Raw genomic sequence first — 144,179 nt, 5'->3', positions numbered from 1 at the left:
AACTGTGCTGACGTACTAGCAGCGGGTTTCCGACGGAAAGAGTCACTCGCGGATTCCACTTAACATTGCACTATGGTTGTGGCTTTTGGATAGGTGCTAGGAGCACACACCTGATGTCTGTTGGCTAATTGTGTACACCTGCATACCACACTATAAAACACACTGTCATTTCAGACCATGATTCTTTGCCATTCCACTGCACAACACCATTTTGTTGCTGAATTTGCTACACAGCAGTCATGTTATGTCCTTTTTTTCTCCCTCTGTAAATTTTTCACTTGTTTATTTGTTTTCCTGTGCTTGTGGGTCCTCTATTACATCCAATTTTACTCCTAATGGCAGAGAGAAGAAAAGCCTGTTTTACAGAGGGAGAACTGCCAGTCATGGTGGATAAAATCATTAGAGTAGAATCATAATTGTTTGGAGCCCAAATATGAAATACAACCACATCTCAGAAAAGGCAAATGTGGTCCAAGATAGTTGACAGAGTGAATGCTGTAACCAACAGCCTGTACACACAGGAGGAAATTAGGAAGAGATTGAATGACCTGCGGGGGGAGAATGCATCCCTGGCCTCCAAGCGTCACCTGGAGGCCCAGAGGACTGGTGATGGTTCTCCCCGTCCCCCATTACAACTATTTCCCTGAGAGGAAAAGATGTTGCAGATCCTACATCTTGAAGGCTTGATAGGAATCCCTGGCGAAGTGGTGATTGGTAAGTTAGACCTATGTATGTCTCACTAAACATAAATGTAGTTTTTGCTCTTAAGTTAGCTCTTGATAATATGTTTTCCACCTTTGTAAAACATATAAGCTCAATTTTGACAATCATAAAGCTATTGTCATCATCAAATTAGTAGCATGATGGCACTATCACTCCTTTTACTACTGGGCGATATGTGTGGTCAATATTAGTGTTGTTCTTCACTGATCATTTGCTTGTATTTGCTTCTTTGTTCTTTTGTGATAGTTAAGGTGCTAGGTTAAAAACTATCTATTACACCATAACGGTATGGTGCTTGTAAATCTTTTTTCACCACTTAAAATATTTCACATATGTAATAATTTAGTAAATGTGTGTACAACTTCACTGCATATAATTTACTAGGAATGTTCAATTTACACTTTTCCAAGTGTAGGCAATGTCAAATTGAAAGGACTACAACTACCATGATGCCTTGTTTTGTATATGGAAAATATGTTTACAATGCAATGTTGGTCATTTGCTCTTTTCTTCCATATATGCACATATGTCAAAATGTCAGGCATTTCTCAAACCTGTTTTATGCAATGAATAAAAATTGGATTATTTCATGTAATTGTGTATGTTGTCACTTTCTCGTCATTTGATTGAAGTGATGTACTTGGTTTCACAACTCAAGGTATGTTGACAAAGAATTTATATCATGTTATGTTGTTTGCAGAATATTAGTTGTAATGATAATAAATTTACTTAGCAAAGTTCATATGATAACCAATCTCATTAATCCTACTAAGTGTGCTTTGGAATGGTTAGCTTCTCATGTTCCCTCAATACTGAGTTGGGTTGAATGTGTGGTATCATTTATGTACACTTCCTAAGTGATCTTTTTCTTTTCAAGATATCTCTTCACACGCCGTTTGTGTAGTTTGCATGTCTGTAATTTTTAATGTTTGGGTAAATACCAAAAAAAACTGAAAGGTCTAATCATACTATTAATACTCTTTTTCTTATTTTAGGTTGCTTCATTTGTAGTACAAAACACATTTGATGCATAATCCAGACTTTTACAATTTGAGTTCTTATAATTCATATTAGGTCCTACACCCCGCTGTCCATGAGGATAACTCATCTCCAGACAAGGTTCAAGACTTCACTAAGGACTCTACTCCAACAAGTCTGGATGATGTAGAGCAGCCTGGTCCGTCTAGGCAGACAGCTCAAGTAAGTCTCACTCAGCCCACACCTACACCTTCCACCCCAGCTGTTACAACACCTCATCCAATGGACACCCCCTTCCTGTGTCCAAAGGAACATCACCCCAATCTCCCCAGTCCTGGCTGCTTTTGAGCCAACACCACCAAACCCACCTCCACTTCAGCGAGGACCCAATGGAATGGGTACACTGTCTCAATGACACATGGTAGTTGGAGTAGGTTATGTGGGAAGGAATCTGTGGGCCAGCAAAGTGAGGCCACTGGGTTAACAGTCACCCAGGTAGCCATTGACCACATTTTGGGATCCCTGTATCAGTCCCAAGACATCATGGGCCAGGACCTTACAGAGCTCCAGGACATTAAGAAGTTGCAGAGGGGGCACAAGTTAGAGATGCATACTCTAAACTCAAATTTGAGCTCCCTGACTGGGTGCTGGTTGACATTTACCACCATATGTGCAGGGCTGTCCCAGCAACATCTACCGCTTTCTGTGGCCATACCACATCTGGGCCCACTACACCTGCCTCAGTCACAGAAAGGGAGGTGTTGTCACAAGCAGAAACCTCTGAACCCACCTCAGTCCCTGCAACAGTGGACCCTCCACCCCCTCAGGAGAGGATGTTCATCTGGACCACCAGGCGAGGAAGGCAAGTCCTCCACCACCACCAGTAGGAGATGAATAACCTAATGCCTTCCAGTGTGTGATTACCATTCACTCTGTGGACTATATTCTGGACACATTTACCTTTTTGATGCTAGTTGAATTTTGTACATTGGACTTCAAACAATTTTGCCTTCAATAGTTTTATTCACCATGACTGACTGTGGTTATTTTTGGTTATTTTCCTTTGTTATTTTGTTTGTATCCGGTATCCGTTTGTTTGAGTTTATACAATATATGCTAAAACCACAAAGTCAAAGACTGGTGTTGTATTTCCTTTGCCATTTACATTTTTTATATTTCTACCTTTCATCATTATTCTCAAAATGCCAATAATCAAAAATATTGTTACCCAAAAAGCACACTACATTTAGATAATGTTTCTCCCATTTACACAAAACTAAAAATAATACAAACATAAAAAATCCTAATGTATTATTTTCATTGGTTTGTAAGTAAGAAATATTTTTTAAAAAATGTCACAGCCCATGCATAACCAAAATAGTCTGTGCCATTTTTATTTTTACAGTTCCAGATCTTGACACCATGGACCATGGAAGAACGGAATATAATCCTAAAAATCAGATTCAATTGGCAAAGTATTGGTCAGCTGGAGCCAGATCTCCTGCCTCACAATAGGAATCCCACATCAATGACATCAAAGGCAGTACATCATTTTGTGACCATAGGATCCTTCCACTATATTTTGGCAGTTTCTTGGCATGTCACAAACAACTTTAAGCGGCGTGCTACAAACATTTCTTTCTACAATGATGAGATACATCAACATCTTCACACACAACACAAAATGAGGATTTTACACATGTGAAGAGAGATGAGTTTCTATGGGTCAACTTACACGTGTGGTCAGAGCAAGTTAAGCAGCACATAACCATGATGGGAATATTCAACAGAAATCAAGTCTAATGCAATCTCAAAAAGTTCTATTCAATCACTGTGCAAGTTCCCTTTGTACAAGATATGTACATCCATAGTGTGTGTTTTTCATAGGATCAACCATGTTCCCTTTGTACTTTGCAATAGCAGAATATAACAGCAAATGCCACAACATTGAAATGTCCATAGGAAGATGACACGAGGGAAGGATCCTAAAACAGCATTACAAGAAAACATGAATTAATTTAATTGACAAAATAGACACATTACAAATGACAAATAATGAGGACACATTTACTTAGAACAATCAAAGATAAATAATATAAATGATCACAATAGTCATTGTGTCAAAAACTGGATCAATAGACATTTTTGTCCTGGAATTTCCTAAACTATTAAATTCCTTAAAAATGTCCAGCATAGACTGATATGCTCTTTATATTACAAGATCTTTGAAAATGTCATGTAACATTATGTAAAGCTATACTTACACTCATGTAGAGAAGTTTTCAACAACATCTTGACGTACATCAATTCCTTCCTCTTGACCACTATCATCTTGATTTGGTATTTCAACATCCTCACCCGGTGGCTCATCATGGTCTCCATTTGCTGCAATGTTTGGGATGTTGCGTCACAGGCTTACGTTGTGTAACAGGCAGCAGGCCATGGTGATTTTTCACACCTTATCAGGTGAGTAGAGGAGGGCTCCACCAGTCTTATCCAGAGAGCGAAATCTGGCCTTTTAGAGACGAAAAGAACACTCCATTGGCCTCCGTGTTCTTCGATGGGCCTCATTGAAGCAGACTTCACCTGGCATTGTTGAATTCTTCAGCAGTGCTAACAACCATGGTCATGGAAAGAAAAAATATATTGAGCAAAAATATCTAATCCCATTGTACATTCACAAATAGAAAATAACCAAATAAATGTAATGACAGATTGTATTTACCAAGAAGCCAGGCCCTCTCAGGTCCTAGTTGTGACATTTGCAGGGGTATGCTGCTGTTCTGTAGTACAAAGGAAACGGGCACACACTCTTGTGATGTACAAATCAGGTAAGCAGAAAACTTGCACATTGATGGAATGGAAGTTCTTCGGATTGTGGTAGACCTGCTCTCTGTTGTTTGGTGGCAATACAGCAATGTGTGTGCCATCAATTGCTCCAACACATGTGATATGCCCCCAAAAGCATAAACATCTCACTTCACACTGGCAAAGTCCTCATTTCATGGAAACTGGATGAAGCTGTTGATGTGTCTCATCATTGAAGAAAGGACGCCTTGTAGCACACCACTAAAAGTTGCTTATGACATGCCACCAGGCACTGCCACAGTGTATTGGAAGGATTGTGTGGACACAAAATGGAGTATTGCCATGATCTTCACTATTAGTGCTATTGATGTGGGATTTCTATTGTGAGGCAGGAGATCTGTCTCCAGCTGATCACATAAATTAAGAATAGTTTTCCTATTCAATCTGAATGTTTTAATAATATCCCTTTCTTCCATGGTGGCAAGGTGTGGAAAACCTCTACCTGGCATCATATGTCTGCACTTTAGAAAAAAGGGAAATATCACTTTAAATGGCAAACATATCTTTGATAATCAACACGCATCTCATGTCTTTGAAAAATTCTATATGTTTTTGTGACATATATGTGCACATCATTTTTAGTGGTGTTGTAACTTAAAATAATTTTTTTTTACATGTCTGATACTTTAAAAAAATAATGTGGAAGTAATACATTCTAAATGTATTATTTACAATGTATTATTTACACATATTTTTTTTTTTCTAAAATTCCATCAACTGAAGTATAAAATAAACTGCGTCACTATCACATTTAAACACAGAAACGCATTACATTATATTGTTTACATTTTTTTTTTAAAAACAGTAATGTACGCATTTTTCATATGTAAAAAACTATCCACCATTTTGAGTGGTGGTGATGCACTTAACATTAAAAAAATACACTGGTTCACACTCTAAAATGACACCTGCACGACCTTGCCATCAGGCCATTTGCAATCCAACAGCCATCTGTGGAAGTTGAATGCTTAGTGAGTGTGAAACTCTTCAGTGGACACAGCCATGAGCTAATGTGTGTACAGCAACGTATGAAAGCCAATGACTGTGTCCACCTCCGTGGACGAACACGTACGTAGTGTACATCTACACCTCATTACGAAAAAAGCTCACTTGCCTCCTACCACTGCAGACAACAACACCTCCTCCACTTTTGCTGCTGTTACCGACCTCTGGGAGCCATGATACCTGGCAAAGCAAGTGACAGGGCCATTAACTTCTCGGCAGATGAGTTGAAACTGCTGACCACAGCGGCACTTTCCCCTATACCGTCAGCTGTATTGGAACCTAGAGGAACAAGTACATGTTTGAATGGAAAATGTATTTTTAGCTAACTTTGTTTTTTTTTCAACACACGCTAAATTGTCCCTTTTAGTTCCTGAGTGAAGTGTTGTAATTAAAGTGTAGTCAACTCAATAATTTAGCTGTGAACAAAATTATGTTACACAATGTTCTTAAGTGTCTTTAAATTGAAATGAAACACTATCTGGATAAATAAGGTGACTTTTCATTTCAATTTACTCACAATTCAAAAATGTCCATTTACAAGCTGTATGCCCCCTACTTCCAGTGGCCAGTAGACACTGTGCCATAAGTATACGTTTAGCATATAGTCATATCTCTGAATGAGAGAAATGTGAAGTGCAGGAAAGAATTCAAGCAATGAACTTGTCTGAATTTCTTTTTTGCACTTTCAATTTATCCCATTTTCAAAATAATGAGTATCTGCATTTATTATACATGTAATGGTGCTACATATGGGTGAAGGTAGGTGCTGTGCTACAAGTTCCTTGTGACACCAGCTCCCAATCACCCATACAAATATGCCCCATTCCCACACATACACACATGTTCATACATCACCAAAAACGTGCTCTCACTGACACACCTATCAGCCCCACCATACTGTCCATAGTAATAGTATATGGCTCTAACCATAGTGTCTGGTTCTAAAAACATTAGGCATTAGGTCAATGAAGCTGGGCATAGGGGTGTGTGCTAACAATGTGCAAGTTGTTTAGACTTCAGTAGCTCACAATGATTTGTACTGACCAGAAGTAGCTCTCCCTTCAGGAAATGTTTCAGACTCCTCACCTAGATGTTGTTAGTGGAATAGATTTGTAAAATAAGGATATGAAAAGGGATGAGGGTATTCAACAGGTAACTACAAATTAGTATTTTCAAGAAAATAATAAGTTGTAGTAAATAATCTGTACTAATCTTTTACAAATGCTTGTGATAGATTTTTCAAAATGATGTTACAGCAATACAAATAAACAAAACCTCACAAAACATTTTTTTCTTTTTTTTCTTATCCATACAGGTTAATGCTGATCAGAAAAAGGCGATATGGAAGGCCATTTCCAAGAAGGTGCAGACTCTGGGGGTCTACAAGCCGTGCAGCATTCGCTGCTGAAAGAGGTGGGAGCACCTACCACTCTGTACCCAAAAGACATCCAAAGTTCAGCTCAGACACTCTTCCCAAAGTGGGAAGCATGTGTGATATCCTTACGACCCGCATACTTGCGGTGGAATATCCTGGCCTTGATAGCCAGTTGATTGTCCAGCAACAGCATCAAGAGGGTAAGTTATTTTTTGAGTCCTTATTGTTAGTTAACATTTTTTGTTACAGCAATAATTTATGGCATCAACATAAAGGTTGATACATATCCAGCATACAAGAAGAGTTCTGGAAGGTGTAAGTTTTGCACAAGGTTTGTGATGATGTGTTTTGTGTATTGATTTGTGGTAAATGTTGCCACTAGATTCCTTATCACAACCAAAGGACTGTTTCCAGCAGACACATGCCTGCCTAAGAAAACAGAGACACCTGGATTTTGTCTATGTTATGAGGAACAGTTGCACCAAACAGGCCACAATTTATGGTTCTGTCAGGTGTGATGCTCCATCACAATTGTGAGGAGGTTACGTTGGACCTATTACAGGTGACATAGCATTCAATGCACTTATGATACAGTGGATGTTCCAAACTTCACATTTGTGAGATGGTATAATGACCAAGCAATATTGAGAATGTGATTAAAAATTACTAGAAACATGAGAACAATGGCAACATTTCTTAGCAAAAACATTTAATAAATATGTTTTCACTGCAAAACTTAAGTCAATTCATGTTAGCAATTGCAGATTGGCATGAAGCCTTACTCCTTCACAAATGTGCATGTAAGCCAGTCTGTTTCAATAAACATGCATTTAGAAGGAAAACATTATTAATTGAAACAAGCAGGAAAGTGTTCACATTGGTGACGGAGTAACACATACCGAAAACAACATGTTTGTGTCCTTTGTTATGTCCAGATGATAATCAATGTTGAAGCCATGGAGTTATTGAAAGGGACGTTTGCAGCTAGACAATGTACATAGTGCAAAGGTTTTTTTATATTTATTTTTGGGACATGAGTTCACTATTCAAAAAAACCAATGTTTAAAATTCAGAGGTGCTAAACATTTCCATCAGAAAATGTAAGTGTTATAGAGAAGTGATCTAACTTGAAATGGGAGTAATGAGCAAATGGGTCCATAATATATTCCCTTCATGATCGGGTAATGGTGAAGCATACCTAGGTTTTATTGCATTGAAACAGATGAATAATTAAAATTAGGAAATGTTTTGTCAAAGAATATAATAATCATTTTTATTTTCACAGCTATAATAAAAATGATGTATGTCTTTTCGGCATCTTCAGGATCAGGCAAAGGAGACATTTGCCACAAACACAGGGAAGCAGCTGGGCACTGCGTGCCGGGGACACTGATGGACACAGTGGCTCGGTGGATGGGGGAAAGGCACGGAGGACACCAGCTTGACATTTTCTTCAGAAGCCTCCACAAGTGTCCAATTCTTAGTGGTGGCGGACCCCACAAGATCAGTTCCATCTTCATCTTTGTCCACCACCCAGATGCCCATTTCCACCATCCCTCTTGCACCCCCCAGTTCACCAAACCCACCCTTCTAAAAGGGCTGGGGTCTCCCTTACCATATGCACCTCCCCCCTGCACCAGTTCCCCAGGCTGCACTCAGTGAAGCACCTATTACCCTCTTATGCAGCATCTCTATCAGACAGTGATCATTAATGGCAAACAGGGGCTTAGTTCCGAAATGCAACAGATGGCTCCATTCTTGGATGCCATTCATTGTTTAAAGTCTGACATGCAGAGATCGCTTGCAAAAATAGACTCTGTACTAACCACAGCCCCCCAACCAGTCCAACCTTTTGCTCCAACTTCGGTCCCTTCTTCAACCCAAATCCCAAATCCCACCCCAATCCCAAACATACTCACTTCTTTGCACGTACCCACTCCTACAGACACAAGCAGCACATCCACACCCACACAAACACACAAAGAAACACAAGCATACACTCATCCAACATACACACACTGCTGACACAGCACCCATAGGCACCACACCCACCCCCACAACCACAACACACACCACCAAACCCTCAACACTCACCACCACAGACACAAGCCCCACCACCACCACAAAAACAACCATCAACACATCCACAATCACCACAATGACAAGTACACCCACAAGCACCACACCCACAACACCCACCACAACAGCACACTCATCCAAACTAACACAGTCACGCATACGCACACCTTTTTTTTTTTTTTAAGATCTCTTTTATTGCTTTATAATTGCATGAAAACGCATACATAACAAAATAACTTCCCATCTTTTTGTAACCCCGCTCCCCTTCCCTCTCCCCTTTCGCACTTTCCATCGATTATACAGAGGTGTTTGTTTGGTTCACAAATGAGTTACTTATTTGGTCTCTTGTACAATCTTCAACAGGAATATCTTGGTCAGCTATACATGATCTGGTTCTGATAAATTTGCCTCTGCATCAGATTTAGAAGTGTCGGGTGTTCTAAAATTGTCCAGTATTGTGTTCCAATGCTGAGCATTGTCTCTAGTTCCTAGGCCCCTGAGTGTTTCCCTTAGCAGTACTGTCCCTTCAGTTTCCGCCCACTTGATTAATGCATTTCTCCAACGATTTATCTGTGGGCCCTTCGGATCTTTCCAGTGTGAAGTTATTTCTCTCCTTGCTAGTATCAGAGCCAGGTCTATGAATCGGTTTGTGATTTTATGCTTGCTAGGGCGAGGGAAATCTCCCAAGACCGCCACCATGGCTGATCGGGATAATGTTCTGCCCGTGCAAGTGGAGAGTGCCTCAAATATCCCCGTCCAGTAGTCCCCGATTAGTGGGCAACTCCAGAGCATGTGCAGCAACTCTGCTGCTAGTTCTGCACATCGAGGGCAGCTGGCATTTTCTACACCATAAATCTTTGATATCATATAGGGGGTTAGGTAAGCCCTGTGAAAGACATATATGTTTATTAATTTAAACCTGGCGTTTCTGGAAACTGTATATATGTGTGAGGTTATTCTGGTCCACTGTGTGTCATCTATTGTAACATCTAGCTCCCCAGCCATTTGGTCTTAAGTTTATTTAAGGGGAGACATATGCTGGTTAGTAGAGATGTATATATCCCTGATATCAACCTCCCTTGGTCTCCTATAGTGCATATTTGGTCACAGGTAGTATGTCTGGGGGGTTCTTCTAGTCATGTACCCCATTGTCTACAAAGAGTTCTGGCAATTGCGTTAAAGGTTAGGAACAGCCCTGGTGGTAGCTGGAACCTTTCCTGCAGTTCTGCATAAGAGCATAGTTTCCCATTATTATATAGAGCCCCTATGGTGTCGATCTGAAGTGCCATGAATTGGGTGATACCCCTTATCACGTGATTTCCTGCGACGGTTCCTATACAGATCAGGGGGGCCTCTGGCGAGTACGGTGTTCTGGTGTGTGTTCGTTTTAGGTATTGTTCCCAGCAGTGACGCGATGCTTCCCATTCTATCGGAAGCGGTTTATTCTGTTTTTTGGGGTTTAGTAGAATGCCCAGAATTCTATCACGGGAGCAGTGGAGAGGGGCTCTCAGTGCTTCCCCCACTGGGGGTGCTCTGACGAATCGCGCCAGCCATTGGAGTTGGCTCACCCAATAGTATAATTCAAAGTCAGGAACAGCCAAACCACCCTCTGCTGTTGTTCTCTGGAGGGTGCGCAATGCTATCCTTTGTCTGTTGGTTCCCCATATAAATCCTGTAATCAAGGACGAAATTGTTTTAAATACCACCCTCGGTATAATGAGTGGGATGGTTGCGAAGTAATATAACACTCTAGGTAATACTATCATCTTAATCAGTGCAACTCTCCCAGTGACCGCTAGTGGAAGTGTCTGCCAGAATACCATGCTGTTTTTGATACTCCTAATCGTTCTCTGAATGTTCCCTTCTAGTAAATCCTCAGCGGAGTGATAGATATTAACCCCTAAGTATTTGAATGTGGATGGGGACGACGGGAGACCCTGATTGTCCATTGGTTCTTCGATACCCTTAGTAGCTGGAAAAATGGACGACTTCCCCCAGTTTATCCGGAGCCCAGATGCAGCCCCAAAGTTGTCTAACATTGTCTTTTCTCCTGGTAGATCGGCCTCTGCGTTCCGGAGGAAGAGTAACATGTCATCCGCATAAAGAGCAGTATGATGTGTCCAAGCATTGATTGTAATGCCTTCGTAGAACCTCTGGGACCTAGCTGATTGGGCGAGAGGCTCAACTGCCAACGCAAAAAGCAAAGGTGATAGCGGGCAGCCCTGTCTTGTACCCCTACCTACGGCAAAGGAGGGGGATATTGTACGGCCAGTGCTTACTCTCGCTGAGGGGTTTGTATAGAGAAGCCTCGTCCATTTGACAAACCCTTCTCCTAGTCCTAGCTGCAGCATCACTCGTTCTAGGTAGTCCCATTGTAGGCTATCAAAAGCCTTCTCGACATCTATCGAGATGATTACTGCTCTAGTTGCGTCAGAGGGCAGGGCATGAAGGAGTTAAATCAATCGACGGATATTTTGGGCAGTGCTTCGCTTTGGGATGAATCCTGATTGGTCCTGATGGATTAATGAGGACATGTATGGTAGAAGTCTGTTAGCTAGAACCCTGCTTAGTATTTTATAATCAAAGTTCAACACTGATAGTGGGTGGTATGATCGAACTTCTGTGGGGGGTTTGGTGGGTTTCAGAAGGGGAATCATTATGGCTTCTGTAGTAGAAGGAGGCAAGCTGTTGTTATTCCATGCCTCTGCATATAAGATGCAGAGCTGGGAGGTTAAAGAATCCCGATACGTAAGATAGAACTCCAAGGGGAGACCATCTGCTCCTGGTACCTTGCCCCTTGCCATACTCTGGATTGCAGTCTTTATTTCTGTAAGCGATATGGGAGTCGCCAGGGCTATTCTATCTTCCCCTTTCAATGCCGGGAGGTTGAGGTTCCCCAGATCTTGTAATTGAGCGTCGCTGAGTACTTCAGTGGGAGGGGCGTATAGCTCTGAATAATATTTAAGAAAGGTGGCACTGATCTCCTTCTGTCCATATACCTTAATACCCGGGTGGTCTCTAACTCCACCACTATGGTTTGATGTTGGGGCTTTTTGGCCAGCCAGTTCAGTAGGGCACCTGCTCTGTCGCCCTCTGTATGTTGCTTCTGCAAGAATTGCTTGTAATCGAAACTAGACAATCTAGTGTTAGTTTCTATTATTCTAGCCCTTGTCTCTTCTAGTTGTGTTGATAGGTCGGGTTGTGTTGGGTGCTTACGTTCGAGCTCCCTAAGGGAGTTCTCGAGATCGCCTAGTTCTATCTCTAGCACCTTCCGTACTCCCACAGTTGTGCTAATACAATATCCCCTGATCACTGTTTTAAAGGATTCCCATTCGACAGATCTGGACAAAGCAGTTCCAGCATTGTTCTCGAAGAATTCCGTGATCTGCGTGCCCAGTTGGGCTCTAAAAGCCTAGTCTTCAAGTGACTCTGCTCTCAGACGCCAAGTGGGGATCAAAGGTCTCTCGCCGCACTAGGCCAAAGAAATCAATAAGGGATTATGATCTGAGATGGTGCGGCCAAGATACTCGGCCTTCGCCACCACAGATTGCACCTCTGGAGACGCCAAAAAGGTGTCCAGTCGTACATGCAGGTCGTGAACTGCTGAATAGAAAGAGTATTCTCTATTGGGGGATTAAGTTTGCGCCAACAATCCGTTAGTTGCCAGTGTTTTTGCCACTGCTGGAAGTGCAGTGCTGTTTTATGGGTTACGGATTGTGACAATGGTGGGTGCGATCTATCCATTGCGGTATCCATTACACAATTAAATTCTCCTCCTATTAACGTAGTGCTAGTGAGAAGTGTGCTCATGACCAGTGATAGTCTGTCTAGGAATCTTCCCTGCTCGTGATTTGGGGCGTATAGTCCCGCAAGAGTCACCTCTCTCCTGTCCAATCTACCAGAAATCACTACGTATCTCCCCTCAGTGTCGATCAAGGTATGAAGAACCTGTAATGGGATGCCTGGTCTGATCCATATCAACACTCCCCTCGCAAACGCTGAGTGGGTAGTGGTGAATATTTGTCCCCTCCAGCGCTTTTTCAAGGCCTTGATCTCCTGCTCCAACAAGTGAGTTTCTTGTAAGATAGCTATGTGCACTCCCCTTCGTTTAAGAAAACTGTGAACCTTGTACCTCTTGGACATGTTATTTAGGCCCCTGACATTCCATGTGATTATCGTGTATTCTGTGATCATGATTTAAGGAGGGATGTAGAGGCGGTCTACTAACACCGCTCTATTACTACTACTGGACAAACCTATTGAGTTTCGTGATCTAAGGTGTGAACCGTTTGGGCTGCAAGATAGATGTGCCTGATAAACGCTGAAAACAACACAACCAAAATCAAACCCCCTTTGTAACTCCCTGTCCCCAGGACCGGTACCTACAACTCTACCCGTCCAAACAATTACAACTATTGTAATCTTAATTATCAACCTATTGGAGGGAGGCGTGCCAGAGACCAAGAGGCAGCGCCCCGGACCCTTCCCCAGGCCCGATCATGTGTAATGTGCTGGTTAAGAAATTACATCCAGGTTCCTATCGCTCTATATTCACGGTTGGGTCCTAGCAATGTCCCTAAACAGATTGAGGTTCCCCCACAATTGTCAGCTCACTTGCCAACTTGTTCTTTCAACGAGGTCAAATAATCTCGTCCGCCGTTCTTGGGGTGATCAAAGGCAAGCCGATGAGAGTGTCCTGGGAGGATATTGAGGAATGTTCGTAGTTTGAATCAACGTCTGATGCAGCATCTGGAGTCCGGCGTGTATGGAAGTCTCCCCCGCTTAACGCTGCTGCTGTTTCCACCGCATCACGCATCTCCTGTTGTGACTGACGTTTCGATGGAGCCGCTTCTGTTGTCTTCTTCCGGGATCTGCTACGTTTCTTCCCGGGGTTTCGGAATGTTCGGTCGCAGGTTGCTCTGCAGTGATTCGAGCCATTCCATCGCCAGCTGAGGTGTGAGAAAAAAATGGGTCCTGTTATCGTATTCCACTCAGAGTTTTGCCGGAAAGAGCATGGCATATTTTATACCATGCTCACGCATGGCTCGTTTTACTGCGATGTAGGATGCCCTTTGTGCCTGTGTTTCTCTCGTAAAGTCTGGGAATATCATGACCTTTTGGCCATCCAATTGAATCTCTCCTTGCTGGCGGGATTGTGACAGTACGTAGTCTCTATCTTTGTGGTGGAGTAATCTAGCGATTATTGGCCGTGGCCTGACTCCCGGTGGGGGTGGTCCGCCAGGGATCCTGTGGGCTCGTTCCACCGCAAAAAATGGTGAAAAGCCCTCTGAAGCTATTGTGTCTCTAAGCCACTGTTCCAGGAATATTTCTGTATTTGCTGCAGTGGTCTCCGCCCCCTACGGAACCCACACCAATCTGATGTTGTTCCGTCGGGCTCGGTTTTCAGCATCCTCTGCCCTTGCCTCCAATGTTTTCAGCCGGGTGGTCAGGTCTTTAATTTCTGAAGATGAGTCTTTGTGTGCCGCTAATACCCCTGTCAGCGTAGTCTTGTGCAAACCCACAGTTTCTTTTAATTTACGGTGGTCGTCTCGCAAAAGGGAAAGATCTGCAGTGAGGTTATCGATTTTACGCTCAAGCGCTTCTCGGGAATCTTTAATGGCCAGCAGCAAAGTATCCAGAGTAGTTTCTTGTTGTTCGTGTCCTGTTTGCGATTCTCTGGCGGGCGTTGGGGGTAGATTCTCAGTGTGCGAGGAGTCCTCCGCTGGCGATTTTTCATGTTTTTTGGGTTTTACCATTGTAATAGGTCTCAAGTTGGCGAAGTCCGTTCGTATTAGTGGAAGGTGGTATCGTTCGTCAGCATCGTCCAGCCCGTATGTCGTCTGTCTCTGTCCCGGTGCTCTCACGTGGTGAGTGCTATTAGAAGTTCACCGCTTTGAGCTGTTTGACCATGAGGGAGTTCTCTCATAATTATGCCCACGTTAGTCGTCGGCATTGCATACTGTTCTGATAACAGGGGGAAGTTCTGTGCTGGAGTTCGTGGGCTCCCTTTCCAGTGCGAGACCGCGGTCTCCGATTCCTCTCAATGTGCAAGTATTAGTTCCTGTCTCGGGAGGTGGTTTCTGCGTTTTCCTTGGTCTTTCGGCAGCTGGTATTCCTACTCAACGGAACTGTCTCTCTCTCATTCGATGTTCCCCGCACTTCGTTCCTTATCTGCTCCTCTCTATTCTCTCCGAATTCGTTGATGTTCCGCTTCGTATTGTTGCTCTCGCCGTTGGTGGCGAAGGTGTTTGAGCCCCTTGCACCCCTCAATGGATGGTGTGGAGGTCCTCACCTCCGCGGGACCTTCATATCCTCTCATCCGAGGGCCGCGGTTACAACGGGTTCACTGCCCTGTTGCTGCTGTCACTTTGGGTCACGGCAGCCGTGACGCTGTCGGAGCGTTTTCCGGGTAGACTCTGCCCCAAGGTTGGACGCCGCGGTCCCTACTCGTGCTGCATATTCTCCGAACGTCTCTCTTCAATTTTTGAGACCTTCGGTCGTTATTATGGCAGGGTTTAAGCTTGGGCCTGGATTGTGGCCTGAGAGCGCTGCACTACGCTTCATTCGCTGATGTTCCGCTTCGTACTGTTGCTCTCGCCGTTAGTGGCGAAGGTGTCTGAGCCCCTTGCGCCCTTCAATGGATGGTGTGGGGGTCCTCACCTCCACGGGACCTTCGTATCCTCTCAGCCGAGGGCCGCGGTTGTAGCGGGTTCACTGCTCTGTCGCGGCCGCCACCCTGTGTCGCGGCAGCCGCGAGCCGTCGGGGGGAGTTTTTCGGGCGATCTCTACCCCAAAGTGGAGCGCTGCGGTTCCTACTTGTGCTGTATATTCTCCGATCGCTTCTCTTCAATTTTTAAGAACTCCGGTCGTTATTATGGCAGGATTTAAGCTTCGGGCTTGGATTGTGGCCCGAGGGTGCCGCATTCGCTGATGTTCCGCTTCGTACTGTTGCTCTCGCCGTTGGTGGCGAAGGTGTCTGAGCCCCTTGTGTCCTTCGATGGATGGTGTGAGGGTCCTCACCTCCCCGGGACCTTCGCGTCCTCTCCGCCGAGGGCCACGGCTGCAGCGAGTTCACTGCTCTGTCGCGGCCGCCATTTTGGGTCGCGGCAGCCGCGAAGTTGTCGGGGGGAGTTTTCCGGGCGATCTCTGCCCCAGGGTGGGGCGCCGCGGTTCCTACTTGTGCTGTATATTCTCCGATCGCTTCTCTTCAATTTTTAAGACCTCCGGTCATTATTATGGCAGGATTTAAGCTACGGGCCTGGATTGTGGCCCGAGGGCGCCGCACTACGCCTCATTCGCTGATGTTCCGCTTCGTACTGTTGCTCTCGCCGTTGGTGGCGAAGGTGTCTGCGCCCCTTGTGCCCTTCAATGAATGGTGTGGGGGTCCTCACCTCCACAGGACCTTCGTATCCTCTCAGCCGCGGGCCGCGGTTGCAACGGGTTCACTGCTCTGTCGCGGCCGCCATTTTGGGTCGCGGCAGCCGCAAAGTTGTCAGGGGGAGTTTTCCGGGTAAACTCTGCCCCAAAGTGGATCGCCGTGGTCTCTACTCGTGCTGTATATTCTCCGATCACTTCTCTTCAATTTTTAAGACCTCCGGTTGTTATTATGGCAGGATTTAAGCTTCGGGCCTGGATTGTGGTCCGAGAGCGCCGCACTACGCGTGCAGCTCCATTGGTCCCAGGCCACGCCCACGCATACGCACAACTGCAACCACCAAACCCACACACTTAGTCACCCAAATACAAAACACCTACAAAATCACAAACATCCAAACATACACCAGACACACATGCATCTATAACACATAAGGTCACATGCACCACAACCACACCAACAACCTGAACAGCACATTCCATTCATTGAAACATACACACTCACAGAAAAGCACACCCACAACAACTCCCACCAAACGCAAATGCACACACTCACCCAAACACCACACACCTTCCAAGAAACAAACACCCAAACATACACCAGACCCACATGTACCTGCCAGATACACATCACACACTCCAGCTCCTTCTATCTCCCAAACCCACTCCTCTCCCACCCCTTCTAACCCTTCTCCTCCCCCAGATTTTACTTCTTACCTGTCCTCGACCCCTGTGAAGCCCTACCTAGCCCTCCTAAGAAGGATCCTTGAGGTGCCTGCTCTGTGCCACTAGATGACTTTCTCAAGGAGGTTGTCCCTTGGCAGTGTAATTAGGAGGCAGGATCTTGGGTATAAACCCAAAGATTGATGCAGTGCATCCTATGTTTGCTTTTTTATGTTTCCTAATAAAATATGACATTGAGAGAAGGATCTTATTAAAAAATACAAAAAATATTTTCACAAATTTTGTCCTGACATTACTTAGTAATTAAAAGTAATTGATTGATGGCAATGTTATTTATGAAAATGTGAGTAATAAGAACAAAATTTCATTTATGACAGAGAACAAAACAGGTTTTATTTTTGACTTATTTGTATAGTGCAAACATTAGTGATGAACATTTGTTATGGACCTGGTACTGTTGGTGCAAGCATTTATTATGATAATGGACACTTAAACCAAAATTAAAAATGTGTAATTTATTTATACATGTTGAAACAGGTGTGTTTATTTAAAAATAATGTTACAAATAAACACATATGCATTACGCATAAACATTTTTGAGTTAAATGTATTTTAATGGTTTACAGAAAATGTACTAGACAAGGGGAGTTATGACATTAGTACATATATGAAATGTTTTACTTTTAGACGTGACATTGCATGTACATTTCTTGGAAATCCACTTGTTGCATTGTGTAGTACAATTACTACTTTTATAACAATGATGTTGTTCAAATAATGTGTAATTCATATGTATCCGAATTCATAGGTTAGGGAAAATTATTAGACACACTGTATGGACACATTTTGTATTTGAGATTAATGTGACTTTTGTGCGGGTGTCCATTAGCATGAAGGCAGTTTGGACAAAATTGGTAAATGTAAAAAAATATTTAAAGATGTGTTTCTTTAAATTTCTTAAACTACCACATTACACACATATGCATTGGACATTATTATACTACTGCTTGTAAGTATTTATTAAAATGCAGAAGTCCTGAGCTAGGGAAAGCAGACAATTCTGATGATAACAGTTAAAAAACAGACAGATTCCAGCAACGACAGGATTGATTTGCCTGTTTTTTAACTGTTATCATCAATTTCCACACTGCACAACCTCCAGTCTCCTAGATACTTAGTTGAACAGGCCAGACAAAGTGGCATAGATCAACAGATGGCAGAGGAACCTCACTGGACACACATATGCATGGAGGGAGCACGACTAATGCTGGTCAGCTCCATGTACCAAGTGGGGTTGGAGAGGCAGAGTGGATCATTGATGAGCAAGTTCTTGGCAGACTTCAGTAGGCTCCATGAACTTAGGGCTTGATTTAGATCTTGGTGGACTTGGTCCCACCATTGGTTTTCACCGGCTAGGCGGTCTGCCTGCTCTATTTAGATGCTGGTGAGCACATAGGCTAAAGTCCATCAGAGAACTGCCATGACCACATAGTTTTATACACCCACATCGACTGGGCCACAGGGAAAAGTGGTTGGTGGTGAGACCACAGCCACATTTACCGCCAGGCCTATCAAGATGTGCATTCCCGCCGAAGCAACTGTGGTGGCTAATCCTCCACACCTGAATTGGTGGGTTTGGAGCTAATAAAATGACAATATTTACCATTTTCTTTTTTGTTTACTTCACTTGCAGCCATGGACCTGATCGCACAAGTCCTGCCTTTACTGCTGATACTGAACCGCAATGCAAATCAAGCCAGTTATCACCCGAACTGAAGGTAACTGACTGTTTTACCTGTTTCCATAGGAATTGTCTGTGTATATTAGCTCTGGACTTGTGCATGCTTAAAAATACTTGCAAACAATAGAACAATAATGTGCAATGCACATGTGTGTAATGTGGTAGTTTTAAAAACTTAAGGAAACACACCTCTATATATTAATAACACTCACCAATCTGGTACTAACTGCCTTCATGATAATGGGCACCTACACAACAAGTTACATTAATCCCTATTTCAAAATGTGTCCATACAAGTGTGTGTGATCATTTTCCCTAAACTACCATATCATATACATAAAGAGTACACATCATTGTATTTACATAAATCCAAGTGGGTTTACACAAAATGTACAACCAGTGTCACCTCTAAACTTCAAACATGTCATAGATGTATTAATCACATTTCCCCTTGTTTTGTGCAATTTCTGTTAACCATTAGATTTCATTTAACTCGAACGTGTTATTTATCATGTGCAACGCATATGTGTTTATTATTAGAACTTATCATTTTAAAATAAGCACACCTGCATTCACAAGTTACACAAATATACACGTTTAATAATGTCAGGATTAAGTTAGTGAACATAAATTAAATTTAATCAAATAATGATATATGTCTCTAATTAGTAAATCAGAAAAATTAAAAAAGGGGACTGCCCATAGCGTCCATGAATGAACCTCAGGGCTTCAGGCCCAGAACTAGCCTCCTAAGTACAGCACCAAGTACATCCTCCTCATTAAGGGGATTCTAGTGGGCAGAGCAGCCACCTCAATGATATTTCTTGGGAGGGGTGGGTTTGGATTTCTTTGGGGGTCAGGCCCAGGAATTTAGAAAAGGTGGGTGAATGAGTAGGGGTAGGAGAGGATGACATTTTGGGAGGTATAGGGAGCTGGAATGGGTGTTGTATGTGTCTGTCAGATGTGCAGGTGCCTATGGGTCTGGTGTATGTGGTGCATGTTGGGGTGTGTGTGTCTTGGAAGGTGTGTGGTTTTCAGATTAGTGTGTATGTTTGCGTGTGGTGGGTGTTGAGGTGTGCATGCTTTTCTGTGAGTGTGCATGTATGGATGTGTGTGGTTTTGTAGAAATACTTTATTCAGGTGATTGTGAGCATGTGCATCTGGTGGGTGGGTGTGGGTGTGCATGTGTATGTGTGACTGTGCATATTTGGATCAGTTTGATGTAGATGTGGATGTTCTGGTGTTTGTGGGTGTGCTGGTGCTTGTGGGGGTGATGGTGGTTGGGTTTGTGGTTGTGGTGCATGTGTCTGTGGTGTTGGTGGGTGTGGTGGTTGTGACTGTGATGGTGGGTATGGTGGTTGTGGATGTGGTGGTTGTGTCTGTGGTATTGGGTGTTGTGGTGGTTGTGTCTGTGGTGTTGGGTGTTGCGGTGGTTGTGGGTAGAGTGTCAGTAGTGTGTGTCTGTTGGATGGGTGTATGCTGGTATTTCTTGGTGTATTTGTGCTTATTTGCAGGAGTGCTGCTTTTGTCTGTTGGACTGGGTGCGTTCAAGGAAGGATGTGTGCCTGGGATTGGGGTGGGAGGTGAGATGAGAAAGGAACAGGAGTGAGGGCACAAGGTGGGGCCAGTTGTGTGGCTCCGATCAGTGCAGCGGCTATATTTGCAAGAGATCTCTGCATGCCAGACATGGTACTATGAATGACATCCAGGAATGCAATGTTGCATTTGGGAAATAAGGGCCAGATGTAGCAAAGGATTTTTCCCATTCTGTGTCAATGGGAAAATGTGTTCGTACATATGGCCATAAGCCCCTGGATGCCATACACAATTGGGTAAGAGGTCAATAGCCTCCTCACTGAGCACAGCCAGGGGGACAGGACCGTATATTTATCAATATGTTTTTTTCTCACCTCAGTAACATTTCTACGAGCCAAAACTGCTACCCCACTTGTAATAGTTCCCTGTGTAGTGTACTCCAGTAGAGTATAGCCAAGAGCTTCCATTACACTTTTTATTGATCCTTAAGTGTGGGTTTCCTGCATGCAAATGATGTCTGTCCTGCATAATTTCAGGCCTTCTGCCAGTACCTTCTTTTAAGACAATCATTAAGCCCACAGACATTAATTGTGGCAATACATAGCTTCCCTACTCATGACATTTGTAGATCTTTCTATCCATCCAAGCCTTGCCATACATTGCATATCTGCATCCGGCAGTAAACCAACTGCACCTACATTCCCAATGCTTGTGTTCACTCTCTATCTTTTCTCCTCTGGTGTACCCCCACCACCCCCATCAAACCCTCTATACCTCCTTGCCCCCCCACAAGTGAGGAGCAAACGGCCCCTTGAACACCCCCGTAACTCCCTCCTACCATTTGAAGCAATCAGACCTACGCTGGTCTGAATGACGGATTGCATGCTCACTTCACTTCCCAGTTCTACCACACACAACCCACCATGACCTTCAAGTGAAGGTATAATAGAGAGTGAATACATGCTCTCAAATGAAAAAAAGAGAAAAATTAGGAGAGTTAAGTACAAGTAGTACCATTACTAAATCACCAGCATGAAAAATAGAAATCAGCAATTAGAGCAATTAGGCTGAGACCCAAGCATTAAATATAACTGTATTTGTATTAGCACACAAACATAAGAGTACTGGAGCCCTCAATATCCATTTGGGAGTATGCCGATTTAAAGTTAGCTTCAGACCTAATGAAATTCAAAATTCTTAGCCCATTAAGCATTAAGCTAGTCCCTCTAGATATTCCTTAGGCTTAATCTCCGAGGTAAAAAGTCTCATTCTTGAAAATAATCTTTAATCCAGCAAGGTACATTAGATAGGCCTCAGCCCCTTTCTCCTGACAGATAACAAATATTTTGAAATTCCACCCACAAGCACTACTTGGCTTGAAAGTTGATATTATTAAGAAGCAAGTATGCAGCTATGTACAAATTCTCTCCCATACATACACGTCTTGGTTTAACTCTTTAGTTACATTAGTGAATTATAAGCTCCCTGTCAGGAAATTCTGTCCACAGGCGCCACCATTTTTATTCGCTCTGACAGGTAAGGAGTGCTCTTTTGATGATGTTTGTACCAAATGAGCTCTCTGACAATTGACATATCTTGAGATGATTATCTTCGATTTCTCAACTTCTAGCACCGCTAATAGAAGTGACAATAGAGTGAGGAGGTAAATGCGCACTGGAAGACCGAACGCATTTTGAACTCTGACCTATAATATAGTCTTTCTGTTTTCAATTAGTTCTGCCTGCTTCACTACTTTACACTTTAACGAATACAGTGTGTGACAGTGTCTTACCTGAAGCACTGTAGGTTTTTCAGAAGTGCTGTTCTTCCTCTGGCCTTCATTTGCAGCTGGACTAGTTGAGCATGACTTCCCCCGATCAGTTAAGGAAGAACTTGATTTTCCGCTCTTGAGGATGGGTTTAATCGCAATAACTGACAGCATATTGAACCGGTGACTGATGTGCTCTTTTTCATTCTTTCAGAGCTCCAAAGACAACTAGAGATATAGAACTTGAGAGGAAAGGGGTAGACAAAAATGACTACGTATGACAGATGGAGTCTGCAACAAGACCAAGAAGCATAGGTGAGAATCCAGCTCCATAAAAAGCACAATGTAGAACAGTATCGAAGAAGAGTGTAAAATAAACAAATGTGATTTGAAAATACTCCCCCAAATTGGAGCCATTGGAGTCGCATTTCAGAGATCTGACATTCAGGATGAAAGCATCTGAGTTTCTTCAAGGAGATACCTTAATCCAGATCTTGTTAGCTGCAAGTGTGGGTTCGTGAACCTCACAAATGAATAACTACAACTTTTAGATTTAGTTGTTCATGTTTTAAATGTTCACAGCTTCCTGCAGTCATTTGCAGCATGAACAGAGCTTCAGGTAGAATTACACCACCTCTTCCAAATCCTGCTAGAGTTAGACTCCATAAAGGTGTCCCTTGAGAACCCACCCTCTTTAATACAGGTAAAGTAGTTAAAGTTGCCGCACACCCTGCCACCTGGTAGGCACATTGCAAGCGGTCTTTACTATCCTAACATCTAAGGCACTGCCTTAAATACTTGGTCTGTGCTATCAAGGGAGGCAAGTTACCAGAAATAACTAGTGCATGCTGCTTAAGGAGGATGATAATGCCATCCCAGTAAAGGGCAAGGAACTAGAGGATGGATTCTAGCCAGCTGAAAGTCCTTCAGTAATTGCTACTCCACTGGTGAAAGATTCCTATATTCTCTCACTCAATACCATGAGGGACGCCATGTCTTTTCTCAAGTATGTTTTTTCTACAATCAAATTCCCACATGACCGGGAACACCCTGTTTATTAGCGCTACTCCTGCTTTCCAGTGTGGGAGTACACCACCCACCTAATGCATGAAATTTCTATTTCTCATCATTCTTTGTTGTTTTTTTAGCAAAACCTATAGTTTGCAGTCCCTGAAATGGGCATACCCCTCGAGCACCCGCCATTGTAGCATTCATTTGCGCAACTGTTTATCATGGTGTGTGAATGTGTGTGTATGTATAAAAATGTTTTCTTGTACTTAGCTGCAAAATTATGTTTACATGCATAGCAATTTATGAATAATAATAACTAAGCCTTGTCAGAAAACTGTGTCCCTCAAATTATTCTTGTCAATAGCTTTTGAAATGTATGGGACAAGTGCTGCGATCAACCAGTTATGCAACACCATTCAATATGGTTATTAACGAGATCCTATTTAACTTTCACATTTCATTTTCAAAAGAAGTCAAAAGGCTTGTTGCGTGGTGACTCATGTCCCTGCATGGTTTGATGTGTTATTGAAGCCCGGTTCGCAGCGTGGCGGGGTGACTCAGCTGCCGTTCGCAAGGCTCTCTAGCCTTGAACACAATAGGGTAAATTATGAGTCACCACTTGATAAAGTATGGTGTTTTTCATGAAGAACACAAGCTGGCCTCGAAGTCTGCTCATTGCATGGCATTGTTGTAGTGCACAGTTGGAAATCAAGTGAACTGAGCTCAGCTATATTTTAAATGATTCAAGCCAACTTCACACAATTGGCGAGAACCAACTTACTGTACACGTGAGGTTAGTGATCTGTTTTGCAAGTATCAGGTTTTCCTGGGGCTCTTAAATATACTTTTTTAGTATAAGCATGTGGTTGTCTTCCCACAACCTAAAAAGGACAAACAAGCATGCGTTAACACGCCGTGGAGCCTAGGGATCAAACATTACATGCAAAGACAACTTATTACATAATTTCCTGAAATATGTCAGAGGATGAGTAGTGGGAAGAATTTATAAAGGTTATTAGGAGAGGACCTGCCAGGGAAAGAGTGAAGGCGAGCACAAAGAATGTTATTTTGCTGAAGAGATGATGCTGAAGAACAGCAGCCATTTTGTTTTGTTTGGTACCAAACCCTGGAAAGTCTTGTTAAAGTCATACCATGCACCAAGTTTCATTCGACTATCCATAAGAAAAGGAGAATTAGGTGATACTCAGGAGATAAACAATGCCCTTTGCAACATTGCAAACAGTATAAAGGATAATCTGCTGAATAGGTTTAAATTCTTGCTCAGAGAGGAAATTTCATAAAGCATTAAGATGTTTGGGTCATTTGAAATTTGTGGAGACTTGAATATTAAACAATTTGCTCCGTAAATATTTGAACAAACTGACAAATCATCTAAAGTGTAATTCAGACATTACTCCCGAAGCACTGCCACCAAGAATTAATTGGATCATTTTCTTAAGTTTTATTGATGTGGAACGGACTGTTGTCAGTTTGCCATGATAATGGACTGACATATTACTTGTGTGTAATGGAAATTAGCTGAAGTAAATTCACTATTTTCTGCTTGAAACCTTTTTTCAAAAGAAACATTCTAAACAGGAATACATTTCAATAAAAGACAATGACAATGAGCATTTGAAGAAATGGCAAAACAATAGAAGCACCAGAACTGTTGGAAATGTGGGAAAAGTGGAAAGTATTAGTGTATAAAAATGTATTGCCATTATCACATAGGACTGATAACATGTTTTCAGCATTGTCAGTCTGTCTATTTTCCATAAACCTTGGAGGTGGAATTAAGGGATGACAGAAGTTTGAGATTTGAAACAGAAACTTTATATGGGCTTCTTTGTGATATTCCTTTACTGTATTGAGCGCTCACTTTGAGTGTCATCCCAATTCTGGTAGGACCACTAACAGCAGTTACTGGCTCTTCAGAATATAAGAGCCACAGGAATGCTGCAGATTTGTTTACTATTCAGTCTGAGAATTTGGCTGCTGAAAACAGCTGAAATCCCCAGTAAAAGTTTAGAGTGAAATGAGGAGCTAATGCTTAACTCAAATGCAAAATTGCCATTTCCACCAATAACTCCCCATTTTTTTAAAGAGGAACTGTAATCCCTGTTAAATGATGAGGCCTTGTGATTACAATGTGGTAACTTGTTTAGCAGAAGTACTTACTGAGAAAACTGTACAACCGTACTCCCGGAGTTACTTAATAAGGGGGCAGGGTGTCGGGTTCGTTCAGCATTGATCTAAAGAGAACGAACAAACTACATAGTTAGAAACAACAGTCGGGATCCCCGTTTCCCTTGTCTCCATTGTACAGGACAAGAATAAGGTGGTCTCCAAATAGTCACAATTCTAGCCCATTCCTTGTTCCATACAATAAGCCCACCTGCATGTGGGATACTTTTTTATATTACCATTTGCCTTAAATTCTGGGGCTTCTGGTCACATAAAAGGGAAGAATTTGTAATTTGTTTACTCATACTTTGTAGGAATTTAGACTAGAGAAATATGGAAGGATTCCTGCAAATCACATCACTGTGAATGTTCCTACATCTCGAGTTTTCAGAAATGTCTGGATTGGTATGTTAAAAATCTGACAAGTATCATGTTCAGTATATTTATTTGGCCAGTCGGGACAAATACATTCCAGCACCCAGTGATAGAAATGTTATGATGTGTAGATGTTCAAAATACATGGTTGTAGTTTGTTTCCATATAGCCCAGGAGTGATACATATGATCTAAACCTGTGTTAGTGCGTCTGGCCTTGTTTGGCTCCTCTTCCATAATTTATAAGGGGATGCGTTAGAGGTTTGATGGACCTTTTGACTTCGTGTAAAGTAGTTCCCACCATAAGACTCAAGTTCAATACCAATCGATAACAATATCAATCCATAGAATCAATAATCTGGGGAGTCAGTAATTTTCACGTACCATGACCCCTTTCGCCATGAATAACCACACCTTTATGTAACAAATAGAAATAGTATTTCCCTATATTAACAATGCTAATATCACATAACTTTGTCTCAAAATCAAATGATAGACATACAGGAACAATACTGGTTGACCAAATCTTCTAATGAACATCAATTTAGTCAAGGCATGGATCACTACACATTCTAAAGTTACAGTACAAATCGATAACAAGAATAACTGCGCAATAGAAATTGCATACATATAGATTCAGCAAAGAAAAGACATCAACTGTTGTTAATAATTAGCAAGCATCTTCTGTGAGTCTCCTAGCTAACCTTTTGATTAGAATGGCAAGTTTGGGCTTCATGCAAAACAATTTAGTCAACACAAATTTGGAAAAACATCTAGCTATGGCTCAATCAAAATTAGTGGTTGGTACCTAGAAACAAAAGACAAATTTCATCATCAATAACATCAGGCTAGTACCTCTCCTTGGTATGGATCGGCATGCTGCTACTGTTTTCATCAATTGGACATCTGTTCAGTCAGCATCAGCATCGGACAACAGCAATAAAGTTCAAGATATAATTTCTCTAAGTAAGGAATAAAGGCGAGTACACCTCATCGGTGAAGAAAGAACGGGAAAGGTCTTAAGAATGGGAATTATCAGAAAGGCGCTTCTCAACAAAGATTAAGGAAAAGTGGGCTCTCATCTCTTTATGCAGTTGGGCCAAGTTAAAATCTTCCAGGACACTTTCCACGTTGCCATTGGTTAAGGAATCGTATGTTTACATTTAGTCCAATAAAAGTAGAACTTCAAATCTAAGATATAACGAAAATGTCTTTCACATGTCGATGATTGGCTCCTTTTCTCCTGTTCCCATCGTTGGGCTCATCAGGTAACACTTTTGTATCGTCTTGTACTCCAGTCAGTGCATCCATTGTTGGTTCCTGGGAACATCGCCTTTACACACACTAAGGCCCATATTTATACTTTTTCACGGTAAACTGCGCTAAGCCAGTTCTGCATGAAAAAGTTGTGCGCCATTCCAAGACACCGGCCGGGTGTCTTATTTATGGAATGGCACAATCCAGCGCAAATGGTGGGCTTATGTCAAGGAAAAGGATGTTAGCCGGGTAAGGGTGGTGGTATGGGAGAAAGGGATTTTGCACCAAAAAATGACATTAGTCTGGTTAGAGGCAAAAAAGTTGACTCTAACCAGCCTAGCGTCATTTCTTGACGTTAAACCTATCACCTGACTCCTGTCTTATAAAAGACATGAGTCATGCCCACCACCCCAATGGCCAGCACAGGGAACAAGGGTACCCTGGGATTGGCCATTGCACCCATTGCCATGTAGGGGGACCCATTTCAGGGCCCCCAATGGTACTTTAAAAAAAATACTCACCTCTACATCCTCCGCAGTCCCTCTGGTGTGGGTGGTGGTGTCCCTGGGACCTGGGGAGGGCACCTGTGGACTTATTCCATGGTGTTCCACAAGTCCCCAAATGCCTGCCCTGACACAGGTGTTAAATAATGGCGATAAGCAAGCTTAGCGCCATTATTTAGGCCCACCTCCCTCCCTTGCACCATTTTAGCACGGGAGGATAAATAAGGCACCTGGGCCTTACAGTTATCTTTTGCCCCGGGACGCCCCAGGACGCCTACCTTGCATCTTATTGACGCATGTTAGTTTCGGGCTAGCAAAAGATGACTTTAACTCCACAACTTTGGCACTAGACGGGTCTAGCGCCAAAGTATAAATATGGAGTTAGGTTTGCGCTGAATAAGTGTCAAAATAAATGACGCTAATTCAGCGCAAAACAAGTATAAACCTGGGGCAAAATTCTACAAAGTAATAATATCTAGTACAACATTTTTACTGGCAAGCAGTTCTCATGGGAAAAAAAATGTAGCTACTAGCATTTGCTCAACGCGATGGAAAAACACAAATCTAATTCTCTATGCAGCCATTTTGTGTGACTTAGTAAAACAATGCAACTTGACATGAGCTCTGCAACTAGGACCAAGACCTTTATAACTTAAAGCCTACATTTAAGAAAGCAAATACATAATACATGAATATTAATATAACATACTACTACATTGATCTAAACATGAGCATGACATTTAATTTTAATAAGCAGTTAATAAGGACACTTTGTGATTGCTGACGGTCACTCAAGTAGGCACATTTTCAAAGTTGTGCATTATTTTCTCTATGTTAATTAATTTTCTATGCAGAATTAACATTCAGAATACATGAATATTTATTAGTAAAATTCAGTGTTAACAATCCCTCCTCTGATGCCTAATATGTTATCACACTTACATCTTCCCACACAAATGTTCGCTCAGCTAAAATTTGTCAACTCTATCTCTTTCAGTTTTCCATTCCCTCTTACAATTTTCCCTAAACAATTTTTCCATTAAAATTTCTTCCCTCTTCTAATAATTTTTCATTCTCTTTCATTTAATCACATTATACAATTTACATATTCCCCATGCTCCAATTGTGCAAATTACAATAATCAATACCCCTTTCAATATTATCCCTTTCCCTAGGTTGCTGAGCCAATTTCCCACTGAAACAAATCCTTTGCCAACCTTTTCCCAAACACCTGGTTCTTTCAGCTCTTTCAAATCAGCTATATTGTTAGGCAGATTAGTAAGAAAGCTTATCATTTATTGGCTATTATCAGGAATATATGAACAATAATGCTTTGAATTCAGCATTTTCCAAACTCCGCCATCCTTTGCTAAAAGAATGTTTAACGCAAGGTGGTTCTGAAGACTCATAGATCTTACTGCAGCCATTTCTGCATCCATTAGGATCATGGCTCCTGAAAATGTTGTCAACATGTTATCCACAATGCTAGACAACTTTCAAATCTTTAAAGAATTTAGGATAACTCCTACTGAAGGAAGTATTGCTCCAAATATATCGCCAACTATACTAAAAGAAAGACTCTCTTTTGTCTAATGTGATGTAATTCCATCATTTTGGTAATCTTTTCAAGTCCTCAACTTGAAATATCTTTTGAAAAATTATCCCCAAGTAACATGTGCTTTACCATCCTCTTGGAAGACGGTAATAGTCATTTGGTTCACAGATGTAATAGATTGCAGGAATCGCCAGATTCTGTCCATTCAACATGAACGTCCACTTACTCTAAAACAAAAACACATGTCTGCATTCACTCGTTCCCACAAACAATGTATTAGTTCTAGATTTAGGCATATATACACAAAGCCTTCCTACGTGTTATGCATCTAAAGCTAACCTTCCTTGTGTCTTTATTTCACTAAATGCATAATCATTTCTAAACTTTCTTTTCTCTAAACTCTTTTCTAATTTCTCTTTTAATGCTTTTCTCCTGTTGTCTGTCTGATCTAAGAAGTTCTTTCCTATCTGGGTAAGCAAGCATGTCAGGTTGTTTCCATGTACATTAGCTGTACCAAATGTTAATGTAGGCTCAAAGAATAATGTCACTAATTCTATAGTGTTTCCTTAGCTACCCTACTCAGGTCTTTAATTATAGGGACAAACGTAAATACGACATCGTAATTGGAATAGAAATACTGGATGTACTCCTGGTCATAGAATCTTGTTACTAACAGACTACAATTTATCCCATAAGTGAGGGGCAAACTATGATAGGTATCTCCTTCCTCAACTGATGAAGGAATCTGTGTGCAAACATAACAATCTCTCGCATCTATCATCTCAACATACTCACTCAATAAGCGATAGAAAACATTAGAAGAAAGTTCTCCTTGGGCATTATCTGCATGCAAATGTTTCTCATCTAACCTAACTTCTCTATTTCTGTGAGTGCAGTAGTTGTGTCTAAAGCTAATGTATGGTTGGCTTTGCTCAAGAATAGTCATACCCACAATCAACACCAAGCACAATATCATGCATACAATTGCCAATCCAATATTCATGTACTTACAGCACTTATTCCTCCTACCCTGCTGGCTAAGGTTACTCATGATCTGTAAAGAGTCAGAAAGTAGAAGAGAAAAATTATAACTAAGCAGAAAAATCAAAAGCAAAAATCTCCAATCTTTGTTTAGCAATTATTTACAGCTTTCAGTCTTCCTTCCAGGATCCCTTGTCAAAATGGGTAATTTGTCAAAATCCGGTTATCAAAAATCTTTTCCGGTGGGGGCGTGGCCACGGAGCCGAGCATGGCGCACGCTTAACTGTTCGGCTCCGGAGGGGCCGACTTCAAATGGGTGCCTGGACGCGCTAAATCGGGCGATCTCGTGCCCAGAGAGGAGTGGGACGACTGCTGCGGACGGGGGGGACCACAGAGGTGCGGACTCGCCCCCTGGAGCGGGCTCCCGAGTGGCTGGGGCTGCCCGGGACTGAGGAGAGAGGCCGCGGCCCTGTCGACGGGCGGGGCCGAGACGCGCTGGGCTGGGAGGCTCCCCGTGTCGGAGCGCTGAAGGTGAGCGGCTGGTGCGCCCGGGGCTGCTTAGGCGCGGCCGTGGCCCCGGGGGCGGCCCCCGACGGACTTGTGCGCCCCGGCGCGGGCCTGGACCCGCGGGGTCGCCGCCGGATTGCGGCCTAGATCCCGGACTGGGCGGTGTGCTGCGCCCGGCGTCGAATTCGGACGCGGGCCCACCCTGAAGGAGGGGGGTGCGGATCAGAGCGTCGGCTGGCGAGTTGGCCCCCTGCTCGAGGGGCGGAACCTTATGCCTCCTGGCTGCGGAACTGCATACAACGAGGAGACAGGGGGCCCGCTTTGGGTACGCCCCCCTGGGGGACGCACAATCGGTGCGCCGGTGTTGGAAGCCCAGGGGCCCGCGGATGCCGACGACGGGACTCTCTACGCCCAGGGCGGCCCGAGACGAGCGTTGATTGTCCTTTGTGAGGCGGGGCAGTGTGGAATCGCCCTGCGCCATCCGCCATCGACTGCCAGAGTTGGGGGCCGGGTGCCTTTGTTCCCGGGTGCGGGCCCCCCTTGGTTGACCGGGCCGGTGCCGATCTGAAGGCCTGCTGCATCCACCCCTCCTACACACAACAACGCAAATCTACGAAAGCGCACCTGCCCTGGTTTGGCCCAGGACTGGTTCCTCATCCGTGGAGCGCGGCGCACGCATGATCGTTTGGTCCGCGGGGGGCCACCGGAGGACCTGGGCCTGAGCGCACTGGATCGGATGATCCTCTATCGCGGGACGGACACGGCGCTGGGTGTGGCTGGCGGAGTGCCTGGGGCTCTCCCTGGAGCGACCCGATCCAGAGACTGCGACAACAGTGCCCTGGGCTAGTAGACGAATCAACAGCAAACAGCATAAGCGCCTGAACAGTGCGCTAGACTCACTGAGTCACCCCTCCCTGCCTGGCCAATGCCCCCCAAGGGCAGACATAAGAGTAAAGCCATGGACCCCCTGACACATACACCACTGGGGGACAATGAACCGACCATGCAGAACCAGTCGCAAATCAAAATACAAGACACTCTAGACAAGATACTGGGAGCCATTGAGGACACCAAATCCACATTACAGCGCAACATCAATCAAGTGGCGACAGAGGTGGGCCTCCTGAGAGCCGATCACCACAAATTAGCTGACAGAGTAAAAGAAGTGGAAGCAACGCTAGCGGAAGTCGTCCCAAAACAAGCAGACGTATCAGCGGAGGTGACCTCCTTGGCTGGCAGAGTGGCGAAGCTCGAACAGCGAGCTGAAGACGCAGAAGGTAGAAATAGAAGGAACAATATTCGCGTGGTGGGCCTCCCTGAGGGGGCCGAGGGGACGAATATAGTGGAGTTTCTGGAGAAATGGCTAAGCACAGTTGTCGCACCAGGATGCCTGACCCCCTTTTACTCACTGGAGCGAGCACACCGTGTGCCAGCTAGACCACTCGCTCCTGGCAGACCACCACGAGCAGTAATAGCTAAACTCCTGCACTACAGAGACAGAGACATCCTATTACAGAAAGCCAGGGAAACCGGCCCGTTTAAAGTAGCCAATGGCGAAGCGACATTATTCCCTGACTTCACCTTGGAGGTCCAAAATAAGCGTGCCTCCTTCTTAGCCGTTAAAAGAACCTTGCGAGAAGAGGGGATACAGTACTCGCTGCTCTACCCAGCAAGATTACGAGTGATTGCGGAGGGGAAAACCACGTTCTTCCAAACTCCAGAGGAGGCATGGGAATGGCTCGAAAGATCTGGGACACGGCCGACGCGACCTGCACCGGAGAACCGCGGGGCGGGCGGGACCCAGCGGACCCCGAGGGGGAAAGGACCCAGAGACCGCCAGCGGCTGGCGCCAACGCGGACACAGAGAGAAACTGGCAAGAGAGAGGCCCTGGAAGCGGCGGCCAAGGTGGGTGGAGAGTCATTGCCCCGGGAGGTCTCAGAAGAGGAATCGGACGACGCGGTGGTGTCCTCGCCCGATGGCTCTGGGGATTCGACCTACACACCAAGAGTGACCCCGCAGACCGCTGACGAACTTGCATAGATCGAACCCGCACCAGCGCTGAAAGGCGAGACAAGATAAGTAGTGAGGTGGCCCCTCAGGACCTGGCCACTCCCCCGGACCTGACTCTTGCCTGTCAGTCCTGACTGGCGAGTATTGCATTGATGTGTTTGAATAATTTGCAGTGTAGGAGAACTTATTGGGCAGCCTACAGTTCCGGAGGTGCCTGGGGATGGGGAGTTGGGGTTTGCAGTTACTAGTTATATCGGCTACATGTGCGAAATGGTATGAGCATGAGGAAGGTACAAGCTTGTGGGGGAATCGATCGGGGCCATGGGCGTGCCGGCTCTACATACAACAGGACTTGAGAATAGGATGGCGGACTACAATATCATAACTTGGAATGTTAGGGGGATGGGTACTCCTGCTAAGAGACATAGAATTCTTTCCTTTCTAAAAAGGAGAGGGGTGCAGATAGCTATGTTACAGGAGACCCATCTCGCACCTGGAGAGGGAGAGAAACTAAGGCGGAGATGGAGGGGACAGGTGTTTGCCACAGAATATTCAACTTACGCAAGGGGAGTCCTGATTTGGATTAGGGCGGGGGTCCCCTTCACGATTGATTCCTCCAACATAGACAGAGAGGGAAGGTTTGTCATATTGGAAGGGAAACTACAGGGGCTCCAGTTGACCCTGAGTTGTATATACGCCCCCAACCAGGACCAAACATCATTCATGACGGACCTGTCTAGGCACCTCACTCGTCAACACATGGGGGAAGTACTAATGGGAGGAGACTTTAACGCAGTGCTCGACATTGACCTAGATAGATCTACCCCCCCACTACAGGGAGCAATATCAACCAAAACAGCAAAAAAACTAGTTGGGTGGCTAGACGACTGGGGGCTGGTAGATGCTTGGCGGTTTCAACACCCAACGACCAGGGATTATTCGTTTTATTCGGGTCTCCATCAGGTACACACTAGAATCGATAGGATAGTTTGCACCGCGGGACTGGCTCGAAATATGACCCATGCTGAGTACCTTGCCCGCACAATATCAGATCACAACCCTCTATTACTGACATTGAGAGTAACACAGGACAGACCCCCCATACCATCATGGAGAATGCTCCCGACAGCGCTAGAAGACCAGGCATACAGGGAGGAATTACGACGCTACCTAACAGAACATATGGAAACTAACCAGGGATCCACTTCCGCCAGAGGCATAGAGTGGGAGACACTCAAAGTGGGGACACGGGGTCACTGTCTTGGACAGTCGGTGGGGATAACACGTACGCTTGAGAGAGAATTAAATGCATTGGAGAGGGTCATACATGAGGGGGAGCTGAGACAGTGCTCCGCAGGGCAAGTGGATGAAGAGTATGAACGTGCACGTAGAGAGCACTCCCAAGCTGAAGAGCGGCTTAGATGCCATAGTAGGCAAAGATACTTGGGCCCATATTTATACTTTTTGACGCTAAACTGCGCTAACGCAGTTTAGCGTCAAAAAATTTAGCGCCGTCTAACGCCATTCTGAAGCGCCATGCGGGCGCCGTATTTATGGAATGGCGTTAGCCGGCGCAAGCAGACCGGCGCTGCCTGGTGTGCGTGGAAAAAAACCACGTAGACCAGGCAGCGCCGGCGTTGGGAAAAAATGACGTTAGGGCGTCTTAAAATGGGGCAAGTCAGGTTGAGGCAAAAAAATCGCCTCAACCCGATTTGCGCCATTTTTTTACGACGCCCAGACGCCATTTCATGACTCCTGTCTTAGTAAAGACAGGAGTCATGCCCCCTTGCCCAATGGCCATGCCCAGGGGACTTGTGTCCCCTGGGCATGGTCATTGGGCATAGTGGCATGTAGGGGGGCACAAATAAGGCCCCCCTATGCCACCCCAAAAAAATAAAAAAATATAAAAAATTATACTTACCTGAACTTACCTGAATGTCCCTGGGGTGGGTCCCTCCATCCTTGGGTGTCCTCCTGGGGTGGGCAGGGGTGGCAGGGGGGGTCCCTGGGGGCAGGGGAGGGCACCTGTGGGCTAATTTTGAGCCCACAGGCCCCTTAACGCCTACCCTGACCCAGGCGTTAAATAGTGGCGCAAATGTGGGGTTTTTTGACCCGCCACCTCCCGGGCGTGATTTTTGCCCGGGAGTATAAATACGACGCATTTGCGTCGCCATCATTTTTTTAGACGGGAACGCCTTCCTTGCATCTCATTAACGCAAGGAAGGCGTTCACGCAAAAAAATGACGCTATTTGGCCATACTTTGGCGCTAGACGCGTCTAACGCCAAAGTATAAATATGGCGTTAGTTTTGCGCCGAATTTGCGTCGAAAAAAACGACGCTAATTCGGCGCAAACGGAGTATAAATACGGGCCTTGGCATCCATACAGTCAGAGGAGGGGAGATCCTGTAGACTTTTGGCATGGCTGGTGCGCCCGCGCAGAGACAGTGACCCTATTGCATGTGTACTAGACAGGGGGGGAACACGCAGACTCAGCCCAGAATCCATTAACGACGCATTTAGAGATTACTATACACACCTATACAGGAAGCCCACAGACTTGAGGACGGGGACCCTTGACAATTTCCTAACTCGGATACCCCTACTGGTATTGAGCCCAGAGGGCAGGGTCGGCTTGGGGGGCCCAGTGACCGCAGATGAGACAACTGAAGCAATTGCACAGTTGGCCCCTGGGAAGACCCCAGGTACAGATGGTCTCCCTATGGACTTTTATAAAAAGTATAAATCCTTACTAGTCCCCAGACTGATAGAAATGTATACGGAATCGGCAAAGAACGGAGAACTTCCACGCACACTGCGTGAGGCATTGGTAGTACCACTTCCTAAAACAAACAGCAGGGAGGCATCAGTAACAGACTTTCGCCCACTATCAATGCTAAATAGCGACTTTAAGATCCTCAGTAAGATCCTGGCCAACCGGCTATTACCTCTTATGCCCACCCTGATACATCCTGACCAGAACGGTTTCATACCTGGTCGAAGCACCTCACTGAACCTTAGGCGTATTTTCTCTATCATACATATGCCCAGTGAATCGAAGCCGCCAACTGGGATCATGCTAGCAGTGGACTTTGAAAAGGCCTTCGACTCAATTAGATGGGACTACCTGAGGGCGACAATGTTAAAGATGGGTCTGGGTGAGGGCTGGGTCGAATGGGTGGATCTGTTATACTCATCCCCACAGGCAAGGGTCAAGACAGGTAGGACAATCTCTGGTGCTTACCCAGTGCACCGAGGAACTAGACAGGGATGCCCCCTATCTCCATTGTTGTTCGCCCTGGCGATGGAGCCCCTGGCGGCCTGGGTACGTGGGGACGGAGCGGGTAGAGGGATTCAGTGGGGACCAACTGGCCACATTATCTCACTATATGCAGATGACATCCTGATCTATCTTAGAGATGGGGCGAGTGGTCTCCCCTGAGCCCTGAACGCCCTAGAGGAGTTTAGAGAGGTGTCAGGATTAAGACTTAACCGTAATAAAACATATGTGTTCCCCCTGATGCCCGGATATAGATGTCCTGCAACGTGCCCAACAGACCTGAAATGGGCCTCACGGACATTTAGATACCTGGGGATCCAGATCTATCATGACGTGGGAGACCTGAGAGAGGGCAACCTTGGTAGTGCGCTCCGATCCCTGAGATCCTCTGTAGAATTTTGGCGCTCTCTGAAACTGTCGGTGATGGCCAGAGTGGCGCTCTCCAAGATGATCATGCTCCCCCGACTTCTCTATTACTTCACCAACTTGCCACTGTTAATACCCTGAGCATGGTTCCGCGATCTGAAAGCATTACTCAGAGAACTAATATGGGACAATGGGCGCAGGCGAACAACACTTACAACTATCTGCAGGCCGCCCAACGCGGGTGGCCTGGGAGCCCCCGACTTTGAGGCATACTACCTGGCATCCCAATTACAGTGGATACCCGGCTGGCTTGCGGGCCAGGGCCAACTGGATTTGTATACAGCCCAAGGAGCAATTGACACGGCGTGGATTGCGGCATGCATGACAAACAGAAAGATAACCCCCCTGGGAACAATATAATGATAAAAGTGGCAATGGCATGCTGGAAAAGATGCACGAAAAGGGTGGGAGTGGGCCCTCCATATTCCCCAGCGCTGCCACTGGCGGTGCTCGCCATAGAACCTAGGAGGAGGGGGCCGGGAAGCACGGGACTTGGCCCCTGGTTGTCTGCTGGAATAGAAGTAGTGGGAGGACTCTTCAAGGAGGGAGTGATGAGGGGATTTGCTGAATTAACGGAAGAGGGTGTTCCCGGGGGGCAGTTCCTGCTTTACGGGAGGCTAGTACATACTCTTAAAACTCACTGGGACACGGTGAATGCGGAACCTGCCACACATGAGGTCCTGCACTCACTGTTGACATTAGGGGAGGAATCACATCTAATCACCAAAATATATCGGGCCCAAGTTGAGGCAGCCTTAGACCCATTACGGTCGCTGAGAGGACGGTGGGAGGGCACAATTGGGCGGGAACTAACTGACTCAGAGTGGAAGAGAACACTGGCCTACCCCCGGAAGATATCACGTAATACACGGTTAAGATACATTCAATACAATTATTTGCACAGAACGTACCTCACACCTCACAGACTGTTCCGTATATATGGAGGGACTTTGGGGACTTGCCCGAGATGCGGAGGAGGAGGGGTGGATTTTGACCACATGGTCTGGACTTGCCCAGCGATCCAGATAGGCTGGAGGGAAATATTACCCACCCTGACTGAATTGTTTGAGTTTGAGTTGAGACCCACCCCTGAGCTGTGCCTGCTGGGCCTCAGACCGGCTGCGCTTTGCGGAAAAGTGAAGGGACGCTTTCTGGACCTTTCCCTGGCCCTTTATAAGAGACTAATCTCGAGGGGCTGGAAGACCACAGACCGTCCTCTGCTGTCTGACTGGAAAAGGGATATATCAACATGGTCTAGAGCTGAACTACAGATCCTAAAAGCAGAAGAAGCCAGGAAAATCCGCCAGGTTCCTATAGCTCCGGGGTGGGAGAATTTAATGACGAGTTGGGAGAGTATAAATAAGAGGCTGGCAGGCCCAGTAGGGGAAACCAGTGAAATCCAATCCCCACCGAGGTTGGAACCAAATGGTGGAAGTACATAGATAGACACCCAAAAACAGACCCAGACCACACATAGATCACATCAAGAGTAAGGGTGTGAGGACAGTTGGAACTCTGACCCCCACTCCACTGACAGTAATAGCAAGCAACATGAGTGACCCGCCACTCCCACGGTGCGCCGGTGCGCCCTGGGTTGACATCTTCCCTCACCCAAAAACGAATACAATATAGTACCTTCAAGCTAACAATCACAAAAGTCATTCGCACAAAGCCGTAAAGTTGACCTTTTGGGGTCCTTTGTTTTCTTTTTACTCCCCTTCTTCCTTTTCCTCACCTCCAACCGGTCCAATATGACCGTCACCAGAAATTGTATATCACATACCGGGTTTTCTCCCTCTCCCCCACTTTCCTCTTCCCCCTCTACCTCCCTTATCTTCCTGCACTCAACCCTATACGCCACCCTCCCAAGTTACAAGGAAGAAGGGGTTAAGGTTTGTTGTTTGATTGTTGATTATGCAGAACAGCGAATTGAAGAAAGGAAACACGCTTTAACAAGTAAATGAGCACAATTTGTTGAATAAAGACCATTAAGACAAATGACAATAAAAAGTGCAAACAATGAGCAAAAGGTAGAATATAGCATAATAAACAAAAAATGCATGTAAAATGAACAAGTATGAAACTGTGTAACAACAAAATGTTAATAAAAATATATAAAAAAAAAATCAAAAATCTTTTCCGGTTTCTTTCAACAGTCTCTTTCTTTGCACCTTCTCAGTTTAAAGTTTTCAACTGTTCAGTTTATTGGTTCCCTTCAAGTGCCAAAATATTGACCTGAAATGTCTCGACCAAAACAAAAAGACAAAAATTCTCTTTGCCATTCACTTGTTGTTGGATACGCCCATTTAGGACCAGCGTACCTTCAATACGCAATCCTTTTTCTTTTCAATTTGCGATCTCCATTTAACTCTCCATCTTCTCACCTTGTCGGGTCTACTTCTTTCTCAATTGTTATCAATGTAATTCCTTCTTTTCTCTTTGCTTCTGACTTCAGCTTCTTATCTCCTTTTAGTGGACCTTTCGTTAATGCTGTTTTCAGTGTCAGACTTGTAATGTCTCCTTGCTCTGCCGGAGTTTCTCTTGACAGACCTGCAACTAGTTCAGGAGGAGTCAGACCACATTTGCTTTAATCCGCCTCAACTCCTTCCCCCCGGAGACTGTCTCTCAAGACCATCTGCTTCTGGAAGAGCCCTCCTCAGACTAGACTCTCCTGCTGCCTCAGTTGAGGTTGGTTCACTTTCACTTTCCTGTGGGTCTTCTTCATCTCTCACAGGAGTGGCTGAGTTGCTTTCAGTTTGCTCAGAATCGGTTTCAGTTTCTCATTCTCCTGTCTCCAATTCTGGAGTTTGCCTGGACACTATTGGTACTCTCAAAAACTCCTCTTCATTGTCCAACCAACATGCCACTTTCCTCGTATGGCTTGCGTGGATACAGTTCGGAACTCCAGCGCATTTCACAGCTGTGGTAGTGATGAGCACTACCTTTTAAGGGCCTTTCCACCGAGGCTCCAAACACGGCTTCCTTACGTGCTTCCTCATCACAACCCAATCAGCTGCTCTTAGGTTGTGTCCTTGATCTTGAGACGGTTGCAGTGTGGTGGCTTCCACCTGATGAGAGAAAGAGTGAACCACATCAGCCAGACTCTTGCCGTAGTCCAACACCATATTATCCGTTATGTTCACAACATCATTTGCAGGAACTGCTGGCAGCCTCATTGCTCTGCCTATGAGTATCTCATGCCGTGACAGTCCTGTCTTCCTATCAGTTGTGTTTCTCATTGTCATCAGAACTAACAGTAGTGCCCTGGGCCATTTCAGATTTGTGGACGCACACATTTTTGCCATTCTTGATTTCAAACTACCATCCTTCCGTTCCACAAGTCCTGAAGCTTCAGGGCGGTAACTACAATGCAACTTCTGCTCAATGTTTGAAGCTGAACATAGTAATGTAATTACTTCATTGTTGAAGTGACTTCCTCTATCTGATTCTAAAGAGATCGGAAATCCGAAATGTGGTATCAGTTCCCTCAGCAGAAATTTCGCTACTGTGAGGCTGTCATTTCTCCGTGTAGGGTAAGCTTCAATCCAATAACTAAAGATACAGACAATCACAAACATGTATCTCAATCCTCCACACACAGGCATCCCAATAAAATTCATCTGCATTCTGCTCAATGGACCTCCTGCTCTTCCAATGTGGCTCAAATTGACTACTGTCCCTTTTCCTGCGTTCATTTGTTGACAAATGATGCAACAATGGCAAACTGCTTCAGCAACCTGTCTGAAATTTGGATAAACCAAGACTGTTTGAACACTCAAATCATGGCATCCCTCCCAACATGTGCTTGACCATGATAGTATCTAGCCATTGTGTCAAGAAGCTGTTCGGCAGTACCAATTGACCCTCTTCTGAAACCCATAGTTCATCTTCACACTGTACGCACTTAATTTTGACCCATGACCTTTTCTCCTCCCTTTCAACATTATCCTGCAATGCTTTCAGTTCTTCTAATGTATCTATAACATGTAATGCATAGCTTGGGCACATCTCTTCATCATCAGATAACAATTCTCATTTATCTTTAAATGATATACAGTTCAATGCACAAAGCCTTGAAACTTGATCTGCATATCCATTTCCCATTGGATCAAAATCTTGTGATTTCAGGTGTGCACTGCATTTCACCATGGCAATCTTCTCAGGCATTTGAATAGCTTGCAACAATTCATGAATTCTCTCACCATTTCTGACTGGTGAACCAGAAGAGGTCAGGAAACCTCTCTGTGACCACAACTGGCCAAAGTCATGGACTATTCCAAATCCATACTGGCTGTCCGTATATCTGGTAACTTTAAGCTGTGCAGAAACGTGGCATGCTCTAGTAAGGTCTACCAGTTTCGCCACTTGTGCAGAATATATTCCTCAAAGCCAGGGCGCTTCAAGTATACCAGAAATGGTACATACTGCATATCCTGCTCTCAATGTTCCCGTGTTGTCTTTTAAACAGGAACCATCAACAAAAATAATTTGGTCATTTTCCTCCAATTTGGTATCTCTAATATCAAGTCTGTGCTTTGTGCACAGATCAGTTACTTTGAGACAATCATGTTCAACATCTTCCAGTGTGTCAATTTCAACATTCTCTTTTGGGAGTAAGGTTGATGGGTTATGCACTGTACACCTTTTCAATGACACATTTGGGGACCCCAGGATGCTCGTTTCATAACAAGTCAGCCTGGCACTTGTATGATATTGCGACTTGGTTCGTGTAAGTAAAATTTCAATGGAGTGAGGGACCATATTAGTCAGGGGATGTTCCATCACAATGCTCTCATTCTGAGTGAGGCTCAATCCAACCGCAGCGACTGAACGCAAACAGCGTGGTAAAGCTTCTGCAACTGGGTCGAAAGTAGCTGAAAAATATGCTACTGGGCGGTTTACACCACCACGGACTTGAGTCAAGACAGACAAAGAACATGCATCATGTTCATGATAGAACAACGTGAAGGGTTTTGTGTAGTCAGGCATTCCCAAAGCTGGGGCTTTGCACAGACCTTCTCTCAACTCAGAAAATGCTTTCATACAGATTTGATCTAACACTAAGGAATCTGTAACTCCTTTGTGAGTCAATTTCTGCAATGGCTTTGAAATGACTGAAAAGTTAGGAATCCACTGACGACAATAGCTTACCATTTCCAAAAACATCCAGACATCTCTCTGTGTTGCTGGGGGATTCATCTGCAATATGGCTGTAACCCTTTCTCAGGATATTTTCCTAATTCCTTTCTCAATTTGGTGACCCAAAGATTTCACTCCTTTCTGGCAGTATTGTAATTTAGCTGGGGGTACTTTATGACCATTCTCCCCCAAATGATTCAGTAAGGCAATCATGTTGTATTTGCATTCTTTTCTTGTTTTGGATGCAATTAACAAGTCATCAATGTACTGAACCAATGACAATTGGAAAGGCATTGCCAATTACTCTAAGTTCTTTTTCAAGATCTGGTTGAAAATAGAAGGTGATCCCGAAAAACCCTTGAGGAATTCTACACCAATAGTAGGCTCGATCTAAAAATGTTAAACAGAGGAGAAATTGACTATCCTCATGAACAGGTACAGAAAAGAAGGCTTGTGACAGGTCTATTACAGTGAACCATTCAGCATCACATGGGATCTAAAACAAAATCATTGCTGGATTTGGCACTATGGGGCAACATTTAATCACAATATCATTCACTTTTCTCAAATCCTGAACAATTCGACATTTCCCACAAGGCTTTAGCAATTCCATTATCGGTGAATTACATGGACAGCTCAACATTTCTTTCAAAATCCCTTGGTTTACAAATTCTGCAATTATAGGAGCAACTTTTTCAATGGTATCCTGTGTCATCTGGTACTCAGGAATCTGGGGGAAAAATTGCGTTCTGTGTGACTAAAACCTTAACTGGCTCAACTCCTTTTACTAGACCAATGTCTTTTACTTTCAAATCCCACACCTTCATTTTAACTGTTCCGTGTAAATCAGAAGGAAGATCCTTTACTGTGAAAACTGGAAATAAGCTAATCAAAGGGTACTCCTCATTTATTGTCTCACAATCTGTCTCTGGACCTACGTCGTCTTCATCGTCACTGTTTGTCTGGATTTCGATCCCGTCATCTGAGCAAATAATTGAATATCTTATTTTACACAACAAGTCCCTTCTCAGTAAGGATACCGGACTTGAGTCACAAACTACGAATTTGTGTAATACCTTAAACTCGTAAATTTTAACCTGAACTGGTTCTGTAATTGGGTTGATCAAGTACTGATTCATTACTCCTACAATCTGGACTGTTTTTCCTTAAAGGGGCACATTTGGAACTTTGGCAGTTCTCACTGTAGAGCATGTAGCTCCTGTATCAACCAAGAACGAAACTTTGTGACCCATTACCTTTCCTTTTACATATGGACCTTTTTTGATCTACTTCTAGCGAAGCTTCAATCACACATTGTTCTTTATCAAACTCTCACTCACCCAATCGTTGTTTATTCCTTTCTCACTGTGTAATGAGAACTGGTGGACAGTGCTATAACTCTGATTAAACCTTTGACCTGTGACCTGCTGAGGAAGCATCATCTGCTGCTGCTCCGTTGGGGCTTGGGGTATTTGTATTGGCTGTCTAGGTATCATTTGAACCTGCTGTTGCCTTGGCTGCGACTGTGCCATCTGCATACGTGGCATTTGCACCTGTTGCATGAGTTGAAAACTCTGCATCTGATTCATGTTACTTTGAAAATTTGGATTATGACCTCTCATTCTTGGTCCTCTCATGTTTTGAAAAGAATTGATGTCACCTGTTTGCTGAATCACACCTCTCATTCTTGGTCCTCTCATGTTTTGAAAAGAATTGATGTCACCTGTTTGCTGAATCACACCTTCCTGTACTAACATCGGACACTCCCCCTTCAAATGTCCTAGCTGTCCGCAAGTGTGACATGGCAACAACTTCTTCATTCCCTGCAAATCATTCTGAACCACTACGGTATTCAAATCGGGACTACGGTTTCCGTTTCCAATTCCTCTGCGACCTCTACCTCTCTCCTGATTCTGAAATACTGCATTTCCTTGTTTCTGCGGAAAATGTTCCTGCATTCCTGTTTGTGCCGCTTTAATCTGCATCACCATTGCCTTTTCTTTCAACTTTCTCTGTTTCAACTAAATCTCGTCACTACAGTGCTTTGCATACTGCAATACCTCATCGATTAGCTTCGATTGTCAGCATATCAAGTGACTCTTAATCATCTGGCTAATTTCAGGTCTCAATCCTTCAACAAATCTGAATACACAATGAATCATGTCTTTCGTCTCAATTGTTTCCATACCACTGTAATGTTTAAACGCCTGCAACAATCTCTCATAGTACACATGTATGGACTCCTTAGCTTCCTGTGATGTCCTGTCTATGGGCTGCCAATCAATATTTGTAGGCAAAATACTGGTTTTCAAAAATTCAATCACTTTATAGTAATATTTCATCATCTCAAGAAATAGTGCACCTGTAATGGGGTCTCTCTCGGGTTCCCTTGCTGGCCAATCTACGCTCCTCTTGCATTCAATCCATAGATCTGCTGGAACTACTATCTCTAACAGGGTGTTCAAATCTTCCCACAGGCCTTTTGCGAGTTTCACAAACCTGTCTGTCTGCTGGTACCTTTCTAATGGTTTTTCTGTCAACCTGGAATAATCATTGGTAAATGACAAAATGTCACTTATGCTCCAAGGGACATGGACAAAATTTCCTCCTGGAATTTCTCTCCTTTGTAGAATTTTTAACGGGTCCACAACCTGCTGCATATTTGGAGTAAGATTCGCAGAATCCCCTTTCTTCTTATCTCTTTTCTTTTCCCATTGACCTTCCCATTTGTCTAATTAATGCTCTCCATGTTTGGACGCTTTGAAGTAACTCCCTAAGGTGTGCTTTTATTCCTGCAGATCTCATGTGTTTGAAATCTTTTGAGTCAAAATCTAATCTGTATCTCTTCTTCAAGTGTTTTGTTTTCTCAATTTCTATGCCATACTTCACTGCTATGTCTGCTAGCCTATGATGTGCTTCATCCGCTTCCTTTGTAATTTTTGGGCACAAGTATCATAATTCTGCTTCTGTGTAAGATTCGAGTCGGTGCACACCCATAGTTCCTTCAATAAGTTCACCTGCTTCCATCCAAAGTCTAGTATAGTTCAAGTATTCTTGTCCTCTAGAAGCACTTTGCGAACTATTCAGCTTATCTAACCATTCGGTCAATTGTTGGGCTGTCAATCCATGCAGTGAAATGTGGTTGGGCTGAGCATTTGGCAACGGTATGTACAGTTAGTTTTGGAGATTGCGGTGTCAGTAACTTCAGGCTAGGACTGATGTTCGACCCTGTTCAGTATTTGAAGGAGCTCTGAAAGGACTAAGGTCTAACAATGATCCTGTTCCATCAAAGGTCTCTCCCACATGAGAGACTACTCTGGCACTCTTATGAAGTCCTCCTCCTATTAAATTCTGACTCAAGATTCCCTGGCCGTTTGTATTGTTATTTTCCTGGGCAAAAAATGGTATGACTTGACCAATGGTGACGAGTACAGACACTACATCTGGATTTAGTCTAACATTCAGGATTTGTGGGTGCATGATTCCTGTATTCTGACTAATCAGTACGAACATCTCTCTCTGTGTTCCTGTTATAGGAGTGTACTTTGGTATTGTTTGTGTCTGGGCTAGAGGCAGTAAGAGTGGAGATGGCTCAGACTGAGCCAATGTTGGTTTCGGGAAAACTTGTCCTGTTGGCACTATTATATTTGTTGCAGTTTCCACAATGGGTACATCAGGGTGAATTCTAGGGATATTCAGCTGTGGCGTTGCGTTTTGAGCTCCTGACGTAGTAGGCAGTTTTGGACTGCTCTGCATTGGGTTCTGTGTCAGGTTAGGATTAATCTGTACTGGACTCGTCTTCATGTTAACCGGTGTCGGTGCACAGGGGTTCACACTAGTGCTCGGACCGCTCTCTTGTGCTGCATATGGTGGGGACGATTTCTCAGTAACTGTAAAATGAACTCATCATCATCTGACTCTTCATCGAGTGTCAAAGATCTCCTAGATTCTTTTGATTTCCGCTCCCTACTCACTGAGGGACTTCTGTTTGTGTTTCCGATAGCTTTCTTTTCTCCGCTCTCGCTGTCCTGTGTAATTGCCGGAAACAAATTAATTCCCTGTAAAGTCTAGGTTCTCCAAAATCTCTGATCGCTATCCCATCTAGCCTCCGCTAGTGACTTTTCTGCCTCTCTCATTCTCCTCTCAAATTTCTGTTGTTGTCTGGCTACTAGGTCCCAAATAGCTAATGCCTCAAACTGTTCTGGTCTCGGAGGAGGTTTCAAATCATATAGCACCCTCCTCAAATTCGCTAAACTCCTCAAATTAAATGTTCCATGGGCAGGAAACGCTAAACTCCCATCTTTCTCTGTCACTTTGCACCATTGTTTCAACCAAAGACATGGCGCAGCACCCTTCTTTTCGAATAAAGTATGAGCAGGTGTACCTTCTGGCGGTGCAATGTCTCCTATACTCATTGTAATAAATGTATCTCCCCTTAGGGCACTCTTTAAAGTTTTGAAAAATTAAATTTCTGTGACATTATGTTATTTTCAATCAAATCAGGAAGTGACTTTCAATCCCAAACTCCTTTTCGCCAACCTTCTCAGCCAATTGCGCTTTACAGCTGTCCATCAATCCGTGCACGACCCTTTTCACTAACCGACCTATCCCAGCGCGGCTCCAATGACGTCACAGTCACACGTACGGCGGCTGACAAAGTCTTTCGGCCTGTCCTTATAAGTTCAGATTCACACAAAACTAATGTAAAATTATTGCGAACACTAAGCAAAATCAAAACCCAATTTGTCCATTTACTATAGGTAAGGTAACACAATCGCTTCAGAAACCTTACAGATTTTTCACTGCCGGCCTTTCACTCAAGCAGCTACTCTTCCTTTCTCAGTTTCCCTGATTTGCAAGCAAAATTCGACCTGCAAATTTTACTCTCAACTGATCAATGGGTCTGTCCTGGTGCACATAGGACTCGCCATATCTCAGTCGAAAAACCTTTTATTCACTTTAACATGCACTCTTGAGTTTGTCAACCACGCCCAAAAGAAATATTAAACCAGACAAATTACAACAAAAACCAGATGTCTCATACACTTTTCGAAATACTCCGGAGTCTTCGACCTCGCAGGGTCAGTATACCAACAACCTCGTGGACAATTTTGAGCACAAAGCGCCACACACATGTGAAGTTCGACGAAATCCCTACTCTCACACTTCGGAATATGCAAACTCCTTTAATTACTTCATTCAGAGTACGCAAACTCCTTCAACAACTTCATTTGGAGAGCGCAGACTCCCTAAACCCTCACAAACATAACAATTCATCTGCAATTTGCATAAGCTGTGCAAGCACAAAATCTATTCCATTCACACTGTCACTAGAACACGTGAACATCCTCAAACAATAATTGGCAAGCTCCAAGGTTCTGGGAAAGTCATCCTAAGTTCTTAGGGACACATCCTTTCCCCACTTTGTATCACAGAATCTGAAAATTCAAACTTTCACCAATTTCTCCTACCTGATTTGTGAACTCTGGGTACCTGCTATTTCACGCTTATTTTTCTAGGGGGCAAAATGCTTTCTGATGGGCTCTTAAGGAGGCGAACCACCCTACTCTTCTACTTCTCTCGATAGGGCAAAAGCAATTTGACTTATGGTGATGGGCTCTTAAGGAGACTAACCATCAAACTCTCTTACCTTCTCTAGAGGGGAAAACCTATTTGACTTATGGTGATGGGCTCCTAAGGAGACTAATCATCTCTGTTAGCGTGCCTGGCCTTATTTGGCTTTCCTTCCTTAATTTATAAGGGGACACGTTAGAGGTTCTATGGACCTTTTGACTGCACTTAAAGTAGTTCCCACCATAAGACTCAATTTCAATACCAATCGATAACAATATCAATCAATAGAATCAATAATCTGGGGAGTCAGTAATTTCCACACATGACCCCTTTCGCCATGAATAACCACACCTTTATGTAAAAGTTAGAAAGTTTATTTCCCTATATTAACAATGCTAATATTACGTAACTTAGGGCCAGATATAGCAAAGGGTTTTTCCCATTCTGTGTCAATGGGAAAATGTGTTCGTACATATGGCCCTTAGTCTCAAAATCAAATGATAGACATACAGGAACAATACTGGATGACCGAATCTTCTAAAGAATCTCAAATTAATCAAGGCATAGATCACTACACATTCTAAAGTTACAGTACAAATCAATAACAAGAATAACTGCGCAACAGAAATAGCATACATTTAGATTCAGCAAAGAAAATACATCAACTGTTGTTAATAATTAGCAAGCATCTTCTGTGAGTCTCCTAGCTAACCTTATGATTAGAATGGCATGTTTGGGGTTCATGCCAAACAATTTAGTCAACACAAATTTGGAAAAACATCTAGCTATGACTCTATCATAATTAACGGTAGGTACCTAGAAACAAAAGACAAATTTAATCATCAATAACATCAGGCTAGTACCTCTCCTCAGTATGGATCAGCACACTGCGACTGTCTTCGTCAATTGGACATCTGTTCAGTCAGTATCGGCATCAGAACATAGCATTAAAGTTTGAGATATAATTTCTCTAAGTAAAGAATCAAGGCGAGTACACCTCATCAGTGAATAAAGAAACAAGAAAAGTCTCTAGAATTGGGATAATCGGAAAGGCGCTTCTCAGTAAAGATTAAGGGAAAGTGCATCTCATCTCCCTATGCAGTTGGGCTAAGTTAAAATCACGACACTTTCCACTTTGCCATTGGTCAAAGAATCGTATATTTACATTTAGTTCAATAAAAGTAGAACTTCAAATCTAATATATAACTAAACTGTCTTTCACATGTCGATGATTGGCTCCTCTTCTCCTGTTCCCATTGTTGGGCTCATCAAGTAACAATTTTGTATCGTCTTGTACTCCAGTCAGTGCATCAATTGTTGGTTCCTGGGAACGTCGCCTTTACACACACTAAGTTCTACAAAGTATCAATACCTAGTACAACATTTTCCAGCAAGCAGTTCTCATAGGAAAGAAAGTGTAACTACTAACGCGATGGAAAAACACAAATCTAATTCTCTATGCAGCCATTTTGTGTGACTCGGTTAAACAATGCAACTTGACATGAGGCTGTGCAACCAGACCCAAGACTTCACTAACTATGGCCTACAATTAATAAAGCAAATACATAATACATGACCATTAATATAACACACTACTACATTAAACTAAACATGAGCATGACATCTCATTTTAATAAGCAGTTAATAAGGACACTTTGTAATCATTGGCGGTCACTCAAGTACACACATTTTCAAAGTTGTGCATTATTTTCTCGATATTAATTCATTTTCCAGGCAGATTTAACATTCAGAATACCTTAATATTTATTAGTAAAATTCAGCGTTAACACCTGCATTTCGTTTTAAGTTGCTTTCCGCAGTTTCCAAATACACTGCTCCCAGTATATGGCCTATGGGCACCCTGATCCCATAGAAAACCCAAACTTGTCTGATACCCCATGCTCAGAACTCTCAGAGGAACAAAACTAGTTGCCATTTCTTTTCAGTAATAAGTTTCAGCCTGATGATGACTGGAAGGAATTACCATGTTTAGTGCTGCAAATCAGACAAATGTCGTTCTCAGAGTGTTTTACTGGCCAATCGGTCAGGGCAAGGGATGTCTGGCTTGCACAGATGGATTCCTTAGATTGAATAGAATTAGAAAACATATAGGGGGTCATTATGACCCCGGCGGTCGGCGTTATTCTGGAGAAAAGTGCTGCCAACAGGCTGGCAGTACTTTTCTCCATATTATGACATTGGCGGTTTGGCTAAGGCCAAACCGCCAATGTACCACACCGACCCCCACGGTGGTAATGACCGCTGGGCTGGAGACTTCACTCTACAGCCCGGCGGCCGTCACTTGCCCACCTGCGGGATTATGACCCCGCCTACCGCCATGGTATTCGTGGCATCCTTCCCTGTCACTGATAGGGGTCTTCCCCGCCCCCTTTTCCTCCCCAGGTTTCTCCCCCACACCCCTTCCTCTCCAGACCCTTCATGCACACCCCTCCCTTCATACACGCACACATGCATACACATACCCATTCCAACATTCATCCATGCATGCATACATCGATTCACACACACATCCACACACACTTACATACATACACGCACACACGCATTCACACAACTCAACATACACGCACTCACACATCCATACATGCACACACAAACAACATGCAACACACACCCGCATACACGCATGCACAGACTTACACACACACCCACACACAAACACATCACCCCCCTCCCGTGTCAGGGCACCCACTTACCTGTGTTCAGGGGGTCCTCCGGAAGGAGACAGGACGGGGCGCTGATGCCAGCACCAGCGTCTGCCAGCAGAACAAAGCCAGGCCATATTATTCTCAGAATACGGCCGGCGGCAGTCCACTGGAATGGCGCTGCTGCTGGCAGCAGCGCCACCTTACCGCTGTCCGCCAGCATGGCCCCAGCTGGATTTCTGCCTTCCTTCTGGCAGGAATCTGGCTGTGGTCATAATCCGGCAGACTGCTGGTAGCCGCGGCGATGGTCTTTTGGCAGCCGTCGCCGCTGCTGTAGGCGGTTTTTACCGCCTGGGTCTTAATGACCCCCATAGTCTCTATACTTTACACGTAGCCTGGAGTTATTTGCCATCAAATGAACAGTGTGCCATAAACAATAATTTGGCCGTTATTCTGTGATCTGCATTAATATTACATAATTGATTGCTCAGACTACATTCCCTAGGAAATCCTCACACAAATTTAGTCCTGGCAGACTCAAAACATTCAGAGCAACATTTCCTGGGCTCTGAGATTTATGCATTGCTGTTTGGAAATAAAGAAGAATATTGAACATATTGTTTTAGAAAAATTAAAGCATCTCCACACTTTTCATTATATCTTGAGAATACAATAAAATATTGATACACATATTGTTCACCAATACATAGGCTCTGAAAGTGCAGAAAGAAAACTGTAATTCATTTGGGTGCACAAAGAGACCAAAGAGTTACATGTACTTGAACAATTTAATACTGATTGTATGAAAAAAGCTCAGACACAGAAATGTGAAAACACCCCAGCAGAGCAAGAGTTAAATCAAGGTTCCTAGGCTACAGAACGAAACAGAACATATACAGGATCCAAGTGCTGGAATGATTATGTTTTTACATTATGCTGAAATGGCATGGCCTTTCAATCTGAACAGAAACAATTATTTTGTCTTTATGAATAATGAGCATGGCATATCTAAATTATCTCTAAATTAAGGAAGCATTTGACAAAGCCAGTAGATGTTTCTTTTAAAAAACATAAATTGAATTGACGACGATTCTGTATGTGTGAATATTCATGTTGGTAAGAAGGTGAAAGTGAGAAAAAGTCATAGAGTGGGTGGCAAGACGAGTGTGCCAATAGAATAAAAATGTGCATAACTGAGTACACAAATACATGAATGGGTGAATGATTGGATTAATGGATAAGTGAACGAGTACTTGGGCAAATGAGTGGATGAATGTATGCACAAGTACATTAATGATAAATGGCTCAATGAAAGTGTGAATGTTTGCATGGATGGATGAATGGGTAAGATAATGATTGGCAGAGGCAAAGAGGCTGGAAATTGTTTCTGCTCTGTTGGGAGCCGAAGGCTGAACTCTCCTTCCACTGCTGCTGCACACACACTCATTGATGCACTAACTCAAGTATTCACTCATTACTATCAAGCAGATGCCATGAGCTTTAATGAAGTGGCAAAAATGAAGTGGAAGCATGCAGGAGCAGAACAACCAGATGCCACAACATGGCAAACACCAGAGCATTTTGCAGACAAATAGTGTCATATTCGCAGCCCAGTAGAATGCCAATTCACCAACATGCCAGTGGTAGCAGAAGTGACATCACATTCCCTTTGACCTTAATGACATCACAGGAAGTGACATCACATGACCTGTGACCCTGATTTTTTCCAGGAAGTCATGTCACATAACCTTTACATCACAACAATCAACATCGCTAAAGTTCAATAATAACTGCATGATTAGTATAACAGCGTAACACGAACAAATGTCTATTTTAGATGCCAGTTCTAGGCCATAATACTTTCGCCGAATTGTAGTGAGCAATACAGTTAGTAAGCCAGACTTCTTCTAGGGGCCTTATTCACCCTAGAAAATGTTTAAAAGAATATTGTGAAATAGTGCATTTTAAAGCAAAAATAGCGGCCATTAAATATTCAGATCCGTTCCTGGTATGCCAAGCCTATGACACCTGATGTTCCTTTCCCAGTGGTGAACCCCCTTTTTTTCAAAATGTTTTATGGGTGCCCCCATACGTCCAAAATTACTTTGATTGTGCCAGAGCCAGCATTTTGGTATAAGTGTCCCCATATTCCACAGGAGCCCTCTTGCATCAGAAATGACATAAAAGTCGCCAGGGCACAGTCCATATGTGATCCTTATGCCAAAAATTACATCATGTCAGGGCCAGAATTTTGTCATGCCTGCAACCTTCCCACATGCCTGTTTGTCCACCTTTGTGACAAGCATTACCTTCAGTGTGCTGGTACCAGCATGTTGCCAGTGGTTTTCACATGCCAAGAATTTCCTCAAGTATGCAGTATTTTTCCAAGGATGCCCTATATGCCATGAATTTCTTCTAATGTGCCTTTGCCAGTTTCTTTTTTTATACAATTTGTGCACGTTATGCAAAGAATTACCCCTACTGTGCCAGTAGCAGTATTTAGCCACAGGTGTCTGTCATGATTTGAATTGCCGCAAGTAGGCCAGCCCCACTATTTTGCCCTGTTTGTTTCTGTAAGACAATAATTACCTTCAGCATGCCAAGGTCAATGGCAAACTTGCAAGCATCCCATTGCATTCTCATTCACACTCATTCTCTCATTCATGCACACTTTTACTCATTCATTCTCACTGATGGTCTCACTCACAATCTCATAGATTCCCTCACAATCAATATTATTCATTCTCATTCAGTCTTAATCTCTCACTCACTTTCACTCACTCGTAGTTACTGACACTACATCCCACACAAAGTCTCACATAAAAACACTTTCATCAGCAAGCACGAACACAACATACATTTAAATCCATTTTTACTTGCCATAGCTGCCACCAAAGGTTCAGTTCCAGTGCTCCATTTTGTATTACACTAATAGAGAGTAATTGAACATTATTCATTGTTTGTGTACTGAACAAATGGGCAGAAAACAAGGAATGCTATGCCGCCTATGTGTTCTTGGCACTGATTTTGCCCTCTCTGAGGTCAGGGGTCACACAGGCAATGCCAGGGGTCAATATAGGGGATCTCTGGCGACCCCTAAATGGCATCTATGGTAGAATGTATTCATTCCAAGTCCCCCATGTCTGCACTCCATTTTCTGCATTCCAAGTGCAATGTAAAAGCTCATGAAAGAACATGGCAATTGGCCAGTCACAATAAGCAGGTCTCCCCTCGCAGGCCCTGCACCCCTCTACAGTGGGAGCCAGTAGAAGAGAGCACTCTGTTGGTAGTTCGATAAGGCGTGCACACCCTGGTTCTTGAATGGCTCTGTTCCACTGTTTCAGTAGCCAGCAGACTACAAACACCCCATCATTTTGCATACAAAATGCAGTCACAAAAGGAACACAGGCACTGCTAAATTGATTACTAAAGCATATAGGAGCTGGTGGGACCGCCACAAAATTCCGCAAATTATGTTTAAAGGGAATTTGAAGGCTTACTACATCCTTGCCCTATTGGCTGACTGTTATTCACCTTGTCGTTGTGACATCTACCTTTTCAAGAAACGAAGCTAGTTGTCACAACGCAGAGGTAGTCACATTTAAGATTAAGCATCGTACTAAAAACCCATATGGTTACATAAAAAGGTGGTTCGTTTTTAACTCGCTGAGCCTTTATAGTTGCCCATGTGATTAAAAATAGCTAAGCATAAAATACAAATTGTCCGCAAACAGTTAAATGTCTGTTCTGTGTCCATATAGCTCATCAAAGTAAAAATACATTAACACTAGAGAAACATTTACTGTTTCTTGGCCTTCCATTGACAGCAGCTCTCATAGGACATGTTTTTCTTTCTAGAATCTGACACTGTCTGTTCCTTTCCTAAACCCCCTTTGAAAATAATTGGACAGGGCTGGTTGGAGCTTCCACTGGGACAGCTAGTGCTGTGGCACCGGGGCCCAAAGTCTTTGGGGGGGGCTACCAAATACTGATTATTGCTATATTTTACAACTCAAAAGGAAGTCAGAAAGCCCATTTCCTTCTGTACACTACGGCCCATGAAACACTGGCTACACCACTGGCAGGGCAAGGAGTCCCTTGTGTCCCTCGACCACAGGTGGCAAAATGTTACACTAGCATTAGCGTCTCGAGGGCCGCCGAAGGGGCGGGCAGGGAGGCGCGGCAGGGGGGAGGCGGGAGGGAATAAACATTAAATTTAATAAAGAAAAAAACACTTACCCTCAACGCTTCTCTGCCTCTGCAGGCACAGGCTCCCGGCCTGCCCTGTGCCAATCCTGGCGCTGCTCAGAGTACCAAACTATATGTAATTTTCCTATCAGGAAGTTGTCCCAGACCACCAGATCATATTTCTACACTGGATCTTAGGTGAGTGCCTAATCCCTCCACCCAGAACTAATAATTAAAATTGATAAAACAGACTTTTAGTAACTCAGATATTTACACTACCCATAGTTGCTACCGACCTGAATTTTCCCAGTCCTGATGATGACCCACCTTTGATTTGTTTCTGCAATTGGGTCGAAACTTCGACATATCTTTGAGTGTGGAATATAAAACTGTAAAGAAATCTTATCTGACTTCAGGGCTTCCTGGACTGACGGAGCCGTTAGAAGTCCATAATATTCTTAAACCACCCGCTGTACATATTGTATATATCACCTTCACTTCTCTGCACAATTTTCACTTTCACTGCTTTTAATTAGGAGCACCTATTTAGGCAAGTATAACCTTGTGCCTACAATAACATGATAAAAAATTATAAAAAAAGATGCATAATGCAATAAATCGCTATTGATATTACAAAAAAAATTGTTTTGTATACTTAGAATTATTTAATCACTAAATTACTGTGGAAGTCTAGGTTACTTCCCCCTTGCATTGACCATTAATTTACTTGCTCAGAGCAGTGTCAGGATTGGCTGGGAGCGCTCAGCCAGCTCTCCCAGCCAGACTGGGAGAGAACATACAGCGCATGTGTGTTTGGCCAGCCCGACACGGCCGGCCAAACACACATGAGCTGTGAAGGGAGAGTGCTGAGCACTCCCCCTCAGTGCACGTTACCCCTGTGGCCCCCCATTGTAAAGAAAACAATAATAAACAGTTTATTATCATTTTCTTTAAATGGTTTTGCAGCTGCTGCTGCTGGCGGGAGTGCAAAGCTCCTCTGCTCAAACAAAGGAGTCACCACTGTACACTAGCCACCAGTACAAGCCATCTCCTAGTAACCAGGTGCCCATTGGAATGATAGCAGCTAAAACCAAGCATTTGCAATGGATCTTTTGTTAGCTCGAGATAGAGCTGATAACGTTGTGAATTCCTAACTGGACTTTTATTGCCACTTAAAATGAAAATGAAAAGTAAAACAGTTGACATAAGCGAGCCGATTCAAAATGCCATGGCCAGCATGAGCGCGAAGGAGAGACACAAAAGGAAAAAGGCAATCATGCAATTATCCATGTAACAGGGTCGATGTCCAAGGCGGTAACAAACCGCCCCAAGGAGGGACAAACATAAAGCATTTACCAATGATAACAAAGGATTTTCGAAAGGCAAGCCAACAAACAAGTGATAGTGAAGGGCGTGTGGGGGGCGTGGTTAAAAGCACAAAGATAGATTACAACAGGTCAGAGTGCTTGCACGCTCAACCTAATGAAGTGACCACCTTGGAACAGCATCGGTTCCGTTTGGTATTACAGAACCTACGCAGCAAAGGAGGATGGAAACACTACGTTTTGCATTCCAAGATTATAAAGTACATTTATTACCAATTATTAATGTTTAAAATATAACTTGAACACCGTCAGCATGGTTATGATCTATATATTTGGTGAGCGTTTTTCATGAAAATATGTGGGCAGCATGCAAAAACCATGTTTGTTTTGACTGAGACAGTGGAGGAAGAAGGGCCAGAGGGAATTTCCCCCGTATGTGTCTAATGTATGGAGTACGGGCTGTCAATGTTGCAAAATATTCCTTAATGTTACCTTTAGCCTCTCGTCGAGACCCAACAAAGTGAAGAATTCTTGACTTTGCAAGTGGGCCCATTCGCCTGAGCCTCCTAGTCTATGTCAGCTATCTCTCAATCATTAGCTTCTGCTCCAGTTTCATTACATCATATATTACTGCGAGAAGTAAAATGTTGCCAGGAGAGCCCTCAGGGCCCCAGCAGGCAGTCCCTGCAACAGTGATCAAGCTGACCTTCATTTGGCCCTATATAGCCCAACGTGGTGACCCGCTGAGCGGGAATTAAAACGTTGCCAGGGTACTATGGTGACCAGAAGCCTTAGGCCCCTAGTAGGTGGTCCTACAATGCTGATCAGCTGACCTTCATTTTGCGCTAGATAGCGTGACGTGGTGACCCACTGTGTGGGATGTGCGTGGGCCACGCCTGGGCAAAGCCCAGGCCAAGGGCGGGGTCGTCCTGCGCCCATCAGCACCAGAAAGTGGCAAGGCAGGGCCATGCCACGTAGCCCTCTGTTCTTAGCCCGCTAAGACTCTTCTGACTCTGAAGTCACTCGTTGATCATTCATATCTTACCCAATATGAGAAGGAAAATTTGTTTTAACTCTGTTCGGACTTTTCGACTTTCCATTGTTTGCTTTTTTTCTGACTGAACGTCCTCTTGGTTTTATCGTGTTTTGCTACTCGGCTAACTCTCACACTTCTGTTATTGCCCTGGGATGACTGTATGAGCTCCTTTCTGGGGGGCCTCTTAAAGCCATAATGTCCTATGCGAACACTACTATTAAGCGAGCATCATTGTTATAATTTTTTTTCTCAAGCGTCCACCTGGAAGTTTGTCATGTCTTGTACTCGGAAAGGGCTCACTAAGACTCCCTGATAGAGTGGTGGGGCTCTACATGTATTACCCGTGACTTGAAAATTAACCTATTAAGCAATTATTGCTTTTTCCGTAGTGCGCTTTAAGCTTGGTTCTTAATCCATTATGTTTCTGGGAATTTTACTTTAACCCTTGACTTATTATTTGGAGAAGTAGATAATGTACTTGCTCCTATGGTTAAGGGAGCACATCTAGGAAAGAGCGGGAAGGGGTAAACCCAGAAAGGCATTAAATCACATCTTACTAAAGTTGCCAAGGATCAACTCCTCACTGACAAAGGCAAGGGTTCATTAACTCAAGCAGTTTCTCCTCCGCCCATCATTGACTCTGCAAGAGCCAAGGGCTACCCAAGTCTCGACCCTAATCCCTGATTTAGCTAACATCGAGTGTGCCAATCGGTTTGCAGTTCTGGAGAAATTAGATAATACTGAGCATATAGCTACCATGGGTAGCGTAGAGGTACTTGAACCTTCTACTGAGGGAAAAACTGATACTTATACTCTATTGAACTCACTAAGGAGCGAAATAGATTCTCTCTGTAATTGTATGGGTAGACTGGCCAAAGCACTGATTGAAACCATAGTAGCTAATGTTAACATTACTTTAACAGAGGTTATAACTAAGAGTCCACCTCCATCTGTTCCCTTAGTCACAGATTCCCTGCCTGAAGGCCCAATAAACCATAAAATGAGAAATGGCCACCCGAATAGTAGCTTAGAAATAAGAGTAGGCCCATTAAGGGGTAGGACAAGTGGGAAAAGTGCTACGATGGGAACTGGGCATATAATCAACTCCCTGAGAAAACGCCCTCTATGTACTACATCAAGTTAAGTCGAGCAAGACCCATATGGCCATCGTAGGAAAGGCCATAATGATGCCACTCAGTTGTCCTCTTCGAATAAAACATATATTTTTAATTAATATACCAAAGAAGCCACTGGGGACATGGAAAACAGACGACTCACTTGTGAATAAAATTACACATTGGTTGAGGCATGTCAGATGATGTAGAACTGTCATAAGGGAGGACACTGTGTATGCCACCAACTTAGCAACAACAACTCCCATTTCGATTACATTGGATTGAAATTAAGAAATTCTGCCTTGGTTCACAGATCAGACTAAAACTAAATGGCCCTAGTCACCAGGCCGAACAAGAAGACCTTGTTATGCACAGAGCCCCGATTGCCTGCAATTCTGTAACCAATTAGACTGAGCATTCAGCGCTTTCTGATAATGATTGACTGCAGGGCTGTATTGCTGCCAGTGGGGCTTTTGCGATTGACAGAGGGGTCGGATCCAGCTAGTTTATGGGACCCAGGATTATCAACATCTGTACATTCAACATCTGTAGATGGGGATGGTAAATGTGAGACTTTTATGTGTGACACCTCAAACAGTACCTGTCAGCATCTGGCCAGAAAGGTTTCGCCTGAAGCGGCCAGGTCCGACTTCGTAACCCTGGTCTGCCAGCTGATCATTCAGATGAGGCACTTATCTGAAAAAAATGTAAGGCGGGAGAGCACTGAAAAGACCCTACAAAGGTGGTGCTCCAAAGATTGACAGCAGAGGAAAAACATCTGCTGGTGGCTATCAAGGTGGGTAGGCGACTGGACATCATCAAAACCAGGAAAATATATAAATCCTGTCTGATAAATGCTAAAAAACAAAACAAAACTGGGATTTGGAACAATGGTCTCATATTACCGGAGCACTTCAGAGGATTTGAAGAGCTTCTGGAGGTTAATCTCCAATGGTTCGTCTCGAACCATCAATAATTTAGATCTAGTAGTTCAGCCTGAGAATGGGTAACACACCTTGGGGGCTTTATAGAGCTTGGGGCAAGTTTAGAACCCATGATAGGGAGAATAGGTTGGGGGGAGATGAGCAAATAGATGAGTCACCAAAAGTTAATGTTTACAAGGAAGCAACATGTTTTTACATGAGTAGAAACTCAAATTGCTCTGGGTCAGATGAAGAGAGAAAAGGCCCCTGGGCCAGAAGGTATCCCAGGGGATTTATACTTATTACATCCGAAAGTCTGGGTCCTGTATTTGAATGTCCTCAGTAATGATATGTTGATGAGCCAGTCTATTCCACCCTCATGACATGAATCTGTCATTATCCAAATATTTTAAAAGGGTAACAGGGAAGATCCCTCGAATTACAAACCAATAAGCCTGCTGGATAACACTCAAAAGATTGTTTGCAGACAGGTCCTGGAGAGGTTACAAGCCTGGATTGTGTATGAACATATACTTGAAGTTGTGTAGGCAGGTTTTAGGGAAAAAGTCAGTTCTTGAGGCTTATGGAAACCCTAGTGACCTCATCTGGATACTGAGAATCCTATATGACGAAACCTAAGCCTAGGTCCGATGGCACATGGGAGAGGACCTAACGCACAGAATTCCTATAAAACAGGGTGTGAGAAGGGTTGCGTTTTATCACCCACTCACTTCAACCTCTACATCGATGGAGCAGTAACCTGGTTGAGACAATGTAAGCATGATGCTCCCAGGTCCACAGGCACTCCGGTACCAATTCTTCTGTTTGAGGACAATACCTTACTTTTCTCAAGAGCGCCCATGGGGCTGCAGTCAGAACTGGATGTATTTGCAGCTTTCTGTAATTCCAGGGGCCTTGAACTGAACCTCTCCAAATCAAAGTTCATGACCCCCACCAGTCTTCCAGGGGAAAGATGAGTGTCGATGAACAAGTTAAAAGCTTTGATTATTCAGGCGTGAGGCTGGCAAATTATTTAACATGGGGGGTGCAAGTGGAGAACAGTGGGATTATTTTGCACTAGGGAGCATGGGCAGTAAGGAGAAAGTTTAATTCCATGAAGGGGGGGTGCACTGTCTCCAGTGTTGGAATCATACTAGACCACAGCTGCCTCCGCATCTCTTTATGGTGCAGAGGTCTAGGGCCACATTGAGGCGTCTGCCCTTACATTGATCGAAAGCAACTTCCTAAGGACCCTTCTTCATCTACCAACTAGCACCCCACTCATACCACTGATATTCGACCTTGCATTAAATAGTATCCATCAGGTGACTTTTCTTAAACCACTTCTTTACTGGGCACAGCTCTGGACAGACCCACAGTTAACAATTTATAAGGAATCCCTACTAGATCTTCTCGTCTGCGATAAACAACTTGCTACTCCCTTGATAAAGCAGATCAAGAACACCTGTAATATGATGAAAATTGATAATTTGTGAGGTTCTCCTACTGACATAGTCAAGGCTGATATTCTCAAGCTGAAACAACTATGCTGGGAGAATATCATGGCTCGTACCCGTACCTGGTGTCAACAACCATTAGGGAGATTGACAGAGCAGTTCCTCCTCATAAATGCAGGCCCTGTTTTGAATCATTTATGGACTGGATCTCCCCATTCCAAGCCAAACATTCATAGGTGGAATTACGCTACAGTGCACTGCCGTTAAGGTCTGTATCTGCGAAATGGGATAAAACAGGCAGTACCCCTGACCATTGCCCTCATTGCTTACTGTGTAAAGAAACGGAAGAGCATTTTTCGTTCATTTGTCCATTGTACGCGCAGCCTAGGAAGAAGTGGATCATAGCATTATATAGGATGGAGGGGGTGAGGAATTACTGGGAAGCAATAAGAATTTTGAAAACTGACATGAGGAAGGAAGTGTTGTGTCTTGGCTGTTTCAAAATTTTTACAATGGGCGTGGAAGATTAGACTAAAATTGCTGTCCACCTATTGAGCCCTAAAAGTTGAACGCTAAACAAGGGGGTGGCCTACATGTACTGGGAGCAATTAATAATTTATTGTCAAATAGTGAGTAGACTCAATGAAGTGTGTTCTGTTGTAGTTTTTGTATTAGATCCCAATGCTGGATCTACCTTGCTGTTGGTTTTTTTTCACAAGGAGGACGAGAGATCATTTGATCTCATAATGTATTTCTGAGATTTCAATATTTTTGACTTTTGCTTACTGCCTTTTTAATTCTGTTTGTACTGCTTTCATGGTTGTTTCAGCCGGAATAAAGTATTATGTTCCACTGCTTCACTCACTCTTTAATCTCTTATTGTGATCTGTTACCAGATGAATCATTTCCAGCATTGCATTGTGACAAAACAGTGGAGAACTCCCTCCAGTTTCACATAGCCTTCCCTCCTACACTACATTCAGCATGTATTGCCGTTTCTTTTTCTGTCCTCGGAGAACCCAGATCTAAAAATACACGTCTAAAGATGTTTTAGTACATCAAATGTATGAGATGCCCTGGCCATCTGGGTTTACAAAATATTTTCTTTGATGTATAAATGTGCGGTGAAATTGACAAAATAGCACACTTGGTGACAATCTATTTTACATCTGCTTGTATTATTATACCGTATTAAAGTACCACGAAAGTCTCTGCATTATTGCACGTGATAGAGCGTTCCTCCCTAATAATTTACCTGTGATTGGACGCTCTTCGGGTCGATGAATCTTTTGGCTAAGTGAGACTCTCTTCACCCGAGATCAATCAATTTTAATCTAGTCAATAATCAATAACGAACATAAGCAATACCCTGATCAACATAACACTTAACAATTAATCCAGAATACATTTCGGCGAACCATGACCTTTCGGCCATAAATAACCACACCAGTTTATTCAAAGTTAATGAATTTATTTCCCTATATTAACAAAGCTAGCACAATATAGATGTGTCTCAACACCAATTGATATATGTAAATGAACATTAATAGCTGTCCATAACGGCGGAAAAGATGCAATCTATGCAGTATTTGAATAACAATGCATTCGATAATAGCAACGCAAACCACTAAAACTATAATCTGTAATGAGCTAATTGAATACATTAGTCAGCATAACAAGGTCTCAAATTGCATCGTGCACCAATGATTCCTCATCTAACCTCGAATTAGCATCTGCATGTGGGACTTCATGCAAAAACAATTTAGTAACATTAATTTAGAAAACTCCTAGCTAGGGCTCTTATCAAAATCAGCAGTTGGTTACCTAAAAAGAACACAATGCAATTGTACAATTTCCTTTCATATTTACCAATTACAATCAGCATTCAAGGAAGTCTTCGTCTCACAGGTACCGGTTTTCCGACCAGCATGGATACCGGTTTCGATCAGCATGGGATGGGGCAAAGGGGCAAAGAGGACGGGGCAATTGCCTCACGGCGGCAAGACAAACTACTACTTCATGCAAAGGGACAGTTCAAAGTTAAAGTCTCTAGGGCAAGAATTTCTTAAAGTCTCTTTCTCTCGATTAGAGAAAGCATTAGAGTCTCTTTCAAAATGGCGTCGCAGCAAGGTGGGCCATAATAGCTGCAAAATGGCTGCAAATGGCGGGCAATGGCTGGTAATGGCTGCTTTCTTCTCGTGCACCTGGTTTAAATAGACAACAGTTCAAATCCAGTAGGGTCTTCCATTGGAGGGTTCATAGGTTGGCTTCAAATTGTCCAATCAAAAACAACAGTTCTCAAGCTTCTACCTAAGCATACATTATCCTTGGAGACGGGTACGTAAGTTGCAACATTTTATACCAATTAACTCACTTTCAGAGCTTCCATTGTCCGCACCTGCAGATTGACCTTGGAGCAAAGAAGAAGATGCCAGGCTGGCACGAAACCTTATAGATAAGCATGTGAACGATCTCAGTGGAAAAGTACAGCTTCAAGCAGAAATACACGTTGATTAGCACATTGGAAAAACACGAGCATCTAAACCGTGAGACCAGGCAACTAGGCCAAAGCCTCCACTAAAGTTATGCTAAGCTAAAACATTTCAAACAAGCAAATCATAGCACACGTTTACGATTATGTCAGATTCGTACAATTCTAATACATCACGTTATATAAAGCACGCTTATACATGTTGGCAAACTACTCTGAGGGCACATTTGTCCCTGTACAATCTTTATTATTTCGATTAAAGTCACACTTGATTATTGCGGCACTACGTTTATGCGCTAATAAATGTAAAACCTTCATTTCTGCGTCATCAATCCCTCCTCTGATGACTACTTGTCATCACACAAACTATTCCCACAAATTTTATTCCATTAAAATTCTGTCAGTTCTCTTTTCCTTTTAGTTCCCCTTGTTCTTTCTTTGTACTCTTCTGCCATTCTTTTCATCATTTTCACTTCCTTCCTTCTTTTAATTCTTTCCATTATCATTATTATTCCCCTTTTTATTCCCCAAATCCCAAAGATGCAAATTATTACTATTAGTATTCCCTGTATTATTTCGAGTAATATTCCATTCCAAATTCCACCAAGCCAATTTCCCACTGAAGCAATTCCCTTTCCAACCTTCTCCCACACTCCTGGTTCCTTCAATTCCTTCAAGTCTGCACTCTCTTTTGTTAGATTAGCAAGCATTGTTTTAATCTTTACACTGTTGTCTGGAATATACGTACAACAGTGACGCGCACCAAGCATTTTGCAAACGCCGCCATCCTTTGCTAAAAGGATGTCTAAGGCAAGCCTGTTTTGAAGAGTCATAGCTCTTTCTGCTGCAAGTTCAGCATCCATCAGGATCATAGCACCTGAAAACTTTGTCAACCTGTTATCCACTATAGTAGACAACTTTCTTATTTTGATGGAATTCAACACAACTCCCAATGAAGGAATCATGGCTCCAAATATATCTCCTACCACAGCAGCTGCGGTCTCTCTTTTCTGGATACGATGAGATCCAGACGTCTTTGGAATCATCGATAAGTCATCCAGTTGATAAACCTTTGGGAACACTATACCCAAATAACATCTCCCCCCACCACCCTTTTGGAAGACGATAATAGGCATTATACCCACAAATGTAATATACACCTGGTATGACAGGGTCAAGTCCGTTCATCATGAATGTCCATTTGGCTTTAAAGATAAACGTATGTTTACACTCACTCGCTCCCACAAAAATGTTGTCATAATAAGATTCACCACGATATATACAAAATTTCCCTACATGCCAAGCATCTAAAGCTATTCTCCCTTGTGTTTTTATTGCGGCAAAATCATAATGATCTACTGAAGTCCTCTTACTTAGCTCTTTTTCTAATTTCACATTCATTTGTGCCCTTCTATCATCTGTACGATCTAAAAAGCTTATTTCTACTGCAGAGAGTGAGCAAGTAAGGTTTTCCCTATGTGCGTGAGCCGTTTCAAAAGGTTGCATTGGCTCGAAAAATTCCCTCATTATTTTAGCATCCCAATCTTTAGCAATCTGACTTAGCTGCGCTATTATAGGAACATATGCAAAGGTAACATCATAATTTGAATAAAAATACTGTATGTTAGTCTGACCATAAAATCTAGAAGTTACTATACTACACGTAATCCCATATGTAAGGGGCATGTGGTGATAAGTCACCCCTTCCTTTACTGATGTCGGTATCTGTGTACACACATAACAATCTTTCGCATCCATAGTCTCAACATATTCTGTTAGCAAGCAATAGAAAACATTATACGAAAGCTCCTTCTTATCATGCAAGTGTCTCTCATCTAATTCTAGTCTTTTCAATGCGGTTAGTTCAGTGACAGTAACAGGAGCAAAAGTAGAAGCATCAATTGTCTCATTCTCACCCTTTCCACGTGTAGCAAGCACTATTGCCATTATTATTAGTACACATGCAGTTATCAAGCCTATACACGCATATTTACAATATTTCACTCTACTGTTTTGTGTAGCCATGGTCTGTATAGAATCAGAGAGCTGGAAGCACCTATAAAGAAAACGATTTTTGCAATTTAGTTACAAAGCTGAACGAGCGCAATGTTCACACAGTTTTTCTTCAGTAGCCAAGTCACTTATCGGTTAGCAGCATTTGTCTCAATTCGGCAATAACTCAGTCTTTTTTTTTTTTTTTTTTTTTTTTTCAAAGTTCAATCAATATCAGTTCAGCAACTGTCTCATCCGGTTTAGCAATGTCTCAGCTGGTTGTATCACGTTAGATTGTAGCAAGCAATGTCATTTATCACCCTTTCAATCAACAGTGTCCATAAAACTTTTTTTTCTATTGGTATCTCTTCTTCTTCGTTCTCGAGGCTAAGAGATAAAAATTCGTCAGTCCAGTCGTCATTGATTGCATATGCCCATTCTGGACCGGAATATCTCCTGTTTGGTATTCTTTTCCTTTTCAATTTTGCCTCTCTCTTTGATTCTGCCTCACTGGTACTTTCCTCTTTGGCAAAGTCTTTTTCTTCACTTGGTGTTGGTACCACGACAGACACTTCCTTTCTTTTCTCTTTCACTCTTGGCCTTTCTCTGTCGTTCAAATTTTCTCTAGTTCTTTGTTTTACTGGTGATATACTTAGTCTCCTCTTTGCACTGTGTCCACTTGATGGACCTGCGATCTCTTCTGAGGAACTTTGAACAGTTTCGTCCTGTTTTGCCTTGTCCCCTCCTTCTGGGGAGTCAATCAGGTTTTTCTTTTCTTTTTCTTTACCGTCTGCTTCTGGGAAAGCCCTCCTCTGATCAGGCTCTCCTGCTTTTTCACCTCTTTCGAGCCCTTCGTCACCGTTACTTTCTTCAGGCTCTTTATCACTTTCAGCTGCTTCAGGTTCTTTGTCACCTTCAGCTGCTTCAGGCTCTTTGCTACCCTCAGCTGCTTCAGGCTCTTTGTCACCTTCAGCTGCTTCGTCGCTGTCTGAGGTTTCTCCTTGGTCTTCCCCAAGTGAATCTGTTGTTTCGTCCTCAGAGAATATTTCTCTCTCTCCTGTTTCTGCCTGTTCGCTTCTAGTTCTGTTTTGCTCTGTCTCAGCGCTCGGCACTGTGTTATCAGTTACTGGCAGTTTCAGCGCTTCAACTTCCTCATCTGTGGGACACAACACCTTCTTTGTGTGACTGGCGTGAATCCAGTTGGGAACTCCCGCACACTTCACAGCGGTAGTTGTCGTCAGGATCACTTGGAAAGGGCCTTTCCAACGGGGTTCCAGACACGACTTCCTCACGTGCTTCTTTATCACGACCCAGTCACCTGCTTTCAGTGTGTGTCCTGGACCTTGGATCGGTGGCAAGGTGGTTGCTTCCACCTGGTGAGAGAAAGAGCGAACCACGTCAGCCAGACCTTTGCAGTAGTCTAACACCATATCATCTGTAATATTCAAAAGCGCGTTTGCGGGAACTGCAGGAAGTCTCATGGCCCCGCCCATGAGAATTTCGTGCGGGGACAATCCAGTCTTTCTGTCAGGGGTGTTTCTCATTGACATTAACACCAAAGGCAATGCGTCAGGCCATTTCAAATTTGTCGATGCACATATTTTCGCCATTCTTGATTTCAGTGTACCATTCATCTGCTCCACCAGTCCTGAGGCTTCAGGGCGATAGCTACAATGCAGTTTTTGCTCAATGTTCAGCGCTGCGCAAAGTAACTTTATCACCTCGTTATTGAAGTGACTTCCTCTATCTGATTCTAAAGAGATCGGGAATCCGAAACGTGGTATCAACTCCCTCAACAAGAGTTTTGCAACTGTAAGGCTGTCATTTCTACGTGTGGGGTATGCTTCAATCCAGTGACTAAAAATGCACACAATCACCAACACATACTTCAGACCTCCATGCACAGGCATCTCAATAAAGTCCATCTGCATTCTGCTGAACGGGCCACTTGCCCTGCCAATGTGGCCCATGTTCACAACCGTTCCCTTCCCTGGGTTCATCTGCTGGCAAATGACACATCGATGGCAAACTGCTTCTGCAGCTTGACGGAATCTGGGGTTAAACCAATCAGTTTTGAACAATCTTATCATGGCATCTCTCCCTAGGTGAGCCTGCCCATGATAGAACCGCGCTAGCTGCGATAAGAGACTATTTGGCAAAACAAATTTTCCCTCATTTGAAACCCATAACTCATCTGGTCTCTTTGTACATTGTGACTTAATCCAGGAATCTCTTTCATCCTCCCTGACGCTATTCTGTAATGCTTTTAGTTCATCCATTGTATCTACGACCTTCAAGGCAAATGCTTCAGCTGGTTCGAGTTCTGGTTCACTGATCGAATTCCATTCATCCCTGAGTAATATACAGTTCAAGGCACAAAATCTTGCGACTTGATCCGCATATGCATTTCCCAGAGAAACATAGTCCTGTCCTTTTGTATGAGCACTACACTTTACCACTGCAACTTCGGCTGGCATCTGAATGGCGTGTAACAATTCCCTTATTCTCTCCCCGTTTTTCACTGGGGATCCTGAAGAGGTCAGAAAACCTCTCTGTGACCATAGTTGCCCAAAATCATGCACAATTCCAAACCCGTACTGACTGTCAGTGTAAATTGTAACTTTCATCAATGTAGACAGTTGGCATGCTCTTGTAAGTGCTACAAGCTCTGCTACTTGTGCAGAATAGACTCCTTGAAGCCAGGATGCTTCCAAGACACCTGTGACAGTACATACAGCATATCCTGCTTTCAGTATTCCCAATGCATCTCTTAAGCATGATCCATCAACAAAAACAATTTGGTCATTTTCATCAAGCTTAGTATCCTTAATGTCAGGTCGAGGTTTTGTGCAAAATTCAGTCACCTGAAGGCAGTCATGCTCGACGTCTTCAGCGTTCTCAATTTCAGCATTTTCACCAGGAAGCAAGGTTGCTGGATTCAACGTAGTGCACCTTTTCAGCTGCACATTCGGTGAGCCCAAAATTATTGTTTCATACCTTGTGAGTCTTGCTCCAGTCATGTGTTGCGTTCGGGAGCGGGTCAAAAGTATTTCAACTGAGTGAGGGACCATGACTGTTACTGGGTGTCCCATCACTATTCCTTCACTCTGAGTGAGGCTGATACCAACTGCTGCTACGGCGCGCAAACACCCGGGCAGTGCTGCTGCGACCGGATCCAAAGTAGCTGAAAAATACGCTACTGGTCTGTTTATGCCACCATGGGCTTGGGTCAAGACAGACAAAGAACATGCATCACGTTCATGACAAAAAAATGTGAAAGGCTTTGTGTAATCAGGCATACCTAAAGCTGGAGCCCTGCACATGCATTCTTTTAATTCAATAAAAGCATCCATCTCATCTCCTTTCAGCTCAATTTGATCCAATGCATCCTTCTGGGTCAGTTTCAGTAAAGGCTTGGCTAGAGTTGAAAAGTTGGGAATCCACTGGCGACAGTAGCTCACCATCCCCAAAAACTTCCTCACCTCCCTCCTCGTCTTTGGTGGACTCATTTGGAGTACACTTGTTATTCTTTCCTTCATTAGTCTCCGTGACCCTTTCTCTATTTGATGACCCAAGTATTTTACTTTCTTCTGACAGAACTGCAACTTTGAAGGAGACACCTTGTGTCCATTCCTTCCCAAATGGTTCAGTAGGGCAATGGTGTCGGCTGTGCAGCCACTTTCTGTCTTAGATGCAATCAATAAGTCATCGATGTACTGTACTAGGGTTGACTCGAATGGCAATTCTAACGCTTCCAAGTCTTTCTTTAGAATCTGATTGAAAATTGACGGTGACTCCGAAAACCCTTGAGGAATTCGACACCAACTGTAGACTCTGTCTAAGAATTTGAAACAAAAGAGAAATTGGCTGTCCTCATGAAGAGGCACCGAAAAGAATGCTTGTGACAAGTCAATGACTGAGAACCACTCGGCATCGCAAGGGACTTGGAACATTATCACAGCTGGATTTGGTACGACAGGGCAGCATTTGATTATGATGTCATTTATTTTCCTCAAGTCCTGCACTATTCGGACCTTCCCACTCGGCTTTATTAGTCCCATGATTGGTGAATTACATGGACTGCTTAACACTTCTTTCAGTACTCCCTGTTTTACAAACTCGTCAATGAGTTGGGCGACTTTCATGAGGGTGTCTTGTGCCATGTGGTATTGTGGGGTCTGGGGAAAGATTGCATTGGGTTTTACAGTCACTTTCACTGGTTCCACTCCTTTCATCAATCCCACCTCTTTCCCTGTCATATCCCACACTTCCTTTCCGACTGTTTCTCGTAATTCAGTTGGAATATCTTCTTCAGTTATCATCGGAAAAAGGTTAATCAGAGGATATTTTTCATCAACAGTTTCCATCTCATCCCCTTCTTCACTGTCCTCTTCTTCCCCATCACTGCTCGTCTGAATTCTAATTCCATCGTTTGAACACATAATCGAACATCCCAATTTGCACAATAGGTCTCTCCCTAACAGTGCTATCGGGCTTGAGTCACATACCACAAATGTATGTAACCCTTGATAGTTACCAATGCTGACTGGTACTGGATCTGTGATTGGGTTCGTCAGGTGCCTGTTTGCTACTCCCACCACTTGGACTGTCCTCCCTGAGAGTGGCAAATTTGGTACTTCAATGCTCCTAACAGTTGAACGTGTGGCTCCTGTGTCGACCAAGAATGAAACGCTATGACCCATAACTCTTCCCTCCACATATGGACCCTTTTGATCAACTTCCAAGGATGCTGCAAGCACACAGTTTCCCTCCTCATCTGAACTTTCACTCTCCCATACATTGTTTATTCCATTCTCACTGTGTAATGGGAACTGTTGTACGGTGCCATTTGTACTCATTACCTGACCCGAGACCTGTGGAGGAACCATCACTTGCTGCTGACTCACTGGTGCCAAAGGTATTTGCATTTGCTGATTAGGTACCATGGGAAACTGCTGTTGCATTGGCTGCATTTGCGTCATCTGCATACGGGGCATCTGCATCTGCTGCGGCTGCATGGGCTGTAATCCCTGCAGCTGATTTATGGTCTGAAAATTTGGGTTTGGACCTCTCATTTTCGGTCCCCTCATTGTCTGGAATGCATTGACATCATTGTTTTGCTGACCAACACCTGCACCTTCCTGCACCACCATCGGGCACTCGCGTTTCCAATGACCGACGATTCCGCACACGTGACACGGCATCACCCTTTTCATTGCCTGCACACCATTCGGAATTACAACAGTGTTCAAATCCGGACCATTACTCCCAAAACCTCCTCTGCCTCTGCCTCTCGCCTGTGGCTGAAACACCATATTTCCCTGCGGCTGCGGTATCTGCTGTTGGAACCCTTGCAGACCTGTCTGAGCTGCTTTAAGTTGCATCATCATCACTTTCTCCTTCAACCTTTTCTGTTTCACTTCCATTTCGTCGCTACAGTATTTCGCGTAATTCAACACCTCATCAATAGGTTTCGACTGCCAACAAATCAAATGCGTCTTTATCATCTGACTTATCTCTGGTCTCAGCCCTTCCACAAATCTAAACACAAAATGAAGCATGTCCTTCGCCTCTATTGTTTCCGTGCCACTGTAGTTCTTGAACGCCTTCAACAACCTCTCATAGTAACCATGAATCGACTCTTTAGCCTCTTGGGCAGTTCGATCAATCTTCTGCCAATCCACATTTTTCGAAGCAACTTTCGTCTTCAAATGCTCAATCACCTTATAGTACAAGCTCATCACCATAGGTGATGGTGCACCTGTATCCCTGTCTCTCTCTGGTTCACTTGTCGGCCAACCTACAGCCCTTTTGCAATCCTCCCACAAATCTGCCGGAACCACAATCTCAAAGAGGGTGTTCAGGTCTTCCCAGAGACATTTTGCAAGCTTCACAAACCTATCAGTCTGTTGATACCATTCAATCGGTTTCTCTCAGTTTGGGAAAATCATCCGTAAAAGACTGAATGTCGCTCCTGTGCCACGGTACATGTATTCATTTTCCCCCTGCTGTCTCCCTCATTGGTAACATGGTTATTGCATCACTACTCTGTGGTCTTTTCTCGTTGTGCTCTGGGACACTGTCTTTCCTCTTTTCCTTTCTCTTTACCCATCTGCTTTCCCATTTGTCTAAGCACCTCCACACTTGCGCACTCTGCAGCAATTCTCTAAGGTGTGTCTTCATGCCTGCTGACCTCATGTGTTCAAAGTCTGTGGTCCCGAAATCCAATCTATAGCTCCTGCTCAAGTGTTTTGTCTTGTCTATCTCAACCCCGTTTTTGTCAGCTATTTCTTGCAACCTTCTATGTACCTTGTTCACTTCTCTCGTAATCCTGGGACATAGATACCTCAGCTCTTCTTCCGAGTAGGACTCTAACCTATTCACACCCATAGTCCCTTCCACCAATTCTTCTGCTTCCATGTTCAACCTCATCCTATTCAGATAATCTTCTCCCTTCCCACTGTCTGAGCTTTGTGTGGAATTCAGACTGTTGAACCACTGTGTCAACTGTTGCGCATTCAACCCCATCAGTGTAGCATTCACATCGACTGCCATTGATGGTTGCGGCAACTTTTCAGTGTTCGATGATAGCGGTATCATCAATGGGGGACTCGACCTCACCATTGTTGACTGAGCACATATGGGACTAAACTCCATCAAGGACCCAGATCCAGTTGGCAGAGCCGCTATCGGAGTTGTCTCTGGAGTGTTTTGTATGCACCTCCTTTCCATTCCACTCTGCACCATTGACCCTTGACCGCTCGTACCTGAATTAGGCTGAATGTACAAAGGTACCGGTGGACCTACAGTAATGGGTAGGGATATCGCATCTGCGTTCTGTCCATTCCCCATGTTCTGAGACATGTTCATTCCCACACTATGGGTCATTGCCGGCATGCCCATCTGACTCCCCGTCATCTGAGCATGTGCGGTTCCCCCTTGCATCTGCTTTTGAGGCATCAAAAACTGAGTTGATTCAGCTTGTGCCAGTGTTGGGTTGCGACCATTCTGTACTCCCATTACAGTCGGATCTAGAATCATTCCCGTACTGTTGTCACTGCTGTAGTACCTTGGGACCTGCGGCTGATAATTTTCTGCTGGTTTCAGTATGGGCACATCTGGATATATTCTCCTAACTTGCGGTATCTGCGGGGTGAACAGTAAACTCGGGTCCTTAGATCCCGATGGCGTTTCTGAACTCGGAGTTTCATAATTCTGTACCGGTGCCTGATGGGCAGAACTGGTACTTGGACCTTGTCCACTCTCTGCATAAGGTGGTGGACGATCGTTCAGTAATTGCATGATTAACTCCTCATCCTCTAACTCCTCTTCTCTCCTTAATTTTTTCCTCGTCCTCTCTATCTTTGGAACACCTCCTGTTTGTCTTACAGGTAGCTTTCTTGCCTGTCGCCTCTTCTTCTTTAGTAATTGCGGGAAACAATTTTATCCCCTGCAATACATCTGATCTCCACACCTTCTGTGCATTATCCCACCTAGCGTCCGCTAGTGTCTTTTCTACCTTCCTTATCCTGGTCTCAAACTTATTTTGCTGTTGCTGTCTAGCCATTAGTTCCCAAATCGCTAGAGCCTCAAACTGTGCTGGCCTTGGAGGTACCTTCATGTCGTACATCGCGAATCTCAAATTCTCTAGGATCCTTATATTGAATGTCCCATGGATCGGGAACGCTACGCTCCCATGTTTCTCTGTCAACTTGTGCCATTGTTTTAGCCAAAGGCACGGAGCTACCCCTTTTTCCTCCATTACAATGTAAGCTGGTGTACCTTCGGGCGGCGTCTCCTCTCCTACGCTCGCTTTAATGTAAGACTCCCCCTTCATCGCACTCTTAAATGCTTTAAAAAATTTCATTTTCTCGTCTTTTATTTCACAAAGTTTGTAATCAATAAGTGACTTTAATTCCCGGAATACTCTTCGCTTGCCTTTCCCCTTCCAATCGAGCCCCACGGACTGCGTCCAATCCGTGCGCGACCCTTCTTTGCAACCAACCTATCCCAGCGCGGCTCCTAGTGACGTCACACTCACACACACTGCGGCTGACAAAGCCTCGCGGCTAGTCCTCCTTCACTCAGCTCCTCTCGTAACAACTTCTGGCATGTATCGCGAGCTACCAAAAAAATAATAATAAAACAGATCTGTCGGTTTACTACAGGAAGGGTAACACAATCGCTTCAGGACCTTAGGGATTTTTCACTAGCCTCGGCAGTTATTCCATCTTTCTCGGTCCCCACTTTCGCAAGCAAATCTGACCCGCAGACTGCTCTCAACTTGTCAATGATCTATTCTAGTGCACTTAGAATTTTGTCAAAGCCCGAAGTCGAAGTTTTCTTTCACTCCCTTAACACGCGTACCGACTCGTTGACCACGCCCGGTCAACCTACTGAACCGACCAGACCACAACATAAAACAAGTGTCTCATACACTTTTCAACATACTCCGGAGTCTCTTGACCTCGCAGGGCCCGTCTCAACAACAACAACCACGTGGACCTTTTTCTGCACAAAGCGCCACATGCACATGAAGTTCGACGACTTCCCTACTCTCACACTCGGAGTCGCCCCTCCGCTATTTCTATGAAGTTCGACGACTTCCCTACTCCTACACTCGGAGTCGCACCTCCGCTATTGTCTAAAATCCTCGCAACCTTTTCAAACAATCTGCGGCAATAAGCTGTGCAAGCGCAAAAGCCTAACTTCACTCATACCATCACTAGTACCGCCAACGCCGATCTCACACCTCCATTCTCTCCATTCGCAAGCTCCGAGATCCCGGGAAAGTCGCGGGGGACTTAGCCCATCATCATTTTCTCAATCTGTTTTACCCAAGAAAAATCTAATTCAACACCATATACCTCTCGAGCGAGGTCCCAAAAGTCTAAACCGTCCTCTGCTACCATCTACTGATAGAGCGTTCCTCCCTAATAATTTACCTGTGATTGGACGCTCTTCGGGTCGATGAATCTTTTGGCTAAGTGAGACTCTCTTCACCCGAGATCAATCAATTTTAATCTAGTCAATAATCAATAACGAACATAAGCAATACCCTGATCAACATAACACTTAACAATTAATCCAGAATACATTTCGGCGAACCATGACCTTTCGGCCATAAATAACCACACCAGTTTATTAAAAGTTAATGAATTTATTTCCCTATATTAACAAAGCTAGCACAATATAGATGTGTCTCAACACCAATTGATATATGTAAATGAACATTAATAGCTGTCCATAACGGCGGAAAAGATGCAATCTATGCAGTATTTGAATAACAATGCATTCGATAATAGCAACACAAACCACTAAAACTATAATCTGTAATGAGCTAATTGAATACATTAGTCAGCATAACAAGGTCTCAAATTGCATTGTGCACCAATGATTCCTCATCTAACCTCGAATTAGCATCTGCATGTGGGACTTCATGCAAAAACAATTTAGTAACATTAATTTAGAAAACTCCTAGCTAGGGCTCTTATCAAAATCAGCAGTTGGTTACCTAAAAAGAACACAATGCAATTGTACAATTTCCTTTCATATTTATCAATTACAATCAGCATTCAAGGAAGTCTTCGTCTCACAGGTACCGGTTTTCCGACCAGCATGGATACCGGTTTCGATCAGCATGGGACGGGGCAAAGGGGCAAAGTGGACGGGGCAATTGCCTCACGGCGGCAAGACAAACTACTACTTCATGCAAAGGGACAGTTCAGAGTTAAAGTCTCTAGGGCAAGAATTTCTTAAAGTCTCTTTCTCTCGATTAGAGAAAGCATCAGAGTCTCTTTCAAAATGGCGTCACAGCAAGGTGGGCCATAATAGCTGCAAAATGGCTGCAAATGGCGGGCAATGGCTGGTAATGGCTGCTTTCTTCTCGTGCACCTGGTTTAAATAGACAACAGTTCAAATCCAGTAGGGTCTTCCATTGGAGGGTTCATAGGTTGGCTTCAAATTGTCCAATCAAAAACAACAGTTCTCAAGCTTCTACCTAAGCATACATTATCCTTGGAGACGGGTACGTAAGTTGCAACATTTTATACCAATTAACTCACTTTCAGAGCTTCCATTGTCCGCACCTGCAGATTGACCTTGGAGCAAAGAAGAAGATGCCAGGCTGGCACGAAACCTTATAGATAAGCATGTGAACGATCTCAGTGGAAAAGTACAGCTTCAAGCAGAAATACACGTTTATTAGTACATTGGAAAAACACGAGCATCTAAACCGTGAGACCAGGCAACTGGGCCAAAGCCTCCACTAAAGTTATGCTAAGCTAAAACATTTCAAACAAGCAAATCATAGCACACGTTTACGATTATGTCAGATTCGTACAATTCTAATACATCACGTTATATAAAGCACGCTTATAAATGTTGGCAAACTACTCTAAGGGCACATTTGTCCCCGTACAATCTTTATTATTTCGATTAAAGTCACACTTGATTATTGCGGCACTACTTTTATGCGCTAATAAATGTAAAACCTTCATTTCTGCGTCATCACACGTTAACATGCCAGATTTGCGTACTTTTTTCCAACATTCTGGGGAGTCTAAAGGTGCCCAGGGTTTGAAGATTCTCTTGCAGGGGTCCGAGAAAATAGGCAAAATATAGCAAAATTTGGAGTTTTTGAGAAAAATAGGGAACAAGTTCTCACATAAAAGTGTCTGTTTTTTTCCTAAAAATTATTTCAATGAATAGTTTGCTGTACTAAAGTCCCCATCTTCCCAGCTTTCAGGAACATGCAGAGTTGAATAAAAAAAACTAATTTAGTACCAGAGTTTTGGCATTTTTCTAAGAGGTAGACCATTTTTCCTATTTTTTGTGCTCTCAACCTACATCCAGTTTTTGGTAGAAACACGTGTGAAACTCATGGGTGGTCCAGAAAACCAATAGATTTCTAAAAAGTAGACTCAATTCAAAATTCAGCAATGGGTCATATGTGTAAATACCTCAAGGTGTTCCCAACGAAAATAACTGTTGAAATAAGGAAAAACTGAAACTGAGTAGGAAAAAACTGCCATTTCTGACAACATGTTCATCTGTAACTTTTTGTCACAATGGCCAATTTACAAATGCAACAAAATCCAATTAGAAATAACAAATGTTCTACTCGTCTATGCTCCTACAAGTCTTCCGATAAAAATGGTAACTCACCTGTGTGGGCAGGCTTGGTGCCTGCAACAGGAAATGGTCCAAAATGCACCATGGACGCATTGCATTTTTCCACCAAAAACTGGCCCTTTTTTCAGTGTGGGTGACTCCAGATTTTGGTCCCTAGCTTAGCTGGCACTTAGGGAAACCTATACATTTTTTTTAATTAGATACCCAGGGTTATGCAGGGTGGGTTGGCTTTTGTGGGTCTCACCAGGTTTTTTTTACCCAGAATCCCTTGCAAACCTCAAACTTTGAATTAAAAAAACACATTTTTCCTCAAATTTTTGTGATGGAAAGTTCTGGAATCTGCAGGGAGTCACAAACTTCCTTCCACTTGGCATATCCCCAAGTCTACCAATATAAATAGTACCTCACTTGTGTGGATAGGCCTAGTGGCTGCAACAGGAAACGCCCCAAAACACAACACAGACACATTACATTTTTCCACACAAAACTGTCCCTTTTTCCCAATGTGGATAGCTCCAGATTTTGGACCCTGGCTCAGCTGGCATCTAGGGAAATCTAACCAACCTGTATATTTTTGAAGTGTAGACACCTAGGGGTACCCAGGGTGGGCTGACTTGTGTGAGTCTGACCAGGTTTTTTACCCAGAATCCCTTACAAACCTCAATCTGTGACTAAAAAAACACATTTTCCTCACATTTCTTTGACAGAAAGTTCTTGGATCTGTAGGGACCCACAAACCTCCTTCCACCGTCATTCCCGTAAGTCTTCCGATATAAATGGTACCCTACTTCTGTGGGTAGGCCTTGTGGGCACGACAGGAAACGGCCCAAAACCCAAAATGGACGCATCACATTTTTCCACCGAAGCTGACCCTTTTTTTCCAATGTGGGTAGCTATAGATTTTGGACCCTAGCAAACCCGGCACCTAGGGAAACACAGCCAACCTGTACATTTTGTAAAACTAGACACCTAGGGGTAACCAAAGTGGGCTGACTTGCATGGGTCTCACCACTGTTTTACCCAGAATACCTTGCAAACCTCAAATGTTGATGGAAAAACTTATTCTCCTCACATTTCTGTGATGGAAAGTTCTGGAATTTGTGAGGAGCCACAAAATTCCTTCCACCCAGCATTCCCCCAAGTCTCCCGGTAAAAATGGTTCCTCACTTACATGGGTAAACCTAGTGGCAGTGACACAAAACTGCCCAAAACACAACATAGACGCATAAACTGACCCTTCTTTTTCCAATGAGGGTAGTAATAGGTTTTTCTACCCTAGTTCAGTCAGCACCTAGGGAAACCTAGCCTACCTGTACATTTTTTTAAACTAGACCCCTCGGGGTATCCAGGATGGCTGACTTACATGGGTCTCACCAGGTTTTGTTTACCTAGAATCCTTTGCAAACCTCAAACTTTAACTAAAAAAAAAAAAAAAAAATCTCGCATTTCTGTGGTGGAAAGTTCGGGACTCTGTGGGGAACCACAAGCTTCTCTCCGACCAGCATTTGCCCAAGTATCACGATACAAATGGTCCCTCCCTTGAGTGGGTAGGCCTAGTGGCCATGACAGGAAACGGTCCAAAACGCAACATGGACGTGTCATATTTTTCCACCGAAAACTGACCCTTTTTTTCCAATGTGGATAGCTAAAGATTTTGGATCCTAGCTCAGCCAGTACCTAGGGAAACCTAGCCAACCTGTACATTTTTTAAACTAGACGCCTAGGAGTGTCCATGGCAGGCTGCCTTGCATGGGTCTTACCATGTTTTTACGCAGAATCCCTTGCAAACTTCAGACTTTGATTAAAAAACACATTTTCCTCACATATCTGTGATGGAAAGTTCAGGAATCTGTGTAGAGCCTCAAATTTCATTTCACCTGGCATTCCCCTAAGTCTCCCAATAAAAATGGTTCCTCACTTGCGTGGGTAAACCTAGTGGTAGCGACAAGAAATGGCCCAAAACACAACATGTACACATAAGATTTTTCCACTGGTAACTGACCCTTTTTTCCAATTTGGGTAGCTAAAGATTTTAGACTCTAGATCAGTCAGCATCTAGGGAAACCTAGACTCCCTGTACATTGTTGAAAACTAGATACCAAGGGGTATCCAGGGTGGGCTGACTTACCTGGGTCTCACCAGGTTTTTTGTTTTACCCAGAATCCTTTGCAAACCTCAAACTTTGACTAAAAACAAATTTTCTTCACAATTCTGTGATAGAAAGTTCTGGACTCTGTGGGGAGCCACAACTTCTTTCCACCAAGTATTCATCCAAGTCTCCCAATAAAAATGGTACCTCAATTGTGTGGGTAAACCTAGTGCCCACGACAGAACAGATCAAACCAAGGTCAATGAGTGTCCCTTTTCAAGGACTCCCATTGATGTTAGTTTGACCCATTCCTGCTGCAGGCACTAGGCCCAGCCATGCAAGCAGGCCATCATTTTTATTGGGACAAGTGGGGAAATGCTGGGTGGTATGAATTTTGTGTATTCCTTCTGATTCTGGAGGAATACGGCACAGAAATGCAAGGAGACTATGTAATTTCTGTCCAATTTCAAGGTTTGCTGGGCATTGTAACTAAGAAAATCTTATGAGATCCATGAGAGACACTCCGCTCTGTACTCTCCTGGGTGTCTAGTTTAAGAAATGCCTGGGCTTGGTAGGTTTTCCTGGGTGGCCGCCAAACTCCGGCAGAAAAACCTGCAGCTACCCATTTTGTTGATGTTGCCACATTGCATTTTTCACCTCCCACTTTTGAGGGCATTAGGCCCACCCACACAGGTGAGGTCCCATTTTTATCAGGTGGTATGTTGTAACTCTGGGTGGCAGAAAGTCTGAGGCTCCAAGAAGATTCCAGTACTTTGAGGGATCCACGCGCGCCACCCTTAAGCCCCCCCTAGTGTCTATTTTACGAAAATATCTAGAGTCTGTAGATTTTCACGCAAGACAATGTATACCCTAGCAGAGAAAGACAGAAAAGACAAATATTACTGCACAGCCATCTACTCCTCAAGTACACACAGATACTGGTTGGATTTGGGACGAGGGAGTGAAAGGTTGAAAATGTAAAATTTATTAACAAGAGATTTCACAAAAATAAAATACACTGATAACTCAAAGTAAAAAAAAAAAAAACAATTACTCACAGCTCGTGAGTTGTAAAGCAACAACACTTTACAGGCCAGTGACACCCTTTCATGCGTGACCCACACAAACCCATTCACACTGCCAGCCATGAGCCCAGCACATTACAACACCACACCATTCAAGGGCCTATCACTTTCATGTGCCCACAGGATTGACACAGCAGTTACAGCGCCGGGCAGCTGACGGAGTGTGTGGACTGGCATTTGGCTGGCAGTGTGTGTAGTGACCAACAGCAAGTCACTATACAAACCGCCAGTGAAATGCCAGCTCACACACACCTTCAGCCAAGCGCTAGTTCACACACACTGCCAGAGTTGCACCAATGTACACTGTAACCTGCAGTAAGTTACAAAAGCATATCTGTACACATAATAGGTCATCCAGGAATGTAATCTTTCTCTTACTCAGCTCAGGATCAGAGCCAAGGTCTTTTGTGACCCTGCTGGGCTGGCTTAATTACTGTTCTCTCCAGCTGCAGGAACAGGCCCCTGCATCAATCAGCCAGCTGTCATCCTGTGCCAGGAACTGTGCCTGCCCCAGGCTACTCAACAAGGGAGGAAGCCCGGACCTCTGGAGCCAAGACAGAGGTGGGCCTCCTTTGATAATTTGCTGTGGGAGTCCCTGGCAGGAATGTCAGGGAGGATGGGAGCTGAGACCCCCAGAGCACATGTGGCAACTGACTCCTGGGTGATGCCATTTTGAGCTATCCCAGAAGTCTGTGCAGCAAGGTTGGGATGTGGGGGGGTGATGTGGCATATCAGGATAGGCCAGAGGCAAAGCCCTGCTGGACACTTCTGCCCCCACTTAAAAGGCTTTGCACAGGGGAGATAGCTCTCTCTTGGATGTGCATTCCTGCAGAACACTATGACTGGAGGCCGGCGCTATGGACACTTAAAAGAAAGAACTCCCTGACTGCCCACTGGGGCAGGGAATCTGTCTCTGATTGGCCCCAGTCCCAAAGGGGCACACCCCAGGACCAGGTGAGCTGGTCCCCTTACTGCCCCTAAGGGCCAGTTGGGGAAAATACTGGGTTTTGGTGCAAGGAGGGTGCGGTGTCCAAAGAGAGACACCCAAGTAAAAGGCTGGTGCAGGGAGTCAGTGAGACTGGCTCCCTACCAAGTTGAGGATCTTTGAGGCCATGCAGTAAGGGCTCACCACTAGGAGTGAAAGGAGACCCAAATCATCCACATTGGCAAAAGGGGGCCTGAGCTATGGCTGTCAGAAGGTTGGTGATCTGGCCATTCCTGCATGAGCAGCAAAGCACATGGGGCTCGGCTACTGCTCTGGTCTGTGCCCCGGAGTGGGCCAGGGCCCGGGAGCTGCCTTAAAAGCAAAGAATCGATGGGGAAGAGCAATTGCGCCCCCCCCCAAAGAGGAGGAGGGGCCAGGACCCCATCTGTGAGCCCCGGCAAAGGAAACCATGACAGGGAGCGCAGTCACGCCCTGTGAAGTGGTGCAGGTGGGGTGAATTACCCCATCCCTGGACCACGACCGTAAAGAAAAGTCAGGGAGCTCTGTTGTGCTCCTTGTGCAGCTGCCCGGGGACCCAGGACCACAACCCTGGGCCCCCAATATAGAGCCAAGACTGGGGGTAGCACTGTTGCAGCCCCTCCTTTGAAGTTGAGAGGGGGTCCAGGACCCCATTCCGCGGCCCTGATGGTGGGAAGGAGGGGGAAATGCTATCACACTCCCCCATGTGGCCCGGAATTCCGCTGCACCACACATGCCTGCCCACAGGAGTGAGCATACCAGGAAGAAGAGCGCACACCTGCAGCAGGACTCAGAGGTGCTGGCCATGCGGGACCCAACGGGAGCGGCCGGGGAGGGCTCCCTGAGCCACTCTCCCCTGGGGAAGCCAGCACACAGGGTGTCCAGGTGCAGCCAGACACCCCAAAATGGAAGTAGCACAATGGTGTGATGCCGCTCCCATCAGAGCGGCTTTCGCCAAGCAACAGGAGGGCTGCTCATCACATATGCATGGCACTTTCTGGAGGAGCTCCCCATAATGCCCTGCAGGGCCTACCCACATTTTGGGGAAAGAGCTACTCGTATTGGCATTGTGGTGGGCCCAGGAAAGCAAAATGATCACAAAGTGATCACCCAAAATGATCACCAAGTGCAGGGGTGGGCTGCAGGAAGGGTACAGTCTTCTCCCAAGAAGATTTCAAATGTCCCCACCCTCAGTTTCAGGGAACACTGGAAAAATAACCTCTCAAGGGTTCCAAGTGTTTCCAAGCTCTGTCCCAGTTAGAACTTTTGTTTCACGGTGGAGAATCTGTGCCCTCTAAGGGTAAAGATTACAACTGCGGTCCTTGTGGCCTGAATGTGATTAATATGGATTATCATATTAGTGAACAACCTCTAGGGCTGTAATTACAGGTGGTGTATTTACAGAAATGAAGTCCTTTAGGGACTATGGTTAAAGTGCAGCTTTTTATGCTGAATGAGCTTAAAAGTGTATGGCTGCAGGGTTGTGGCCAATGAAGTGCAATGTGAAGTGTCATGTGGAAAGGCAACCTCTAAGGGTGAGAGATGGTATTACCCAATTGTGAATAAACTAGTGATGTCCTTTAGGGACTACGTTAAATGTACAGCATTTTCATGCTGAATGCTTCAATGTGGAATATGAATTTGTCAAAACCTTTAGGGGTGTAGTTATACTGCGTATTTCATGCTGAGTGTAATCGTAACAGCACAAAATATTCCAACATGCCTCTACATGATTCTTGTTAATGCTTTATTTGAGTAAAGAGAATGATAGCCACTAGTGATCAAAGTAGATGTACTTTATTACTTGTATTCGGTGCTCTCACTCTGAGTTACAGTCAGATTTTGCACTGAAATACAAGTGAATGTTTTGTCATGTGGGCTGTTGGTCAACATCTCTTAATTCTTGTGTACTTGTGAATGGTGATTACTAGCCCACACAACCTCCCTTGAGCAAGCTTTTGACGGCTCTGCAACGCTACACTATGAGAGTCAAGCGCTACAATGGGGTGTTTGGTTCCCAGTGGTGGACAACCAGGACCCATTACTTGTGCAGGCCACACAACTAATGACCCACTTTACAACAATCCAAAATGAAGAAATGTGATTGGCTGATTGATTGATTGACTTACCCTGTGTTTTGAAGTATGCAATTTAACAGTCCCATGTTAAAACTTTAAAAAGTTTAAACTAATTTATAAAATCCTTACAGTCCAAAGTTTTATATCATTGTGTTTCGTTTTTAAAATGTTATAAATAACATCTTACATTTTGCTAACTGACCTTTCTAAAAGTTAAAAAAAATCAATATATTTCCTATCTGGAAAACATTATAAACACATTTTTATAAAAATGTATCAACCTCTTCCACCTTTCACATTTGAAAGGTTAGCAACAAGACCAATTATTTTCAAGCCGTGAACTTGAGAAACGCACGATAGGAAACCGTTATGCAGTACTTAACAAAAAACAGTCCCCACGTTTTCACAGTTATAGGTGTTATCAGCAAAGACTGTTGTATTGTAATGCATCTCGCATGTCTAAACACGATGGCTTTGGTTGTCAAAAGCTTATAAAGATTCGGATGAATTTTAAACAAGCCTATTTTCACAAATTTGTTTATGACTTTTTTACTTCGCCATCCACAAGGGCCCGATGGCATATATTTTTACAGGCAATAACACCACGAATAAAAGTATTACTGGCTGACTGATAAAAATGAAGATTATTACAAGTATTTTAAAAAATCGATTTGACGTTATTATTTTTCTTGAAGCAGCCACTGCCACAGAGATGAAAGTTAAAACCATTAGTGAGTAATTGAGATAAACTAAGGCCAACTTTCTCTTTTCCTGCCTAAATTTTACACCAACGAATATCAGGACTACTATAAGCTTGATTACAAGTACCCTGTTAAATTGATACTCTCTGAACAACACCTCTTTGCACAGGGTCGCAACCTTTCAATTACAAGATGCCATAAAGTTTGAACCTCTTTAAATTTCAGCAAGTCAAACATAGTGGAATTCAACGAGGGGAAAATGCCTGGCAATTAGTAGGGCATGCAGAGTTTGCTGCAGAAAGTCCTACGTTATTCGCCATTGCAGAGACAAATCTAAGAATAAGTGCTATGTCTCACCCAATAAATTTTAGAGTGTCAGATTTTTTCTGGTGCAATAAATACCAGGGCAATCACAATGAGGCCCTACGTTTAAAGTATTGCAATTTGGAAACAATATGCAGATGAACAATTGAAATTGTACATGTGCTAGCGCAGGTGTTTTAATTAAAATTCTTAATGAGTGTTTATGTATTTTGAATAATGAGTTTATGTAGAAATTGAATTAATGTAGAAAAATAATGCACGCATTTGAAAATGTGACCTCGAAGAATTGCCACCAATGTTCACAAAATGTACTAATTAATGATTAATATTGAATATGTATTTGATTAATGCAGTAATATGTCATATTAAGTGTTATGAAGTATGCCTTAGCTTTATTAATTGTCGCCTTAACTTAGCAAGTGTCTTGGCCTAGTCTTGCCAGGCCTCATGCAGAAGCTAAATTTCTTAACGGTTAATAAAAATGCTGATCAAGTGAATTACACTGTGAAATGTCCATCGTCTTGTTAAATGTGCGTAACAGAAGCTTTCCTTGAGAACCAACTGCAAGGAGATGATGTTCCTGCTAGTGTAACATTTTATGTGTAATGTGTGTGAGACTGACTTTCGCAGGACAAGAACAATGAAGATACTGACTGGAGGTGAAGATGCAAAAATATTATTACCTGACGAGCCGGTTGATAAGAACATCGTAAAGTGGACCAATCAACTGCATGTGAACAGTGAAATATTAGAATTCATAGATTTGGTATAGAAATATTATTGGGTAAAGTATGAAAATACGATTAACTGACCAATAGGGAATTAGGAGATAGTTTAGGTGACTTTGATATAACAACGTGACAGAGGAGAATTATCCAGACTAGAGACTTATTCAGATCTAGCGAGACTTGAGAGAAGAAGCTCCTTTAAGAGAGATTCAAGATTCATACCGACATTGGGCTCCTATTCACTGACTGAGAGCCTGATGCTTTGCTGATCGACTGATGACCAGAGGACGAAGACTGATTCTGCTTTGCTGACCCATACCGAAGATAGGTATAAATATAATGAAACGTGACTGTTATGCATTTTATGCTTTTTTTTCTAGGTACCAACTGCGCTGTTTTGACAGATCCGTAGCTGGATGCTTTCCAAAATTTGTGTTTCTAAATTGTTTTGCATGAAGCCCAACATGCTGATGCCAATCTGATATTAGTTAAGTGCCCTCACAAATGACTGACAATTACAGAGACTAATGATTGATGAATTACCTTGCTGAATTCCATGTATGTTATATCTTTGTGGCAGCTGACTCTGCTATTGATTTGCACTATAGCTCTAAAATGTGTTGTGGTTCAAGCTTTGATTAGATTGCGTTTCTTCCCCCACTTTAGTCAACCAGTATTGTTTTTATATGTGTTTCATTTGATTTGGAGATTAATCCACATGACCTTAGCATTGTTTATATAGGGAAATAAACTTACTAAACTTTTACTAAAGGTGTGGTTATTCATGGCTGAAAGGTCATGGTGTGTGACAATTACTGACTCCATTGCTTAATGATTTTATTGATTACTAATGATTATTGATTATTGTATATTGATTATGTACTGGAGCTATGGTAAGAACTTCTTAATTGCGAGTCAAAAGGTTCATCGACCTATTCGCGTCCCCTTGTAAGTATACTTATTAAGGTCTGATGCGCTAACACATGTAATGAGCTTATGTACACGTAAAACAAACATAAATTGGTTTATATTGTTTAGAATAATGAATAATCAGATTTCACGTAAAGGTTTGTGGGTACTTAAAAAGTTGGAGGAGCAGGAGTCTTAGAGGCATGAAGGAGTATTTAGCTTAGTTATAAAACCCATGAGGAGGAGCAGGATGCTGAATGTGCTAGGTACTGCAAAGAACTAAAGGAAGAAGAGAAGCAGGAGCACTGACTGTCTAGGTAGGGCGATATTTTTCATCTCAAGTCTGACCGCACAAAGTTTATATAAATATCAAAGCCATCAGTAAAAACTTTGATAATATACTAAAAGAAAACATCTCTTTTTTGAATTTGGCATTAAAGATTACTCCTACCAGGATCGTTTAGTTAACTGATTACTGAATGCAGCATTAAAATGCAAAAATTGCTATGTTTGATAGAATAATACCAGAAGCTTATATAAAACCTAGATTCATCTGAAAGACTTACTTTTGCAAAGGACTGCAAATATCTACATATTTTATAACTGGGTAGGTGTAGAAAACAGTCAAACTGGCAAGGCGAAGATGAAGGTTCATTTCTCCTGTGTTTTTCTCCTACCTTTTTCCTATCGAGAAAGGGATCAGAGTGTGCAGATGCTTCTGTTAACCAGTTGTGGTACATTACCCCTAAAGTTGATTGTACAGGGACATTTAGGGCCAAATGCAGGAAACTATTTGCGAGTCGCAAACGGCAAAAAATGCCATTTGCGAGTCGCAAATTCCAGTTTCCAATGCAGAAATGCATATTGCGAGTCGGGACCGACTCGCAATATGCATTTCAGAATCGCAAATAGGAAGGGGTGTTCCCTTCCTATTTGCGATTCGGAGTGGTATGCAATACCATTTGCGACCGCATATGCGGTCGCAAAGGGTGTCGCAGTTACCATCCACTTCAAGTGGATGGTAACCCACTCGCAAATTGGAAGGGGTCCCTATGGGACCCCTTCCACTTTGTGAATGGACCCAAAACTATTTTTTCAGGGCAGGTAGTGGTCCAAGGGACCACTACCTGCCCTGAAAAAATACCGAAACTAAAGGTTTCTTTTTTTTTTTAAGTGCAGCTCGTTTTCCTTTAAGGAAAACGGGCTACACTTAAAAAAAAAAAAAACTGCTTTATTTAAAAGCAGTCACGAACATGGAGGTCTGCTGACTACAGCAGGCCTCCATGTTTGCCAGTGCCTAGACTCGCTATGGGGCCACAATTTGCGGCCCACCTCATTAATATTAATGAGGTGGGTCATTGCGACCCCATAGCGACTCGCAGACGGTGTCTGAGACACCGTTCTGCATACCAATTTGCGAGTTGCAAATTGCGAGTCGCAGGGACTCGCAATTTGCAAGTCGCAAATTGGCTTTTTGCTACATCTGGCCCCTAGTAACAATCCATACTACTGCATTCTTTCTGCTCACTTCTCCATTAAATCTAATAACAACCTGTGGGATTACACACTTGCATGCCATTGGGATGAACGTCTATTAGCAGTTTGTGGTACAACATCCTTTGGTGGCTTTGGATGAGCATCTAATAACTTGTAGTACTGAACCCTTTGGTGACTTCAGATCAACATTGAATAACTTGTAGTACTGCATCCTTTCGTGAATTCGGATGAACATCTAATAACAACGTGTAGTACTGAACCCTTTGGTGACTTCAGATGAACATTCAATAACTTGTGGTACTGCATCCTTTGGGGACTTCAGATAAACATCTAATAGCAACTTGTGGTTATGTATCCTGTGGTGGATTTGGATGAACATCTAATAAAAACATGTGGTTCTGTATCCTGGGGTGAAGTTGGATGAACATCTAATAACAAATTGTGGTAATGCACCTTTTACTGACTTTGTAAGGCTATTTAGTAAAGACCTGTGGTAATGCATAATTTCTTCTGGCTTGGAAGGGCATTTCGTAAGAACCTATGGCACAGCATCTTTGTACTCACTTTGTAGAGCCATCTAGTAACGACCTTTGGTACTGAATTCTTTCTACTTACATCACAAGGCCATCTAGAAATACATAAAAAACCTTGATGCTGGGGAAGGCTATAGGTGGGTGTTTTGCAAACAACATAACACTATTTGTCTTTACTTCAAGAAGATTTCATATTACGAGTCAGCCACTTTGTTTCCAAGTCTTTGAATAACTTTACATGATTTTTAGGTGTAAGACTACCTGTCCTTTACTGAGCTGCACGTTGAATTAGATTAATCGACAGTGATAGTACAGTTTTTCATTATTCATTGTGAGAGTACAGCCTTGGTCTAAAAGACCGCAGACTATGTTTAGTTTGCCTAGAAGTGCAGAACATACTTGTACCATTGAACCGATCAAACGGAGATCACCACTTCCCTGCTATCTGCGTTCTACACTTCCAGGTTAGTGCTATTTCTATTTTTTCCAGAATAAGGCAGAGAGTTTATGGTGTCCGCAAGAGGTCACTGGAGCAATACAAAAACGATACGTACGGGGCTTTGGGTCATCCCCCATTCACCACTGGTTGCTTTTGGTGCTCTGTTTTAAGTAACTGCTTGATAAAAGCTTCTCTCATATTCTGTTTCAGTGTAATCTCTTACACCATCATGCTGCTGAGTTCGTTTGCAGAGGATTGGGGCTTTACTTCTTTCTCTGAACTGTTGCACCCCAGATCCACACTTCCCTGTTGCCTGGCCAATCTACACTTTCTACCTAGAGCTTTATTGTTTTACCAGAAGTCATGATGACAAGCCGTGGGAATTATATTTCAGCTGGCATAGGTGTCCATGCCTTCCTCTCTCTCCTCAATCCCCCTTTAAAAATTGAACTACCATTTCTTTCATTATGACTACTGTAAGGATATACTCTAGAATCTTTCAGACCAGCAAATCTTAATCAGCTGAATAACCATCACTGGATTCACATGGATGCACACCTCAACATGTTTCTAGTTGGTGTTGATCTGCCATCATTGCTGAACAACAAGGATGCTTTACAAAATGTGTCCTCTAGGTGGTGAACTGTCATTTCACTGGACTACAAAGATGCATTGGCAGTGCTTCTTAGTAGGTGGCGTTCTGGCTGGCATATTGGTGATTTTCAAGACTGCAACACCACATGCTGTCACTAGGTGACAGTTTGCAACCTGGAGTTATTGCTTCATTATAGCGACAGACGTACCATGTGCATGTTACTAGTAGTTGCCATTTCACAGAGAGCATGCCTGTAACAAAGAAATGATCCAGCACAAATTACCACTTCCTTACACCCTGCTGGATAATAGTTCCAGTCAGTGATATTTTCCTTTACCAGAATCCGGATCGCATACCCTAAGAACAATAGTGCCGCCATTTTAGTCCTCCCGCACCCCCTGTAGTTCTCTTCTCCTCTTGATGCACCTTCACAGTTTTCATGTGCTTCTTTCATACTTTGACCACTGGTTGGAATAGTTTTAATTTAGAATGGCCATAACAATATAAAACTGTAGGAAAGTGCCACTGGTGGCTTGGTTACCCCCCACCCCCCACCCTCCCCCAATTTTTGCCTGATATTGATGCTGACTTGACTGAGAGTATGCTGGGATTCTGCTAAACAGGCCCCAGCACCAGTGTTCTTTCCCTAAAAATGTACCATTCTTTCCACAATTGGCACACCTCTGGCACACAGATAAGTCCCTTGTAAAATGTACTAGTGGTACCAAGGGCCCTGTGTCCAGGAAGGGTCCCTAAGGGCTGCAGCATGTGTTGTGCTACCCTAAGGGACCCCTCGCCTAACACATGCACACTGTCATAGAAGATTGTGTATGTTGGTGGGGAGAAAAAGGCAAAGTTGACATGGCATCCCCCTCAAGGTGTAATGCTCACAAAACACTGCCTATGCCATAGGTAAGTCACCCCTCTAGCAGGCCTTACAGCCCTAAGGCAGGGTGCACTATACCACAGGTGAGGGCATAGCTGCATGAGCAATATGCCCTTACAGTATCTAAGTCCATTCTTCGACATTGTAAGTGCAGTGTGGCCACATTAAGTATATGGTCTGGGAGTTTGTCAAAACGAACTCCACAGTTCCATAATGGATACACTGAATACAGGGAGGTTTGGTGTCAAACGTCTCAGCACAATAAACCCCCACTTATGCCAGTCTGGTATTTAATAAAAAATGGACACAGAAGGCTTATTAGAGATGCCTCCTGTATTTTACCCAATCCTCTAGTGTACGACTGACTGGTCTGTGCCAGCCTGCCACTAGCAGATGGGTTTCTGACCCCATGGGGTGAGGGCCTTTTTGCCTTCTGAGGCCAGAAACAAAGCCTGCTCTGGATGAAGGTGCTTCACACCTCCCCCTGCATGAACTGTGACACCTGGTGGTGAGCCTCAAAGGCTCAGGCCTCGTGTTACAGTGCACCAGGGCACTCCAGCTAGTTAGTGGAGATGCCCGCCCACCCCTGACAATTCCCCACTTTTGGCAGCTAGTTCGGCAGAAAACTTAGGAAAAACAAGGAGTGACCACTTCAGCTGGGAACACCACTAAGGAGTACAGAGCTGAAGTGACCCTCTCCCTGCAGAATCCTCCATCTTGGTTTGGAGGACGAGGACTAATGGGGATAAGAATGTGCTCCCCTCCCCAAAGCAAGTGGGCACAAGGAGGGTGTAGCCACCCTCAGGGACAGATGCCATTGACTACTGCCCCCTGACCCTAACATGCCCCTAAATGTAGGATTTAAGGGCCTCCCTGAACCCAGATCACCAGATTCCTGGTGACCTACAAGAAGAAGAAGGACTGCTAAGCTTTAAACCCCAGCAGAGAAGAAGGAAGACAACAACTGCTTTGGCCCCAGCCCTACTGGCCTGTCTCCTACTTCAGAGAACCTGCAAAAAGACCATTGATGCATTCAGCTAGCCCAGTGACCTCTGCCAACTTCAGAGACCTGCCCTGCACCCAAAAGGACAAAGAACTCCTGAGGACAGTGGCTCTGTCCAAAGGAAACCTACAACTAAGGATTACCACCTCACTCCAGATGCATAACCCCTGACCCCGTGCACCTGACGCGCACGGCCCGTGTCCAGGTGGTCCACCCAGCAAGAAAGGGTCCCCAGGAGATTGGGAGCAAGAGCCTACCCTGGGTTGACCCCTCCAAACCTCCACGACGATGCCTGCAGAGGGAACCCAGAAGATCCCCCCCTGACTGCGAGCCCCGGACGAAGATATCCGATGCCGATAGGACTGACCCCTGGTGCAGCATCAACCAGCAGGTGGCCCTCTACCCTACCCAGCCAGTGGTTTGCCCGAGAAGCACCCCTGGACCTTGTCTGCAGCCTCAGAGTGACCCCGGAGTCCCCTAATAGAGTTGCATTGAAAACCTGACGCCCTGTTTGCACCCTGCACCCGGCCGCCCTAGTGCCACTGAGGGTGTGTGTTTGATGACTATTTGGGGCCCCTCCAGTGCTCTCTTCACTCCCCCCCCCCCCCCCCCAGGTCTGTCCTCCGAGTCGCGGGTACTTACCTGCTGGCTGACCGGATTCCAGCAACCCCCCTGTCTCCATAGAAGCTCAATTTGGTGCCTCTCTGACCTCTGCACCCAACCGGCCCCGTGTTGCTGGTGGTGGGTGTTTGGGGTTAACTTGAACCCCCAACGATGGACTACCTAAAACCTGGAGATAGGAACTGTAAGTTGAATACTTACTTGTAAAACTGTACAATCTTTTCTTCCCCCAGGAACAGTTGAAAATTGCAGTGTCCACTTTTAAAATAGCTTTTTGCCATTTTAAATAAAACTGTATACATTGTTGATTCCATTCAAAGTCCTGATTATATCTATGCAAAGTACCTTTCACGTTATGTACTTGAAAACTGAATCTTGTGGTTCTAGAAATATATTAACAAAACATATTTTCCTATATAAAGTCCTATTGGTCTGGAGTTAAGTCATTGAGTGTGTATTTCTTCTATTGCTTGTGTGTGTACAACACATGCTTAACACTATCCTCTGATAAGCCTAACTGCTCGACCATACTACCACAAATAGAGCATTAGTATTATCTATTTTTGCCTCTGTCAAACCTCTGAAGAACCCCTGGACTCTGTGCACACTATGGGGGTGATTCTGAACCGCCGGGGCCAGGGTCGGCGGGAGCACCGCCAACAGGCTGGCGGTGCCCCGCAGGGCATTCTGACCGCGGCGGTTTTGCCGCGGTCAGAAGTGGAAAACCGGCGGTCTCCCGCCGGTTTTCCGCTGCCCTGGGAAACACCCATGGCGGCGCAGCTACCGCCATCCTGTTCCTGGCGGTTCTCCCGCCAGGAACAGGATGGCGGTATGGGTTGTCGTGGGGCCCCTGGAGGCCCCTGCAGTGCCCATGTCAATGGCATGGGCACTGCAGGGGCCCCCGTAAGAGCGCCCCACTTTGTATTTCAGTGTCTGCATTGCAGACACTGAAATACGCGACGGGTGCCACTGCACCCGTCGCACCTTCCCACTCCGCCGGCTCAATTCTGAGCCGGCGTCCTAGTGGGAAGGGTTTTTGCACTGGGCTGGCGGGCGGCCTTTTGGCGGTCGCCCGCCAGCCCAGTGCAAAAGCCAAAATACCCTCAGCGGTCTTGCGACCGCGGAGCGGTATTTTGGAGGGGGGAAGTCTGGCGGGAGGCCTCCGCTGCCCGCCAGACTTAGAATGACCCCCTATATCTCATTTTGATATAGTATATACAGAGCCAGCTTCATACATTGGTGGATCAGCCGTGCGGTCTACGAATTTGCATTTGCGGGACTACTCAGCCAATACCTGATCACATGACTACATTCCATAATTGCCTTTAGAAAACTGATTTTTGAATTTGTCTATTTTTTCTAAATTATTAAAAGTCCTGCTAGGTCCTTTTTTAAAGTCCCTTTTAGCATCTCTTTTTAAGTGTAAAAGTTTTTTAAAAGTTAAGATTTACTTACTGGAAGTAGTTGTTAGTTTCTAAAAAGTAACTAGAACTTTAGTAGCATAATGAACAGCTCAGAGAAAATAGTGATGGAACTCAACCCAACTCCTTACCTCCATCTAGGGATGGCAGAGCTAAGGTCCCTCTGTAAGCTGGAAAAGATTAGAACTAGTTCCAACCCTACCAAGGTCAAGCTCCAGGAGCTTTTGGCAGAGTACACCAGGGACCACCCTACTGAGGAGGAAGAACTCCCTTCAGAAGGAGAATATGTTAGAAATGAGGTGGATGATCTAGCCCTCCTCACCTAACTAGGGAGACCAGGGTCCTCAGATCTTGTCTCCAATGATAGTACTCACTGTATCTGGATCTTCCACAGGGGAGTCCAGTTCCTCTGGGAACATTGAGGGCAGCCTCAATGAAGAGGACATCATTTTAGCAAGGATGGCCAAAAGGCTAGCATTGGAACAACAACTCCTAGCTATAGAAAGGGAGAGAGAAGAAATGGGCTTAACACCCATTCATGGTGGCAGCAACATAAATAGGGCCAGATATAATAGTGATATCCTAAATATCCTCAAAGGGATTGACTCAAAATATGAAGAGGGTGATGATATCACCAAGTGGTTCACAGCTTTTGAGAGGGCTTGTGCAACCAGAAAGTTAAACAGATCTCACTGGGGAGCTCTCCTTTGGGAAATGTTCACTGGTAAGTGTAGGGATAGACTCATCACTCTCTCTGGTCAAGATGCAGAATCCTATGAACTCATGAAGGCTACCCTGATTGAGGGCTTTAGATTCACTACTGAGGAGTATAGAATTAGGTTTGGGGTGCTCACAAAACCTCGAGCCAGACCTGGGTTGATTTTGTTTACTACTCAGTGAAAACACTAGATGATTAGATGATTGGATAACTGGCAGTGGAGTGCATGACTATGATGGGCTTTATGATTTATTTATGAAGAAACACCTGTTAGGTAACTGCTTCAATGATAAGTTGCATCAACATCTGGTAGACCTAGGTACAATTTCTCCCCAATAATTGGGAAATAAGGCAGACCATTGGGTCAAGACTAAGGTGACCAAGACTTTCACAGGGGGTGACCAAATAAAAGCGGTCACAAAGCCTCCCCAGGGAAAGGGTGGTGAGACATCCAAGGACAAAAATAAATAGCCTTCCCAAGGGCCCCAAAAACCTGCTAATGAGGGTGGGCCCATGCCTCTTCACAGTCCGCAAATGGGTACAAGGGTAAAAACTTTGACCCCAAAATGGCCTGGTGTCACAACTATAGACAGCGTGGACACCAAACTGGAGACATGGCCTGTCCCAAGAAAAATCCCACTAGCTCTACTGCAGTTAGCACGGGAATAGCCAGCCTCCAGGAGGGATCAACAGTGTGCCCAGAGCAAATCAGGGCACACACTGAAGATATTTTTGTCTCTGACGGTGGGGTGGATATAGCCACACTAGACTAGCTGCCTGGCCACCTAACATACAAAAATACAAGCAGCAGCTCTTGATAAATGGGAGAAAGGTAGAAGCCATGAGGGATACAGGTGCCAGTGTCACCATGGTGACAGAGAAACTGGTTTCCCCAGGACAGTATTTGGCTGGACAAACTTATCCAGTTACCAATGCTGACAATGTGACTAAAGTCCATCCTTTGCCTATGGTGACTTTAGAACAGGAAGGGGTTACAGGCCTGAAACAGGTGGTGGTCTCTCCTGAAGTCGCAACAGAATGTTTGCTAGGTAATGATTTGGAGTCCTCAGCATGGGCTGTGGTAGAACTCTAAGCCCATGCTGCCATGCTGGGTATCCCTGAATTGGTGTGTGTGAAAACCAGAGCACAGAGCAGAGCACAGGGTGAAAAGGAAGTGTTGGAGCCTGGAATAATGGCCCAACCTTCCAAGAGAAAAGGTAGGTGGACTGGGGGACCAGCCTCTGAACAGCAAAAGAAGCAAGACCTCTCTTCTCAGGAGGATGTCGTATCCCCTGAGGGAACTGAGTCAATGGAGCTGCAACCTTATCAGGTAGAGCTCTTGGGCCCAGGGGGACCCTCAAGGGAACTGCTGTGCCAGGGACAAAAGACTTGTCCCACTCTTGAAGGCCTGAGACAGCAAGCTGCTGAACAGGAGAAGGGAGATGTCAGTGGCTCCCACAGGGTCTATTGGGAGGATAGACTCCTTTACACTGAGGCCAGAGACCCCAAACCTGGTGCCTCTAGGAGAGTGGTAGTGCCTCAGGAGTTTATAGAGTTTATCCTCACATTGGCCCATGACACCCCCTACCTGGGCATTTGTGACAGACCAAGACATGGGACCACTTTGTGAACCATTTCTATTGGCCCAACATATCCCAGAAAGTAAGGGAGTTTTGCAGCTCCTGTGTCACCTGTCAAGCCAGTGGTAAGAAAGGTGGCCATCCAAAGCCCCCCTCATTCCACTTCCAGTGGTGGGGTACCCTTTGAGAGGGTTGGTGTGGACACTGTGGGTCCACTTGAACCTCCCACAGCCTCAGGGAACCAATACATACTGGTAGTAATGGATCATGCTACCAGATACCCTGGAGCAATTCCCCTTAGGTCAACTACTGCCCCTGCAGTAGCCAAAGCCCTAATTGGTATTTTTACAAGAGTGGATTTTCCTAAGAAGGTGGTTTCTCACAGAGGTACAAACTTCATGTCAGCTTGCCGAAAACACATATGGAATGAGGGAAGGGTGACTTATAAGTTCACCACCCCATACCATACACAAACCAATGGACTTGTTGAGAGATTCAACAAGACATTGAAGGGCATGATCATGGGGCTCCCTGAAAAACTCAAAGGGGGATGGGATGTCCTCCTACCATGCTTGCTTTTCGTCTACAGAAAAGTACCTCAGAGGGGAGTAGGGTTTCCCTCTTTGAACTTCTGTTTGGCCATCCTATAAGGGGACCACTGGCACTTGTTAAAGAAGCCTTGGAGGGACCTCTCCATGAGCCTAAAAAAGATGTGGTGGACTGTGTGCTTTGCCTCTGCTCTAGGATGGCTGAGTACATGGAAAAGGGATCCAAAAACCTTGAGGCCAGCCAACAACTCCAGAAGTTGTAGTATGACCAAAAGGATACAATGGTTGAATTCCAGCCAGGGCAGAAAGTCTGGGTTCTGGAGCATGTGGCTCCCAGGTCACTTCGGGACAGATGGAGTGACCCTTACCCAGTCCTAGAGAAAAAGAGCCAGGTCACTTACTTAGAGGACCTGGGCACTAGCAAGACACCCAAGAGGGTGATTCATGTTAGCCACCTGAAACTCTACAATGATAGGGCAGACATAACTATGCTGATGGTTACTGATGAGGATCAGGAAACAGAGAGTGAACCTCTCCCTGACCTCCTCTCAACTGACCCTAAAGATGGATCAGTAGATGCAGTTGTCTATTCAGACACCCTCTCTGCCCAACAGCAAGCTGACTGCAGGCAAGTCCTACAGCAGTATGCTGAGCTCTTCTCTTTGACCCCTGGTCAGCCACACCTGTGTACCCAGGATGTGGATACATGAGACAGTTTACCTGTCAAAAACAAAATCTACTGACAGTATGACCAAGTCAAAGAGAGTGTCAAAGTGGAAGTCCATAAGATGCTGGAGTTAGGGGTAATAGAGCACTCTGACAGTCCCTGGGCTAGCTCAGTGGTCTTAGTCCCCAAACCACATACCAAAGATGGCAAGAGAGAAATGAGGTTCTGTGTTGACTATAGAGGACTCAATTCTGTAACTAAGACAGATGCACATCCCATACCCATAGCAGATGAACTAATTGACAAGTTAGGTGCAGCCAAATTGCTACGTACCTTTGACTTAACTGCAGGGTAATGGCAAATTAGGATGGCACCTGGAGCCAAAGAAAAGACAGCATTCTGTACACCTGTTCACTGATAGGCCCTTTGGCTTAAAGAATGTCCCTTTCACCTTCCAAAGGTTGGTGAATCAAGTCTTGATGGTTTGGAGTCCTTTAGTGCAGCATATCTAGATGATATTGCTGTCTTTAGCTGCAGTTGGCAGGATCATCTGGTCCACCTGAGGAAGGTTTTGCAGGCCTTGCAAGCAGCAGGCCTCTCTATCAAAGCATCTAAATTCCAGATAGGGCATGGCACAGCTGTATACTCGGGCCACCTTGTAGGTGGAGGGCAAGTGCAACCTTTATAGTCCAAGATCCAGACAATTCTGGACTGGGAAGTTCCAAAAACCAGACTCAAGTCAGGGCATTCCTTGGCTTGACTGGATACTACAGGAGGTTTGTGAAGGGATATGGGTCCATTGTGACTCCCCTCACTGAACAGACCTCAAAGAAGATGCCCAAGAAGGTAAACTGGACCCTGGACTGTCAAAAGGCCTTTAACACCCTGAAAGAAGCAATGTGCTCACCACCAGTTCTAAAAATACCAGATTATTCTAAGCAATTAATTGTGCAGAAAGATGCCTCTGAACATGGGATAGGAGCAGTCCTGTCCCAAACCAATGATGATGTCCTTGACCAGCAGCATGAGATTACTCCCCAGGGAGCAGCGTTTGAGTGCCATTGAGAGGGAGGCCTTTGCTGTGGTTTGGTCCCTGAAAAAGTTGAGGCCATACTTGTTTGGCACTCACTCTGTTGTTCAAACTGACCACAGACCTTTCAGATGGCTTATGCAAATGAAAGGTGAGAACCCTAAACTTTTGAGGTGGTCCATATCCCTACAGGGAATGGACTTTATAGTGGAACAGACAGACATGGGACTGCGCATGCCAGTGCAGATGTACTTTCTAGGTTCTTCCACTTCGCCTATGTAGACTCTCTTGGGAAAGGTTAGTCTCATCCTCTTTCATTTGGGGGTGGATGGGGGTTGTAGGAAGGTGCCACTGTTAGTATGATTACCCCCCCCCACTTTTTGCCTTCTATTAATGCTGCCTTGACTGAGTGTGTGCTGGGGCCATGCTAACCAGGCCCCAGCACCAGTGTTCTTTCCCTAATAATGTACAATTGTTTCCACAATTGACACATCTCTGATGCACAGATAAGTCCCTTGTAAAAGGTACCAGTGGTCCCAAGGGCCCTGTGACCAGGGAGAGTCCCTAAGGGCTGCAGCATGTGTTGTGCCACCCTAAGGGACCCCTCACCTAACGCATGCCCACTGCCATAGAAGATTGTCTGTGTTGGTGGGGAGAAAAAGGCAAAGTCGACATGGCATCCCCCTCAAGGTGCCATGCCCACAAAACACTGCCTATGGCATAGGTAAGTCACCCCTCTACCAGTCCTTAAAGCCCTAAGGCAGGGTGCACTATACCACAGGTGAGGGCATAGCTACATGAGCAATATGCCCTTACAGTGTCTAAGTCCCTGCTTAGACATTGTAAGTGCAGTGTGCCCACATTAAGTATATGGTCTGGGAGTTTGTCAAAACAAATTCCACAGTTCCATAATGGCTACACTGAATACTGGGAAGTTTGGTATCAAACTTCTCAGCACAAAAAACCCCCACTGATGCCAGTGTGGGATTTAATAAAAAATGCAAACAGAAGGCATCTTAGAGATGCCTCCTGTATTTTACCCAATTCTCTAGCGTAGGACTGACTGGTCTGTGCCAGACTGCCACTAGCAGACGAGTTTCTGACCCCATGGGGTGAATGCCTTTGTGCCCTCTGAGGCCCGAAACAAAGCCTGCTCTGGGTGGAGGTGCTTCACACCTCCCCCCTGCAGGAACTGTAACACCTGGTGGTGAGATTCAAAGGCTTAGGTCTCGTGTTACAGTGCCCCCGGGCACTCCAGCTAGTGGAGATGCCTGCCCCCGGACAAGCCCCCACTTTTGGTGGCCAATTCGGTGGGAAACTTAGGAAAAACAAGGAGAAGTGACCACTAAGGTGTCCAGAGCTGAAGTGACCCCATCCCTGCAGAATCCTCCATCTTGGTTTGGAGGACAGAGACCAATAGGGATAGGAATGTGCTCGCCTCTCCAAAGGGAGTGGGCACAATGAGGGTGTAGCCATCCTGGGGGACAGTAGCCATTGGCTACTGCCCCCTGACCCTAACGCGCCCCTAAATGTAGGATTTAAGGGCCTCCCTGAACCAGCTCACCAGATGCCTGGTGAAGAAGGACTGCTAAGCTGAAAACCCCAGCAGAGGAGAAGGAAGACAACAACATCTTTGGCATTGCGATCATGCTGCAGAAATGCCACTAGACGCCAGGGATTTGTTTATTATTACAATATTATCATGAGGGGAGCGGCCCCTTGGGCAAGGGTCGTTCCCCAGGGGGCAATTTCATTATTAGGCCTTTTCTGTCCCCCGGGGGCAGATCAGCCTATATTAATTAGGCCAATCTGACTCCGGGGGTGGCAGAAGCCACTACACACCAGGGATTTTTTTTAATGAAATTGGCATAAGGGGATCGACCCCTTTGGCAAGGGTCGCTCCCCAGGGGACTATTTTTTTTATTAGGCCTTTTCTGCCCCCCCACAGGCAGATCGGTCTATAATAATTAGGCCGATCTGCCCTCGGGGGCAGAAGCCACTAGACACCAGGGATTTTTTGTTTGTTTACACTGATAAGGGAAGTGACCCCTTATGCAAGGGTCGCTCCCCCGGGGGGGAAATTGTTTTTAGGCCATTTCTGCCCTCCTTGGGGGCAGATCGGCCTGTTTTTATTAGGCCAATCTGCCCCCAAGGAGGGCAGAAACCATTAGACACCAGGGATTTTTTTTTGCAACAATTACATGCAAGGGGAGCGACTCCTTAGAGAAGGGTCGCTACCCTGGGGGGCAAATTTATTTAAGGCCATTTCTGCACATCTTAGGGGCAGAAACCACTACCCACCAGGGATTTTTTTTTCTTTAACAGATGGGGAGTGACCCCTTAGGCAAGGGTTGTTCCCCTGGGGGGGCAAATTAATTTTAGTCCATTTCTGCCCACCTTGGGGGCAGATCGGCCTATTTTTCTTAGGCCAATCTGTCCTTAACAGGGGCAGAAACCACTAGACATCAGGGCTTTTATTTTATTTTATTTTTTGGTGCCAATTTCACGCAAGGGGAGTGACCCCTTAGGCAAGGGTGGCTCCCTTGGGGGATACATTTATTTTAGGCCATTTCCGCCCCCCTTGGGGGCAGATTGGTCTATTTTTGTAAGGCTCATCTGCTTCCCAGGGGGTCAGAAAGCCCACCAGACACAAGGGAAGGATTAAAAAAAAAAAAAAGAGGGTAGGGGTATAACCATACCTCCACGCCAAATGAATGGGGACAAAGTTGTTCTGCCCATTGGTGGGCAGATGGGGCAATAACCCCGATCCACTCCCGTGGGTGCAGAAAGCCTACTAGATGCCAGGGAATTCAAAAAAATAAAAAATAGTGGGGTGGTGGCTACCGACCAGTATGGGCATGGTTATGCCCCCACCCCACCTGAAGGGGGTAACACTCTTTCAGCTCTCCCCTGCACATTAACACATCTTATCCCACAGCAAGCAAGAGGACATTTGATTATTTTGGGTTTTGGTTTTACATTTGGGCCATGAAAGCTTGTCTAACTCTCAAAATCATCCCACTTAGAATGGTGAGGGCTGCACTTTTTGGACTTTGGGATGCTGCCATGTAGAAAAATCTACGAGACCTAGATGCATCCAAAAACTAAACATCTGGGTGAGTACAGGGTGGTGTGCTTCACATACACCCCTCACCATTTCCTTACCCACAATGCCCTGCAAACGTCCAAATTTGATGGAAATCACACATTTTTCCCACATTTCTGTGATGGAACCTTCTGGAATCTGCAGGAATCCACAAAATTCCTACAACCCATCATTGTTGCATTTATACCGATACAAACTCTGCCCCACTTGTCAGTCTAAACGTTTTTTTTCAAACTGCCCTTTTGGACCCGCTTTGGTTCCACCTCATTTTCGACATGTTTTTGGCACTTGTCCCACCTTACACAACTGAGGTATCATTTATACTGGGAGACTGAGGGGAACATTTGGTGGTAGGAAGTTTGTGCCAGTGCGGTGATCCCACACAGAAATGTGGGAAAAAATATACTTCTTTAGCTAAATTTGAGATTTGCTGAGGAGTCTGGGTAAGAAAACACTGGGGGATCCACGCAAGTCACACCTCCCTTGACTCTCTCTGGTGTCTAGTCTTCAGAAATGTTTGGGTTTAGTAGGTTTCCTTATATGGCTACTGAGCCCAGGACTAAAAATGCAGGTGCCCCCTCCCAAAAACAGGTAGTTTTGTATTTGATCATTTTGATGTGTCCACATAGTGGTTTGGGGCATTTCCTTTCGCAGGCACTAGGCCTACCCACACAAGTGAGGTACCATTTTTATCAGGAGACTTGGAGCAATGCTGGATGGAAGGAAATTTTGTGGCTCCTCTCAGATTCCAGAACTTTCTGTCACCGAAATTTGTGGGAAAAGTGTTTTTTTGCCACATTTTGAGGTTTGCAGAGGATGCTGGGTAACAGAACCTGGTGAGAGCCCCACAAGTCACCCCATCTTGGATTCCCCTAGGTGACTAGTTTTCAAAAATGCACAGGTTTGGTAGGTTTCCCTTGGTGCTGGCCGAGCTAGTGGCCACAATCCACAGCCATAAGTTTGCAAATAACCACTGCTTCTCAACACCTTATCTTGTGCCCATTTTGGAAATACAAAGGTTTCCTTGATACCTATTTTTCACTCTTTATATGTCACCAAATGATTCGCTATATACCAGGTATACAATGAAAACCCATTGCAAGGTGCAGCTCCTTTATTTGCTCTGGGTATCTAGGGTTCTTGATGGAACCACAAGCCCTCTATATCCCTGCAACCAGAAGAGTCCAGCAGACTTAATGGCATATTACCTTTGAAAATCTGACATCGCAGGAAAAAGTTATAGAGTAAAATGGGGAGACAAATTGCGCTTTTTTACCTCAATTTCAATTTTTTATTTATTTCAGCTGTTATTTTCTGTAGGAAAACCTTGTAGTATCTACACAAATGACCCCTTGCTGAATTCAGAATTTTGTCTACTTTTAAGAAATGTTTAGCTTTCTGGGATCCAGCATTGATGTCATACCCATTTTTGTCATTAACTGGAAGGAGGCTAAAAGCACAAAAAATAGTAAAAATGGGTATGTCCCAGTAAAATGCCTAAATTGTGCTGAAAAATATGATTTTATGATTCAAGTCTGCTTGTTCCCGAAAGCTGGGAAGATGGTAATTTTAGCACCGCAAACCCTTTGTTGATGCCATTTTCAGGGGAAAAAACACAAGCCTTCTTCTGAAGCCCTTTTTAAAAAAACGATTTTTTGCCGTATTTTGGCTAATTTGTTGGTCTCCTCCATGGGAACACACACACTCTGGGTGCCTCTAGAATCCCTAGGATGTTGGAAAAAAAGGCCGCAAATTTGGCGTGGGTGGCTTACGTAGACAAAAAGATATGGGGGTTTAAGCACAAACCGCCCGAAATAGCCCCAAAAGAGGCCTGGCACATGAGGGGGAAAAGGCCAGGCAGCGAATGGGTTAAACATGTTTCCTCTTTTTCCTGACGCCATGTTTCATGTGCAATGGTGTTATTAACTTGCTCAAAATATTTCAATTGAAACTCAATTCAGTTTAATTTGAGGCATATGATCAGTCCTCTTTTCTGAATAACTTACAAACCATATGCCTGCTTCATTTCTTCTGCCTAAAAAAAGCACACCAATCATGTAATAGTTTCTGCTAAGCAGAAGTCGCATTTTTTCTTCTTGGTGCCATGACTGAATGAGCAGGAATTCAGTACCACAAGATGTTACTAGGCTGCGTTTTGCTGCCTGTCACCTTTGTTTAATTACGAGGGTGCTTACGGCTGCTGATAGGTCGCATTTTGCAGCCTCACTGACTTACAATGATGCAGGGCAAGCCCTTACTAGGTGTATTTCTGAATGCCAACAAAAGATAATTTCAAGTGCATGACACTAAATGGCATTAGTAAGTAGCATTTTGTAGCCTGGAGTCGTTGCTTCATAGTAGCGATAGTAGCATCACAAGTTTGATATTAGTGGGTTTTCTGCAGCCTGAGCCTGGCATCTTTTCATGATTACTATGCCGTGCAACATACAGTGGCATGGCTAACCATGGAAGCGTCAGAGAATCCTGGTTTCTCTGTGCATTGTTTGAGATATAATTAAAACAACACATAAGAAAGAACGACATTATTGCGTAGTGTTTATCCATTGTGAAGCTCTTATTTGTCTGCATGGTGCATTGCTGAGATAACATTTATACATTACACACTAAAAAGAAATGTTTCATTGTTGTGTAGTTTTTATACATTATGTACGCTCTTTTTGCTCTGTACAGTGCAATGCACAGGCACCATTTATACATTAAACACTAAAGAAAGAATGGTTCATTGCCGTGTAGTATTTATATATTGTGTAAAACTCTTTTTGGTCCCTACAGTATCTTGCAATAACTTTCATTAGTCAAAGTATGACCTTAAACTAAAGCACTTAAAAAAATTAAAAAATGTCAAAAATGTGAATGATATGGTCTGAAGTAGCCCCCTCCCCACCCCCACCGGGAGTCATGCTTCATCACAGGGCATCCTGAGGGACAGCTTCACCAATGGGAAGGCTATACAGAAGGGTGTTGGGGTGGGGTGCACACAAGACACAGGTTAAAAGTCACAGGAACCCTCAACTACGAGATACTTTTGTTTGGTAACGAGGGTGATGGGATGATTAGAAATGTATACAGCTTTGCCTAAGAGTCCTCATCACTCTCTTATCTATTAGTTCGACAAGGTACACCCAATTGGCTCAAAAGGGTCAACGGCTTTCTTCAGGGCCAGGGATTCCTATTCCCTAGTTTCTTATTTCAATCATCCTACTGTTCAAGCAGGCACACGTACACACCATACACATTAGTATAAGGCTTTTACTCCTGCGATTTGGAGCTACGCTTAGACAGCGTGTAATTGATGAGGTCCTGCATAGACATGTACACCTAAATAAGTGAGATTCAAATAACAAACAGAACACCAAATGACACATTAAATGTAAAACACACAGAAAACATATAATCAGGAGGAAATACTCCTTAAAAAACGCTGAATTCAGTTGATCACGAAAAGGTCATACTGCTGCCCACATAGATGAGATCAAATGCACTCCACTGTAAAATGTGAAACACTCTGTGAGGAAAGCTGGTGAGCATTCCAAATGCACTGCCACACAGTGTTTGAAATACGTGAATAGTGGTCGCACACAAGCCTGCTAATCCTTTGGCACACTGGCTCATGAACATACCCTGTACTAAACCAGAGAACACCTCATGGAGGAAGTAAACAGGGTGGCCTTGAAGTCACACACTGAAAGTGAGAGAAATTAAGAAAAAACAAAGTAATCACACAAACATGGTGGAAATGTCCATGGTAATGAATCTCATGTTTCTAGGTTACACCCTGCAGAATCACCTATTGCGGCATCTAGGAGGTCATTCCGACCTCGGCGGTCTTTTCTCCAGACCGCCGAGGCCGGGGGAGACAGAATACCGCCATTGCCGGCGGTATTCATGCCTCCCTATTCCGACATTTCCGCTGGCCCAGCGGGAAATGGCACATTAACATTGCCGCCGGCTCGTAATAGAGCCGGCAGCAATGTTGATGTGCAGCAGGTGCAGTAGCACCCGTCGCGCATTTCACTGCCCGAAATTCGGGCAGTGAAATGCGCGATGGGGCTATGCCTGGGGGCCCCTGCACTGCCCATGCCAAGTGCATGGGCAGTGCGGGGGCACCCCCAGTCCCCTTACCGCCAGCCTTTCAATGGCGGTGTTTACCACCACGGACAGGCTGGCGGTCGGGGACTCATAATCCCCAGGGCAGCGGTGCTTGTGGAGGGGCCGGCGGTATGACCGTGGCTTTTCCGCCACGGTCAGAATTGCTGGCGGAACACCGCCAGCCTGTTGGCGGTGTTACCGCCAACATAACGCCGGCCGCCAGGGTCGGAATGACCCCCTAGTCTCCTACCGGTGATGCAGGTGTGGAGGCACGCCGAGCTATATAAGAGAAGCAGGGCATTGCTGTTGTCAAAACAGGCAAATTAGAATTGAGCATCTCTCTTTTTATTGGATGTTTGTATAAAAAAACTATTGTATGAAAAAATATTTATTTATAGCTTTTTTGAAATTCTGAATTGATGTGTGCAGACATTATTATTGGCTGTGGGCACAACCAAAGTGTAGGTAAAGTCAAAAAAGTATATTTAAGGTCCACAGAATTGTTTTAAAATTAAAGTGTGTCACAGTATCAATTTGTCTGAAAAGGCATTAAGACATAATAAAAAGTGCAGTAAAGCTGTATAATTAATAAATAGCCTAATTAGTGTCACTGAACCTATATGAAATATGGTATAGCCAAAAAACCCAGTACTTGGTTTGTCCGTAAAGGAGCCGTCCCAGTATAAACCAAGAGTTAAGGGAAATATCATGAGCTGTTATTACGTGACTTGTAACCATGGAATTTCATCGTGTAGTCCCTTTATGTGTGTCCCCAGATGGTATACCTCTATTGTTGTGTTATATTTCCCTTCTGTGGTGTATGAATTCTCTCCAGCGCCACCCAGCTAATGTCATCCTCAGTATGTTTACATTCCAAAGAAAGGGTTGTCATCTTTGTGGTGTTCTTCCTGCATCTTACGTTGCTCCTATGCTCATTAATCCTGATAGACTTTACGTGATGTCATACTCACACATCTCAATCCACTCAGTCATGTGATCATATATACCACATTTTCCTTGTTGCAGTTTGTGTCGGCTTCCAGGACACAAGGACTGTCTATGCCAATGTCAATCTTCTTTAGGTCTTGGTAAAATCCTTTTTCCCATGTTGAATGTGGCCCTGTAGACACAAATTACTTGGACTAGTGCCTTTCTTGAAAGAAAACAGTGGGGATCCCAATGATTACACGTACTGTGTAGGATTTTCCATTTTTTAGAATTATTTTTTTTTCTCCCTGTTGGAGAGAGTAGAAAAAGTATTAACACATCACATGTGAGTCTGTCCTCTGTGGATGTAGGAATACTGTAGATTCAAGTAAGAAATCCCTGTTGTTGTTACGGGCACATTTGTTTGCCTTCTTTAGAAAGTTTATGAGATGTAGTCTAGTCTTTAACTTATTGGTAAGGGTTTCTGCTTCTTTATCAAAAGTTGCCAACTCAGAGAAATTGCACCTAATTTGGAGAAACTTTCCGAAAGTTAGGTTTTCTCTTAGGGACTGGGGTGGAAGCTATTGAAACGTAATAAAAGTTTCTTGTCTGTTGGCTTTTCAAAGACCTTAGTAATGAATTGGTCATCCCTCACTTTTATATTCAGATCAGTTAAAGTAATGTCTCTATGTCCGATCATATAGGCAAACCAAAGATAAGAATCAACAGTATGGCTCCATGCAATGAACTGTAAGGCCAACTCCACATCTCCCTTCCAAATCATGATGACTTCTTCAATATATCTGCTCCAGATTACAATGTGCTCAAATAAAGGATTGGTCGGAGAGTAGCTGTGGTCAATTTCAAATTGATCTACAAACAGGCAGACTAGGATCAGGGAAAAGATACTGCCCATTGATATCTTCTTTATCTGGTGATATATTATTCCATTGACTCAAAATAATTTTCAGAAAGGGCAATACGTGCACATTCCATTACAAATTCAATGTAGTGATGATTTTCACTTCAGTTTGTCTAAGCATGCCTTACACTACCTCTAGTGTGTGTTCTTGTGGGATACTGGTGTAAAGAGTTTCTATGTCCGTTGTAATGAGGAGAGTGTTAGTCATATCAATATGCAGATCCCTCAGAAGAACCAGGACGTCATCGGTGTCCTTAAGATGAGAAGGCATTTTCTTGACCAAGGGACGTGGAGAACAATCACAGAATTGTGAAAGGGGCTCTAGGATTGAGTCAGTCCTGGAAACGATTGGTCTACCAGACAGGGGAAACTTATTCTTACCTATCTTAAGGAATAAATAGAATTGTGCAATGCCAGGTACCTTGGAGACGAGGAATTCACCATCTTATTTTGTAATCAACCCACAAGATAATGCTTTCTCAGTGATGTTGACAATCTTATTTCTAAGTCTTCCAGTCGGATTAATGTTTAAAATTTCTTAGCTTTAGTGTTTGATAGGAGACAGATGCATTCAGCTTCGTGCATCTTTCTATATTTCTTTCATGACAACAATAGCTCCTTCCTTATCAGCGGGTTTTATTACAATTGTCTGATTGTCTTTCAAATATGTAAGTCTTTTTCAGAGAAGGTATCAAAGACATGTTCACCTCGGATGTCTAAAGAATATATTTCCTGGGTGCCTGCTTTTTCAAATGTGTGTACCACTGCTGGTAAAAATGAATGGGGCGATTGGAATGAGGACTTAGATTTCAATCCAGTGTTCATTTCATAGTCAGTTTTCATTGTTTCAGCATTATTTTGGAAACATGTTTTCAATCGAATTTTCCTAAAAAATGTGCCAATTCGCATCTGACTTCAAACCGATCAGGTTGGGCGATACATACAGATCATAGCTCTTTGTTCAGTACCTGTAACTCTGTTTCAGTCAAAGTTATCAAGTTCAGGTTTATAGCTAAGTTGTCTGCCTGCTAGTACTGGGCTGATTTTCCCTCATTTTGCTTTGTGTTATTATCTGTGGCTCATCTGTCCGTTGGACCCTGGACTTCTCTTTTTGTCTTCCCCTTCTTCGCCCTCTGCTTCTCCCAAAAAAAGGAGGTATTTTCTGGGAAAAGGGAAGCTTTGGAGGAAGTGGCTGTTAAGGGTTGTGCCAGAAACCATGAAGGTATCTCAGTTCTCATAGGAGGCAAATACACTTGGTAATTTCCTTTGTCACTTTCACCACTGCTATTACTATGGTCACCCAAATTGAAGGACCAATATTATGGTGTTGGCCACCGTTTTGTGTTTGTTTTTTGTGAGACTGATATTTTCAGTCCAGCATTATAATATTCTTCAGTAGAGTATAAGTAGGTAGTAGCATGACTGAACTTCTTTGTGTCTTTTTAAAGTGTGTTAATTTTAGTGTGCGTGTGGAACACCCTATGTTGTGTCATTTCTTTATTGATTTTGTCTAGTCTTTTCTTGCATACTGAGATCTGTACAGTGGTTTTTAGATTATTCTCACTTGTTAGGAACTGAACTAGCATTGCCTCAGAACTTCTCTTAGCCATGTTAATGATTAAGATCAACCAGTCTCTTGTACATTTCCAAGTGATGAAAAACAATTATTTGCGAAAGGTAACATTGTCACAGAAAATTTGAGGTTCATTTAACACTATCAGACCCCTTGTGCTGCTTTTGCACACAGGTATTCAGCTATAAGATCCCCATGTATTTCTGTTTTGACCTGTTTACACTTAAGTTGCGGCAAAGATTCCCAGCCACTCAACGGGCTATTGACTGTATAGGCTCCCAATTATCTCACTGGTGAAGCCGACCTGCCACTAGAGAATACGGTGGTGAGGTAGGATGGCTGATGATGAAACATGACGCCCGGGGGTGTGGTGTGAGGACATACCTTTTAAGTTTTTGAAAACTTTGATTTCTTTTCAAGTGGTTTGGTCTAAGGTCCTACTTTGACAAATGCAAGTTAATGTCAAGGTCCACGGGGTCGCTCAGAATTGGTGAATCTTCCTGTTGCGATCTGAGTATGTCTCTTTCTCTACTACATACAGTGGTCATTTACTTTGTATTTGCTCACTTTTTTGCATGTTGAGTGTGTTCTTTTATTTATTCTCATTAGGTATTTTTCACCTGTGCATCTTTTTATTACAATGCAGCATTCATCCACTATTTATCCATTCTCTTAGTTCCACATCCATCCATCTATGCATTCACTCCATCACACACCATTGATTCACTTTTCCACTCACCCACGAGCCCAACCATCCACAAATCCACACAGAAACTCACCTATCATCAAAACATTTTTTTTACTTAGAAATAGCAATAGCTACTGGCTCTGCCAATGCTTGTTACAATGGAAACTACAATTATTTCCCATCACCAGTGAGCGACAAATGCTCTGTGCTTGGAAGCAATTTTTCGAGGAGTGGCAGCATGTCTCATTGTATGCTGACATTATGGTCCTCATTACAACCCTGACAGTCGGTGTTAAAGCGGCGGTAATACCGCCAACAGGCCGGCGGAAAAAATAAAATTACGACCACGGCGGAAACCGCCAACATAGACAGCTACTTTAACACTACGACCGCCACGGCGGTACAAACAAACAGCGCGGCGGTAACCGCCAACAGACAGGCGGAAGACAATGTACCGCCCACCCTATCACAACACGGCAATCCGCCACCTTTTCCGGGGTGGAACCAACGCGAATAAAAACACGGCGGAAACAGTACACAGAAGGGGAAATCACTCTCCTCTCCACACCCCACGAGTAACCAGGATACCATGGAGCCAGAACTGCAGATCCTGCCAGCGATGGTCTTCCTGCTCCTGTATCAGGAGCTCCAGAGATGATGGCAACGACCACGGTGAGTACTGCACCTACAACACAGGGGAGGGGGGGAGGGAAAAGAGAGTGACACACACACGCAACACGCAACACCACCACCCCCACCCTCACCCACAACACCATACACACAAATACAGGCTGCAACATTGCATATACACTCCCCCATCCCCCTTGAATAACGCAAGGACAAAAGGAATTGATTTGAACGATTGTAATAAATAAAAATCCAGTAGTCAAAACTCTAAATACAGTATATACAATTATGTACACCAACTACACAAGTCCGGATAGTGCACCAATCATTGTCCGTGGACCACTGGGCCAAAAATGAATGGGCCAGGCCCACACTAGATACCTGACTCCAAATGGAGAGAAAACTGGAGGGGCATCAGATGGAAAATAAACAGGCACCTCAGGGGGAGGGGGTCACCTCAGCCTGATGAACGCACAACGCCAATGCTCCACGAGGGGGATCCATGCCCATTGATGTATCCTGGGGAGTGCAAAGCCACAGTCTCTCAAGTCTCTCAATTGGGTGGGTTGCCCACTGCTTTATCCTGGGGAGTGCAAAGCCACAGTCTCTCAAGTCTCTCAAGTGGGTGGGTTGCACACGGCTTTATCCTGGGGAGTGCAAAGCCACAGTCTCTCAAGTCTTTTCAGTGGGTGGGTTGCCCACTGCTTTATCATGGGGAGTGCAAAGCCACGGTCTCTCAAGTCTCTCAATTGGGTGGGTTGCCCACTGCTTTATCCTGGGGAGTGCAAAGCCACAGTCTCTCAAGTCTCTCAAGTGGGTGGGTTGCCCACGGCTTTATCCTGGGGAGTGCAAAGCCACAGTCTCTCAAGTCTTTTCAGTGGGTGGGTTGCCCACTGCTTTATCCTGGCGAGTGCAAAGCCACAGTCTATCAAGTATTTTCAGTGGGTGGGTTGCCCAGTGCTTTATGCTGGGGAGTGCAAAGCCACAGTCTCTCAAGTTTCTCAAGTGGGTGGTTTGCCCACTGCTTTATCCTGGGGAGTGCAAAGCCACAGTATCACAAGTGGATGCCTTTCTCCACTGGTTCTGGAGTGGGCTTTGTGCCCAGAGTGCTTCATCCTGTCAAGGACTGAGGTAGTGGATGCCTTTCTCCACTGGTTCTGGAGGGGGCTTCGTGCCCAGAGTGCTTGTGGCAGCGGTGCTGGCTGCGGGCTCTGTGGCGGCGGTGCTGGCTGCGGGCTCTGTGGCAGCGGAGCTGGCGGCGGGCTCTGTGGCGGTGCAGGTGGCGGTCTTCTCCACCATACAGGTTGGCATAGACGTAGACAGAAGGTGTGACACTGGTCCCTCAGTCGGTGCCACCATGCCCTATCCTGACCTGCCCTTCATTTTCTGGCCCTTCCCCACCTTTGAAGGTGGCTCAGCTGTCTTGCCACTATCCCCTTTCGTTTTCCCTGACCCCTTGGTGGCAGGTGTTTTCGTCTTCTCCCTCTGGGATGTGGGCAACTTTTTTAGCTTGGCAGGTGGCGGGATGTCCTTGCCCTCGCTCCATGGCACACTGGCAGCCCTGATGGTTGGCGTACTCCAATAGCCTGCAGTTGCTGGTACCACTGTGCCTGGGGATGTGGTGGTTGAGGTGCTGGGGTGGGACCTGGAAAGCCTGGCCCTAGGGGAAGGACGGGGGGAGGTGTAGGGAAGAGGTCAACATAAGCCAGGAAAAGATTTTTAAACACACTGGGACTGGTAGATGGAGGGGGTTTGGGTTGGAGGAAGAGGTAGTGGTTGTAGGAGGTGTACGTCTGCTGGATTTGGGTGAAGGTGCATGGGCCGGAGGCTGTTGTGAGGTGGATGGCTGTTGGGTGGGTGAGTGCCTGCGTCTGTGTACTTTGGAAGGAGGGCTCACCTACACACTGGGAGAGGACACTGGGGATGTGTGCATGTTAGTGGGGGTGGTGAGTGCACGTGAGCGGTGTGTGGTGATGGGCGTGCTGGTGATGGAGGTAGTGGCTGAAGATGTAGTGCATGCAGGTGTGAGTGGAGATGAGACTGGGAGGGAGGAGGGAGACGTGGAGGAGGGGGACACAGTGGAGGCAGTGGATGTTGGTATGTCTGCATGGGTATGATGCTTGTGTGAGTGCCTGTGGGATGTGTGGTGCTTATGTTTGCCTGAGCCACCCTTGTGTGTTGATGTGTGTGCAGGCTGGTCTGATAGTGTGCTTGGGATAGGCTGAGGTACAGGGGATTGGGTCTGGGTGGAGGAAGTTGGAGGGGGGAGGCTGGACACAGGGACAATGGCTGCCATCAGTGCTGAGGCCAGAGTCTGAAATGTTCTCTGTTGGGCTGCCTGGCCAGAATGAATGCCCTCCAGGTATGCATTTGTTTGTTGCAAATGCCTCTCGACACCCTGGATGGCATTCACAATGGTAGACTGCCCAACAGTGAGGGATCTCAGAAGGTCAATAGCCTCCTCACTGAGGGCAGCAGGGCTGACTGGGGCAGGGCCTGAGGTGCCTGGGGAGAAGAAGATGCCCACCCTCCTGGGTCAGTGGGCACGGGACACATGCTGAGGGGCTGCTGGGAGGGCGGTGCTGGTAGGGGGGGTGGCGGCTGTACCTGTTGATGAGGGGGGCACAGAGGGGCCCGCCACCGCAAGGGAGCTCCCATCAGAGGAGGAGTCGCTGTCACTGCTGTCACCTCCTGTCACCGCCGTGGAGCTCCCCTCCCCTCCGTCCCACTGGTGGCTTCAGACGCCGTTGTGTCGCCCTCCAGGGCCAAGAGGGATGCAGCTCCCTCCTGCTCTGGTGCCACTGCTCCTCCGCCTGATGATGCTATTGCACAGAAGAACAGGGAGACCACAAAAAGGGGGGGAAAGACAGAAGAAAGACATGTTCAGTGCATGCAACACCACTACAGTTGGCGGACACTACAGACACATCAGCCCTATGCACTACGCCATGCACTTATAGTTCCTAGATTTATCACATGCCCATGGGGTACAAGGCCTAAGCCCGATTGCTGCACACATGGAAGTCACAGGAGCCTGACTAGGTGTAGATGGCACTAACCACTAGTGGGGTTGGGGTTCCACTGAACCTGCCTCACAAGGGACCTTGCCTACCAAGCTCGCCCTGGCCTAGGGGAACCCACTGTCCACCTCCCCCACCCAGACACCTCGTAATGCGTGCAGAGTCAGCTGAATGTGACTGTACTCACCCCCTTGTGGCTGCTGTGATGCCCTCAAGCGCCCATCCAACTCCGGATACGCCACCTCCAGGATCCAGAACTTCAGGGGGTCATGGTGCGAACGGCACACCTCCCACGTTGGGAGGCCATCCCCAGCTGGGCCTCCGCCATCTTCTTGGTCCAGCGGCGAAGGTCCTCCCATCTTTTATGGCAGTGGGTGCTCTGTCTGTGGTGGACCCCCAGGGTCCGGACGTCCTTGGCGATGGCACACCAAATATCCTTCTTCTGGTGGGCGCTGACCTAGAGGAATGGTACAGGGGGAAAGGAAAATCTTTACCCGTGCGGACCGTCATACTCATTGGCCCACGTTCCCACCCTTGCCTTGACGCACAGACACTCACCATCCGCTCATGCAGGCCTCAGTCCCCCCCTCATGTATCTTCCATCCACACCACTCCAAACAGGCATTGCCCAGCCAGCATGCTCACAGTGTACTCACCTGTTTGTCTGGAGGACAGTACAGTTGTGTGTACTGGGGGAAGACCCCATCCACTAGTTTCTGCAACTCTTCCGAAGTGAAGGCAGGGGCCCTTTCCCCAGACACATGAGCCATTGTCGCTTCCAGACTGAGGTCACAGCAGTACTTGCAATGTAGGTCTTCTACTGTTGAAGGTCAGGTATCAAGTGAGTGAACAGACAGAAAATGGCGGTAAAGTCCGCAGCTGTGCGTACCGTCACCGCCGGCGTACATCGTCATTGGCTCCTGGGACCCATAGGGTCCAATGTTAACCAACGCAGGATTGCGCCGAGGTCTTCGACCGCCTACCACAACGGTGTAGAACGCCAGCGCAGTTACCTCATATCCCCTTGTCCCACCTAACAGGTCAGGCAGACGCCTTTTCAGGGGGCCACATGGCATTAATTTTAAATTCGTCACACCGATGTAGGCCTTGCATACACACAGTAACAGGCACATTTACGGATTACTAACATTTCTGCAAAATACACATGGTGATACCTTGTTGTGGGCGGACTCTCTGCTCGCTGTTCTCCTCCATAGGGCACGTCCGCTGGGGCAGGTGATGAGATGGCGGCATCCTCCGGTGTACAGACCACTGGTGGACCTGTCGACAACTGAAAAGAGACACGTAATAGTCACCTAGAGACTTGATCGTGCAACAATCCTGGAACTGTGGGGCCAGTTGGAGCCCGACCTGATGTCAGCTATCCCACAGGAATCCCCCCTCTAGTGCAGGTCCTGTCAGTACTTCATTTCCTGGCAAGTGGATCCTTTCAAACAACAGTGGCCATTGCATCAAGGATGTCCCAGCCAATGTTCTCTAACATGTTGTCCAGAGTGTTGTCTGCCCTGCTGAAACACACTTGCAGTTACATTGTTTTCCCTCAGGTGGAGGATTTGCCCACAGTGAAAGGTGACTTCTATGCCCTGGGACATATCCCCAACATCATAGGTGCCATTGATGGGACACATGTGGCCTTGGTACCCCCCGCAGGAGTGAACAGGTGTACAGAAAACCGGAAGAGCTATCATTTGATGAATGTGCAGATGGTGTGTTTGGCCGACCAGTACATCTCCCATGTGAATGCCAAATTTCTTGGCTCAGTTCATGACGCCTTCATTTTGAGGAATAGCAGCATCCCTTATGTGATGGGTCAACTCCAGAGGCACGGTGTGTGGCTAATAGGTGAGGACAAGGACCCTATACAGTGTGAATAGTTGTCTGGGTATGGGGTTGTCCCTACGGGTTAGTGTGTGTCTAACTGTTGTCCCTCGACATTTGCAGGTGACTCTGGTTACCCCAACCTGTCATGGCTACTGACCCCAGTGAGGAATCCCAGGACAAGGGCAGAGGAACGTTACAATGAGGCACATGGGTGAACTAGGAGGGTGATAGAAAGGACCTTTGGCCTCCTGAAGGCCAGGTTCCGGTGCCTCCATATGACAGGTGGCTCTCTTTACTACTCACCAAAGAAGGTGTGCCAGATCATCGTGGCCTGCTGTATGCTGCACAACCTGGCTTTGCGACGACAGGTGCCTTTTCTGCAGGAGGAGGGTCCAGCTGGAGGTCTGGTGGCAGCTGTGGAGCCTGTGGACAGTGAAGAAGAGGAGGTAGAAGAAGAGGATGTCGACAACAGAAACAACGTTATCCAGCAATACTTCCAGTGAGACATAGGTAAGAAGATGTCACTGCCTCCCACATCTCATACTATTGTTTGAGCTATCATATGTCTGTCATTTTCACTCAGTGTATGGACCCTGACTTGTGACTTTGCCTTTCCATTTAACAGATATGGGTCCCACTTTGTGCCCTCTGCTATATTTCATCCAGCTCTACAGCTGTGAGAAACTGGGGCTGATTGCAGAGGCCCCATAACTTTTTGCCCCCATTTTCCACTTTATGCTGGTGTTTTCCTGACTCTGATGGTGCCCTGGGTACTGCTAACCAGTCCCAGTTCCTGTGCTCTGTGTAAAATGGATATGCAAATTAGGCTAATTATAATTGGCTAAGTTAACCTACCTATAAGTCCCTAGTATATGGTAGGGCATGTAGGTTTAGGGACCACAGCATAGGTGGTGCACACCTAGGTGCATTGCTGAGGTGCCCAGTGTCATTTTAAAAGCAAGCCTGCCTTGCTGGCTGCTTTTAAATTAAAGTTATATGCAAATTCGACTTTGGAATTAAAGGTACTTCCAAAGTCTTAAACTACCTTATTTTTACATATAAGTCACCCCTAAGGTGTGCCCTATGTGCCCCTAGGGCTGGGTGCCATGTAACTATAAGCAGGGACTTTATAAAAATAGATTTATAAGCCCTGGTGAGGTCAAAACAGCCAAATTCGTTTTTCCCTCATTGAAGTAAATGGCCTTCATAGGCTAGAATGGGCAGACTTTATTTTACATTTTAAAGTCTCCTTAAATGTTACATACCAAGAATTTGGTATCAAATTGATTGTTGTAATAAATCCCACAACTTCCAGTTGTTGGATTTAATATAACTTGTCCAGGTAAAAAGTTTAGACTTTACCTAAAAAGTTGCCAATTTCAGCTCTGCATTGTTTTTGCTGCTGTGCTCTGATTGGCCAGCCTGCAGCAGCTTCTGCCAGGCTGCCTTGATAAGGTGTGAAGTGGCCAGACTTCACACAAAGGAATGTGCTTGGGGGAGAGAATCTCCCCTCAGCAGATGGTGAGGCAGGAAGGGGGAGGGCTGCCAAACTGGTCTTCAAAGGCAGAGAAGGACATTTGCAGCACCCAGCAACACCCCCACATCCTGCAACACCAGACAGCTAGGTGCCCCCTTGATTAGATTAGGAGAGGGCAGGAGAGGGGTGTGTTTATGATTTTTAGCCACACCAGTGGGTGGGCTCAGCCAGATGTAACCTCCAAAAATCAGATTCATCTATGTTGGATTTTTAGAGACTGTTGCCTTCTGGGATGGATTTTTGCCACACTTCCCAGGAAGTGGTCATCACAGGGGGACGACCCTGTCCCTGATTGGAGAACCAGGGCCCCCCTGCTTTTCACCCAGGAGCAAGGATAAAACTGGCAGACCGGCACCCACACCTCAGATCCCCTCCAGAATTCAACAAGAAAGGAACTAAAGAAGAAGAAGGACTGCCCTGCTGGACCCCTGGCCTGCACCTGGACCCTGCACTCAGAAGGACTGCACCAGCTGCACACTTGGGCTTCACCACAAGAAGGACTTTGCCTGGCTTCAACTGGTTCAAGAAGGGACTCCCTGTTTGCTACAGGTGAAAAATTGCTAACCAGAGTCCCCTGCACTAACTCCTGAAGAAAGCGACCAGCTGACCACTGTCCAGTGGCCAAAAAGGAGTTTGCGCCAGGTGCATTCTGGGAGTTGAAGTCCGCACCCCCCAAGGACCATCACAGAACTTCTGGACCCTTAGGGTGAGCTGTGGACCCCAAAAGAACCTTAAAAGAACATCTGGGTGAAGCCCCAGAAGTTTGGAAAAGATTTGAGAATTTTTGGAAAAAAGCTCCAGAGAGGGACCGACCCGCCGCGGAAATTCTAGCCGGCTTGCCTCAACCGCGACCCGGCCTGACTTCGTGGTTCGTCCCGGTAAAGAAAAACATCCAAAAAAGAGACTAAGTCCGAACGTAAAAAGTTGACCGGGACCTCCCAGCCATCGTATCCGAGAAGTGCTCCATGGACGTCGGATCAAGATCCAGGTTTACCCCGGTCGAAGGATTTTCATCTCAAAAAAACGACTAAGTCCGAAGGTAAAAGTCTCCACCGAGGAAACCCACATCGCGTATCCGGACAAGGGCTCCAGGAGGTCGGATTCAACTGGCAGGTTCGTCCCGGTGAAGAAAAACTTCAAAATAAAGACTAAGTCAGAAGGTAACTTTTTGACCGAGGCCTCCCGCGACCTGTAGCCGAGCAGGGCTTCATCGCGGTCGGCCTGAAAGTTTGACTTTGCCCCGGTCCTGGTGCAACCAGATGACCCGATTGGCGCTTTTTGTTTCTAAGCGCTAGAAAAGTAATAATTCTTTAAAAATTCATATCTCCGGTTCCCCTGAACCGATTTTAATCGTTTTTGTGTCATTTTAAAGATAAAAATATAAGCTATTTTTATAAATTGGTTTTGGACTTTTAAACTGTTTCCTGTGTTTTATTTAATTACTGTTTTGTGATATTTGAATGCTTTACACTTTGTCTCCTAAGTTAAGCCTTGACGCTCGATGCCAAGCTACCAAGGGTAGAGCTGGGATTAATTTACTGAGACCTAACTGTACCTATGTGGAGGTTAGTGGCTTGTTGCTAGGTGTAGGTACCTACCTGCCCTACCAATAACCCATTTTCCAACAACAGCTATGTTTCATCGGTATGTGAACAATTAAATTGTCATTGCTATATTCCATTGTTATTGCTATTACACATTTGGGAAAGCACAGACTGACTCCAGATTGTTTTGTGATTGAAGTGTGTTTATTTCTGTGCAAATAAGTGGAGGGGGTTGTAAAATAGGCTGGGGTGATGGTGGAGGAATGTCCATGGCAGAGTCCAGTCTATTTGTTTCACAGGTTCATTGTCCAAAGGGGCATAGGAAGTGGAGTAAAGGCAGTTGATGGATGGACAGGGTGACAAAGTGGGACTGAAGGGTGACATTCAGGGGGGTCTCATTTCCTGGCGGGGGTCTTGGCAATGTTCTCTGTCTTGTTCCTGGATCTCAGGGACTGTTTGCGGGGTGGCTCTCCATCTGCAGGGGGTGGGGTGCTGGTGTCGTGGTCCTGTGGCGGTGCCTCCTGTCCACTAGCGCCGGCGGAGGTGGAGGGCTGTTCATCATCCAGGCTAGTGTCGGGGGCCCCTTGTTGTGCCACAGTGTCCCTCCTGGTGTTGACAAGGTCCTGCAGCACCCCTGCAATGGTGACCAGGGTGGTGTTAATGGACTTGAGTTCCTCCCTGATCCCCAGATAGTGTTCCTGCTGCAGCCGCTGGGTCTCCTGAAAGTTGGCCAGTACCGTTGCCATCGTCTCCTGGGAATTATGGTACGCTCCCATGATGTTGGAGAGGGCCTCATGGAAAGTGGGTTCCCTGGGCCTGTCCTCCCCCTGTCGCACAGCAGTCCTCCCAGTTCCCCTGTTTTCCTGTCCCTCTGTCCCCTGAACCGTGTGCCCACTGCCACTTTCCCAAGGTCCCTGATTTTCTTGGGGTGGTGGGTTTGCCTGGGTTCCCTGGAGTGGTGGACACACTGCTGCTTGACGTGTCCTGGGTACAGAGGTATGGGCCCGCTGGGTGGGTGCTGTGCAGGTGTTTCCTGAGGGGGGAGGCTCTGTGGTGGCTTGTGCCAGTGTCAGGGGAACCGAATGTCCCGAGGTCCCAGGTGGGCCAGGCTGGTCATCTTGATCCAGTTGTGCAGAGCCGCTGTCATCACTGTGGGCCTCTTCTGTGGGGGGAGTGGATATGTCGAGAACCTCCTGTCCGGTGACGTTGGGTAGGGGTTCTGCAGGGGTGTAAAGGCATGATTATTGCGTCTGTGTGTGCCATCATGTGCAATGGGTGAGTGACCCTGTACTCCAGTTCTTGCATTCTTGTCTAGGTCCTTGTGTGATATTTGGTTTGGGGTCTGTGTGGGTATCTGTAGTGGACATGCTTTGGTGATGGGTGTCCATGCTTTGGTGTTGCATGCAGGGCTTGGTGTTGAGATGGGTGGGTTGTGATAGTGGGACATATGTGAGGTGTTGGAGTGATGGGGGTGAGGGTGATGGTGGAGGTATGTGATGGCATGCAGGTAGGGTGGGGGATATAATAGTTAAGATTTAACTTACCAGAGTCCATTCCTCCTGCTACTCCTGCGAGGCCCTCAGGATGCAGTATTGCCAAGACTTGCTCCTCCCATGTTGTTAGTTGTGGGGGAGGAGGTGGGGGTCCACCGCCTGGCCTCTGTACTGCAATCTGGTGTCTGGAGACCACGGAACTCACCTTCCCCCGTAGGTCGTTCCACCTCTTCCTGATGTCATCCTGTGTTCTTGGATGCTGTCCCACTGCGTTGACCCTATCGACGATTCTGCACCATAGCTCCATCTTCCTAGCAATAGAGGTGTGCTGCACCTGTGATCCGAATAGCTGTGGCTCTAACCGGATGATTTTCTCCACCATGACCCTGAGCTCCTCCTCAGAGAACCTGGGGTGTCATTGAGGTGCCATGATGTGGTGTGGGTGATGTGTGAGGTCGTGTCGGTTGTGATGTGTGAGGGGTTGTGTTGTTGTGTATTGTCTGAGGTGCGTGGATGTTGTGTGAGTGATGTTGTGTGTCTGTGGATGCTAGTGTTGTTTCTGGTGGTGTCTCTCTCTGGCCTTCTTTAGAAATTATTGTTGTAAGGGTTTGTGGGTGATGTGGGTGTGTGCTTTATATTGGATTGGGTGTGTGGGAGTGGTGTGTGTATGTGTATCAGGTGGGTGTATTTCAAATTGTCCAATGTGGTTGTGTTTTGTAAATGTGTGTGTGTTTTGAGCGCGGCGGTGTCTGTTTTGTTATCGCCAGTTTATCACTGACCTTTGGTGTGGCAGACTTGTGTGGGTGTCTGGATTATGGCGGATTCCGAGCTGTGGGTCATAATAGCTGTAGCGGAATTCCACCGCTGCAGCCGTGTGTTGGCGGTCTTCTGCACGGCGGTAAGCGGGATTTACTGCCAAAGTTGTAATGAGGGCATATGTCCCATCTTTGTGAGGGCTAGAAAAATTTTTGAACCCCCAGACCTTTCAATAGAAATCATCAGTGAGTTCAGAATGTTAGCTGATGGGAAACGCTCTGTATACATGTAGTGGTCGTTTTTAAGTACCAGATCTTTAAAAAAAACAGGCTGTGGGTGGGTCATTTGATAGCAATGATAGGTGTGTTTTAAGCAGAGGAAATGTATTCCCACAACGACCCTCATTAAGAGAGGCCCAGAAAGTGGCACGGATTTTCCTCATACCCGGAGTTATCAATAGCATGGTGGGGGAAAACTTGGGCCATTACACGTGGGATCCTGAGGGTTCCCTTAGAAGTGGGGAGATACTAAGCGAATTGGTACTCGAGGTCCAATCCTACTGGTAATTCCTTCTTTTCTCCTGGGTTTTAGCACAGAGATTTTGGCTACTGGCTGTGCTTAATTTGTACATAAAAATGTGCGGTGTTCAAAGCTCTCCTCTTAAACACGTGCTGCTGCAATTAAATGTGCGAGCACATAATACTGAGGCGAGTAATCCTGAAGCCATCTAGGACCTCATTAGTCCATTTACAGCCACTCCTGCCCCTTTAACTCACTCTTTCAGCTTCCTACTTTTACCCTTTCTGACGCTTTTTCATTTTTCTCTTCCTTCGTCTTTCCCATATGTGTCTTTTGTTCGCAGTAAATGCTTGAGGCGGAAAAATAAGTGTTGGCCCTCAAAAATAAGTGCTGGTGCTCCGCACCGGAAACAACAAGCACAAATTAAGCACTGGCTGCTGGATGTCTGTGTGAAAATAAACTGATCGACAGAAACACTATAATCTCATAACTCCACAGGGGCCAGTAACCTCTGTTAATGGCCGCATCACAATTAAAAGGCCATTTGTAACGAGGGCCAAAATATTTCTAAGGAAACTCCACAAGCCTTCCATGGAATTTGTGTCTGAAATAAACAAAGGCTGAGTCATTAACCAGGTTTAATATTCACCTAAAGGCTTTCTTATATACTATACTTGACTAATAAATATGTGGAAAAGTATTACATTTCCCATTTGTGATGGCATAGGGTGTGGTGAAGGAGATTATGGTGGTCATTCCAACCCTGGCGGTCCATGACCGCCGGGTTGGAGGACCGCGGGAGCACCGCCGACAGGCCGGCGGTGCTCCAATGGGCATTCCGACCGTGGCGGTAAAGCCGCGGTCGGACCGGCAACACTGGCGGTCTCCCGCCAGTGTATGCCGCCCATTGGAATCCTCCAAGGCGGCGCAGCTAGCTGCGCCGCCGAGGGGATTCCGACCCCCCCTACCGCCATCCAGTTCCCAGCGGTCCGCCCACTGGCATGGGCACTGCAGGGGCCCCTGTAAGAGGGCCCCTAAATGTATTTCACTGTCTGCTGCGCAGACAGTGAAATACGCGACGGGGGCAACTGCACCCGTCGCACAGCTTCCACTCCGCCGGCTCGATTCCGAGCCGGCTTCATCGTGGAAGCCTCTTTCCCGCTGGGCTGGCGGGCGGCCTGAAGGCGGCCGCCCGCCAGCCCAGCGGGAATGTCAGAATTACCGCCGCGGTCTTTCGACCGCGGAACGGTAACCTGACGGCGGGACGTTGGCGGGCGGCCTCCGCCGCCCGCCAAGGTCAGAATGAGGGCCTATGTGAGGTGCCGTAAGAATAGGCTTAGAGTATCAAACAGCTGCATGATCTGGAACAAAACGGAGGCAGATGTGATTGGATGCACTATTCCCAGTACTTTCAGAGAGGAAGATAGTCCCCCCTCAACCGTAGGCTGAGGCCAAAACCCGAGGCCAAAGGTGCAGAGACCATGACGTAGCATCTCCTTAGGACCTTTTTTACCTTTCTACCAGCATTCAGTATTCTCTTTATCATTGTGAAGGGCACATGAGCTATCTGCATGCATTGGCATTAAACTGGTTGTATCAAAAACTTGCTACAATCAAAGTGATTAAAAAGAAGCCCATTTATATTTGTTTGTCCTTTGTAATATGGGAGCTGGAATCTATCTAGTTGCCTTTCATATCTGTAAATCGTAGACTTCGGGTCCTGTAGTTTTTGCCTTCGGCCTGCTGACAAGGCTTAGGTATTGTCTCTAACATATTCTTCTATCCTGTTTGAGGTGTTATGAGGTGTAAGGGTACTGGAAAATTATGTAAAACCTGTGTGTGTATATATGAGTAGCTATTATATTGTACTTTACAAAAAAACAACACTGGAATATTGTTGTTTTTAATTGATTGTTTTGTATGTCGTGCATGGTTTTTATTGTGGTATTTAATTTTTAATTGAACGTTATATCTTATGATTGCATTGGATGTTTTACAGACAAAAGTACCTAAAATAATCTATCTGATTGATATTAGATTGTAAATTTATATAGCGCTTACTACCCCAATAAGGTGTGAAGTGCTTTGCTGACAGGTATCATACTACTTCATGGAGCATTGATTTATTTTCAAGTGCTATTTGTAACTATTTCCGTTAATTGTATATTAAGCCTCACTATTGAACATTACTAGACCAATTAATAGCATGCCCTTTATAGTCTAGAGGAAGCTAGTTGTTGTTAATTGATGCAGATGTTTCAGTTATGGATAATTTTGCATTCTTGACAGTGTCTTTGTAATTTGAAGGTAAAAGGGGAGCACATGAGCAGCGGCGGCCGCTCTATTAGGTTCGAGGAGCATCGCCCCCCTGCTGCCAGTGCAGCAAAGGTGAAAAATAAAATGGTAATACATTGAATTTATTACCATTTTATTTTTCCCTTTCACCAACATGGCCATGTTTTGGGGTGGGGCCACTGCTGCTGACTGGCAGCAGGGGAGTGGTGCTCACTCCAACAATTTAGAGTGTGCATGTCACTTTGGCCGGTTGTCTTGTGATGGCCAGCCTGGCATACGCACTTTAAACCTCTCCACCCGGTTGCTTTAAACAGTCGGGTGGAGAGCAAGCACAGGCTCCCAGTCCCTCAGTGAGCATACAGCCAGTCCGCTCCAGCCAATCCTGGTGCTTCTGTCATGCTGCCTGTGCAGCATGAGAGCAGAGTCTTGATTGGAAGAGGGGAGCTGGCTGAGGCGCTGGGATCCTGTGCTGGTGGAGCCACAGATCACGAGACGGAGCGGAGCATCGAGGGCAGAGGCAAATGGTAAGTGAATCTTTTCACTACTTTTTTAAAATTCATTTGAACTTACTGCCAGACAAAGTGGAAAACTTGGAGCGAATTCACCCTCAACTCCAGAGCTCTCAATCGTGACCCGTTATGAGCATTGTTTAAAACAAACCATGATTGAGAGCTTTGGCTTCAAGCTTAAGGTCACTGCTGGGGTTTTTTCAGTGCCTTAAATGTTCACCCCACCAGTTCTATTGGTCGGGAGCCACCACTGCATGTAAGTAAGTGTGCCCTACCTAATCAGTTGTCCTAGTGCACTGTCTTTCAAAGGGGATGTTAGTGTTACTGTTGGAGTATGGATCCACAGGTCTTGGGAAATGCCTATTCATACTGGGTCATTGAAAGTAAGAGGCAGCTTTCAGTAAAGTAGTCAGAAAAGTTCTGAATTATAGGACAGGATATATGGACATAGATGGATTGATAAGTGTAAGAATATGCCTTTATGTAATACCTGCACATTTGAGAATGATTCCCATGTGGTGCCATGCAATGAGTAGATGTACTAGAAGAATTATAGGACAGAAGAAATATGGATGACTCTGGTTCAGTATATTGGTGCAGGACCAAGCCTAAAGGCAATTCATAGGTGTTCTGTTAATTGCTCACATGCAGTGTCATAAAAATTAATACAATTTTTAGAAAGTGATTTGGGGATTTTACTGGCATTTATTTTTAGTTAGAATAGTTGCACACTAAAGATGTATTAGTTTACTGAGAGCTGATTACATTTATGGGGTGCTGTTCACAGTATCTGTAACTTGAATCAACTATGGGTCTAATGAATGAAAACAATATCACTTTAACGGGTCTGAGGGCTGGTCAAAGAATGCAAGTCTTTCTGAACCAAAAACTAGCTTTCTGCTAAATCTGGTGTACTTCTGTTCAGCCGTTTAGGCTGTAGTCGTGTCTAAAATCCCTATTGGAAATTGCATAGGGAATTCTGATTTTGGGATCTCCCTTTTTCTTGGCCCTCGCTGGATGAATCGACCTGAAACTTTCAGAGACAGCAGCTGAAGTTAGTGTCAAACAAGTTTTGAAAATTGTATGAGTCCCCGGGCCAAATTTGGCCCATGTAGGGGGCCACACAGCCCCCTTCCCCTAATAAGAATTGGGCAAGCCCAAGGGTATGGGATCTCTGGGGACAAAATTGCCCTGGGAAGGAGAGCTGCATGGTCCCCCTTCCCCCTTTTAAACATTGTCCGGACCCTGGGGGATGGGGCCCCCAGATTCTAAATTGGTCCAGGGTTGGGGGGGGGGCACACAGCCTTCTCCACTTTCATTAGTCAGGCCCCAGGGGAAGGGGTCCCGGAGCCATAATCAGCCCAGGGGGGGGGCACATGGCTCCCTCCCTCTTTCAATAATTACCTGGTCCCCGGCGATGGGGGCCATGGGGCTAAAATGAGGCAGGGATGGGGCCCTTTGAGGAGGTGGGGCACAGGGCCTGGCTACAATCTGGGCCCTGCAGCCAACCTTCGCTGCACACGGCCAAAGGCCATGCATGGAGCAGGGCTGGGTACTTATGGAGGGTTGACTGCAGGGCCTGGCCACAGGCCAGGCCCTGCATCCAACCCCTGCTGTGCACAGCTGAAGGCCGTGCATAGTGCGGGCTAGGTGCTTATAGGGGGTTGACTGCAAGGCATGGCCACAGGCTAGGCCCGGTCACCAACCCCTGCTGCCTACGGCTGAAGGCTGTGTGTGGCGCAAGGTTGGGTGCTTAAAGGGGGTATGCCGTGGGCAGGGCCCTATGGCCGACCCCTGCCCCGCACAGCCAAACTGCGTATGTGTCATGGGGTTGGATGCTTATAGTGGCTGGCCGCAGGGTCATTCTGCTGGCCAGGCCCTGCGGCCTATCCCCACCGTGCATGGCGAAAGGCCGTGCATGGTGGGGGTTTGGGTGCTAATAGGGTGTTAGCCATGCATGGCGGTGTTTGGATTAATGTAAAGTAATTAAATATTACTTAATGTTTAAAAAACATAAAAATTAACTGAAAAAACCAAAGGTTGCAGGGAGGATATGGTTAAGTACACATTTTAATCGCACAAAACCATAGAAATTCAGCAGTTATAGTTATGGTTATCTCAAGTAACTATAACTTGTGTTTTAAGGTAACTATAACTCATGCCTTTGCCATGCACTGCTAATTACCCCAGATATTACTCACTCATAACATCTTTTATAACTTCATTGATAGTATCAATGTAAAATTTGCATTAAAATTATTGATGAGATATCTGTGCATGGCAGGGACATGAGTTACAGTTACCTTAGGGCACAAGTTATAGTTACTTGAGATAACTTCAACTATACCTGCTGAATTTCTGTGGGTTTGTGCGAGTAAAATGTTTACCTAACTATAAAGTCCTTGTAAGCTTTGTTTCTTTTAAGTGGATAGATAGATAGATAGATAGATAGATAGATAGATAGATAGATAGATAGATAGATAGATAGATAGATAGATAGATAGATAGATATGCAGCAAAACCATTTTTTGTGCATTTCTGTCTGGGGGGGAAAAAGTTAAAGGGGTGGATGGCAAATAAGATATTTTTGCCATTTTACTGCTGAAAGGAAATTGTGCTCGCAGTTACAGCAAAAAAAGCTAAAATGTATTTATGCCAAACTTGAAACTTGGCATGAAAGGAGAAACGTACTCAGAAAGCATGGTTTGCTTGATCTGGTGTGAATCAGTTCCACGGTCTTTGGGCGTTTAATGAAGGTGCCAGGTATAAAAGGGTTAACAGTTCTTTTATATCTTGTCAGTTGAAAAGCCGTTTATTGAATTGCTTATAACTATGGCACCATTTAATGAATATGCATGCAAATTGGCAGACAGTATGCTGAGATTACCCTTGGCATATTTCAATTGTTACAGAATCCTCAATAGGGAGCCTAATCAAATAGGGAGACAAAGGGTATTCATTTGCTAATACGTCTGGCACTGTATGACAAATCTGCACAAAATGTGGCAGAATCTTGGAAGGATTAACTTTCTACAGCTAAACTCTTTGTATTGCAATCTATTGAGGGGAAAGATAAAGGTGGAAGGAATACAATTTTGATTTGCTTATAACATTTTTTGATGAATCTGCATCAAATGTGGCATGCAAATAGAAAGTAGACCCTTTGCAGGTATTTCTGGTTCCATGAAGATCCGATGGGGGGCAAAGTTGAAGGAGGCGGTGTCAAATATTGTTGATTTTATAATAACTTTGGTGCTGTTTGATGGATCTGCATGAATTTTAGTAGAGACTTACCATGTTTAGTATCCTCTTGATATTTTTGTCCAGGCCCATCAACTCGGACAGTCAAAAAGGGGGAAGGAAAAATGTTTATTTGCTAATACAAATAGCAATGTGTAATGAATGTGCTCAAAATGTGACAGAATATTGGAAGTATATTTGTCTGTCACGTTTTATGCCAATCCACCTAGGGAGAAGTAAAGGGGGTAGCTACAAAATGTTAATTTGTTTTAATCTTTACTGCTGTGTTTGATGAATCTGCAACAAATGTAGGTCATAGTTAGCAATTTACACCCAGTGCAGTTTTTTCCAGGTTTTGTGAACATTCAATGGAGTGGGGTGAAAAGGGGACATAAAACAATTGTGACTTACTAATGTCTTTGGCATAGTTTGGTGGGTATGCATGCAACCTTGGAAGGGACTTAGCATGTTCAGCCTATTCTTTGTGTTTTTCAAATGTATTCAGGTCCACTAAGAGGGTGATATCGAAGGGGAATGGAAGGAGTGCTAATTTGCTAATAAACCTCTTCATTAATCTGCCCGGAATTTGGCAAACATCTAGCAGGATTAGCTTTCTGTTGGGTATGTCAAGTTTTGAGCTGATTGTTGGGCGGGGGGCTGTGATAAAGGTAGACAATAAACGTTTCATTCACTGATAACTCTGGCACTGTTTGATGAATCTCTGTGAAATCTAGCAGACAGACAATTAAGTCCTGTTCAAGGAAAGACATGCCATGCAACCAACCCCTGCTGCACACAACCGAAGGGGTTAAATGAAGGGCTTGACTGAAACAACTGCACAGCACAGAATCGGTACACTGTATGTGAATATGGTACATCATGAAAAACCCATGAAAGTCACTGAAAAAAACATAGTTAAAGTTAATAATTGTTCTAGCAACACAGATAGACAAAGGCCCGACATTTGTCAGTTATGGTTTGCACCGCACAATGCACTGCATAACGTATGACCCCAATCATGCTTAGCCCATAATCATTACCCAAAGAGATGTAAAATAAGTATGTCTAAATAAGAGCAAAACATGGTAGAGGGTGAGTTATGGTCTGCACTGCCCATTACACGCCATAACAGGGCGTGTTCAGTTTTGTTTTTTCTAAACCATAACCAACCTTTGAACATTTTTTTCAAAGGTGTATATTTGAACAGACAAGTATTTATAATTTTAAAGGACTGCACCAAAAGTAACTCAAGTTTCTTAGAAATGTTCACATTACCCTTTTAGATGGTAGAAGTGGGGAAATTAAAATGAAACAAAATAACTAATTGTGCTTAACATGTTGTGGAAAAGGGACTGGAGAGACGATTGAATATGAATACATTCCATGGCTTAAGGAAGAAAGTACTGAGCTATCAATAGTAACAACATTTGGAAGTGGTTTTGGCAGCAATTATGAACATGAGTGAACGAAGCAATGTGCATGCAGTTAGACAGGCATGGATTTACATTTTCAGAAACTATTGTCCATCTTTTTACCTATATCCAAGATCTGATTGTGACATGATTCAAAACTCCCTAGTTTTAATATTTCATAAAAGCTACTTTTCTCAGTAGTAATTTTCGCTAATATTTTTGATATAACATTATTAGCTTTGAGATTTTATTTGGCACACACGACCATATTTGTAAGTAATGTAAACACGCTTTGAAATCTCACAAGCACAGAAGGGCGGCATTAATGTAACCTTCTAATGTGGCAGTTAACTATCACCACCACAAGTGCAGTTATCTATCCTGTGTGTGAACGGGGGAGAATCAGTTATTATTCAAAGTTTAGAGTTGCCTTAGAACATTGTATTTTATTTAGTTGTGTAATTACATATGTGTCATGTCTAGCTAAATCAGCTCTTTAGGGCCAGATGTAGGAAAAATCCAAATTGCGACTTGCAATTTGCGAGTCCCTGCGACTTGCAAATTGCAAGTCGCAATTTGGTATGCAGAAAGGTGTCTCAGACACCTTCTGCAACTCGCAATGGGGTCGCAAAGACCCACCTCATTAATATTAATGAGGTGGGTTGCAGTTTGTGACCCCATTGCGAGTATGGGCACTCAGGGGGATGGTGGCCTGCTGGAGAAAGCAGACCACCATGTCCGTGACTGCTTTTTAATAAAGCATTTTTTTTTTTTCAAAGTGCAACCCGTTTTCCTTAAAGGAAAATGAGCTGCACTTTGAAAAAATAACCGAAACCTTTAGTTTCGGTATTTTTCAGGGCAGGTAGTGGTCCATTGGACCACTGCCTGCCCTGAAAAATTATTTTTTTGGCCAGACACAAAGGGGAAGGGGTCCCATGGGGACCCCTTCCCGTTTGCGCCTGGGTTACCATCCACTTCAAGTGGATGGTAACTGCGCTTTCATTTGCGACCGCAATCGAGGTCGCAAATGAAAATGCATACCATTGCGAGTCGCAAATAGGAAGGGAACACCCCTTCCTATTTGCGAGTCGGAAATGCATTTTGCGAGTCGGGTCCGACTCGCAAAATGCATTTCTACAGAGCAAAGTGGCTTTAGCGACTCGCAAACGGCGATTTTCGCCGTTTGCGAGTCGCTAAAGATTTGCTACATCTGGCCCTTAATGATGGTGGATTGATGACCTATTTTGCGCCTCCCAGGGAGCAACCCAACCTTCTCTACTCAGTGGCGACTCTCGGAAGGAACCGAACAAAGCACTCGGTATGCTCTAATAAAATTTTGAAACATATGTTCCCTAGCTAGGTCTTTCTCTGGTTATAGCGTGTTTCCCCTTTCACATACAGCTAATATGACAGGTCCTCTTAGGCCACGCGAACCTGTCTTATCAAAATGAATCCAGTAATTTCCTGTTATCGCTGTAAACAACAACATACTTGTCCCATTACTCTCCCCCTGTGAATTACGATTTAAACAAATTGAGAAATAGATTCTTTTAAAAGGCCTGACTCTCTCCTGGAGGGTAAAAACGTATTTGATCCCAAATTATTACTCTATGAGGCTGACCTGTCACCGGGGCTACTCGTGAACCCTCCCTACTTCCCCTTCCCGCTGCCCCTAGGTCCAGCACCAACCTCGCTGGCCACAATCCTCCAGAATTGTAGTGAGCATCCTCACCTTTGTCATTGCTGGAGAAGTCCACCTTCCTCGATCCATGCCTTGTCGTTATCTTCTTCTTCTTCCCTGCAGTGAGAGTCCTCTTACCCTGGTACCGATCTGGTGTATTCTCGGCTCTCACTTTCACTCTCAGTGTCTATGTCCCATTCTCTCTTTTGAGTCCTCTCTTCTTTACTTTCTTTGATTGTGTTCCTCATTCTTAGGAACGCTGCTCCTGCTCCTGCTCCGCTTATAAAAGCTGTCCGTTGTTTGTTTCTGGTCTCTCTCTCTCTTCTTCCTATCTGTCCTTTTGCTTGTTCCTGTCTATCTTCCATTTCTATCTCGCTCTGACTTTGTCCTCTTTTTCTCTAGTTTCATCAGAACCCCTGGATGCTTCAGGTGAAAGTGACTTTCATCTGGTAAGTGTGTCCCCCTCTCAATCATTCCCTTACACTGCTGCATATGTCAGGTTGACAAAACCAAAGGCTGGTAGTCTCTATAAAAATGATTCTTGCACAACAGATGAATTGGTGAAGCATTGCTCAGAAATTCGTCAGTAGTGGAAACTAATAACGGGCCAGGAACTCTGCTCAGTGGGACAGCTGCCCCACAGTGAAGACTGGATAGGGCAAGCCAGTGGTGCATAAAAAGTATTCCATTTTGGATTACTTGCCACACTCAAGCAGTATGAATTCAGGCACAAGACCCTTCTTCACACTTTGTGAGCACTGGTAAGCACGGAGTTAAATCTTGTGTTGTGCATTAATACATAACTTGCACAACAGACACTTCTCAATAAGACCCAGTAGACTACCAGTAATTCAGGACCAACACCTAACTAACGTAGGACCTTGTCGAGTGGTAGAGACCAGTAGCTCAAAATTGGTGCTGTACTCTATGCATTAGTTCTCATTACCTGTGGGGGCCCCATGGCTGTGTCCCTCCCCCATTTTTTAACCTCTAAACATTCCCTTTCACAAGACATTTTTCCTGCATCTTTTGTGCAGTCAATACTTAGAAGCACCTACAAAACTGCTCAGGTACAGAGCATTTCTCGCCCTTCTCACACTCTGTGAGAGCATACAGATAAATTACATCGAGCTAACTGGAGCCAAGACTGCAGTCCTCCTGCATAAATCGCATAAAATGAATTTCTCACCAAGAATCTGTCTCTCGTACTCAACTTTTATATTTTATAGCCACAAAGTGTTCAAAGCCACTGCTGCTTAAAACATAGAGAGATTTGGAGGAGGTGGACAGGGTACTCCATCAGTTCCTTTGCTCAGTTATAAGTTGGGCGAACTCATCTACTCTGCCATTAGAAAACTTACTCTGACAGCCCGATGAAATACAGGCTATTGCAGTAGACCCACAAGGCCACTTGCTCTACATTGGGCTTGTGGTGTAATGGCTTTTTTTTCTGTTCGTCATCACTAGGAAAGCCTAACAGAAAATTAACATAATGATCTCCACACCAAGGTAAAACAATCCCTTGGTGCGAGGCTCATTATTTATGTGTTTTCAAAAACAAACTCCAGCTTTAGGAGTTTATTTTTAAAAAACAAATGCTTGGTGGACATCTGTCAAAACCGATGACAGCTGTATACAAACTTTTTTTTTCCTTCAGAGGACCCACTGGGTCAGCGGTGATCTCTAAATTAGGTGGGCGGTAGTCTGTCACGGGGACAGATGTGACGCCCTCTGGCACCTTGATTGACGTACTACCAATCACCAAACTCAAAGTCTAGCTCTTAGAGCTTGACAGACTAGGTACTATGTCAAAAACGTAACTGAGTATCTTGTCTGCCGAACCCTCAGACTGCACACTGAATTCTGAGTCGGGCGGACCATCAATTTTTGGACTGTGTTGCCCCTGTTGGCTCCACCATGCAAAACCTTCCCCAATGGCCTGACAGAGTAGGGGCTGTCTGAGTAACACCAAGAAACCACCCACCCCATTTACAGCTGATGGTGCAATGGCTTTGTTTTTGTCCATCACCAGCTGGAAAAACCTAGTGGTCACAGATGGAAAATTATAATATGAGCCACTCACACAGGGAAAATGCTCTCCTGCAGTGGGGGGGTCAATATTCATTTGTTTTTCAAACACAAACTTCCACTTTGGCGGTTTCTTTTTGAAAAAACAAAATATTTAGTGGATGGCTTTCACAAACAACAGCAGCCATCCACCAAACGTTTTGTACCTTCAGAGGAACCAACATGATGGCAATTCTTCAATAGGTACAAGGATAACAGCTGGGCCAGCAGGGACTGCTAAATTTGGCAGGCTGTAGTCTGACGAACTACTGTCTGCCATACTCTAAATCTGCCCCTTATAGTTTGGCGGATAGAGTACTCTGTTGCAAAAGTGATGGAGTTTCCTGTCCACAATACTGTTGGTCTGTCCACTCAATTCTGCATCAGGATGAACGGTCGGCTTCCAATGGTGGTACCCCCTTTGGCTCTGTCATCTGAAAACTTAACCTGATAGGTCCATGGAACAGGGACCATCAGACTAAAACCATCAGAATGCCCGCCCTATTTATGGCTGACAGTGTCATTACTTTTTTTTCTGTCCTTTACCATCAGGAAAACATGTCAGTCACAGCAGATAGAACATGTAAAGAATGACCCCTCTCCACACCCAGGCAAGAAACTCTCTGGGTGTGGGGCTCATGTTTATTGTTTATCAAAAACAAACTTCTATTTTGGGAGTCTGTTTTTTGACAAACCAAAACATGTGTGAGTGGCTGTCAAAACCAACAGTTGCTGGCCCCCCCCCCCCCCCGATTTGCACTTTCAGAGGAACAGCCTTAATGGTGGCTCCTCTAAAGGTACAGGGATCACCACTGGGTCAGCAGCGGTTTCTAAATTTGGCAAGAGGTAGTCTATAGGGTGGTAGACATAATGTCCTCTGCCACTCTGACTGACAGATTACCGTCCACAAAAATCTAAAGCTGGCCAGGAGACGTATTCTGGAACATTGACATGAGCATCCTTTTCTGAATAAATGCAGTGCTCAGATGCATTTACTATTAGCTTAAACAGGTGAAAAAAAACAACTTTCAATAGTGCCTGATATCCGTGCTGCAGTATGAGCTTGGAGGTCAAGGCTAAACTTGCCTACACGAGTATCCTCTTAAGAAATGTAGAGATGCCATCAATTCTAATATGCTGTCAAGGTCTAAGTTTAGTACAGAAATAAAGAACGTGGGTACCCCATAATGAAAAGACTCCATTGGTCACCCAGGTGGGGAAGAATACAGTTGAAAATATGCTATCTAACTTACAGATGCATAGCAAGTACACTCCTCTCTCATTTCACTACAGTAAAAACTATCTTATGTCCTCAGCAGATCCATCTTCTGAACCATTTTCCTCTGCTCTGCGTTTGCCACTTTTAAGCAAGTTGGCATGTGAAACAATGCTCCAGAATCTGAAACAATCTTTCACAAAACACATAGAAAGTCACCATTAGTAGTGTGAACATTTTGGCTAATTTGCTTATGCTCAGTGACATTTTCTTCATACTTTTCAAGCTTTGTCAACTTTACAAAATTAGCAAAGTCTACTACAAATTTTAGACAAAAAGACACTTTTAGTGGGAGAATTATCCAACAAAGATGTATTCTTATAGCAATTCCCAGTTAGAACAGGTCTTTGGGATGTTTTTCAAAAACGTACATACAATTCCAGTGGCTTTCTGTCCAGAAAGGGCTACTTGTCTTTAATCAACACCTTAATGTCACATTATAAAGAGAGAGTGGCTTGATTTGTCCGCAGTCACTGGGCACCTAGAGTTAAAAACAAGTATCTTCTGCAGCAAGAGCATCCTGGCCCTGGTCTGTACACATAACTTTCTCATAATGATAAGACAAACAATTCAGTAATCTGTATAGTAAGTGGTCTAGTTGCTGCTGCCTTCAAATCAACTAACGTTTCCCCACCTGCAGTGCACCATGGGATAACACACCACAAGAGATACAGGCAAAGAAATAAAAAAAACAGACAGGAGAAGGCGGGACATCAGGGCACTTTTGTACACATTTTTAAACACACCCATACCTCAAGAGGACACAGGCCATGGAAATGGGGTTCATTTCCCAGGCATGGTTCATCATTTCCATTCATCTGAAGAGGAAATTCTTCCAAGAAAACATAAAAGAACAATAGCTATAAAAAAACAAATGGTATGCCAGGGATTGAGAGAGGGGTGCTGCTACTACTTGATGGAGATGTTAATCATGGGGCATTCATGGGCGCATAGAGTACTTATGTGACTAACCTACAGTGAAAAGTCTTAGAATCCATTTATCTATATTAAAGGCAATTAAGTTCTTCCCTTTTCTTAAATCCAACTTACAATAACTAAAAAAGCTCAAGAAAGTGACCTCTTATTTCCAAGACAAAAGCTTAATGGCATTAAGGTAGCCTTATAGCCACCTGCCACGGGCTATACTGGTTGGCTAAGGCCCTGAAACCGAGTTACAGGCCCGAGCTTTAGGTGAGGGCCTATATAGAGGCAGAAGGCATTTAACAACTGGTATAGCCTGAGGCAAAATGGCTATTCAGCACACTGAGGGTAGAATGTTCTAAATTAAAAAGGGAGAAACAAGAAGACAAATATTGGAAATTTGGAGTAGAAGGCTTACACCAGCCATTATAAACACAGAGCCACTTGATTGTCTTCAATGGAGACTCCAACATTCCAGTGTTCTAATTTGGTTTATTTTTTAATCCCTCTTTTGTACATATTTGTCCCTTTTCAAGAGAGACCTTTCATACTTGGAGATCTAACTGTGGTTTTGCATTTTAGTCTTTGTAGAAAAACTATTTTTTGAGCATTTCTCCACATTTATTTCTGGTTCTTCTGACCTCTGGGTAGTGTGGAATTTGTAGCCATCTCCTTGTTACATGTACCTTTTTCTAAAACCTTGAAAAGATCTTGGCTGGATTAGATTAGTTTGCATTTAAATTGTTTATAATTCAGCCATGGGCATGCACAAACTACACATTGAAAGTTAAATACCACATCTGAGACGCAACAAAGCTTTTGCCACTGAATGGGAAGCAAATTCTAATGAGTTGAGTTGAGAGCCAGCTATATCACAGCCATATCGCAGTGAAGATTAGGTATGGAAGCTTAAAAGCCAAATGTGCCAGTAGTTAGGTCAGCTGTCAGAGTTTCTTTTACAACTAACATATTATTGCACAGACTTCAGATTTAACACACGCAAGCTGAATTCAAACTCAATTGCACATTAAAAAGAACAATATGGGCTAAAGTGGCTGAAACAGTTTAAACACTGGTAACTCTAAGCAGTTTAAAGAAAGTTGTAACTTGTTGAAGCTTCCTTACAACAACAGCCTTCCTGGGTAGCTATCTGACTACTACAGATTGTCCCCAAATCATAGTTCGTCTCAAAGACATTTCCAAATGTAGGTTCCCTTTGTATGAGCACCCCTCTGTCAAAGGAAGTTTAACACTGATGAGAGGGAGCTCCTACAAAGAGTACCACATCTTCCCTTTTGGAAACTAGACGTCAAGGAAAGCCACAACATTGGCCCTTTTAAAAGAGATCTCACAGACTACCAATACCCTAGTTGTTTTGAAGGGGCAAGACAGGGATGCCTAAAATGAGAATTGTCTTAATTGATCCAAGAGGGACTAGAAGAGATTGGCTTTAGGAGGAGGGAGGGTGAGGCAAAGGGAAGAAAGAAAATTCCACTACTTCACCAAGGTGGGGAACAGGGCATTGGAGGAATAATTTTACAGGAAGTTAGAATTGGTCACAGGACCTAGTGATTTTGCGCAAACATAAAAGAAGGTGAATGTGAGAGAATTCTGTTGTGATTCATGCATATTTGTATACATGTGTATTTGTATAGCACAAACTAAGTCAAAACCCAAATGAGAACTGCAGGGTGCCAAAGACAAAGATACAGCCAACAAGTGAGTGGAGAGGTAGCTGGGTTCTGGGAGCAGAAATAGGCTGATACTGCATCATAACAGTGTTATATCAAACGGTGCATCTTCAGTTCTTTTCTAAACTAGAATACGTTGGGGCAGTCTCAATGGATATAGTGGTGTTGTCCCAGATCTTGGATGCATTGATGGAGAAGGCCTGTTGCCTTGTTTTTTCCTCATTTTTGCACTTACTTGCCTCTAGTCTGAGCTTGTTAGCCAGATATGCGAGAGGGCAGGCCAGTGTGGAGTATGGGAGGACAAGTGGCAGGGCATTGCCATCATCTAGACTTTAGAGTACAAGGGCTTTAGCAGCTGTTCCAAAGTCACATTCTAGAAGGAATGGCTTAACTTTCCTTAGCAGAATGAGCTGGTCCCAGGTCATATTTACTTATTTTCCTGTAAAGGTGTGGCTTTCGTCCACCCAGGCACATGTCATTCACTTGGGTTTGCACTAACAGGAATTTAGTCTTTCTTGGGTGCTAAAGTTTCAGATTGGTGCTGGAATTCCAGGTCTGGATGAGCTGCAGGCAGTATTTCAAGTGTAGGATTGCTGGAGAAGAGGATACTTTTAGGAAGAGATGTGTAAAATCAACATATTGGTAAATTTTAATGTTGTTATTGGTAGGTAGAGCCAAGGTCGGACTGGCCTATAGGGCATTAAGCCAGTGTCTGAAGGACTGGGTTGACAGATCAGTATGTGGGATGTTTTTTTTAGCTGTTTGTGGGCCTGTATTATGGTATGGTGGGTTGGTTTTTATTGTTAATTTCTCTGGTATTACCATATATATTGCCTGCAGCAAGCACAAATGCACACCTTCAAAACAACTACACAGTGTGTTCTTGCTACCTGAAAACTGCCCGATTTGCAAATGAGGGGCAATATTTTAGCTATCTGTTTCACTAATGGGGATTACTTTTATTTTGTTGCTGGGACTTTTTTGTGTCCCAGTCCGACCTAGAGTAGGGAACCAAGTATTCTACTCTCCAATGAAATCTTTAAAATCATTGGTGGGCTGTATGACATAATATTGCAAACACAAATATTGCAATACACAAATATCATGAAAAAATATTGGGATACAAAATATCGTATTTACATACTTTGTATCTAAAGTACAAAAATATTTCAACAAAATGTTGCAGCACAGAATACAGTATTGGCAAAAACAGGTAAAACGTTTTTTCATATATAATAATATATTTAATTTAGATATTAAAATTTAAAGCAATAATACAATTTAATATAAATAAATATCATATTTTAAACCACTCCTATATAAACAACAATAAGGAAAGAGTTGGACTTTGGAAGGGCAGATTTAGTATTTCCAATTAAACATAAGAAAAAGCATGGAAAGTGTTGCACTTTGGCGGGTTCAGATTTATTAATCCATTTGAAATTTTAGCAACAGTAGGGAATGGATTGGGTCAGATTTACTATTTTTACTCCAATGTAAGAAAAAGTGGGGAATGTGTTGTACTTTTATTATTCCCAAACCTATCTGAGCAACAATAGGAAACGTGTTGGTCTTTGGAGGGGTCAGATTTATTATCCCTACTCTAATTTAAGCACATATAGGAAAAGCGTTGAACACTGAAGGGTTGGATTTACTATTCTCATTCAAATCTCAGGAACAGTATTGAAAGTGTTGGACTTTGGAAGGGTCAGTTTTACTAATCCTATTCCTATTTTTTTAATAAAACATTTGAAGATAGACAAAATAATGTAAATGTTATAATATATTTAAAAGATTAAGGCCCCCATTATGACTCTGGCGGTGAGTGATAAAGTGGCGGTAATACCGTTAACAGGCTGGCGGTAAGTACTGCAAAATTATGACCATGGGGGTGATATCTCCCATGGACAGCCAATGTACCGCACCAATCGCCAGTCACCAAGGCGGTAGCCGTCAACAGCGAGGCAGGAGACAAAGTACCGCCCACGAAACAGCCACCTTTTCCAGGGCGGTACAAACACCAACAAAAGCCTGGTGGAAACAGAGCTCAGAAGTGAAAGCACTCACCATTGGAAACACAGGGAAAAACGACACCGCCATGGAACATGAACTGCAAGTTTTCCTGATCTTCTACGTCATGCTCCACCTGGAACACCAACGCCAATGAAGACGACAACGGTGAGTACAGCCGCCTAGCACACAAGGGAGGGTGGGAGGAAAACGAGAGTGACACACACATGCACAACACACACCCGACACACAAACATCATGCACACAACCAGCTGCACAAGTAAACCAATGGCACACGACACACGGCATAATAAAGCACGGACAACAATGCTGGAGTATCAACAATGTATTAGCATAGCAAAAACCACCACACAAAACAAATATATACAAATGTCCATAAAGGGCCAATGCCCAGTCCAAAGCCATGAGGGCACACAAGGCCACAACTTTTATCCTGACACAGCCGGAGAGAACACTGCAGGGGCATCATTTTGCAAGTGGGAAGGCACCTCAGGGGGATGGGGGCACCTCAGCTGAATACAGGAACGTTCCCACTAGTTCTGGAGGGGTCAACATGCCCATTGCTTTGTCCTTGGGAGTGCAAGGCCACAGTCTCTCAAGTGGGTGACTTGCCCACTGGTTCTGGGGGTTGCCTACATGGCGTCCGCTGGCAGTGACAGGTGCATTGTTGTGGTGGTTGGAGGAGCCTCCCGGGCAGACTCTGCACTGTCTGACTGCTGCACTGTGGTGGTGGTTGGAGGAGCCTTCTGGGCAGCCTCTGCGCTTTCCAATGGCTGCACTGTGGTGGTGGTTGGAGGAGTTTCCTGGGCAGCCCCTGCACTGTCTGATGGCTGCACTGTGGTGGTGGTTGGAGGAGCCACCTGGGCAGCCCCTGCACTGTCCGATAGCTGCACTTCCACAGCTGGCATTGGGGGCCTCGTGACAGATGGTGGTGGTGGCAGTGTTAGCCTGACAGCTTCTGCTGGCGTAGAGTGCCTTGTCTCCTCCTGTCCATGGGTTGTGGATCCCTTACCCTTCCTGGCAGGGGTGGATGGGCTCTTCCCCTCTCTGCCTGGTGGTGCAGGCTCCTTCCCCTTCTTCATAGCTGGTACAGGCTCCTTCCCCTTCTTCACAGATGGTGCAGGCCCTTTCTTCACAGCTGGTGCAGACCACTTCACACTCTTCCCTGGTGGTCCAGGACTCTTCACACTCTTCCCTGGTGGTGCAGGCCCCTTCCCCGTCTTCCCTGGTGGTACTGGCTCCTTCCCCTTCTGTGATGGAGGTTTGGTATCCTTACCACCACGAGTAGGTGGTGCTACCACTGTCCCTGTGGACTCTGGCTGAGGTGCTGGGCTATGTCCTTGGTACCCTGCCCATACTTGCAGGATGGGGCAGGGAAGAGGTCAAATTGGGACAGGAAAAGCTTTTTAGGGACAGTGGGGTGGGATGAGGGAGTGGTTGTTGGGGGTGTATGTCTGCTGGACTTGGGTGCAGGTGCCTGGGCAGTATGTTGATGTGAGGGGGTGGCTGTTGGGTGTGTGAATGCTTGCGTTTGTGTCCCTTAGGAGGGGGACAGACACGGTGGGAGAGGACACAGGGGATGCGTGCATGGTTGTTGTGGAGGTGTCTGCCAGTGAGGTGTGTGTTCTGCTGGGTGTAATGATGCTGTTAGTGGATGCAGATGTAGTGCATGCTGGTGTAAGTGTGGATGTGACTGGGAGGGCAGTGGAGGACGAGGGGGAGACAGGGGAGGCAGTGGATGTTGTCATGTCTGCAACTGTATGGTGTTTTTGTAAGTGCCTGAGGGATGAGGTGTGGTGCTTGTGTTTGCCTGTGCCACTCTTGTGTGTTGCCTTGTGTGCATGCCCGTCTGTATGTGTGCCTGGGCTAGTTTGGGGTTGAGGGGAGTGGGCCTTGGAAGTGGTAGTTGGATGGGGGATGGTAGAAACAGGGACAATGGTTGCCATCAGAGAGGAGGCCAGAGCCTGAATCAATCTCTGTTGGGCCACCAATCCACTGTGAATGCCCTCCAGGAATGCATTGCATTGCTGCATCTGGGATGCCAGCCCCTGGATGGCATTCACAATGGTTTACTGCCCTACAGAGAAGGACCTCAGGAGGTCCGTAGCCTCCTCGCTCAGGGCAGCAGGGCTCACTGGGGCAGGGCCTTAGGTACCTGGGGCGAAGGAGATGCCCACTCTCCTGCACAATGTGGACTGCCGTAGTGGGTTAGTTGTTCAAATTGTGACAGCCTACTCACTCTTGTGTCCCTTAGATACCTACCGCTGCGGATAAATGGAAGATGGAGATACAACCTGTGTACAGACCCCTGTTGGTCTTAGCTACACTGGAGGACAGGCACATTATCCTCACCTGTAGACTGGACAGGGCCACAATCACAGAGCTGTGTGCCCAGTTGGAGCCAGACCTGATCTCATCTATCTGTCATCCGACTGGGATTCCCCCCTCTTGTGCAAGTGCTATCAGTGCTCCATTTCCTGGCAACTGGTTCTTTCCAAGTGGCAGTTGGCTTGGCAGCAGGAATGTCACAGCCAATGTTTTCAATTGTGCTGGCAAGAGTCTTGTCTGCCCTGGTAAAACCGATGTGCAGCTACATAGCGTTCCCTCATGTGGGAGATCTGGCTACTGTGAATGCCGGATTCTATGCAGTGGGACATAGCCCCAATATTATTGGGGCAAATGACGGGACACATGTTGCGTTTGTCCCCCCCTCCAGAATGAATAGGTGTACAGGAATCGTAAACATTTCCACTTCATGAATGTGCATGTGGTGTGCCTAACGGGCCAGTACATTTCCCATGTCAATGCTAAATATCCTGGTTCGGTGCATGATGCCTTTGTCCTGAGGAATAGCAGCATCCCAAATGTGATGGCCCAACTACAGAGGCACAGGGTGTGGCTTATAGATGAGCCTTGGTCCCCACCCAGTGTATGTTAGTGTATGCCTCTGATGTTGACCTCATGGGATAGTGTGTGACTAAATGTTATCCCTCACTATTTGCAGGTGACTCTGGCTACCCAAACCTATTGTGGCTGCTGACTCTGTGAGGAATGCCAGGACAAGGGCTAAGGAACATTAGAATGAGGCACATGTGCGAACCAGAAGTATCATTGAGAGGACCTTCGGCCTCCTGAAGGCCAGGTTCAGGTGCCTCCATCTAACAGGTGGATCCCTTTGCTACTCACCTGAGAAAGTCTGCCAGATAGTAGTGACATGCTGCATGTTGCACAACCTGGCCCTCAGAGGCATGTACCTTTTCTGCAGGAGGAGGAGAATGTAGATGTCCCTGTGGCAGCAGAGGGCCCTGAGGACAGTGAGGATGAGGATGAGGAGGCAGAGGATGTGGATGTGGACAACAGAACATCAGTTATCCGTCAGTATTTTCAATGACACACAGGTGAGACAGTGCAACTCCACATTTCTTTGGCTATTGGCTTATTCTGTGTGGCTGTGGCATGATGCCATTACCCACTTTTTACCTCTACTTACTGTCACCTATGGATTATCATTTTACAGATGTTGGTGATATGACAACAATGTCCTGATGTGATCACTACAGCCAGCTACAGGTCATTGTTTCTATGCTCTCACAATGTACAGTTCATTTGCAATGGATGTAGCTTTTTACATCAATACAGATTTACAATACATGAAATACTAGTAGTCGAGTCCACTTTTGTCCAAGGGTGTTTATCGTAGTGCTAATAAATTGAGGGGAAAGTGCAATGGAATGGGGTGATGATGGAGGAAAGTCCAGGGTATTGTTCCAGTCTGTTTGTAGCACAGGTGCAATATCCAAGGGGACATAGGTAGGGGAGCAAAGGCAATTTAAGGCGGACAAGGTGACAGTGTGGGACACAAGAGGGAAAAGCAGGAGAGTCTCATTTCCTGGCGGTGGTCTTGTCAAGTGTCTCTGGCTTCTGTCTGGGTCGCAGGGAACGTTTGAGAGGTGGTTCACCTTCTTCAGAGGGAGGGGTGCTGGTGGCCTGTGGGTCCCGTGGCGGGGCCTCCTGCCCACTAGCAGAAATGGAAGTAGAGGGCTCAGTTGAGTGGTTAGCGGTAGGGGCCCGCTGGTGTGCTGTTGCCTCCCTCATGAGGTTGGCCATGTCTGCCAGCACACCTCCCATGGAGATCAGGGTGTTGTTAATGGCCTGCAAGTCCTCCCAGATCCCCTGATACTGTCCCTCCCACAGCCCCTGTTCTCCTGCACGTTGTCCAGGATCTGGCCCATCATGTCCTGGGAATGTTGGTAGGCTCCCAGGATATCGGAGAGTGCCTCCTGGAGAGTCGGTTCCCTGGTCCTGTCTTCCACCTGCCACACAGCAGTCCTCCCAGTGTCCCTGTTGGCCTGTGCCCCTGTCCCCTGAACGGTGTGCCCACTGCCACTGACCCCAGGTTCCTGATTGTCTTGGGGGTGAGGTGTGGCCTGGGGTCCCTGTACAGGTGGGGAGACTGCTGATTGACGTGTCCTGGGGACAGAGGCTTGGGAACGGTGGGTGGGTGCTGTGGTGTTGGATCCTGATGGGGGAGGCTCTGTGGTGGTCTGTGATTGTGCTTGGGTAACCGGCTGTCCAGTGGTCCCTAATGGGCCAGGTAAGTCCTCCAGATCCTGAAGTCCAGAGTTACTGTCATCACTGGAGGACTGGATAGTGGTGGCACATCCTCTCCACTGACATTGGCTGGGGTACCTGTGGGGATGTAAGTGATGTATTATGCTTTATTTCTGTGAGTTACTGTATATCCCTGGATTCCCCTCTATCGTTGGTGTTGCCCTGCCAGCTTTTGTTTGTGTATGGTGATGTATTGTGGGTATGTTAGTTTCCCTATTCTGTTCATGCTTTAATGATGGGTGTCCATGCAGGACTGGGAGGGGTGTGTATGGCATGCAGGGCTTGGCATTGGGGTTAGTGAGATGTGTAGGTGTAGTGTGTGGGTTGGAGTGGAGTGATGGGAGTGAGGGTGTGAGATGGCATGCAGGTATGAGGGGTGATGAGTAGTAAATGTTGACTTACCAGTGTCCAGTCCTCCAGCTAGTCCCTCAGGATGCAGTAATGCCAGTACTTGCTCCTCCCATGCTGTGAGCTGTGAGGTTTGGGGGATGGAGGTGGGGGTCCACCGCCAGTCCTCTGTATTGCCAGCTGGTGCCTTGCTGCCACGGAACGTACCTTCCCCCGTAGGTTGTTACGCCACTTCCTGATGTCACCCCTTGTTCTTGGATGCTTTCCCACGGCGTTGACCCTGTCCACGATTCTCCGCCATAGCTCCATCTTCCTTGCTATAGATATTTGCTGTGCCAGTGCTCCAAAGAGCTGTGGCTCTACCCTGACAATTTCCTCCACCATGACCCTTAACTCCTCCTCAGTGAAACGGGGGTGCCTTTGTGGTCCCATGGGTGTTGTGTGATGTGTGTTGGTGAGGGAGTGTTGGGTAATATGGTGGGGTGTGTGATGTGGAGTGCATGAGGGGTGTATGTGGTGTGTGTGTCTAGTTGTCTCTGCGCTCTTCTTCTCAGTATCCTGGTGGCAATTGATGTTCGTAAGGGGTTGTGGGTAATGTGTGTGTGTGTCTTATAGTGGTGTGGGTGTCAGGTGTGTGTATTTGGTATTGACCAATGTGGTGTTGTTTTGTATGTGGGTGTCCATTCTGAGGGCGGCGGTATGTACCACCAATGGTTTACCGCCGCTGAAATGTCCGCCGTGGTGATTTGTTTGTCATAATGTGATAGACGTTTTGTAGGCCTAACAGTATGGGTTTTGGGACCGCCACTTTATCATTCACCTTTGGTCAGGCGGATTTGTGTATGTGGCTGTATTCTGTCGGATTGGGGTGTGTGTGTGTCATAATATGGTGAACAGATATTCCCTACTGCGTCGGTAAGTTGGCAGCCGTCAGCGTGGCGGTAAGCGGAATTTACCACCAATGTCATAATGTGGGCCTAAATGTATTAATGAAATATAACACTAAATTAAATTTAATAAATACAAATGTTATATTACCAATAAAATAACATTTAAAAATGCAAGTACTTTCAATTGAGACACTTCCCACCCCACTACCCTAAAACACAAACACTGACAAACAGATACAATTAATAAAAAATAAAGAGGATACAATATTAATATTACAATATATAAACCAATAATAATATTACAATTGATAAATTAACAATTAATTAAAAAATAACAAATAATTAAAACAATTGATTAGTTATGCACATAATTATCAAATACATTATTTAAATAAAAATGATGGTAAAGTAATAATAATCATTTACATATTAAAAACCAACCCATGCTACTCCTCTACAAACCTAAGAATCTGATACAAACTTAACAATTTCTAATTAAATGTTTAAAAAATTACATTCAAATTCAAAATTGACAAAATGTGAAAGAAATTAAACACAATTATTATATTACTACTGATTTACAATACTAAAATACCTACAAATTATAAAATGAATAAAAAATATATATTATTTTCAACTATATTACAGAAGATGATATATACAACCTAATTTAAAAAATTTTATTAAAGACTTAATAACTAAATATTCTTACATTCTATATTCCGCCACACAATATTTTTAACATCATGATATTTGTGCCTCAAGAACTTTTGCTGATTGACCTGTGCACTCAATGTACTTTCTATGTGGTGCTAGGTGATGCAGCGATAGATGTGCAATTGCACAGTGAGTAGAAGGCACTGTAAGAAAGGGTGTAGTCACAAAATAGCGCTTGGGGAAATGCGTGGTTTTGAATAACAAACATGTTTTAGCACTTTTATCTACTGGGTATTGAAAGGTTAAGGTATGAAGCAACAACGTTGGGACTCATTAGGAACTGAGTTAGCAGAAACCAGGCAATAAATGTAAAGTTGGTACGATGGGGGGCACAAATCCTCAAGATGTCCTTGTCTTCTTGACCCCTTGCATGTGCTGTTGGTAGCTAAACAAACAGTAACAAAAATACCTCCCTATAAAACTATTTATAGGGACTATAGCGAGGCTACAGACAGCCAATGCTGCCACCTTTTAAATGTGTAACACACTGAGGCCCATATTTAAAAAAAAGAGGTGCATCAGATCTGATGCGCCACTTTTTCAGCGCCCTCCCTACCGCCACCTAACGACACCATGGTTGTGTCGTATTTAAAATACGGCGCACCACGGCGGTCGTTAGGACAATAACGTCAAAATGTTTGACGCTACTGTTGCGTTTTGCTACAATGTTGACCCTAGTGTAGCAAAGTGCAAGGAGGCCCATAGGTTTCTCTTGGAGTGTTATATTAACGCCTGCTCTGAGTAGGTGTTAAAAATGACTGAAAAAATCTGTTAAATTTCACTGCACCATTTTTGCTGATTTTCTAGCGCCGGAACGCCCCCCCTTGCATACGTTATGCCTGGCACCGGCATAATTTGGCGCGAGGGTTTACAAAGTAAATATGTAAATATGGTGTGGGAAAAAAGCCACTTTAGCAGTAGCCTTAGTGTAAAAAAAAAATGATGTTATGGCGGCAATAAGGTGGCGCTAGGGGCCCTTAAATATGTTCCTGAATATGTTCAAGGAAAACACTGCATCTAAATGTAATTGTGCCTTTTAGGGTCTGACTTTGGAAGGCTCCCGAGAAAGGGGCGGAACTCCTGTGTAGGCTGAAATGAATGTGGAGAGCACAGATGGAAGCGGTTTCTTAGGGTGACGCAATGCGAGCACGGCATGTCTGCAGAAGATTCATTAGGTCGCACTTTATTATATAAGCCGTACAGTGCTGGAAAAATAAAGTGTTTGAAGCAGTGCTTGAAAGCAGTTCGTTCACTTTATCATTTCAATTTTAAACCTCCGTGTTTTATGGTTGCTGTGCTGTAAATAAAAGTCACATAAGAGGGATTTGGTTGAAGACCAATGTTTATTGCCATTTGCATTTTCCTTAGATGTGCAAGGACAGAGTTGAACTGAAAAAATTGTTATCATTTACGTTTTCCATTTTTAAGTCTGTAACGGGATAGGGCATTGATTGTGTGGAAGCCTCAGATATCCCATCCATCTGCTGTCTCTGGCATTAAATTAGCTGCTTGTTTTGATGATGTCGCTTTTCCATTTTATTTCAGGATTTATGAATCATTAATGACCCACCGCAGTATTAATTTACCTGGATTACAGCAGGAACTCGTTCAGAAATCGAACACCTGGCTTCATATTAGTTTATATTGGGCATCGGTCAGATATTGCTCTATTTTTTTTTTTTTTTTTTTAGCAGTGTTATAAATAGACCCGAAATCAATAGAACGTGTGGACTGACTTCCCTAAACCGGGGGTGGATGGCGCTCCAGGAAAGATGCTATCAATAGAAGTTGTTTGAAAAGCACATCCTGGGCTCGTGGACGGTTATAGCAGTATTCATATTTAATTGCTGAAAGATAGCTCCTATTACCGAGCAGTATTGGAAATAAAAACCCCATTTGAATCTGCAAAATAACTTAACAGTTTGAGTAGACAGAGACTGACCTTCATTTCAAATCTGCTTACACCCTACATGTTCCTATTTAACCTGCCTGGTGCAAAGAATTTCCCCCTTATGTGCAAAGCGGGGTTTTGCTTACTACTTTATAGGCCTTCTTTCTTGCCTCATTACATATTAAAGCTTCAGCTCGTCTTCCGGACCATTTTTACATATCCATGCCCCTTAAAAATTAAATAGTACGCACATATTTC

Source organism: Pleurodeles waltl, chromosome 12 (genome assembly GCF_031143425.1).
Source record: "Pleurodeles waltl isolate 20211129_DDA chromosome 12, aPleWal1.hap1.20221129, whole genome shotgun sequence".
NCBI classification, from domain to species: Eukaryota; Metazoa; Chordata; class Amphibia; order Caudata; family Salamandridae; genus Pleurodeles; species Pleurodeles waltl.
The sequence above is the reverse complement of the archived record's forward strand: the minus strand, read 5'-3'. Positions refer to the sequence as shown.